At 40.3% G+C, this 144,179-nt stretch overlaps 2 protein-coding genes, 3 non-coding genes and 1 pseudogene across 7 annotated transcripts; 1 reads left to right on the forward strand and 5 right to left on the reverse strand.

Annotated features, from left to right (window-relative positions):
• The first annotated feature begins 14,145 nt into the window (after nt 1–14,145).
• LOC116745262 lies at nt 14,146–14,310 on the forward strand. Its single transcript, XR_004347352.1, has one exon. It is a non-coding gene; the product is annotated as a U1 spliceosomal RNA (small nuclear RNA).
• Nucleotides 14,311–16,471: 2,161 nt separating this feature from the next.
• Nucleotides 16,472–16,545, reverse strand: TRNAN-GUU. The gene has a single exon. It is a non-coding gene; the product is annotated as a tRNA-Asn (tRNA).
• Nucleotides 16,546–18,620: 2,075 nt separating this feature from the next.
• Nucleotides 18,621–18,692, reverse strand: TRNAQ-CUG. Its single transcript has one exon. It is a non-coding gene; the product is annotated as a tRNA-Gln (tRNA).
• A 6,126-nt stretch (nt 18,693–24,818) lies between these two features.
• LOC116762224 lies at nt 24,819–39,025 on the reverse strand (annotated as a pseudogene).
• A 1,662-nt stretch (nt 39,026–40,687) lies between these two features.
• PRKAB2 (protein kinase AMP-activated non-catalytic subunit beta 2) lies at nt 40,688–57,414 on the reverse strand. 2 transcript variants are annotated; one of them, XM_032608483.1, is made up of 8 exons: nt 57,383–57,414; nt 56,929–57,111; nt 53,116–53,282; nt 52,227–52,320; nt 51,870–51,990; nt 48,129–48,262; nt 47,392–47,460; nt 40,688–45,066 (listed from the first exon to the last, which is right to left on the reverse strand). In XM_032608483.1, exons 2-8 carry the CDS (start codon nt 57,082–57,084, stop codon nt 44,989–44,991), a joined length of 819 nt encoding a protein of 272 aa, XP_032464374.1. In that variant the 5' UTR covers nt 57,085–57,111; nt 57,383–57,414; the 3' UTR covers nt 40,688–44,988. The 2 variants fall into 2 exon arrangements, with proteins under 2 accessions (XP_032464374.1, XP_032464384.1); XM_032608493.1 differs by having other exon boundaries at nt 57,342–57,397.
• A 9,699-nt stretch (nt 57,415–67,113) lies between these two features.
• Nucleotides 67,114–105,097, reverse strand: LOC116741621 (dimethylaniline monooxygenase [N-oxide-forming] 5). Of its 2 annotated transcripts, none has more exons than XM_032608472.1 (8): nt 104,784–105,097; nt 94,616–94,804; nt 92,510–92,672; nt 90,818–90,960; nt 87,885–88,084; nt 84,376–84,728; nt 78,523–78,595; nt 67,114–67,432 (listed from the first exon to the last, which is right to left on the reverse strand). In XM_032608472.1, the coding sequence occupies exons 1-8, from the start codon at nt 104,916–104,918 to the stop codon at nt 67,372–67,374; spliced, it is 1,317 nt and encodes a 438-aa protein (XP_032464363.1). In that variant the 5' UTR covers nt 104,919–105,097; the 3' UTR covers nt 67,114–67,371. The 2 variants fall into 2 exon arrangements, with proteins under 2 accessions (XP_032464363.1, XP_032464356.1); XM_032608465.1 differs by lacking the exon at nt 67,114–67,432 and adding an exon at nt 76,266–76,946.
• Between the last annotated feature and the right edge of the window lie 39,082 nt (nt 105,098–144,179).

Raw genomic sequence — 144,179 nt, forward strand, 5'->3', positions numbered from 1 at the left:
TCTACAAAGCAGAAGGGAGTGGCATGATATATTTAAAGTGATGAAAGGGAAGAACCTACAACCAAGATTACTGTACCTGGCTAGGATCACATTCAGATTCGATGGAGAAATCAAAAGCTTTATAGGTCTCAGGGAAGATGGTGAAAGAGTAAGACATGGAGATCACCTTCCTCCCCACAGATACATAAGAAATACATCTACACGTGGAACAACTCCTACAGAACACCTACTCAATGCTGGCAGAAGACCTCAGACCTCCCAAAAGGCAGGAAACTTCCCACGTACCTGGGTAGGGCAAAAGAAAAAAGAATAAACAGAGACAGAAGAATAGGGTCGGGATCTGCACCAGTGGGAGGGAGCTGTGAAGGAGGAAAGGTTTCCACACGCTAGGAAGCCCCTTCGCGGGTGGAGACTGGGGGTGCCAGAGGGGGGAAGCTTCGGAGCCACGGAGGAGAGCGCAGCAACAGCGGTGCGGAGGGCAAGGCGGAGAGATTCCCGCAGAGAGGATCGGTGCCAACGGCACTCACCAGGCTGAGAGGCTTGTCTGCTCACCCGCAGGGGCGGGTGGGGCTGGGAACTGAGGCTCCAGCTTCGGAGGTAGGATCCCAGGGAGAGGACTGGCAGCATGAACACAGCCTGAAGGGGTTAGTGCACCACGGATAGCCGGGAGAGAGGCCTGGGAAATCTCTGGACCTGCCGAAGAGGCAGGAGACTTTTTCTTCCCTCTTTGTTTCCTGGTGTGCGAGGAGAGGGATTAAGAGCACTGCTTAAAGGAGCTCTAGAGACGGGCGCGAGCCGAGCCGTGGCTAACAGCGAGGACCCCAGAGACGGGCGTGAGACACTAAGGCCGCTGCTGCCGCCACCAAGAAGCCTGTGTGTGAGTACAGGTCACTATCCACACCGCCCCACCTGGGAGCCTGTGCAGCCCGCCACTGCCAGGGTCCCGGGATCCAGGGACAACTACCCCGGGAGAACGCACAGTGCGCCTTAGGCTGGTGCAACGTCCAACCAGCCTCTGCCGCTGCAGGCTTTCCCCGCATCCCTCCCCCTCCCTCCCCCCAGCCTGAGGGAGCCAGAGCCCCTGAATCAGCTGCTCCGTTAACTCCATCCTGTCTGAGCGAAGAACAGACGCCCTCCGGCGACCTACACGCAGAGGCGGGGCCAAATCCAAAGCTGAGCACCGGAAGCTGTGCGAACAAACAAGAGAAAGGGAAATTTCTCCCAGCAGCCTCAGGAGCAGCGGATTAAATCTCCACAATCAACTTGATGTACTCTGCATCTGTGGAATACCTGAATAGACAACGAATCATCCCAAACTGAGAAGGTGGACTTTGAGAGCAAGATTTATTATTTTTTCCACTTTTCCTCTTTTTGTGACTGTTTATGCTTCTGTGTGAGACTTCGTCTGTATAGCTTTGCTTTCACCATTTGTCCTAGGGTTCTGTCCATCCGTTTATTTTTTATTCATTTATTTATTTTTTACTTAAAAATTTTTTTTCTTAATAATTATTTTTATTTTAATAACTATTTTATTTTATCTTACTTCATTTTATTTTATTCTCTTTCTTTCTTTCTACCTTTTCTCCCTCTTATTCTGAGCCATGTGGACGAAAGGCCTTGGTGCTGCAGCCAGGAGTCAGTGCTGTGCCTCTGAGGTGGGAGAGCCAACTTCAGGACATTGATCCACAAGAGACCTCCCAGCTCCACGTAACATCAAATGGTGAAAATCTCTCAGAGATATCCATCTCAACACCAACGCCCAGCTTCACTCAACGACCAGCAACCTACAGTGCTGGACACCCTATGCCAAACAACTAGCAAGACAGGAACACAACCCCACCCATTAGCAGAGAGGCTGCCTAAAATCATAATAAGGCCACAGACACCCCAAAACACACCACCAGACGAGGACCTGCCCACCAGAAACACAAGATCCAGCCTCAGCCACCAGAACACAGGCACTAATCCCCTCCACCAGGAAGCCTACACAACCCACTGAGACAACTTTAGCCACTGAGGACAGACACCAAAAACAACGGGAACTACAAACCTGCAGCCTGCAAAAAGGAGACCCCAAACACAGTAAGGTAAGCAAAATCAGAAGACAGAAAAACACACAGCAGATGAAGGAGCAAGATAAAAATCCACCAGACCTAACAAATGAAGAGGAAATACGCAGTCTACCTGAAAAAGAATTCAGAATAATGAGAGTAAAGATGATCCAAATCTTGGAAATAGAATAGACAAAGTGCAAGAAACATTTAACAAGGACCTAGAAGAACTAAAGAGGAAACAAGCAACTATGAACAACACAATAAATGAAATTAAAAATACTCTAGAAGGGATCAATAGCAGAATAACTGATGGAGAAGAACAGATAAGTGACCTGGAAGATAAAATAGTGGAAATAACTACTGCAGAGCAGAATAAAGAAAAAAGAATGAAAAGAGCTGAGGACAGTCTCAGAGACCTCTGGGACAATATTAAATGCACCAACATTCGAATTATAGGGGTCCCAGAAGAAGAACAGTAAAAGAAAGGTACTGAGAAAATATTTGAAGAGATTATAGTTGAAAACTTCCCTAATATAGGAAAGGAAATAGTTAATCAAGTCCAGGAAGCACAGAGAGTCCCATACAGGATAAATCCAAGGAGAAATACGCCAAGACACATATTAATCAAACTATCAAAAGATAAATACAAAGAAAACATATTAAAAGCAGCAAGGGAAAAACAACAAATAACACATACGGGAATCCCCATAAGGTTAACAGCTGATCTTTCAGCAGAAACTCTGCAAGCCAGAAGGGACTGGCAGGACATATTTAAAGTGATGAAGGAGAAAAACCTACAACCAAGATTACTGTACCCAGCAAGGATCTCATTCAGATTTGATGGAGAAATTAAAACCTTTACAGACAAGCAAAAGCTGAGAGAGTTCAGCACCACCAAACCAGCTTTAAAACAAATGCTAAAGGAACTTCTCTAGGCAAGAAACACAAGAGAAGGAAAAGACCTACAATAACAAACACAAAACAATTAAGAAAATGGGAATAGGAACATACATATTGATAATTACCTTAAATGTAAATGGACTAAATGCTCCCACCAAAAGACACAGATTGGCTGAATGGATACAAAAACAAGACCCATATATATGCTGTCTACAAGAGACCCACTTCAGACCTAGGGACACATACAGACTGAAAGTGAGGGGATGGAAAAAGATATTCCATGCAAATGTAAACCAAAAGAAAGCTGGAGTAGCAATTCTCAGATCAGACAAAATAGACTTTAAAATAAAGACTATTACAAGAGACAAAGAAGGACACTACATAATGATCAAGGGATTGATCCAAGAAGAAGATATAACAATTGTACATATTTTTGCACCCAACATAGGAGCACCTCAATGCATAAGGCAAATACTAACAGCCATAAAAGGGGAAATCGACAGTAACACATTCATAGTAGGGGACTTTAACACCCCACTTTCACCAATGGACAGATCTTCCAAAATGAAAATAAATAAGGAAACACAAGCTTTAAATGATACGTTAAACAAGATGGACTTAATTGATATTTATAAGACATTCCATCCAAAAACAACAGAATACACATTTTCCTCAAGTGCTCATGGAACATTCTCCAGGATAGATCATATCTTGGGTCACAAATCAAGCCTTGGTAAATTTAAGAAAATTGAAATTGTATCAAGTATCTTTTCTGACCACAATGCTATGAGACTAGATATCAATTACAGGAAGAGATCTGTAAAAAATGCAAACACATGGAGGCTAAACAATACACTACTTAATAACGAAGTGATCGCTGAAGAAATCAAAGAGGAAATCAAAAAATACCTAGAAACAAATGACAATGGAGACACGATGACCCAAAACCTATGGGATGGGCTTCCTTGGTGGCGCGGTGGTTGGGAGTCCACCTGCCGATGCAGGGGGTGCGGGTTCGTGCCCCGATCCGGGAGGATCCCACGTGCCGCGGAGTGGCTGGGCCCATGAGCCATGGCTGCTGGGCCTGCGCGTCCAGAGCCCTTGCTCCGCAGTGGAAGGGGCCACAGCAGTGAGAGGCCCGCGTACCGCAAAAAAAAAAAAAAATCCTATGGGATGCACCAAAAGCAGTTCTAAGAGGCAAGTTTATAGTGATACAATCCTGCCTTAAGAAACAGGAAATATCTCGAATAAACAACCTAACCTTGCACCTAAAGCAATTAGAGAAAGAAGAACAAAAAAAACCCAATGTTAGCAGAAGGAAAGAAATCATAAAAATCAGATCAGAGGTAAATGAAAAAGAAATGAAGGAAACGATAGCAAAGATCAATAAAACTAAAAGCTGGTTCTTTGAGAAGATAAACAAAATCATAAACCATTAGCCAGACTCATCAAGAAAAAAAGGGAGAAGACTCAAATCAATATAATTAGAAATGAAAAAGAAGTAACAACTGACTCTGCAGAAATACAAAGGATCATGAGAGATTACTATAAGCAACTCTATGCCAATAAAATGGACAACCTGGAAGAAATGGGCAAATTTTTAGAAATGCACAACCTGCCAAGACTGAATCAGGAAGAAATAGAAAATATGAAGAGACCAATCAGAAGCACTGATATTGAAACTGTGATTAAAAATCTTCCAACAAACAAAAGCCCAAGACCAGATGGCTTCACAGGTGAATTCTATCAAAGATTTAGAGAAGAGCTAACACCTATCCTTCTCAAACTCTTCCAAAATATAGGAGAGGAAGGAACACTGCCAAACTCATTGTATGAGGCCACCATCACCCTGATACCAAAACCAAACAAAGATACTACAAAATAGAAAATTACAGACCAATATCACTGATGAACATAGATGCAAAAATCCTCAACAAAATACTAGCAAGTAGAATCCTGCACCACATTAAAAGGATCATACACCATAATCAAATGGGATTTACCCCAGGGATGAAAGGATTCTTCAATATATGCAAATCAAACAATGTGATACACCATATTAACAATTGAAGAAGAAAAAGTATATGATCATCTCAATAGATGCAGAAAAAGCGTTTGAGAAAACTCAACACCAATTTATGATAAAAACTCTCCAGAAAGTGGGCATAGATGGAACCCACCTCAACATAATAAAGGCCATATATGACAAACACACAGCAAACATCATTCTCAATGGTGAAAAACTGAAAGCATTTCCTCTGAGATCAGGAAAAATACAAGGATGTCCACTCTCACCTCTATTATTCAACATAGTTTTGGAAGTCCTAGCCATGGCAATCAGAGAAGAAAAAGAAATAACAGGAATATAATTTGGAAAAGAAGAATAAAACTGTCCCTATTTGCAGATGACATGATACTATACATAAAGAATCCTAACGATGCCACCAGAAAACTACTAGAGCTCATCAATGAATTTGGTAACGTTTCAGGATACAAAATTAATGCACAGAAATCTCTTGCATTCCTATACACTAATGATGAAAAATCTGAAAGAGAAATTAAGGAAACACTCCCATTTACCATTGCAACAAAAAGAATAAAATGCCTAGGAATAAACCTACCTAGGGAGACAAAAGACCTATATGCAAGAAACTATAAGACACTGATGAAAGAAATTAAAGATGATACCAACAGATGGAGAGATATACCATGTTCTTGGATTGGAAGAATCAATATTGTGAAAATGACTATACTACCTAAAGCAATCTACAGATTCAATGCAATCCCTATCAAATCACCAATGGCATTTTTTACAGAACTAGGACAAAAGATCTTAAAATATGTATGGCGACACAGAAGACCCCAAATAGCCAACGCTATGAGGGGAAAAAAACAGATCTGGAGGAATCAGACTCCCTGATTTCAGAGTATACTGCAAAGCTACAGTAATCTAGACAGTATGGTACTGGCACAAAAACAGAAATATAGATCAATGAAACAGGATAGAAAGCCCAGAGATAAACCCACACACCTATGGTCAACTAATCTATGACAAAGGAGGCAAGGATATACAATGGAGAAAAGACAGTCTCTTCAATAAGTGGTGCTGGGAAAACTGGACAGCTACATTTAAAAGAATGAAATTAGAACACTCCCTAACACCATACTCCATATACAAAAATAAACTCAAAATGGATTAGAGACCTAAATGTAAGACTGGACACTATAAAACTCTTAGAAGAAAACATAGGAAGAACACTCTTTGACATGAATCACAGCAAGATCTCTTTAGATCCACCTCCTAGAGTAATGGAAATAAAAACAAAAATAAACAAATGGGACATAATGAAACTTCAAAGCTTTTGCACAGCACAGGAAACCATAAACAAGACGAAAAGACAGCCCTCAGAATGTGAGAAAATATTTGCAAACGAATCAACTGACAAAAGATTAATCTCCAAAATATATAAACAGCTCATGCAGCTCAATATTAAAATAACAAACAACCCAATCCAAAAATGGGCAGAAGACCTAAATAGACGTTTCTCCAAAGAAGTCATACAGATGGCCAAGATGCACATGAAAATCTGCTCAACATCACTAATTATTACAGAAATACAAATCAAAACTACAATGAGGTATCACCTCACACCAGTTAGAATGGGCAGCATCAGAATATCTACAAACAACAAATGCTGGAGAGGGTGTGGAGAAAAGGGAACCCTCTTGCACTGTTTGTGGGATGTAAATTGATACAGCCACTATGGAGAACAGTATGGAGGTTCCTTAGAAAACTAAAAATAGAATTACCATATGACCCAGCAATCCCACTACTGGGCATATACCCTGAGAAAAGCATAACTCAAAAAAACACATGAACCCCAATGTTCATTGCTGCACTATTTACAATAGCCAGGTCATGGAAGCAACCTAAATGCCCATCGACAGACGAAAGGATAAAGAAGATGTGGTACATATATACAATGGAATATTGCTCAGCCATAAAAAGGAATGAAATTGGGTCATTTGTAGCGACGTGGATGAATCTAGAGACTGTCATACAGAGTGAAGTAAGTCAGAAAGAGAAAAACAAATATTGTATATTAACGCATATATGTGGAACCTAGAAAAATGGTACAGATGAACTGGTTTGCAGAGCAGAAATTGAGACACAGATGTAGAGAACAAACTTATGGACACCAAGCGGGGATAGTGGCGGGGGGGTGGGGGTGGAGGTGTGATGAATTGGGAGATTCGGATTGACATGTATACACTGATGTGTGTAAAATTGATGACTAATAAGAACCTGCTGTATAAAAAATAAATAAAATTAAATTTAAAAAATATGTGTACAAAGAAACAGACTTTTCCCCCCTACTTTGTTTCTAATTTCTGCACGAGTCCCTAGGCTGAGTGGGGAAGAATAGGAAAGACAAACTGTCACGAAGAGCTCACCTCACTGTCTAACGCTTGAAGTCTAAGTTGAAAAGAATGATTTACTCTCTTGTCATTTTGTAACAATCCCCTATCTAAAAGTACTAAAGGGCAGTTCTTACATTTAGAGTGCCTCAGGATCAGCTGCGGAGATTACAGATCCTCCTTCCTGGGCTCCAATCCCCAGAGGTTTCGTTGGTATGAGGCCCTAGAGTCTGCGTTTTTCACGTAAACACAAACCACATGTTTCTGATGCGGGTGGGCTGCAGATCCCAGTTGAAAACCTATTGTTCTATAAGACTGATTCAAACCTATAAATAAGCTTGTTTTCCTTTAAGAATCTTTAATTGAAAAGTGTATAAGTCATACCACAAATTGACATAAAGATCTCAAAGCATTCCTTGGGAAAAGTCCTTAGCTATGTTCTTTTGCCTGCCAGAATTAAAATCAAGCACTCACTGCGCAATTATTTCCTAGTAATGGTTGAAAAATTAAGCAACAACATGAACAAAAAACTCAACCATTGTCACCACCACCACCATCAATCACAAAAAGATCCATCAAAAGACTCAGGCCTGAGGTAGACACATGCTCTCCTTTCGTAGTAGATGAAGTGACCTCGACTTCTGCTTTTACACTTGGTTATTTAAGTATTTTCCATGAGCGCCTTTAGCTGTCACTACAGAGGAACTCACTGGCAGAGTTAGCAGAATGGATGAAAAGTCAGCCAATCTATGAAGTATTACTTAAAGATAAAGTATTAAAATTTGAGGACCTTTTGCCCTGTGGTTATTCAAGCATCCCAGCAATTCTTCCTTCATCCCTGTCTGCCAGGGCTGGAAGGCATTGATGGTGTAATCAGTAGTCAATGGAGAACTCAATATTACTTCTAAGAACTTCATTTTATGGATGTAACATTTATGAAAACAACAGCATATGAACCCAGTAAATCTCAGACCTGGTCAGGATCAATTACTTTTAGTAAAAATTCCTAAAAGGCATTCTTGTGTTTCACCTTTGAAAAGTAGTTCTTCACCCTAAAAAGAAAAAAAAGTTGCAAAAAATGTATCTTTGGAATGGAGGATTCTACAGTATTTAACTTTCCATAAATTATATTGTTTCCCTCTACATGTTAGAACCTGTTCTTAAAAGCAAATGTGTCGCCACCAATGTCTTCAATTTGCTGTAATTGCAATGAGAACCATCTTGGGTACACCTGAGCAGGAAACAGGGTGAGAGTTCTTTACGGGAAAAAAATGGAAAGGAAAAAACATACCTAATGTAATGCTTCAAACATGTACCAATATGTCTTGACTTGTCAGCCAAAGACAGACAGACAACCTGCAGATTTATACAGTGTTCATACGTCCCCCATCTTATTATGCTAAGGTGAATGTACTAGACACTTATTGAATTGGTGTTCTATGTCTGCTGTAATAAGTGACCATGAGTTTATTGGCTTAAATGAACACACATTTACTATATTACAGTTCTGTAGGTTAGGAGTCCAACAAAGGTCTCACTGGACTAAAATCAAGGGGTCAATAGGGCTGCCTTACCTTCTGGAGACTCTGGGGATAATTTGTTTCCTCGTCTTTTCTGAAAAGGTTTTAGAGGTCACCCACATTCCTTGGCTTGTGCCCTCTTTATCCATCTTCACAACCAGCAGCAGCAGGTAGAGTCCTTCTCACTTTGCATCATCCTGACCTTCTTTTCTGCTTCCCAATTTTAAGGTCCCGTGTAATTACAGGGGGCCCATCTGAATAGTCCAGGATAATCGCCTCATCTCCAGGTCTTTATCCTAATCACAGCTGCAAAGTTTCCTTTTCTATGTGATGTAATATATTCACATGTTTGGGGAATTACAACAGGGACAACCTAGAGGGGGCATTATTCTGCTGCTGAGAACACTACTAACTAAGGTGCCAACTAATATTGGAATAAAGAAAAAAAAATTTGTCTACTTTCAATAAAGTTTAGTAAAATTAAGACAGTATATGAAAGTGCAATGTAGAACAGCAAAGCAAGACAAAGTCAAATCAGAACCCTAGAAACACTCCATTGATGACCATACTATTGCACAAGAAGTAGTCAGCTTAGGGCTTCCCTGGTGGCGCAGTGGTTGAGAGTCCACCTGTCGAGGCAGGGGACACGGGTTCATACCCCAGTCCAGCAAGATCCCACATGCTACGGAGCGGCTAGGCCCGTGAGCTATGGCTGCTGAGCCTGTGCCTCCGGAGACTGTGCTTTGCAACGGGAGAGACCACGACAGTGAGAGGCCCGTGTACCGCAAGAAAAGCAAACAAACAAAAAAGAACTAGGTTAGTTAGGTTTCTTTTCCCAGATTAGTTTTCTTTTCCCAGATGTTGCTTCCCCACCCTCCCCCCACCCCCAGGTTGACTTTGATGGTGGAAATCTCATCCAAGACTAAGAGCCTGTGGTAGAGGAAGTAAAGGTGGTGGTGGAGTCGGTGCACCTGGGACCCCTCTAACTTCTGACTATGAACTTTCAGCTGGTCTCCATGGAACAGATGGGTTTTCTCAGACCCACCCTTGCATAAACACCAGGTAGATAGGGGGGGACTCCATGCCCCTTTCCTTGGACCTTGGCCTTGTAAAGAAGCAGGCCTCAAAAGGTTAACCTGTCTGGGGCCTCCTGGACCAGATGTTCCAGGTCCCAGTAGAGAGCTTCCTGACTTTTGGTCACACATCCCCAGGGTCGGCCTAAGGCCCGTGCTGCCTGGGTTGGCTGTGGAGGATGAGCTCCTCAGGCAGAGCCATCTTGCTCTGTCTCCTCCAAACCAGGTTCTGACCAGAGAGCAATGTGTTCGTGGTTCTCAGGCTGGTGGAAGATACTCCCTCATCGTCCTCTCAGACTGGGGCAGCCCCTCCCCATGTTGGCCTGCTCTGGGGGTGGGGGAAAAGGGATGGGAGGATGGGAGCAAGAGGGGCAGGGACAAGGAGGAGGAGTGGGAACAAAAACACCTGGGGAGAAGGTAGGGGAGGATGGCAAGGAAGGGGAAGGCGGAAGCTGAGGAAGAATAAGGAGGACGATGACCAGAGCGTGAATGCCATGGAGGTTCTAGCTTCTGGTCCCAGAATGGCAGCTGCCCTCTCTTGAACTTCCCCTGACCTCATGCTGGACACACACACACCCCAGCCTCCTCTCTCATCCTCCAGACTCCTTTATTCCCACAAGAGCAGCCTCCCATGCCTTGATTCTGGGGATCTTTCCTTTCTCCCTAGGTTTCCCCAGAGCTAGGCACAGATTCCTCACCAGCAACCAAACCCTGGTCTGTGGTTCTGGAGAGTCCAAAGCATGGAAATCTCTCATGAGAAAAGGAAATGAAGGCCACATGGGGTCATGGGGTCACTCTGCAGAATCTCAATCCAGCTGTCCAAGTCATGCTAGGTTGATATTTGGGAAGATGTCAAACTCGTTCAAAAGAAATTCTAAGAAGATCCTTGGTGCAGGTCATTGTTACATGGAGTAAATTGCACTATGAAATCCTAAACCAGGTGATCAAACTTCATTCTAAAGTCACCGATCAGCCCTAACAAGGGCAAAACAGGTTGTGAGTACTAATTACAGGGAATGAACAAAACTGGGGCAGATCCCACAAAGGCCAGGTAGGAGAAGCTTCTTGGGCCAATGGCTAAGTAACCTCCTATATTAGTCAGCTTGGGCTGCCATAAAAAATTACCATAGACTGGGTGGCTTAACCAGAAATCTGTTTTCACACATTCTGGAGGCTGGAAGTCCAAAATCAAGATTGATGTTCTTGCCAATTCAGTTTCCAATGCGAGCTGTCTTCATGGCATGCAGATAGCAGATGCCTCACTGCGTCTTCACATAGCCTTTTCTCCTTGCTTGAGCTGGGGTAGGGCAGGAGCCCAAGCTCTCTGGTATCACCTCTTGTAAGGACACTAATCCTATCAGATCAGGGTCCCAAGGCTATGACCTCATTTAATCTTAATTACTTCCTTAAAGGCCCCTTCTCCAAATACAGCCCTACAGGGATTAGGGTTCAAGATATGAATTTGGGGGGCGGGTGGTGGAACACATACATTCAGTTCCTAACACCTTCTCCAGCCTCCTCCTCCCATGAAGGCATTTGCAGCTCTCAGCTCTGGTCCCTGGGAACTTCTCAGGCACTGGGGCCTCAGATTCCTCTCCCCACAAACTTTCTCCTTCTCTCTCTCTGACTCAAACGCCTCAACACGGGGCACAGCTGTTGACTGGCTGACACTCAAAGGCAGTGGACTCAGTTGCTTTCACCTGGCTGACTTTCAGAAGAGAGGGGCCACCACTGACTGATATGTTTGCAGAAATGTGTTCACTGAGGAGACTGGCTGCGGCGGCAGAATAATGCTTCCCCAAAGATGTCCACATCCTGGTCCCTGGAATTTGTGAACGTGTTACTTGACATGGCAAAAGAGACTTTGCAGGTGTGATTAAATTAAGGAACTTGACATCGGCGGGGGGGTGGGTTATCCTGGTGGGTCCAATGACAAGGGTCCATATAAGTGAAAGAGGGAGGAAGGAGAGTTGGTGTCAGAATAATGTGTTTTGAGAACAACTTGATCAGCCGTGACTGGCTATGAAGATGGAAGGGGGCTGTGTGAGTAGAATGTGAGCATCTTCTAGAGGCTGGAAAAGGCAAAGAAAGAGGTCCTCCCTTAGAGCCTCCAGAAAGAACCTCAACTCCACCGTCACATTAATTTTAGCCCAGTGAGGTGCATCTTGGACTTCTGACCTCCAGAACCATAAGATAATAAATGCGTGTTTTTATAAGCCACTAACTGTGTGGTAATGTGTTACAGTAACAACAGGAAACTCCTACATTGGACATTGGTGGATAGAGAGGATTTAGAACCAGTTTTGGTGGCTATTTCTTACCATGGCTTTAGATCAATTACTCTACCCCCAGAAATATGAACTTTCAAACTTTTCAATTCTCAGTGGAGATAATGTAAATAATACTGGATGATGTACCCACCATCCCTGTATAAGAGGTTGAAACCCTCATCCTGTGCTCAGGGATAAACATCTAGTATGCTCCGAGGTTGGGTCGTGTACACGTGTATATTTGAGGCAGGGTTGCAGTGGCTTGGGCACTGGATTTATAATGTTATCCACAGGGCTGGCTGCAGGGTGTTGGGTACAGGGGGGTCTTTTGCCATATCTAAGCCATCTAGTATCTGAGCCCCCTTTGTATGAGGAACTTCCCACATTCTGCAACTTTTAAGGATCACATACTTGCTTTCTTAGTTTTCCTAGGGGCTAAGATGTGGGTCTATTACCAAAAGCTGGCCAATCCCCATCAGCAACAACTACTCCAGCATTTGACAGGAGTTGAGAGACACAAGGAGTAGGCCCTGGAGAAATTTTTTCTGTCCCCTGCAACAGAAGAATCTCCCTACCTCAAGATCCTTAGTTTAACACCGACCAGGTGCAGCAGAAGTCATGGAACCATTGGAGGTGTCTAGTGTCCAGGGCCAGTAGTGTCACCTGTGCAAAGCTACAAGGTCTGTCACTCAGCAGGGGGCACTAGTGTCCTTCCCATTTGGTCTGTGTGCTCCCTTCCATTGGCCTTTCTTATTCTTCCCTGTTTGTACAGTCTGGTTCTCCAGTTTGCTGGAGATTCTCTGAGCTATTACTATCCCTGGAATAAAGCATATTTCAGATGAAATGAGCCAGAATTTATTTCTGGTGGTTGCAGACAGAGAAAGGAGGGGAAAGGGGGAAAGCAGGGGAGGAAAGGAAGCTTCTTCCTGGAAGTTAGCTGGGTGCTGAGTTCCTTTGTTGTTGACTCCAAGATTCTCCAGAAGAGTCAACTTCCCCCTTAAGCCAAAGGCACCCTCAAGGATCAAGTTACACCACTCCTTGCTCTCTGGTCTGAAAACACAAGTTAGCTGCTTTCTGCAGTCTTCCCCCTCCCCGCCCTCAGGTCTAACCCAGTCTTACCCAGTAAGAGAAAACCAACCAACCAACCTCTCTTCAAGCAAACAAGTCATCTTTCTATCCCTTATCTTGGTCATCAGCTTCTTTTTCAGAATCTTCATTTCTTGTATTCTGTATGGGGGGGGAAAGGAAAAACATGGTCCCTGGGATACCACGAGATTGAAGTATAGAAGGACGTGCACAGAAAATGCACCGAGTAGCACTCTGAGATGAAACCCTGAATCTGTATGTCTATACACAAGATACATACATATATACTTGTATCCATTGTTTTACAACTTCTTTAATACTTAAAAAATTTTTGGATCAGCATAACACACGATCCCAGAATTCCTTTCCCCGGCGTGTAACGCAGGACAAAAGGTAAGAATTCGAGGAGACTGGCAAAATCGGGCTGTATCTCAGATAAAGGATAAGAGGCGTGTTACCTCGGCTAGGTGGGCTCCCGAAGTGGGCGGACATTGTGACGTCACTTCCCCTTCAGCAGCCGGCCCGCCCATTGGTCATCTCGGCAGGGCGGGGACAGGGCGGGGGTTGGAGGAGAGGAGCCGCCTTAGAGGTCAAGAATGGGGCTTGGCTTATGTAAATCTTGCAGCTTATGGGTACAACAATTCCCCGCGAGCCACTTCCCGGGCTGTGGAAGTTTTCGGGAGAAGTTGCTTGGATTTTATTAGCAGAGTCGTTTGGAGGGGCTGAGAGGTGTGGAAGGGGAGGGGGTGCGGAGGGTGGGTGGGGAGCGTGTGTGTACAGTGTAGGCGTCTAAGGCTGTACGGGGAGGCGGGGAAATTATTTCATACTTACCTGGCAGGGGAAATACCATGATCATGAAGATGGTTTTCCCAATGATGAGGCTCACCCATTGCACCTCGGGTGTGCTGACGCTTGCGATTTCCCCAAATGTGGGAAACTCGACTGCGTAATTTGTGGTAGTGGGGGATTGCGTGCGCGCTTTCCCCCTGCAATTGGTGTTTAATAATAGAAATAATTTCTGTAGCTCGTATAATATGCGGCGCGGGTTTCTGTGTGTTTATTTCGGTCTTTGTAAACGCGTTAAAAAGTAGATACCGGGTTTTCATAATGGCATAGTGTTTGGGGGGGAGTTTACCTGCTGGCGTGGGGGGTGTAGGCTCGTGCCCGGGTCCGCGAGAATCCCGCGTCTCGCGGAGTGGTGGGGGTCTGTGGGCTATGGCCGCTAGACGTGCGCGTCTGAAGCTTGTGCTGCGCGGGAAAAGGAGCCACGGCGGTAAGAGGCCCCCATACTTAAAAAAAAAGTAGATGTTGTATGGGAAGAGTAGGCGCGGGCTTTATTTCTTTTTTGTGGGGAACCGCGTATCAACTTTCCAAGCAAGTGGTTAGGGGTTTTACAGAAAGCGTGATTGAAAAATTATTTTACTCCTTTAGTTTTAGTCTGACTGCTCCTTACTCCGCAGTAAATAGGGTTTCCGCAGCTTTTTTTTTTTTTTTTACAAGTTAGGCTTATCGCAATAAAAATCTCCCAGAAGTTTTGAAACACAGGTTTTTTTAAAAAGCAAGTAGTATGCGGGTTTTCCTGGCAGTGCAGTGGTTAAGGTTTCCCGCGCGGCGCGGAGTACGGGGGCGAGCCTACCAGGTGTGCCCGTGTTGGAATTATTGTTCTCTCTGCACTTGAAGACTTTGCTCCGCAGCAACAAAAGCCACATCGTCAGAAAGTACGGCGATGAGTAGTAGCCACCGCTATCGCTTGCCGCAATAAGAAAAAAGTCCGCGCGTAGCAACGGCGACCCAACACAGCCGGAAATCAGTGAAATTAATTTTTTAAAAAGTAAGAGACTAAGAGTCTGATGAAAAATGGTAGTGAGTTTATGCTGAGGAATGGGAAACTATGGGTCCAATTTATTGCTTGGAGAGTTTGCAATCAATACGCACGAAGGCAAACTGAAGTGGAGCCCAGTGGACCTTGTTGTAGTTGAGAGCACGGAGCAGACAGCAGGAAAACCGCAGGAGTTATCTTTCAGCAGACAGACTCACAGAGATGAGAAAGATACTGAAAGTAAATTAGAACTGCAAACGAGAATCTGTTCATCGTGCAGCACAGTACGGAGCAGTGCGGCCGTAGGAGGAAACTCCCTCAGGGCAGGAGAAATCTTTGACAAGATCAGACTCACACAGGTCGTGCTTCTTACAAGCAGGTAGACTAAAGGGAAAAACAACAAAAATTCGTAATTGTACGCGGTATACCATCTTGCCTGAGTAGCGGACGCTGGTTAGCCCCAGACGGAGCGCTGCTCGGAACCACTTCGCAAATCCTAAAGCAATACCTTGAAACGATCAAGCTGTTTGCAAGTAACTTAACTGCATCCGTCAGCAAAGTTCAGCGTTTACAGGAACACAACTGTCCAGCTTCCAACAAGGCACCATTCACAATGCCTGCTCTATCAGAGATTTTGAGGTAGCCAAAAAAGGCAGGAGGAATGACCCATAATGCAGAGACACATCGGTCATTTGCAAATGACCCAGAGCTGATACAGATGTTAGAATCACCAGAGGAGGACATTAAAACATTTATTCCACCTGTATTCCGTAACTTAAAACAGTTAAATGTACACACGGCAAAACATTAAAAAAAAAAAAAAAAAGACCCGCTCTAACGTAAAGAGATGAAAACTACACTGTCTGAAAGGAAACGTACGTACTACAAGGGATTAACAATGAGCAATTCGAAAACACAGAAGAAAAAATTTTGAATAGGAATTGTCTTGACTTTGCAGAACACTTGGCGTAGAAAGCGACAGTCCCAAACGAAAGGGCGGAGGCGTCCTGAGATGGGGCGGTGAATACTCCGCGCGGGTGGTGCCATGGAGCTTGATTTATGACGTCGCAGCTTGAGTAAGGGATGGCCGCCACCCGTGTGCGTGTGCCTTCATCCTCTGGCAGTTGTCCTGGAACGTACAAGGCAGATGACTTAGTGAGGGCAGCCCTCAGGTGGTGCAAAGAGACCACGGGCACCAGGTAAAAACCGGGAGCAGGCGGAGATCAGCTGAGTGGAGATTTCGGGAAAGGGTCTCTGGGGAGGAACTGAAAGGGCAGACGCATAAAAGCGACAGCTGAGACCTCGCTCATCGCATTCTAAGACCAATCTTCGTCCCTGGGTGGGCTCGAACCACCAACCTTTCGGTTAACAGCCGAACGCGCTAACCGATTGCGCCACAGAGACGAGCGGCTGCGAGGTTTTCTTGTAATATCCTGGAGTCAGAATGTATTCCTCGTCCCTTCCAACGCCAGCGGAAAAGAGATTCAAATGTATCTTGTCCAACCTCGCTGGCGCCATAGACACTGAGTCTCGTCGTCGGGCACGTCCGGCCGTGGACACCGAGCCCGAGTGAGCTGGGGTCTCCGACGAAGCCACGCCGGGCCCACGACCATCCTCGCCTGCTCCTGGCTGCCTCGAAAGCGGCCCCTCTACACGAGACGACTGCCGCCTCTCTCGGGCTCAAGTCCTCCATCTCCCACTCGTGATCGGCCTCACCCGTCGCGCTCACCGCAAGTTCCCCTCCAGGCCCGGGTGGTCGTACGGGGGAAGGACAGCAATCGGCTGTGCCCCCACCGTTCTGCCCCCTCTGGGCGCCTCCAGAGAAGGGCTCCACGAGGCACAACCGGGAGTTTGTTCACCAGGCAGCCCCTCGCCCGGAGCAGGGCCTGGCATTCAGCAGTCGCCCAATAAATGCCTCGCGGAGGATGCATTCCGCCGCCGGGGCCCGGTGTGGTGGGTAGACCAAGAATTCTTATGCCACCTGTAAGGTTTTAGTCCTCGAGGAACCTAGATTTTTCAGATCAGCTGTTCTTCAAAACCTTTCTTCTAGCAGCTGATTTAGAACCAGATAAAAGTCCTAGAAAGGCCAGGAGGGCACCACCCCGTCCGGCTCTGAACTCCCCACCCAAGGCGGTGCTGCGGCCTCAGCCTGCGGGCGCAGGTGTCGGGTCTGAGAGCCGTGAAGCAGGAAAGCTGCAAAGGAGAAAGACGGCTGGGCTAACGTGGATCCGACCACAGCTCCGTAGGTCCCTGGTGGAGCACAGTGGTCGTGGTGTGATTGGTGCGGTGATGGGAGCCTGCCTGCTTGGGTATGAACTCGAATCCTAACAGAAATCCAGCCCGTGCCTGATCACCCCCGGCAACACCGTATGGTTCTACCTTTTGGACTTGGTGCCTTGCCCCCTACTGGCCACAGAGCAGGCGGGAGAGGTGGCGAGGCGCACACCTCATCGGAGGACTCCACGTTCTGAGGACGCCCAAGACTCCGCCCGAGACCCCCACGGCCTGGAGTCAGCATTCCCTCCAGCTGCGCCCTCGCTGACGCTCCCGGTGCCGCCCACTCTGAGGAGAGCGCCTGCGGCTCCAAGAACAAACTTCTCCGCTAACTGGGGGCATTTGGCTGGGTTCATTTGTTACATTGTGTTTTCGATGTCTAGAGGCGACATTTTAAAAATTAATTTTATAATGATTAAAAAAAATGAATGTGGTTCCCGACTCAAACCAAACACGGCATATTCACTACAGTCTAGCCGTGACTATAAGATCTGCGCGTGTCTCAAAGGCCTGGAGGGAGGTGGGTCAGGGATCCCTGCTCTCCTCAGACGCCGGAATCCGCAGCCCGGGCTCCCCTTTCTGGCTGAGCTTGGGATGAAAGGATGAGATTTCCTAGAGTCCAGGTTCAGCTCTTAGCCTAAGAGTGCCTTTTCGTGTCCAATGGAGACTTAGGAGCGAGCAGTTCTGAATAAAATGGGTATAAACTGGGATAGGATCCATTAATATTCGGAATAATAAATAGGGCACCTGAATACAATACAATACAGTACTGGCCATCCAGGTCTGGAACCCTCGACCCGAAAGCTAAGACGCTGTCACCCTGGCTGCTCAGCGACGTCACAGCCCCGCACCGCGACCCTTTACTCACAGGGACCAGCGCGCAGTTACAAGATGTGCGGTGCGAACCCCCCTTGCGGGGCAGGAGTCAGTGGGCGCAGCCTCTGCCTTTTGCCCCCGAGACCCAGGGTGACCCGACGAGGGGGTGCCACCGGCTCGGTCGCTGCGCCCCTGGGCGGCGGGGCCGGGGCCTCCGGTGGCCAACGACGGGCAGAGTCGCCAGGGTGCAGCGGGGACGCCGCGGGCTCGTCCCCTCACCTGCCCTCCACGTCCGCGTGGACCGCGCGGACCGCGCCTCTCCGGGACGCGGGAGCGGGAAAGCACGTCCCATCTGAGGAGTAAAAAATCCTTCTTCTAACTGAACAGAAAGGTCCCACCGAGATTTGAACTCGGATCGCTGGATTCAGAGTCCAGAGTGCTCACCATTACACCATGGAACCCTCTAGCGGCCGCTCCGCTGCTCCCTCCACTGAGCCAGGCCGCGCACAGCCCCGCGGGCCCAGGAGCGGCCTCCCGCCGGGCGCTCTCGTCACTGCGCCCCGAGCCCACTTCCTCCGCGACGCCAGGAGGCGCCTGACTCGCCTGCCCTCGGCCGTCTCTTCAGGTTTGCTGGTCATAGAATGAGATGAAATCCATTCGGAGTGAACGACAGGGAATAACTTTTAGGGCTCCCCTAAATCCACCTGCTCTGCCGCCATTTCTAGAGTTTTCTGCCCTGAGGTAAAATTCCCGCGAGGAAAAAAAAAGTTCCTTTCCTCTTCTTTCCAAGTGTCCTCTTCCCGCTGCCCTGGGAGGTCTGAAGACCCTCAGGACAGCCCTTGGGACTTCGTGGGATTGCCTCCTCCTCCGCCTCCGATTCTACTCTCGAGAGCCCTCTCTTGCTGTCTTCCTCCTCATCTTTCCCGCTTCCTGCATCTGCTTTGCTATCATTCGTCCTCACTTTCCCTGCGCCCGCCCCAGTACACAGCTTAGGCTATAAGAACATGGGGAAGAGCGGCCACAGTGTGACAGGAAGGTGAGGAACATTTTCCATCAACGAGAGAAGCCCGACTGCTTCTCGGGTCAGGACCCTTTAGGGGACTTTGCTCGAGGGAGTGGCTGAGCGTCTATAGCCAGTGCTCGAGGCCTGGGCAGCGCGGGCCTTTTGCCCGCCCGGGACTACCCTGGAGCCGGGGTGACTCCAAGATGAAGAACTTTGGGTTCGGCGCAGCTCCTGGGAGATTGGTCAAATGCCACGAAAGTGAACCGTCAGCACTCTTCTCCTTTAGACCTTCAATTGGGAATAATCAGTGGCTCATATCGCCCCCTCGTGGCTACATCCAGTACCGCGCACAATGATGGGGTGCAGTAGATACCGGAAAATTCAAAGAACGCTGGGCGATACTCAGGACTTTGAAATTAAAAGTCCGACAAACTACCGACTAAAATACATTCATGGAGGGGAAAAAAGCATGCTCCTCCCTTTTGGCTACAAGCCAAAAAAGGGCTTGAAAAAGCAACTTTCTAATGTTTTAGGATTCAGGCAGAAGAAAGATGAATGGGTCATAGAATGTCCCACCTTCCGCAGCCAGCCTTCTCATTTTAAAATTTCCAGTGGCCCAGAGACTCTGCTGTAGGTCTCCCACCACCATCTGTGCACAACCCAACATCTGAGCGTCTGGACACTCATAACTCTTGAGTAGAGAGTGGGATCTTACACTCATTGTGTGGAAAGGGAGAGGAGAAGAGAAAAGGTCTTGCCCCTTAGACTGAAGTATATTAGTCAGATTCAGTGGGGAATTATAAATGAGCCAGAGCTGTGGTTTATGTCCTGTTAACAGCGGTTACTCTTAGGGAAGTTAGTGTGGAGGAGAAGAATTGAAATTTTTCCTGGTACATTCTTTTATCATGTAACTTACAAAGAATATATACAGGTGTAGCTTGGGTCTAAGAAAGAAAGGAAAAGAAAAAATGAAAGAAAGATGCTTCAGATGCCAGCGCAGAGGCAATTTAATTGGGGAGGGGGAAGGAGAGCCTCTTTGGGGAGAGAACTCGGAGAGGGTGCCAGAATTCTGAGAAGATCCCTGGGGATAAAGCTGGAGCTGCACTAGGACCAACTGGGGCAGAGGAAGGAGGTTTGGCTGCTGGGCTGAGCAGCATTCGCCTACAGCTGGGTTCTTCTGGGATCTATCCCTGCCCTCATACTCTCCTCTAAATCAGATGGCTCTCAAAACCACGCTCCCCCTCCTAACGCTGTCTGTGCTTGTGAAATGAGTGTGATCACAAAGGTTGATGATTTCATAATGATTGGACCCCATTTCCCATACTTAAGAATGACCAGTTAATACATAACATACCTAGAGTACTTTGCAGCCATAAATGTGAGGAATATCTCTATGAATCAATATGGATTTATTTCCAGAATGTGTTTTTATGTGGAAAACAAAAGGCAAGGTACAAAAGAGCAGGTACACAGTGTTACCAATCCCGGTCTTTGGACTTTTCAGTCAATAGAAATTGATGAGGCCAGATGAGAATTTCAGGCAAGGCTTTACTGGGGCTTGTGCTGCAGCACAAGGGAGTGAAACCTAGAAACAGGTGCCCTTGCTTGCTCCCAGAGAGAAGCTGCTTGGGTCGTTAAAAGGAGTAACAACAGGGGCAGTCCATGGATTGGTCAGGGGACCTAGTTTAGGTGGTCTGCCCACCCCCTTGGTGGTGTTGTGTGCAGGGATCAGGTGCAGTACCCTGCTTTTGCTCCAGGCACCTCAGAAATGGCAGTTGGTTTGTGGCCTTTTTGTAGCGTATTGTTCATAATTGTCCCAACAGTGAAGGTGTGCAGTTATTTTTAGTCAATTATAGCTTCTTTGTATTCTGTTGCTCTAGGAGATGTTTGTCCAGGTGCAAGCCCTCCAGTAAAGGGTCCTAGGTCCCAGCCTATCTCAACAGAATGCTATCTTTTATGTAAGGAAAAGGGGAAATAGATATGCTTATCTTGCAGGAAGGATAGGCCAGAAACTAATGAAAATGTTTTTATCTAGGGTTGCACAGGAATGGAGTCTAAGATATGGAGATGAGAGGGGATTTTTTCTAAGTGTATCTTACAGTTTTCATTTTTTAAACGATGTCACTGTTTTACATATTCCAAAAGAGGATGAAAAAGCTAATCTTAAAATTTAAAAATAAAAGCAAAACAAAAGAATTTAATTATATATCAAATGATAGTATAACCACATAGAATATAATTAATTCAAGTAAATTTTGAAAGCAGTGCTTGTCTGTACACCCATAGTGGGATATATCCTAAGGACATCTTGAACTTTACTTAATAGGTTTAAGGTTGGTCGTAGAATTGGTATAATAATTCTGAAGCTGTCTTGTGTGTATAGTAGGATAGAGCAAATAAGTAAAAATGTTGATATTGTCAGGAATCAAGGTTATCAACTTGGGAGATGGAGGACAAAATTGTGAAATGGGAGGAGCTGAGGAAGAACCTTATAGTGTTGGATTGGAATTGGAGATAGCCATATCAACTAATTGGTACCGAGTCCAAGCTCTCCTACCGTGTGCTGCACAACAGGCCAGTAAATTGAGAGATGAGTTGTTAGGACAAGAAAAAGTGACTTGATTCAGAAAGCCAGCAGACAGAGAAGATGGCAGACTAATGTCCCAAAGAACCGTCCTATGGAGTTAGAATTCAGGCTTCTTTTATACTGAAAGGGGAGGGAAAGTGATGGGTTACTGAAAATTTCTTGGTGCCAGAATCATTTGTTCTTGCAGCTGTCTGAGTAGGTCTGATCACAGTGTTCCTATAAACCTCCAACAAGACATTATGCCTTTTAAAGTTCAGAGCCTTGAGAATGGGCTGTCTTTATATTTCAGGCTATAGGCAACATTATTTTAGTTATTAACTTGTAGCAAAAGCAATAGAATACAAAGTTTAAAGTAAAAGAACCAGATCCAATCTGGAGTCAAATTTGTTCTTCCCTATTACAAAATGATACCCACTGATAAGGTCTAGAAGCAGTGATACCTCACAGCAATGAGCTCATCTAGTGGTCAGTTTCTAAATACCATTTGTCTGGGATCCCTTGTAGAAATGCCTGATTTTGTGTTGGGGGAGAAAAGTATAAGTGAGCCTGCAACATTTTGTTGTGTCCAAAGACTAGTAGAGACATGTCAAAAGATCACAGAAGCCAGCCTGAAAAGTTCCCCTGTTTAAACTGGAGACCAATGGAGCATCAAAAAGAATAATGATTATATTATTACATACTGAATGAGAGAGGAATCCATATAATATATATGTAGTATACACATAGTATAATCCATGTGCTATTCTTAAAGAAAAGATGGAGGAGGGAAAGCTGTATTTTATAGAAGAATAGCAGTTAATAAGTGTGGAAGGAAAAATAAGGTTGTTTGTTAGAGTCCATGTTTACAAGAAATGATTAAGTTTTCATTTTTGCAGGGGGGACCAAAGCTAAACTGGGTGACCACAGGTTTTCTGTTTATCTCAGGTTTTAGATGTGTTTATTTTCTTGACTGCAGATGGTGTAAATGTTTATTCATAATGGTGAAAGGGCAAAATGTCAGTTTTACTACCCTAGTTCCTCTCTGTAGTCAGATTTCTACCTGTAAGGCATGGTTCCATTCACCTAAGTGCTTGGCAATTTTCTGGTTCAATACAATTATTTTGAATTTTTATTTTATTTGACAAGTTTTATTTGCATAGATGTAAAAAGAAATGTTGATTAATGCCCATAAACATCCTTGTTAACATATAGTTAATATAATTAGATACTAAGGCTATGAGTTAACTTCTTTCTGGAAGCCTTGTAAAGCCTCTGGGGTTGTAATTTATTTTGGAGGGAATGCAAGAAGTATTTTATTCTCTTACCAGTTTTACTGAGATCAAGAACTAATAATTATCCAGACTACCTCTACCAGGATTTATCTGTTGCACCTAAAACTGTATGGGTCCTCTTTCCCTAAGATCCCCATACTTGTCAATGTTGTGGCCTATAGAAAGGGACATCTTTTAGTATCTGTAAGCCTGGGATTCCATAAGCCGTATACCAGGTAAGAGACCATTTTTCTGAAAGGACTTTGTAGGCATCATTTCTATAAGTGAAGTATGGCTCTTATGCCTTAAAGTGAGTTTGCACACCAAATTTAACAAGATCTGTTGCATGGTCATATATTACAATGTAATTACAATATAATATATTATTATGTTCTGGTAGGAAGAATAAGGATTCTTACTGAATATTTGTAAGTAACTACAAGATCATGAAAAATAAAGGAATTTAATAAAAGCATTTTCCATTATGTTTAACTATTGTTACATTATGCTGAATAGTTTTGTAAGCCAATCAACACATATGTTTTTTTTTTTCTTGGCCGTGCCACGTGGCATGTGGGATCCTAGTTCCCAGACCAGGGATCGAACCTGTGTCCCCCTGCAGTGGAAGCATGGAGTCCCAACCACTGGACCACCAGGGAATTTACCATATTATTTTCTATAGAGTCATTATTCTTAGATTTTCTTGATGTTTAATTGGCTTACAGTCTATAGTAAGACTTCCCCAGGATGTCTTTTCAGTATTCCAAAGACTCAGGTATCATGAAATACCTTTTAAACAATGTTTCATTTCAGTTTGTACAAATAGACCCTGTTAAATTGAGGAATCAAGGTATATTAAAAAGAAAAAGAGTTTTCTCATATGCACACTAAAGAGAATATTAACCACAATTTGATTAGTTCTTTTGGTACATTTAGACCCAGTAATTAATTCATGTTTTGTTGATCTTGGGTAAATAATCTACTTCCTTACAAAGTCATCTGCTTCTGGGTAAAAGAGTCCTGGAAATCCTTGCAGGAATCCTTGTACAAGTTGGAGTTACTTGCACAGTCTGACAAATGTCTGTCTGAGGTGATGATGTTAGCTTACACTGGAAGCTGTACCCATGAGTCTATTTCCTGTACTATTAACAGTTAAGACTAGATACAGTCTTTTACTGAGGCTCTTTTGATGTTTCTTTCAGAAGCCTCAATTTCTCTCTAATCTGTAGTTTGTAGGAGGGACATTGCATAAGGGAAAAGCAAAAATCACTCTGTATGAAAAGACTGAATGGCTCTGGATAATTCTATATTATAACCAAAAATCTCAGTATGGCTAAAAGTGCAGTTGCCTATAGAAATATACACAAAACGAATTAATTAGAATTTAATCATTGATTACCCTGAGACTTGCATCAATTAAGCCATTAAGTTATGTCTTCCTTGCTAACATAGGGAGTTTGACAGCATTCATGATTGGGGGTATGCAGGTAAAATGGTGTTCAATCTCTCTCTCTCTCCCTCTCCCTCTCCCTCCCCCTCCCCCCTCTCCACCCACATACAACTGCCTTATTTGTACAGATTTACTATAAATAGCTTTATGCATTTAGTAAGTTACAAGCCAATAAATTCAACTGAGCAGTTGTGAAGTCTAACATGCAAGAGCTTGACTTAAACTTAGACAGTGATTCACGATATTTCTGACATGTCTTCAACTGGTGAAAGAGAATATTTGGTTTCCTTCTTATTTTCAACGTGTTATTTGACTATCTTCCCAATGAACATATTTCATGTTCTTCTTTACCATTCTTGTTTTTGCTTTTGGATCAGAAGCAATATGACTTGCATATACTTAAGCCCAAATAAAGCTCTTATATTTCTGTTGAACAGTTTCAATGCCTGTCAACATATTTTGCTGAAAAGTCAAGATTTTCAAGTCTACCTTGGTTATATTTAATTTCAGCTTCCTGCTGACAGCATCCCTAGATCTGACAGGGTGTGTTGTGTGGATTTGTCACCATAAGCTCCTCTAAACTAAAGGCTTCTTTGCATAATTATGTTCATTGATGTATAGTTCTACAAGTTTACGCTATGCTTCTTTGTCCCCAACCCAGATTCTTCTAAATACTCATTCATGTTAATTCTGAACAGCTTTCACATTTCCCCAGGGTGTTTGAATTTCAATTTTATGTTTTCTTATAAAAGTATCAGCTGGATCTTTTGTAAAATTGGGTCACATACCTATATAACATCATTATATCTTTCCATGGTGTCAGATTTCACTTGACTCTGTGACTGCCAGGAAACTTCAACTCCTGAAGGCAAAACAATGCCAAGGCATACTGACCATAGCCTAGGGCTGCAATCATTACCTATTCACATATTATCCAACTACCATCTCCAACCATAGAAGCATATTCACTAATTAACTCTTAAACTTTTACCATTTGACCACTATTTCAGGAAATTTGTTCTTTCCTTTTTTTCATTTTATCTCACATCTTCTTCCTAAAGCTCAAATCTTCTAAAAGATAAGACCTTTGTCATCTTTCCAGGATCTAAAGGCAGCTGTGCACTTTCCCTGGAGAATTTTTAAAATTATAATCTTGTGATCATTTTGTTTTTCATGTCATCATTCTTTTTTTTTTGAATTTTATTTTTTTATACAGTAGGTTCTTATTAGTTATCCATTTTATACATATTAGTGTATACATGTCAATCACAATCTCCCAATTCATCACACCACACCACCACTACCCCCTTCCACTTTCCCCCGTTGGTGTCCATAGGTTTGTTCTCTACATCCGTGTTTCTCTTTCTGCCCTGCAAACCGGTTCATCTGTACCATTTTTCTAGCTTCCACATATATGCATTAATATACAATATTTTTATTCTCTTTCTGACTTACTTCACTCTGTATGACAGTCTCTAGATCCATCCACGTCTCTACAAATGACCCAATTGCGTTCATTTTTATAGCTGAGCAACATTCCATTGTATATATGTACCACATCTTCTTTATCCATTCGTCTGTCGATGGGCATTTAGGTTGCTTCCACGACCTGGCTATTGTAAATACTGTTGCAATGAACATTGGGGTTCATGTGTCTTTTTGAGTTATGGTTTTCTCTGGGTATATGCCCAGTAGTGGGATTGCTGGGTCATATGGTAATTCTATTTTTATTTTTTTAAGGAACCTCCATACTGTTCTCCATAGTGGGTGTATCAATTTACATTCCCACCAGCAGTGCAAGAGGGTTCCCTTTTCTCCACACCCTCTCCAGCATTTGTTGTTTGTAGATATTCTGATACTGCCCATTCTAACTGGTGTGAGGTGATACCTCATTGTAGTTTTGATTTGCGTTTCTCTAATAATTAGTGATTTTGAGCAGATTTTCATGTGCATCTTGGCCATCTGTATGTCTTCTTTGGAGAAATGTCTATTTAGGTCTTCTGCCCATTTTTGGATTGGGTTCTTTCTTTTTTTAATATTGAGCTGCATGAGCTGTTTATATATTTTAGAGATTAATTCTTTGTCCATTGATTCATTTGCAAATATTTTCTCCCATTCTGAGGGTTGTCTTTTCATCTTGTTTATGGTTTCCTTTGCTGTGCAAAAGCTTTTAAGTATCATTAGGTCCCATTTGTTTATTTTTGTTTTTATTTCCATTACTCTAGGAGGTGGATCAAAAAAGATCCTTGCTGTGATTTATGTCAAAGAGTGTTCTTCCTGTTTTCTTCTAAGAGTTTTATAGTGTCCAGTCTTACATTTAGGTCTCTAATCCATTTTGAGTTTATTTCTGTGTATGGAGTATGGTGTTAGGGAGTGTTCTAATTTCATTCTTTTAAATGTAGCTGTCCAGTTTTCCCAGCACCACTTATTGAAGAGACTGTCTTTTCTCCATTGTATATCCTTGCCTCCTTTGTCATAGATTAGTTGACCATAGGTGCATGGGTTTATCTCTGGGCTTTCTATCTTGTTCCATTGATCTATATTTCTGTTTTTGTGCCAGTACCATATTGATTAGATTACTGTAGCTTTATATCATTATCTGAAGTCAGGGAGTCTGATTCCTCCAGCTCCATTTTTTTCCCTCAAGACTGCTTTGGCTATTTGGGGTCTTTTGTGTCTCCATACAAATTTTAAGATTATTTTCTTCTAGTTCTGTAAAAAATGCCATTGGTAATTTGATACGGATTGCACTGAAACTGTAGATTGCTTTGGGTAGTATAGTCATTTTCACAATATTGATTCTTCCAATCCAAGCATATGGTATATATCTCCATCTGTTGGTATCATCTTTAGTTTCTTTCATCAGTGTCTTATAGTTTTCTGCATACAGGTCTTTTGTCTCCCTAGGTAGGTTTATTCTTAGGTATTTTATTCTTTTTGTTGCAATGGTAAATGGGAGTGTTTCCTTAATTTCTCTTCCAGATTTTTCATCATTAGCGTATAGGAATGCAAGAGATTTCTGTGCATTAATTTTGTATCCTGCAACTTTACCAGATTCATTGATTAGCTCTAGTAGTTTTCTGGTAGCATCTTTAGGATTCTCTATGTATAGTATCATGTCATCTGCAAATAGTGACAGTTTTACTTCTTCTTTTCCAATTTGTACTGCTTTTATTTCTTTTTCTTCTCTAATTGCCATGGCTAGGACTTTCAAAACTATGTTGATTAATAGTGGTGAGAGTGGACATCCTTGTCTTGTTCCTGCTCTTAGAGGAAATGCTTTCAGTTTTTCACCATTGAGAATGATGTTTGCTGTGGGTTTGTAATATATGGCCTTTATTATGTTGAGGTAGTTTCCCTCTATGCCCACTTTCTGGAGAGTTTTTATCATAAATGGGTGTCGAATCTTGTCAATTTGTTCTTCTTTCTCTAGTTCCTTTAGGTGTAAGTTTAGGTTGTTTATTTGAGACTTTTCTTGTTTCTTGAAGTAGGCTTGTATTGCTATAAATTTCCCTCTTAGAACTGCTTTTGCTGCATCCCATAGGTTTTGGATTGTTGTGTTTTCGTTGTAATTTGTCTCGAGGTATTTTTTGATTTCCTCTTCAATTTTTCCAGTGATCTCTTTGTTATTTAGTAACGTATAGTTTAACCTCCATTTGTTTACTTTTTTACATTTTTTCCCCCTGTAATTGATTTCTAATCTCATAGCGCTGTGGTCAGAAAAGATGCTTAATATGATTTCAGCTTTCTTAAATGTACTGAGGTTTGATCTGTGACCCAAGATGTGATCTATCCTGGAGAATGTTCCATGCGCACTTGAGAAGAAAGTGCAATCTGCTGTTTTTGGATGGAATGTCCTATAAATATCAATTAAATCTAGCTGGTCTATTGTGTCATTTAAAGCTTGTGTTTTCTTATTAATTTTCTGTTTGTATGATCTGTCCATTGGTGTAAGTGAGGTGTTAAAGTCCCCCACTATTATGGTGTTACTGTCGATTTCCTCTTTTATAGCTGTTAGCAGTTGCCATATGTATTGAGGTGCTCCTATGTTGGGTGCATATATATTTACAATTGTTATATCTTCTTCTTGGATTGATTCCATGATCATTTTGTAGTGTTCTTCCTTGTCTCTGGTAACATTCTTTATTTTGAAGTCTATTTTATCTGATATAAGTATTGCTACTCCAGCTTTCTTTTGATTTCCCTTTGCATGGAATATCATTTCCATCCCCTCACCTTCAGTCTGTATGTGTCCCTAGGTCTGAAGTGGGTCTCTTGTAGACAGCATATATATGGGTCTTGTTTTTGTATCCATTCAGCAAGCCTGTGTCTTTTGGTTGGAGCATTTAATCCATTCACGTTTAAGGTAATTATCGATATGTATGTTCCTATTACCATGTTCTTGTTATGGGCTTATTTTTATAGGTCCTTTTCTTCTCTTGTGGTTCCCACTTAGAGAAGCTCCTTTAGCATTTGTTGTAGAGCTGGTTTGGTGGTGCTGAATTCTCTTAGCTTTTGCTTGTCTGTAAAGCTTTTGATTTCTCCATCAAATCTGAATGTGATCCTTGCCAGGTAGAGTAATCTTGGTTGTATGTTCTTCCCTTTCATCACTCTAAGTATATCATGCCACTCCCTTCTGGCTTGTAGAGTTTCTGCTGAGAAATCAGCTGTTAACCTTATGGGATTTCCCTTGTATGTTATTTGTCTTTTTTCCCTTGTTGCTTTCAATAATTTTTCTTTGTCTTTAATTTTTGTCAATTTGATTACTATGTGTCTTGGTGTGTTTCTCCTTGGGTTTATCCTGCTGGGGACTCTCTGTCCTTCCTGGACTTCGGGGGCTATTTCCCTTCCCATGTTAGGGAAATTTTTGACTGTAATCTCTTCAAATATTTTCTCAGGTCCTTTCTCTCTCTATTCTCCTTCTGGGACTCCTATAATGTGAATGTTGTTGCATTTAATGTTGTCCCAGAGGTCTCTTAGGCTGTCCTCATTTCTTTTCATTCTTTTTTCTTTATTCTGTTCCATGGCAGTGAATTCCACCATTCTGTCTTCCTGGTCACTTACCCATTCTTCTGCCTCAGTTTTTCTGCTATTGATTCCTTCCAGTGTATTTTTCATTTCAGTTATTGTATTGTTCATCTTTATTTGTTCTTTAATTCTTCTAGGTGCTTGTTAAACATTTCTTGCATATTCTTGATCTTTGCCTCCAGTTTTTTCCCAAGGTCCTGGATCATCTTCATTATTCCCAATTCTTCTTCTGGAAGGTTGCCTATCTCCAATTCATTTAATTGTTTTTCTGGGGTTTTATCTTGTTCCTTCATCTGGTACATAGCCCTCTGCCTTTTCATCTTGTTTATCTTTCTGTGAATGTGGTTTTTGTTCCACAGGCTGCAGGACTGTAGTTCTTCTTGCTTCTGCGGTCTGCCCTCTCGTGGATGAGGCTATCTAAGAGGCTTGTACAAGTTTCCTAATGGGAGGGACTGGTGGTTGATAGAGCTGGGTGTTGCTCTGGTGGGGAGAGCTCAGTAAAACTTTAATCTGCTTGTCTGCTGATGGATGGGGCTGTGTTCCCTCCCTGTTGGTTGTTTGGCCTGAGGCAACCCAATACTGGAGACTACCCGGCTCTTTGGTGGGCCTAATGGCAGACTCTGGGAGGGCTCACGCCAAGGAGTACTTCCCAGAACTTTTGATGCCAGTGTCCATGTCCTCATGGTGAGACACAGCCAACCCCTGCCTCTGCAGGAGACCCTCCAACACTAGCAAGTAGGTCTGGTTCAGTCTCCTATGAGGTCATTGCTCCTTCCCCTGGGTCCCAATGCACACACTACTTTGTGTGTTCCTTCCAAGGGTGGAGTCTCTGTTTCCCCCAGTCCTGTCAAAGTCCTGCAATCAAATCCCACTAGCCTTCAAAGTCTGATTCTCTAGGAATTCCTCCTCCTGTTGACGGACCCCCAGGCTGGAAAGCCTGATGTGGGGCTCAGAACCTTCACTCCAGTGGGTGGACTTCTGTGATATAAGTGTTCTCCGGTTTGTGAGTCACCCACCCAGCAGTTATGGAATATGATTTTATTGTGATTTTGCCCCTCGTACTGTCTCATTGTGGCTTCTCCTTTGCCTTTCAATGTGGGTATCTATTTTGGTGAGTCCCAGTGTCTTCCTGTCGATGATTGTTCAGGAGTTAGTTGTGATTCCTGTGTGCTCTCGCAGGAGGGAGTGAGCACACATCCTTCTACTCTGCCCTATTGAACCAATCTCCCATGTCATCATTCTTAATGCCAGTCCTTTTATCCTGAATCGTCGCAAAATAGCTTGCCTGGCTTAAGTTCTAAAAAAATTTAGGTGTGTGATATTTTGGACAAGTAAAATGCAGCTTTGTTCCCACATTAAAACTACAATTGAACCATATATTATGATGGATTATTTTCTTTATTTCTCACAATTACTGACTTAAAACACCAATTTGTTTAATTTTTCCCACAGTCTTGAGGATATCTGATAATACAAAATATAGAATCTCCCTAATGCACAGCCTTACCTGTCAAGGAGTTATCATTGAGCTTTGTTTTTTATAGTCTATGTCTTAAAAATAGTGGGCTTTTTTCGAATATCTTTTCTCAAACAATACATGTGCCTCTTTCTCTCCCTCCTTCACCCTGATGTTGTTTCAACACCTGTCATTTCTTCCTTCTTATTGAGAAACTCTGTCCTAGTTATTCTGTTCCCCATTCCCATGTTTCAAAGCATTTTTCCTTGATGTCACACCAGTCACTAAGCTTCCTGCTCTGAGACTGTAGAATCCTGAGAAACCTAATTTAGGGGCTGAGCTAATCACTGGTCATCCAGGAGATAATTCTTCAGATTTTGAACTACGTATTTACTTTGCTTCTTCAGTGGTGGTATAAGAATGACCTAGGAAATTTGTGGAAGAAAGAAGCGTCCTGTGCCCTATCCCTATGCCCAGAGAGTATTAACAAGTTCCTCATGTGATTTTGGTGTAAATGATCCCTAGGTCTGCAGCCCATGCACCAAGGATTGGAGAAAAAGGAATTCATATTAACTGAGTGACTTCTCAGACACTGAACTTAGTAGTTTGTCTGTTTGTCTGTCTGTCTAGCCACACACACACACACACACACACACACACCCCCATACATACACAAACACACACACATATTTAAAATCATCCAAAAGATCTATACATAATGTTATATTCTCTATTTTGTAAAATGGGATAATGAGGCTCAAAGAGATTAAATAAATTGTCTACTATTGCATATTTCGTTAGTGGTAGATCTGGTATTCAAATCCAATAATATCTTTTCCAAATCCATGGTTTTATTTCTTCAATCCAGCCCCAGTAAAGGATTTTGTGAGGAATACACTTGGAACTAAGGAATATTGGTAAAAATTAGCTGTTAATAAAATAAAAGTTCATAATGACTTTTATTCATTCATTCAACAAGTATTTATTGACTATTCTATGTGGCAGGGACTTGTAAGGACATGGGGGGAACAAGACAGGTCCTACACACACAAAGATTGTCTTCTAACAGCCAAACATTATATAGATAATTACTAAATATATTGTAATTGTAATGAGTGTTAATTATTATTTACGTGTTCCTTCATCTAGTTTCATCAACTAGGGATGGAAAGCTGACTGAGCATAAAAAATAGACCCATGGAATCCATGAGAATATATTTTTCCTGGGCAGGAATCTTCTGATTTTTTCATCTTAAAAGTGAGAAAATCACTGTTTATTCCACTCTGACATTCTAATATGAAGCTGTATGGCACAGTGCAAAGAGCACTAACCTGGAAGTCTTGAGGTTCCCAGATTTATAAAGGTACCTCTGCCACCAACAAGCTGTGGGAGCTCTAGCAAGTTTCTTAATCTTTGTAAGTCTCAGTTTCTTCATCTATAAAATTAGGTTATTGTCCTTCATTTTTCCAGTTTTGCAAGTTCCCTATAGAGGAACGGCCCCGCCATGCTGCCCTGGAAACCTTTGTATTCACATAGTTCACACAGGCTTAAATTGCAGCTAATCTGAGTTTTGGCAGAATGCGTTTTTATCCTCTGGAATGCAAGAGGATGGGAGGCTTGTGAGAAGTTGCCTTGAAGATCCCACTAGTCTCCCTGTTCCCCTGTTAATCTCTCATGAGATAGATTATCAACACCTACCAGGTTTTGATGAGATATGATGCTTTCTGCCTGCTTTTCTCAAGGTACAGCTGAGACTACAAAACCAATTCGTTCCAGTCTAGAATTGGCTCCTCAGCAGTGGGTGTCCTACAACTCACATTGCAGTCATCAGCCCCTTTTGTTTTGGTGTTGTACTTTTTGATATGTAAGACAACGGCCCAGGGAGCTTGTACGTTTGACTACTCTTTTTTCACTGTCTATATAAGTAATAAACTGCATCTAAAAGTGGCTCATTGTATTTTTGCCAGCTGAGTCAGTCAGGCCTTGGTCTTATCTTGTGTGCTTGACAGTTTATTCCTGCTCCAGTGTTCTCTTTGAGCTGTGATGAACTCAGTGTGTGTTAAACGGTCATTAGGAACTGCAACCAAGACCAGGCCGTAGTCCTTGGTGTATGTATTTGCTGAAAAAACATTATGCTTAGCCTATGCCCTGAGAACATATAACTGAGGAACTAGCTGGAAGAGTGTCTACATGTTTAGAGAATTATAAAAGCATGTTGAAGGATGAGCTGATGGTAGTCTTTTGGTAGCCAAAGGGGATGAAAATAAGGACAGTATTCAGGCTAGGTTAGGAAAGCTTGAGGGGAAAATAAGAAATGCCTACAACAATATCCAACTCCTTAAGGGGCAGCCCAAGCTGAGTGGTGTGGTCTGAGAGAATAGCTTACCCCACAGTGAATTGTGCACCTGGCCAAGGAGGTCCACAGAATGGACCCAGGGCTCATTATACTGCTGGGGAGCATCACCTCCAGGGGGAGGAGGATGTAATCATGAGGCTCTGCTGCACACTTCAGAATTCAACCTTGGGGCTGTCCTTACAGTAGATGCCTACCAAATAACTTTTGGATTAGCAGGAATGAAAGATGCTTGAAGATGTATAATGAATTTTACCTTAATGGATCTTCTTCATAGGATCAGAAGGGGCTAAGGAAAAAAGATCATTGCATGTAAAGAAATATAGTAATAATCATTTTCTTCTGTACTTTCAGTTTACAAAGGTGTTTTTTTTTTGTTTTGTTTTTTTTTTGCCGTACGCAGGCCTCTCACTGTTGTGGCCTCTCCTGTTGCGGAGCACAGGCTCTGGACGCGCAGGCTCAGCAGCCATGGCTCACGGGCCTAGCCGCTCCACGGCATGTGGGATCCTCCTGGACAGGGTCACGAACCCGTGTCCCCTGCATCAGCAGGCAGACTCTCAACCACTGTGCCACCAGGGAAGCCCAACAAAGGTTTTTATACACATTGTTTCATGAATATTTATTGAGTAATTAATTTCCTGACTCCATGCTAGGCACTGGAGTCACAGAGTCAGTCAAGTTCTCCAAATTGGTAGGAAATAAGTCTCAAAAACAGATACTTTTATCAGAATGTGGCAACTGTCCTAACCTTTGGATATTATAGCAGCATAGAGGAGGGGCATGTAGTACAAGACAAGAACATGTCTTGCTAATGGGAAGGTGAAACAGTGAGAATTTTCAAGGACAATCCTATTCTCATCATAGTTCACCACAGGCGAATGTCCTCAAGAATGGATGGTATAAGTCAGGGTCTTTCTAAGGAAGGGTCTTTGCTGAATCTTTGAAGAATGAAAAGAATCCCTCAGAGGATTCTTGGTATAAAAATGCAGGAGCTAAAAGCCATCTAAATTTTAAAAGGAGAAGTAAATTATCTCTGTTCACAGATGACATGATCTCATATGTAAGAAATGCTAAAGATTCCACACCAAAAAAAAGTTAGAAAAAATAAATGAATTCAGCGAAATAGCGGGATACAAAATCAACACACAAAAATCAGTTGTGTTTCTATACCCTAACAATGAACTACTAAAAAAAGAAATTAATAAAACAATTCCATTTGCCTCAAAAAGAATTAAATACTTGGAAATTAACCAAGGAGACGAAAGACTTGTACAATGAAATTACAAAACATTGCTGAAAGAATTTTAAAAAGACAAAAATAAATGGAAAGTTGGCCAATGTTCATGGATTAGAAGATTTGATATTGCTAAGATGTCCATACTGCCCCAAATGATCTGCAGATCCAATGCATTCCCTATCAAAATCCCAACTTTTTTCACAAAAATAGAAAAATCCACCTTAAAGTTCATATGGAATTTCAAGAGATCCTGAATATCCAAAACAATTTTCAAAATGAAGAACAAAGTTGGAAAACTCATATTTCCTGATTTCAAAACGTACTACAAAGTTACAGTAATCAAAAAGTGTGGTATTGGCATAAAGACAGACATGTAGACCAATGGAATAGAATAGAGACCAGAAATAAACTCTTACGTATATGGTCAAATGATTTTTGACAAGGGTGCCAAGACCATTCAATGGATGAAAAGACAGTCTTTTCAACAAAGAGTGCTGGGGGAAATGGATATCCACCAGCACTAGAATAAAGCTGAACTCTTATTTAACACCATATCCAAAAATTAACTCAAAATTGATCAAAGACCTAAATGTAAGAGCTAAAACCATAAAACTCTTAGAACAAAACAGGGGGAAAGCTTCATGACATTGGATTTGGCAATGATTTCTTGGCTATAACATCAAAGGCACAGGCAACAAAAGAAAAAAATAGGTAAATTGGACTTTATCAAAATGAAAAATTTTTGTGCATCAAAGGACTTCTATCATCAGAGTAAAAAGGCAACCCACAGAAAAGGAGAAAATATTTGCAAATCATATATCTGATATGGGATTAATATCCAGGAAATATACAGAACTCTTAAAACTCAACAACAAAAAACATAGAACCCAATTTAAAAATGGGCAAAGGACTTGAATGGACATTTCTTCAGAGAAGATACACAAATGGCCAATAAGCATGTGAAAAGATGTCAACATGACTGATCATCAGGGCAATGCCAATTAAAACCACAATGAGGTTTCACTTCACACTCATTAGGATGGCTATTATAACAATTTTAAAGGTCTCTAAACAAGAAAACAAAACAAAACAATTTCTACTACAGAGGTTGAGAATGTTTCCAGGAAAATTATGTACTCTATGATACCCCCTCTATCTCTTCCTGAGCACATATATGAAGTTACTTTCTTACAGAATAGCCTTCAAATTAAACAAAATTCTTTATGTTCTCAAGGGCAGTGTTTTCTCTTACCTAGTCTGGCAATCTTAATCTTTTAGTTCATTGAAATTTAATATAATTACTATTATACCTGGGTATATGTCTACCACTTTATTACTTGGTTTCTATATTTACCATATGTTTTATGTTCCACTTTCCCCTCCTTCTTTGCTTTCTTTTTGATTAGACAAATATTTTATGTTATTACATTTTCTCCTCTTAACTTACCTTACCATTCTTTAAGAGTTTACCTTAGAAATATCAACATGCAACATTTTTTATTTAGTATATTTTTATACAAATGATTACTTTCACAATACTGCTAGAATTCCAACTAGGATTATTTTCATTCTTTCATAAAAAGTAGTTTTAGAGCTTCACTGGTGGCGCAGTGGTTGAGAGTCCGCCTGCCGATGCAGGGGACGCGGGTTCGTGCCCCGGTCCGGGAAGATCCCACATGCCGCGGAGCGGCTAGTCCCGTGAGCCATGGCCACTGAACCTGTGCGTCCGGAGCCTGTGCTCCGCAACGGGAGAGGCCACAACAGTGAGAGGCCCGCGTACTGCAAAAAAAAAAAAAAAAAAAAAAGTAGTTTTAGTATGTTTGTAATAGCCTTTGCTGGTGAGTCTTCTCAGTTTTTGTTTGTCTAAAAACATAGTTATTTCACCGTCATTTTTAAATTCTTAACATTTTTTGATTTATTGAGGTATAATTAACTACACATATTTGAAGTGCACACTTGATCTGTGACGCATCACCACACTCATGATAATGAATATGACCATCATCCCCCAGAGTTTCCTCCTGCTCTTTCGTAATCTCTCCCTCTTTCCTATCCCTACCATTGATACCTCCATCCCTAGATAATCACTGATCTGATTTCTGGATCATATGGTATATGTTCTTTTCTGTTGGCTTCTTTTGCTCAGCCTAATGTTTTAGAGATTTAACCATGTTATTATGTTGTGATGGTTTATTTTATGTGTCAACTTGACTTGCCCAAATAGGATGCTCAGAGAGGTGGCAAAACATTATTTCTGTGTGTCTGTGAGGGTGTTTCTGGAAGAGATTAGCATTTGGTCTATTAAGCTCTATCTCTGTGCAGCTTTCTCCTCCTTGGTACTCTACCCCGTGCATTCTGCATTGTTGGTCTTTGCAGACTTACCAGGCTGGAAATTCTCAAGGTATTCAGCCTGGGCAATTAAAGTGCTCACTTCATTTGTTTCCTGTATTTCAGGGATTACTGTCCTTCACTGCTTGTTTTTGAATGTCTAAAAACCATTATTTAATATATTTTGTCTGGATCTTTGGTTGTTTTAGATGTGAGGATAAATCTAGTCCCTGTTATTCTATTTTGACCAGAAATAGAAGTCTCTTGGTAATTTTTGATTGGATGTCAAATATTGTGACTCTTTACATTGTTGAGTGCTGGATATTTTTGTACTCCTATAGGTATTCTTGAGTTTTGTCTTGGCATGCAATTATTTGGGAACCATTTGACCTTTCAAGAATTTTTAGTATAGTTCTTTTGTGTCCCATCCCGCATTAGTCCAATACTTGACAATGTCTTGGGACCATGTGCTTCAATCAAGCCCCTTTTCTCTAGTTAGTCTTTACTACCTCAGAACCAGGAGACTTTGGGACATTTCACTCTGCTTTTTATAAGCTCTCATGCTAGCTCTTAAGCCTTCCATGCAGCAGTCCAGACTTCAGTAAGTGTCCTTTAGGGAAAACTAGCTGTGCATCTGATGCCCTTCAAGTTTTCAACTCATCCCTCTATCACCACATACCCACTAAGAGCTTTGTTGGTTTCACTTTACCCCCATCAGATACCCTCTGCCTGGGCAAAGCTCAGTCCTCAGCCCATGCCCAGAATCAGCAAATAGCTACAGGGAATAAGATGGCTAGTGATCTCAGTTCACCTTGGGCAGTTCTGCTTTCCCTCCTGAACATTAGATCATTTAGTCCTGGCTGCAGCCACAGTTCTTTGTTACATCTAAAAATAAGATGCCACTCTCAGAATCCATTCTGTGCTCAGACTGGCTCTTGATCAGGTAGATCCCTGGATTGTCAAATTCCTTTACTCTCCTCAGATATCCTAACTCTAGGTCATTCTCCCAGACAACCTACAGGAACCAGCTCTGCTAATTGGGGGAGAAAAAGAAACACCATCTTCAGGTTGCCACAGATGTTTCCATTTGTGGATACAACAAAAGACCCCAAACATTCAAAATATCTCCAGTCTGTCCCCTGACCCTCAGAAATATTTTCTGAGATCCTGTTGAATGTAACACCCATTCCACTACCCAATCCCAAAATGTAACTTGTAACTGTGACCCAGACTATTGTAATCGATGACAAAGATCCCTGAAAACAAGAACTAAGTTAGGTCTGTCGTCATAGTTTTGAGGATCAGTTGGCCTGGAGTTAAGACTTTTACCCCTAAGATCCAGGTATACAGGTCTGCAGTAATCTTTGTGGCTCTTTCAGGTGTTTAGACTTCTCACCTGATGTTCTCCTCCTAAGCTATCACTAGCAGGAGGGCTTTGGAAGTTGTAGTGAAGGGAAATTAGTTTTGGAGTAGTTGAGAATTTGGTGAAAAACTACTTTGGGTTTTAAAATATCATATAGCATATGGCCTTCTGACAAAGAACCTTGCCCTCCTCCCTAGAAAGTCAATGAAGAGAATACTCTCAAGACAGGAGTCTCCTTCAGCATATGACTGAGTGCCTGAAGAATTCTTACTGGTAAAAGAGTGCAGAGAAGTTCATCTGTAAGTACCCTGGAGCCAGGGAACGGGTTAGGGAAAGGGAGGTGGTACTCCAGATCTGCATATGTGCTGCTGGATGAATAGGGACCAAATAGGGCAGCGGAGAGACTCACAATGTCTCCCAACCACCTGTGTCATGGGTAATTGTCGATGCAGGGGAGGAGTTTGTAAGGGATACAACAAAAGACCCCAGATCAACTGGGCCAGAAGGAAGCACTTTGGGAAGCATATGTCAGTGCAAGTGTGGGTCTTGACAGAATTCTGGTGCCATTTTATTGTTTCAGTGACCAGGGTACATGATGTTCAGGAGACCATTCTGTTAGTGCCTGAGTCCACGTTACACCTACCACTGTCTACCTCTGGTCTGCAGGCAGTCTTTTGACCTGCTGTTGAGCTTTGAGGCTAACTGTTTTGGTCCATTTCTACTATCACATGTCTTCATTACCTGTCCTTCTACTTTACATCTCCACTTCTCTCTTCAACTCCCTCTATTCTTCTCACCCTCTAGTCACTCCCACAGTATCATTCCCTTCTCTCCCTTGAGGAAATTTAACTCAGTTGAATCTTTACAGCAGCAAATACAGGGTAGCCTTGTTGTGTTATCTGATGAAAAGTCCAGAGACCAGCTATGTAAAAACCCCATGAAATAAAGGGATGGAAAATAAAAAGGATACTATCATCATGGCCCTGAACAGAGACATCTGAGGGAAGTGATTGCTGTCAGAATGAAGTATATAACCTGCTTTCAAGTACATATCTGACGGAGAAAAGAAGGAGTAGGGAAGTTCCAGGATAATGGATACATATATCTCTGGATATATGTTAGAATCACCTGGGGAGCTTAAAAAAATATAGATACCTGGATCCCATAGCAGAGATTTTCATTTAATTGGGGTGGAGGTAGTAGAGTGGGCATCCGTATTTTTATAGAATCTGTATAGGTAGTATTAATGTCAGCCAGGGCTGAAAATCATTAGACTAGGATCTCAGCTAATCCAGCACAGGAAGATGGCTAAGTGTGCAGCTTACAGAAAGTGCTAAAAATCAGATCAGAGTTTGCATTCCTCTAGTTAACGTCGGCATAGCCTGGAACAAAAAGAAGAGGAAAGGTGGCAGATGGAGGGACGACACCATGTGTCCCATATACCTATTACTTTCCTCTTTATTCAAAAGTATCTGTGTGGCAATTTACATTCTTTAGATCCTGAGGCTAACTGAGTGGATAGGTCTTGATAATATAATCAGTAATCAATGAAGAACTCAAATATTATTGCTGTATAATACTTTTATTCAACAGTTTCACGGGAAAAAAAACCCTCACATTTCTGTATGTGTTATATCACATAATTTTCAGACATGTCAGAGTCCAGTGAAAAATTACATTTGGAGAAAAGCTTTAAAATTCATTCTTGTATGCCACTCCTTTGTGAAATACCGAAAAGCAGCTCTGTACCGCAGCACTAAAGGTTACAAAAAGCACCATTTAAAGGAGGACTCACATGTTTAATTCGCTTTATAGTCTTATTCCCCCTTTGTAACAGAGCTGTACTCACTCAAAATGCTTCAGTGTAGTAACAACCAACATTCTCCAATTTACCAAAATTTAAACAAGTTTCACATATGGGGCCCAGTGTGGAGATTAGGACTAATCAACATTAGTGAGCTTTGGCTGTTCTAAAACCACAACCTGGGTAGGTGTTCTGTAGATGGGAATAGAAAAGAAATAGGATGATGAACACATAATGTGATACTTATAGTAGGTATCTCCTCGACCATTTTAACCTGACTATAAAATCCACATAGCATTTAGTTTTTCATATCAATCGTACTGCAAAAGCACTGTGCTACACAAAATTCGACTCCAACTAATGTTGGAACTAAAACAAAAATTTTTAACAAAACGTATTCATTCAAAGCACAACTGAGGGGCTTCCCTGGTGGCGCAGTGGTTGAGAGTCTGCCTGCCGATGCAGGGGACACGGGTTTGTGCCCCGGTCCGGGAAGATCCCACGTGCCATGGAGCGGCTGGGCCCGTGAGCCATGGCCGCTGAGCCTGCGCATCTGGAGCCTGTGCTCCGCAACGGGAGAGGCCACAACAGTGAGAGGCCCACGTACCTCAAAAAAAAAAAAAGCACAACTGAGTAAAGCAAATCAAGACAAAGCCCAAATTTGAATCCTAGAGGGATTCCACTGCGAAGAATTGGATTTCGTAAGTAACAGACTCTTGGAATTCTTTCCTTTTCTTTCTGTTTTCTTATAATTTTTAAAGATTTGGCCTTTTTACTCCAAAAGTTTCAGTTCATTTCAGAAATCACAGCCCTTCAACCTCCAGTTGTGACTGGTGCTTAAGGAGAGACAAATGCCTAGATCCAGAGTTTTAAAAGACCCTAACTCCTATCCCTCCCAGGTCCTCCATCCCATGGGTAACTAGAGTCAGCAGTTCCTAGAAGACAGCAACAACTTGGCTTTAAGGATGAGTCACAATAATGCAGGAACCAACTGTGTATCTGCTCTTAAGCCTAGGCCCCAAATCACTAGAACGTGAGGATTTAGAAATCTCTGAGAATAGAATGTATTTCAAACATACGCAAACATAGACTACTGCATATCATTTTTAGTTGAGGTCAAAAATTTAAAAGCTCTACTTCCCCAATTAAAAGCAGGGGATTCTATATCATTAATGTGCCTCCTTCATTTATACCCAGATTAATGTAAGACCAGTCCAGAGGTAACACTTCTTTCTGAATTTACCTTCATTTTAGTAGCATATGTGGAGTACCAACACTTATCAAAGATTTTATCTCAGATCCATTAGGTCTACGAGACTAGAAATAATTGGGGTGAAGTGAGCAGGCCTGGGTTTGTAGGATCCTGTCAGAAACCTCTCTTGGATTCTTCTTTTACAGAGCTTCTTTACCATATATAAGCACTGTTTTAAAAAAAAGCCAACACTGTTGAGGCCAGGTATGACCTTCAGGGGTTTTGCCTACAGTGATTAAATCTCATTCAACTCTAAGCTTAAAACAAGCTAATAACCATAACACAGAAGTTCTCCTTACCAGCAAGATGACTAATATTTGTTTTAGGTAATGTTTGACTTTAGACCCTGGTAAAGTCTGCCTGACACATGAAGTTAAAGCACAACATAGGAGAAAGTGTAGAAAATAGAAACAAGAAAAAGATTTTTTATACTGTAAATTCTGTACAATGAGATCCAAAGACACCAGTATACGTTTGATTTAATTTAAAAAAGGATATTTTTAGTTCCGAGTTACTTAAGCCTTAACTTTCCTAGTACCACTCCTCAGCTCAGTTACTCTTTCTTTTTCCCATAACTCCTAAACCATGATACAGTTCAAGAGTCAGCCCTCCCTAAGAATTACATTCTTACTTTGACTGTGAAACTCTTATAGGCAAAACACATTTTAAAAACCCTAAAAAAATCTTTTTCCTGTATTCGTTTTCAAAATCTGTCAAATTCTTCTGTAGAAAATAAACCATCCCTTTAACCAATATAAAAGAATGAGTGAACTGTACTCTTGGGTACCTTCCTCCCTCCCTCGCAACCTTCTAGAACAGTTTCTAGGGGACAGACTGAGAGTATGATAGGAATTCTCCAGGCCGTGGTATGTTAGTCAGCAGTACAGAGAAGGGACAGGGCTGAATGAGTCATCATCCAATTCCTCTTACTGATCCCTTTCCATACCAGCTGGTAGGCTCCAGTTTCACATCTGGCTGAAAGATTACCTCAGAATTTGGAAAACTGACACTTTCTACACATTTCCAGATTAGAAGGATCTGAAGGTCACCAGCACCAAAACCTACTGTCACTGGAGACAGACCCATTTCACAGAAGCCTCTGGCCTGAGAGAAACTGAAGGAATCTCTTTTCCTGCCACACTCTAATTATCTGTGCAGAATAGAGATTTTAATACAGGAACACAGAGACAATTACATGTCAATACTGCTGACAAGACATATGAGTACAACAAAATCCTCTAGGTGACAACCAAGATTTTAAATCCTCCTAAGTGGCCCACTTGTTTAATGGGTAATGGAAAAAACAAAATTCTAGTATAACTGAAGACAATGTAGATCCTGAGAGTTGGTAGTAACAGAATTTGGCCTGGATTTTTAAAATGGCACACCATTCTAAAAGTGATTGGAACCATAAAACGTTCTCCACAAAAGCCTTTTGAGGCGGATGGTGGCCTTGAGTGGCTAAAGCAGTATTTACTCTCAGCAATTAACCACCAAAGCACTTAGCAATTTACATTCCCAGCAAGACAACAATCCCATACCCTACTGCCTCACACACAGGATCTAAGAGTTCTACATACTGGAAGACAACTGTATCATCAGCTTTACGTGGGAAAGACAGGAGGTAGCTAATTTACCTGTGGGTGCCCTTTCAGTGGGGCTGGGTTCATCTTAGCAGTCAAGGAGCCTCTCCAGCAACAAGTTTAGCCTCCTTCAGTATTGAATGTTTGGCTTGCATTTATGTGTAATGGAAGAGCCACAGAAACTTGGGGAAAAATATCTTATCTCTGAATCTCAAGAGTGGAGTGAATAGATACTTTTTACTCCACAAATGGAAGTCACTGACCCCACTTCATCAACACTTTCTGGAAGATACAGAAGAAAAAGATAACTGTTAGCATTTAGTGCATGAAAGGGATACTTTTCATGGCTGGGAACACCAAGGGTAATTTCTTGCCTCTTGAATCCTTAAGTTGAGGGACACTTTTAGGTGCATAAAATGAGCCTGAATGGGTCTGTATCTAGAGCAATGTTTACTGTAATGATGTACACAGAGTCAGCCTTATTAATCTAAGACTGTACGGGACCAGACTAGAGAAGAAAATATTGGGAGCAATTTATCATAAGCCTGAAGTTCTCCAAATGCAGTCTCTTAAGACCAATGAAAAGGCTTTTTTTTTTTTTGCGGTACGCGGGCCTCTCACTGCTGTGGCCTCTCCCGTTGCGAAGCACAGGCTCCGGACACGCAGGCTCAGCGGCCGTGGCTCACGGGCCCAGCCGCTCCGCGGCATGCGGGATCTTCCCAGACCGGGGCACGAACCCGTGTCCCCTGAATCGGCAGGCAGACTCTCAACCACTGCGCCACCAGGGAAGCCCGAAAAGCCATTTTCTGATAAAAGAAAAACGTAGACACATAAAAATCTTCCAAGGATGAAAGACATGAAAGTTTTCCCTGGCTTCACTCCCACCTTCAAAGCTATCTGCTCTGTGAAAGAAAACATGGAAGCAGGGCCAAACCAGGTGGGAAAAAGTATGGGAATGTGCCAATACAGCCTAAACTGTGGCACCAAAAACCAAAACAAAAGAGTAGACTTGCATTCTGCCTTCCGTATAAGGCTGAGCCATATTTTCTTCAGTAGAAGTTAAAATAAGTGGTGACAAAGTGTCATGGGCCTGTGCTGAGCTTAAAAAGGAGACTTTCTGGCCACCCTAGTCTGTAAGGTGGGTCAGGTCTCACACAGCCTTTTGTTTGTTTGTTTGTGGTTATGCGGGCCTCTCACTGTTGTGGCCTCTCCCGTTGCGGAGCACAGGCTCCGGACGCACAGGCTCAGCGGCCATGGCTCATGGGCCCAGCTGCTCTGTGGCATGTGGGATCTTCCTGGACCAGGGCACGAACCCGTGTCCCCTGCATCGGCTGGCGGACTCTCAGCCACTGCGCCACCAGGGAAGCCCTCACACAGCCTTTGAAAGGGGTCACTTACCCACTGAGTTTTGTGTTAGGCAAGAGTCAGATATAGGATCTGAAGGAGGTTAACAAAGCGAGAATGTGAAATGAGAGGAAAAAGGGTTCTTGTGGGGTACCTGGTATCATAAAAAAAACACAGATTGTGCACATACTCTGGGAATATGGAGAACCCATGCAAGAAAAGCTGCTCCTGCAAGGAGGCAGCTGTAAGTAGGGCAGCGCTCTGGCACAAGTCCATTCCTTGGAGAGCCAAGGTAGCAGTGATAGAATCTCTACCCAACAAGGATCCTGAGAGTTTGCTCTTCATTCACTTTAGGAAAAAAGCTTCCTGTAATGGTTCTTCCTGCAGCTCTCCCCAACAGATCTTGGTGAGTTCCCACAGGCAGAGAGAATACATCTAGCTAGGAGGCTTCCATTAACTTTCCTCTCGTGTGTGTGTGTGTGTGTGTGTGTGTGTGTGTGTATGTATATATATGATTTTTTCTTAAAATAAATTCCATGAACTCCTAAAGCTCTCATTTGCAATCAAATGCAAAAGCAGAGCATCCTACTCAGAGGCTCTGAAACAAACATATTAGCCTCAAAGCAAATCAGCCTTCCAGTCCCAGGTAAGACTGGTCTAGTCCAGAAAGGCAAGGGAGACGCTTCTCCTGAATCCTGGGAGGCAGGAAGGAATCCCTTCAGATGGGCTTGTACAGCAGAGTAGTGACATACTTCTTCTTGTAGCGATGCGTCGCGCTAAGGACCATCACACTGTCCTGCAAGGGAAATAAACATATGTAATTCATTCACTAGTTCAGGAAGTAGGCAGCTGTTCCCAGCTATTAATCCTTCACAACCGCTCACTTTTAACAGAGTTAGTTTGATATTATAAAAAAAAGGTTGGTTTTGGATTCAAATCAATTTAAGTTTTGATCCTGACTCCTACTGTTACTCTATTTGTGACCCTGAGTAATCTACTTAATGTCTGTAAGTTTTTTCTCATCATTACAAAGGACAACACCTACCATTAATATGGCTCTGATGATTACATGAAAATATCTGACAGAGAAAGTAGGTGCTGAAAAAATTAATTAGTCTCCTACCTCACTTCCTTCCCCACCTCACATTCAAATATTGGGCTTAAAACTATGATGGAAAAAAAGGGCTTCCCTGGTGGTGCAGTGGTTAAGAGTCCGCCTGCCGATGCAGGGGACACGGGTTCGTGCCCTGGTCCGGGAAGATCCCACATGCCGTGGAGCCGCTGGGCCCGTGAGCCATGGCCGCTGAGCCTGCGCATCCGGAGCCTGTGCTCCACAATGGGAGAGACCACAACAGTGAGGGCCCGTGCACCGCAAAAAAAACAAAAAACAAAAACAAAAAAAAACAACTATGATGGAAAAAAAGAAATATCCTGATATCTATCTCTAGAAGGAAGTCCTAAAAGCAATGAGAAAAAAGGGCAGTGATCCTTTTGAAAAACCATTTCCAAGCCCCATTTAATACCAGGGATGAACTTTAAAAAAAGTCATCTCTGATCAAGAGGGGACTCAGGAATCATCTTCTATCCTTGAACAAACTGGACCCTAAAATCCTCCTTGGAAAGACACTCAATCCAATGGATCAATTCCAAACAGCTTAAACAATCTGAGAGAACCAGGGATAGGTCATGGCCAAGCTGAACCACAACAATCAAGACCCTGACCTGGGTCAGAACCAGTGTGAAGAGTAAGAGGTACCATTTCCCAAGCAGTGTTACAGACCCTGGGTGTACCATAGAAAGAGATGGCAGACCTGTGGACATCACCTGATAGCCAAAGAGCAGATACAGGAGGCAAAATTCAGTTAGATCACAAAGAACCCAAGCAAATCCAATTAAGAAACCAGTGCCTCTTCCTATTTTCCTCTATATTGTATCATCTACAATGAATACTTCTCAGATTGACATTCTGTGACCACAGTATGCAGATCACAGCCTAAAAATGATAGAAGCAAGGCAGGTAAAAAATTCAACTCCAGAAAGAGTTTGGTGGAAATGAGAAGTGGGTGAGAGAAAGATCTACTTGGAAGAACCAGCACAATGGTCTCTAGGAAAGGACATGGAATAAGGATGGGAGGACTGGACCTCAGTCCTCTCTCTTGTACTTATTGGCAATATGACCTTCTATGAGCCTTAGTTTCCTTATCTATAAAACAGGGTTAAAAAATAATACTTAGCCCACAAGGTTATTATAAAAATTAAATTCAATAATATACATTTAGTAAATACCAGGTAATCTGTTAAAGACAGCTGTATCAGTGACTTCCCTAATCTGGCTGCACATCTAAGAAATATAAGCAGCTTAAAAATATTACTGAGGCCCATCCTAGATGCACTTATTCAGAATCCCTGGGGATGGAGCCTCTGAATCTATATTTTCCCAAACTTCCCCCAAGTGATTCTGATGATGTTCAGCTTAGTTTGGTAACTACAGAACTATGTAAAATATTATTCCAATAGCCAGACCACAAAGACATGACAAGACTGAACAGATATTTTCAATCCAGAATCTAAAGCAGCAGAGAAACCAAGAAGCATTCTAAGAGCTGGAACGGGGATGTGGGGGGACAGGGCAAGTCTGGTCACATTTCTCCTTTAAGTAGTGGATAGGAAAGATGCAAGCACTTGAGTATATATGACTCAGGCAGCTGAAAGCAGCTCATGTCCACCTCTAAAAAAGTGGAAGCCTTAATATCACATTCAAGCATTCTTTGAACTGGAAGGTAAACTTGCTTTTTCTGTAAATGAAATCCTAGTACTATGAACTCAAACTTAATTAAGTAGGTGGTACAAAGGTTATAGCAACCCAGAAAGAAACCAGGAAGCAAAAAAGTCCATTCAATCACAGCGCAATTCAGCTAGCCAGAACTCAGATATCGAGACTAAAATTTAAAACAAACAAACCCACTAGTTAAAGAAAGAAACTTCTTCTCCTATAAATTGACCATTATTGCCAGCTTCAGCTTCAGTTAAGTAGCAGAGCAAGTAGCCACTAGGGAACACGTGTTCAACTCTTCCCCTCCCATTTTGGGGAACTATGTGAAGAACCAGGCCCACCACTTACCTTAATGGACAATGCATAGAGATGGTTCAGCATAACATGATTGGGCTCGGGGAGCAAGGCTGGATCACACTAAGAGGGGTAAAAAAAAAACAAACCCAAAAAAACACCACTAAATGGGGTTAAATGCACAATCCTAAACCAGTTTATTCTTCCTCAGAGATCTTTGGGACTGTTGAGAAACTCAAAACTAGAATGTATTATTTCCTTTAAATAATGCACTCATCCTAGTATATATAAATAATACATTCTCATTACAGAAAATTAGGAAAATTCTGAGTCCAGAGCAGAAACCCTTAGCCTCACTACCTAGTCATCCTCTTTAACAGACCTTGCCCACAACACATATAGATTTGTGTAAGAGGCAAAAATAATCTTAGTGGGAATCAAGTGAATTGACTAGAAATGTAAATTATATGCAAAATATACTTCTTTTGGATATCCCCAAATGATAAATACTCCTTATCTTATGTTGGAATAGAAGTCTTAGAAACTGGTTCTAGCAATCCATAGCTCTGAGCCTGATATATTAGGACCAGAAGACAACTATGAATTTAGGTAACAGTATTTGGAAAAGTTGCAACTCAGCCCTGGAAAAAGGAACTTGTAAAACTACTGATACGTATATGATTTATACTCAACACACCTTTGTAATAATCCCAACCTCTAGGATTACTACACTGTAGCTCAAATGGTCTAGTAACCCCCAGATGCCCCAGCAATACTCTTAGGATACTCACAGATATATTAGTGTCCTTGTTAAGAATAACTTGGAGAAGGTGAGGAGGCAGGATGGGTGGGGATTTGAATCTCTCCTCTGATCGAAACACATACATTTCTTGACCATAAGGCCCTGGGGGTGAGCTGGAAAGGTCTGGAAGATATTTATTCAAATATAAGGGAAAGTTGGAGAGCTATTAAAGATGCATGAAAAAACTGTCAGTAAATGGCAGCTAATATTAAATATGGTAGAAGTCAAGAATCAAACGTGTGACTTGTTGGGTCTACAACTGTAACGCAAACAAAGAAAAAGTCTATGTCATCCTGAACATAAACCGTGAAGTTCCTCAACATGGTAACATGACGTGAAGGACAGGGGAGGAGATGAGGGGTAAAAGATGTAGGTTCAGGGAAGAGCTACTCCATTTATCAATTGTATGACTTGGGACAAATCCCTCTTCTATAGTCAGTTTCCTTATTCATAAAATGAAAATAACAATCTCTGCCCTATTTCACAGCGCTTTTATAGGAATCAAATGAGACAACAGATGTGACAATGCCTTATAAACTATCAAACAATATGAGAATATTAGATTTGTTCTTTTTTCCAGTTAAGCAGCAAGGTTATAAACTCTAAGACTACTGATACTACGATGACTGCAACAAAAAGGAAAAATTAATAACAATGTAGTAGTCATTAGGGGAATGCAAATCAAAACCACAATGAGATACCACTTCACGCTCATTAAGATGGCTAGAATAAAAAAAGACAGACAATAATAATTATTGGCAATGATGTGGAGAAGTTGGAACCTTTTTATTATTCCCATTGCTGGTTGGAATGTAAAATGGTGCACCACTTTGGAGAACGGTTTGGCAGTTCCTCCGAAAGTTAAGCACAAAGTTACCATATGACCCAGCAATTATATTCCTGGGTACATGCCCAAGAGAAATGAAAACATATGCCCACACAAAAATTTGAACACAAATGTTCATAACACCATTATTGGTAACAGACAAAAAGTGGAAACAATCCAAATGTCCGTCAGCTAATGAATGGATAAATAAAATGGTATATCCATGGAATGAATTATATATATTACAACATGGATGAACCCTGAAAACATTATGCTAGGTGAGAGAAGCCAGACACAAAAGACCACGTAGTGTATGATCCCATTTATATGAAATGTCCAAAATAGGCAAATCCATAGAGACACAAAGTAGATTTGTGGTTGCCAGAGGCGGAGGGAAGGAGGCAATGGGAAGTGACTGCTAATGGGGATGGGGTTTCTTTTGGGCGTGATTAAAATACTCTGGAATTTGGACTTCCTTGGTGGTCCAGTGGTTAAGAATCCGCCTGCCAGTGCAGGGGACACGGGTTTGATCCCTGGTCCGGGAAGATGCCACATGCTGCGGAGCAACTAAGCCCATGTGCCACAACTACTGAGCCTGCGCTCTAGAGCCCACAAGCCACAACTACTGAGCCCATGTGCCTAGAACCCGTGCTCTGCAACTAGAGAAGCCACTTCAATGAGAAGCCCACACACTGCAACGAAGAGTAGCCCCCACTCGCTGCAACTAGAGAAAGCCTGCATGTAGCAGTGAAGACCCAGCGCAGCCAAAAAAAACAAAACAAAACTCTGGAATTATATAGTGATGATGGTTGCACAACTCTGTGAATATACTAAAACTTACTGGATTGCACACCTTGACAGAGTGAATTTTATGGCATGTGAAATTATATCTTAAAAAAATGGGAAAAGTGTATGCAGACAGAATAGAAATACACAAAAATGCAGAGAACTATAATTTTTTGCTTAAAAATTTTTAATGTTTTTTACAGTTTCTAGTAAAAAGGATTTTAATAACCAGTTCAGCATAAGAACTCAGATTTCAATTAAATATACCGTGGGACAAAAGAAAAGAGTAGCAAAAATACTGTTATATTAAACAATATCTTAAAAATGTATAGAACTTGAAACTTTTCAAAGTACTCTCAGGTATTTTATCATAGATTCACAAAAACACTCTTTCCAAGTACACAGAACAGTTTTTTTTTTTTTCCCCTTTCCATCAGAAAAAAAAATGGTTAAGTCATTTACCCAAAGTCACATACACGGCAAAGATGGTCACTGAGTGCAGATTAAAACCCATTATCTGAAGATTCCTAATAATATGTATTCTAAACCCTACCTCAGCGGATCAGGAAATTGGGTGAAAGTGGGAAGAGAGAAATATCAATAGTATGCTAGTCCTCTTTGTCCATAATTATGATTATATGTCTATTATTCATTGGTTGCTTTGCTAGAATCATATAATACAAAAATTTAGAGTAACTAGTGGCCTCATCATTCAATTCAGTATTTTTAAACTCTTTTAAATCTCTGCACCACCAGTTAAGAACAATGTCCAGCCTTACTTTCTGAGCTTATATAATGAAAACAATATCTTTGTAATTTTCCTAAACAATTATTATACTATTGCTTATTCTTTTAGAAACTGTATAAGCCACTCTTGCGTCCTGAGATTCTAATATGTCTCACTTCAGGTACTGTGTCTCCTCAGCTGTGAATCGCTGAGAGTCTAAGCCTCTGATTTTACTGATAAGGAACCAAGAACCAAAAAGGTTGATGGAGTTGTCCATGATGCAAAGCTAGTTAGTAGCAGAGGCAGGCTTTGAACTCACAAGGGAGAAGTGTGCTTACTGGAAATACAGTTCTTTAGACAGTCATAGCCTTTATTGTAAAACAACAAAATTGGTAACTGTGAGTATGGATAGCAAATCACTTTTCTGGTTTTATAGCTAAAGTAAGGAGAGATGAAGGCCCTGGAAAAAGCACTGGGAGAAACAAAAGGATACAAGTCTTTTCCTCTACGAAGGGATTTTTTTTTTAACCCAAAACTTACAAAACTTCAGTTAACATATACACAAAAGAAATGTGAGGTTTGGGAACTTCCCTGGTGGTCCAATGGGTAAGACTCCACGCTCCCACTGCAGGGGGCCCGGGTTTGATCCCTGGTTGGGAACTAGATCCTGCATGCATGCCGCAACTAAGTCCACCTGCTGTAACTAAAAGATCCTGCATGCCGCAACAAAGAGGCTGTGTGCCGCAACTAGGACACAGCACAGCCAAAATTAATTAATTAATTATTTAAAGAAATTTTTTAAAAAAAGGAAATGTGAGGTTTTTATAACCCTTTTCCCCCAAAAAACTGCCATATATGTAGGGCCCTATAAAATTATAGAACTGCCAACTGAGCTATCAAACTGGCAGGATTAAGCTGAGGCAGCTAAACAAGGCATATGAGACACAGCTAGCCCCTGCTAGTTGATACTCTCAAAGGTCAATGAAAAACTTGAAATATTACTAGAAATAGCTTTTTAAACTATAGACCATAGCCTATTAGTGGTTTATAAAAAGAAGGATAAAATAGAAAATAGAGTACTTTACATGTAAGAAAGGCAAATATTATACTGTAAGACTTGTGTTACTGTTTTGTGTGTGTGTGTGTGTGTGTGTGTGTGTGAGTGTGTACTGGGTTACAGTGTAAACCTACTGGTTAAAAAGTTTGAAATCAAATACACTAGACAGATTTTTTTCTTGAAGACGGGTACCTAATGTTTATAGGAGAAACATATACATACAATTCATAAGATTCCTAAGGAGAAAATGAAAAAACAAACAAAAACCACTCTTGGGAAGAAACACGCATTATAAGAAAAACAGATCAAGAAAGAGCAAATACTACAAAATTACCTCGACAAGATGTCTCTGAGCTTTCCATTGAATCTAGCTTTAAAGCATCAAACACCTCAAAATCAGATTTCTTGACATGGATCAAATTGTTAATTGTGCCAAGCTGACTGGTAACCACAGGCTGAAACAATGAATGGAAAAAAAATTCATGAAACCCCATTTCAAATACATCTCTTCTATTCAACTCTCCTCTTTTTAAAAGGGATTATATTTGGCACTACCACCTTTTATCAAGAAACAAATCCAACAGTATAGGAGCCTATCAGTCCTGACTGCAATGATGTTTGACACCAAGGGGAATGATAGTTTAAAGGAGACTGTTAAGTCAGTGGTTACCCTCGGAGATCAAGGCCTTACCTCTGATGGATCATGAACCCATTGTCCATCCACAAAGAACTTGTACTGGTGCTCTCCCTCAGGGAGGTCCAGGATGGCAACAAAGTCATTATGGCTATAGAAGAAAACAGAAAGTTAAATAGGCCAAATTTCTATTAGAAGACAGAATATAAATGTAAAAACCACGAGGCAATCACAATATCATACCAATGATCTCCCGCATTCTTAAGTGATTGCAACCCCTGTAGTAAAAAATAATTTATAAACCCATTCTCCTTTTTTATATCACCTTGAGCATGTATTTGCTAGCCCCTCCCAATAACTTTAGCTCTTAACTAATATCTGGAAAAGAACAATAAAGATGTTAATCCTCCCGAATGTTCCACCTTAGTACAACTATTTTGCTTCAGCAAAACGGATCCCTCACGAATGTAAATAAGATAGCAAGTAGGTTCAGGATAAGAAGTGCCTCAAGGTACCCTTCCCATATTTTGGTGAGCAGATTCTAGAAAATTACCTATATACAAAGGGCCATAACCAGTTACATAATTCACTGTTGCTCTGAAAGCAACAAACAACATTACTACCTAGAACTTTACAGTGTGTTTTGTTTTAGTGCAGAAGTCAGAGCAACTGGACTCAGGCAGTTATGGAAGACTTCCCACAAGCATAGAAAGGACTTGTGTTAACACAGTCTTAAAGAAAATGACATTCTAAGTGGTAAAACATCTCTGACTCACTATGAGGTTAGAAAAAAATGTCACAGATATACTTATTGGTCACAGAAAATATTCTAGAGAGAGTCCCTAGCAGGTGGAGAGGAGTAGTCCAGCCAGGTCTCTCTCCTAAGAAAGGAAATCAAGTCTCTACTCCTGGACCCTGTAGACTCAACCAAGACACTTGTCTTCACCTCTTAATCAGTGGAATCTTGGTGCTCCAATTGTTGAAGGACCCAGAGATGAAGACCTCCTTGCCTCCTTCAGACCAGCGGATAACAGTGGGCCGGGCCTGCTGTGTGGGCTTTACGGAGTCCTCCAAATCCTGCTGCCATGATACAAACTCTTTGTCCCCAGGGAGCTGTAAGAAGGATTAGGTCATCCCTAAATTGTGACCCAGGAATTCTGAAAAGGTCACTCTCCTCCCTAGGGCAGAGAGGGGTGCTACGTTTCTGCTAAGGATTAATAAGCCTTGAAATTAGCAACTAAATCAGATTTTAAACAAACTATAGAAAAGGAACTCATCTAGGACCAAAATGGTCAAATGGCTTATGCTCAAAGGCTACCCAAATCACAGCCTAACTTCTGAGTCTGCATGTATCACTCATTCTTTCAGAGCCTTAGGATTTCCTTTAAGAAACAAACAAAAAACCTTGCTCTTACCAGATTAACTCATAGGCAGACAATTATGATATGCTTCTGAGTGTCTCTTAAGAGAAAAAATATGAAAATAAAGTATGGTTCTACAAAAAATAATTAAGTTAACCACATGCAAATATGAGCAGCTCCCAAGTTATCAGTTGTAATAGAAATTAGAGATGCTAAAATTCATAAGTAATTCACAATCTCTACTTTAGTTAATAGGTTACAAAAGGAAATTAAAAATATAAAAATCAGGGCTTCCCTGGTGGCACAGTGGTTGAGAGTCTGCCTGCCGATGCAGGGGACGCGGGTTTGTGCCCCGGTCCGGGAGGATTCCACATGCCGCGGAGCGGCTGAGCCTGTGCGACCGGAGCCTGTGCTCCGCAGTGGGAGAGGCCACAGCAGTGAGAGGCCTGCGTACCGCAAAAAAAAAAAAAAAAAAAAAAAAAAAAAAAAAATATATATATATAAATCAGATCATTGGTTTCATAAATTTTGAGAAATGGTTATGAAATGTTACTTGTTCACCTATGCCAGGTTTGTACTAGTTATTTCAGGAGTAGGGATGAAAATTCTGGAGCCCCAAGAAGCATCAGATCAAAAACACAGTTTCCTTTAAAAAAGTGGTTCCAATATCAAATGAAGTATGTAGGATTCCGGAAAAACAACTGACTCCTTACTTAGTTTCTTTTCATTACCATCCTTCAGAACAGGAATTGGCAAACTATGGCCAGTGAGCCAGATGCTTTTACAAATAAGGTTTTATCAGAAAATAGCCACACTCATTCACGTACTCATTTTCTACAGCTGCTTTCATGCTACAATGGCAGAAGTGAGTAGTTGTGACAGAGACTGTATGGTCCGCAAAGTCTAAAATATTACCTACCTGGCCCTTTATAGAAAACGTTTGCTCACCCCCACTTCAGATTGGCTTAAATAACTTTGGTAAATGAGACTATATGGTACCAAGCCAAAATATTACCAAATAAAATAATGTGGGTTAAAAAAAAAAAGGACTAGTTTATTCATTTGGGCTTTGCTTTCAAAATGGCTGAGGCAGACTACTTTCCATACTCTCTCTCAATATTCCTCAAAACTACACTATGAGATACCAGTAGCAGCATAACCCAAAGCAAGCAGAGAAAGAGAATTGAAGGAACTTTCACATTATATAAGGAAGTGGCTTAAGAGAAAAGTTTGATCTCCATTTTCTCAAAGCAATGAACTCTTATTTGACAGGCTGCATTAGAATTACAGAAATGTTTACATATGCCTAACAATTACATATGCCTCAGATTCTGATTCAGATATAAGGTCCGGGAATCTACTTTTAAAAAGCTTCCCAGACAATAATACTGAAATTATATTAAAAATAAAGAAAGAAACCTCATCTTTAGAGATACATCCTAAAATATTTACAAATAAAGTAATATTTGATATGATGGTCTGGGATTTGCTTCAAAATAATTGGTGGAGGAAGAGTGGATTGGGGTATAGGTGACATAAATTCATTCATGATTTGATCATTGTTTAAACTGGATGACAGTTAATACAGGAGTTCATTACACTGTTCTCCTGACTTTGAAACATGAAAAATGTTTCAAATTTTCTATGCAGTGTTCAAACAAATCTCAGGTGAGTCTAATGTGCAAATAGGACTGAAAACCATTGAACTAGTAAACCAAAGAAGGCTGGCCTTTGAAGCAATGTAGGCCCGCCTGCCACTGTTTCTATTACTTACTTGTATGATTTAATAGTTTCAGTTTAGAATTTGAAAGCTACAAACTATTAATATGCCTAGCTTTGGAAGAAAGCCCTTCCACGTATGATATGACATTTCTGTGGTAGGCATGAGTGCAGCTGACTAGCAAAAAGACTGTTTACTCCAAGTTAAATAGTCAGCAAAATCATCAGGAAAAGAGGCAAAACAATTAGAATTATAATTGAAAAATGTTTAAGTGAAACATTGAGGGAAGAAATAGAGTAGATTGAGAACTATGAAATCTTAGATTTGGAAGTGACCTTGGGAATTATTTGAACCAATTTTCTTATTTCACAAATGTCAAGATTGAGGTAAGGGAAAGAATGATCCAAAATAGGCTCCATTTCAGACAGAGCAACCTGGCTTTTATTCAGGACGCCAATTACTGCAGTCACAGTTTGACAAATACACTGTACTTAAATCCTGAGTCACCAAAGTAGGAAACTGGTAAAAATACAATCACCTTGAGAAAGCTCTGAAGAAGTAAATGGCTGAGGAGCATAATCTCTTTGTGATTATGTTCTCAATTGTGATCCAAGAAAATAAACAGTAGAATCCACATGTTATCAACCCGGCAAATTATTCTCTATTTACAAGAGTAAATAAAATAAAACCCCAGATGGGTGGGACAGGATGAGTGATAACATCAAACCTACCCCAATCTCCCCAACCCCTCCACTTTTCTACTTCATTCTAGTCAGACTACCAGGAGGAATTAATGTATTTAATGCCTACAACTCTGAAAGCGATTAGAAACATTCGAATAGTAATTACATTGCTGTCAGCTCCATCTATCCTTTCTGTAGGGTGAATACAAGTTGCCACTTTCCTGAAAGTCCTTGATTGAGAGCAAGGTCTTCAGGGCAACTGTGGGTTGTCCATTTTCAGCCGCGGTAACATTATGAAGCACTACCGGAAATTAGAGAAATCCTGGAATTATTTGCTCTCCCACTTGAGAAGCAGCTGGACGTGAAAGAAGCAGCTCAGCCAAGACTACTGTAAAGTATGAGATGAAAACTAAGCAGTCAACCAAATAATGTCCTTTATTGATCCCCAAGACTAGAAGAAAGTATTCATATTAGCAAGTGGTTGCTGCTCACAGCCATGCCAAAGGGGAAGAGGATCTGAAGTGATGAGCTCTCAGAAGGGCAAAAATGATACTGATAAACAACAGTTATCAGGAAAAAGAAATTCATTTACCTACCTCAAGGCAAATGTGAGGAAATGCCGCCTATGGTCAGCAACTCGGGAAACCTACCCTCTGAAGTTTTTCACCAGGGCTCACAACCTACAAATTCATCAGTACTCTAGAAGAGGGTGCCTGTTAGGAGAACCAAGGGCGACCGGCCGGAGGTTTGTTGGCCTCATCCTAAAAATGTGGCCAAAAGAGTAGTCGAGTAACAAGAACTCCGCCTCTATCCTACTTTGAGACAGCACCGCGAAAGGAATTACCACTCAATATCTCCGTCCCCGAAAAAAGCCTTTAATTCTAAAAACCGTAACCCAGGTCAGTGTGATAAGAAAAAATCAAAATAGGGAGGAGGTGCCCTGACACCCAGACTACTGCAGCATCGCCACCAACTGGGGGCCTGGGGACACTCACCTTGGAATCCGGCAGGCTGAAGACGCTGGGGTCATCGGTGCTCCCCACCATGATCTTATGTTCCTTGCCCGGGGCATGGCTGCCGGCGCCCTCGGCGCGCGCAGCCTTGGCGCCGTGGCGCTCCCCGGCCACCCGGTCGCTGGTGGTGTTTCCCATGGCGGTGCAGCTCGAGTCGGGGGCCACCTGCCGTGCGGAACAACACGGGGCTAGGGACACCCCGGCGGTCGCGTCTGGGGAGCCCCTGGCCCCGCCCCTGCGTCTGGGGACCCGGGCAAGGGAATCCCCGCCCCAGGAAAGCCGCGCGCAGGGGAGCCCGCCCGCCCTCCCTCCCTGGCCGCCAGGAACCCCCGGAACCCCGAATCCCCCTAGTTGCCCGCTGCTCAAGAAACCCGCTTTCAGAAACTCCCCCGCACCCTCCGCGCTCACTGCCCAGGGGCGCTCCCACCCCAATCACCTCCCGCGATGCTCTGCCTCCTCCCGGGACCAATGGTGCGATGGCTGTTCTGCGGATAAGGCCACCAATAAAGTTATTGAAATTGAAGCCACGCCCCGGGCTAGCGACCCGGGTTTCCTCCTAAAATGGCTACAAGGCCAGAGACGCGGGGTCGCCCCGCGCGCGTTCCCTGCGGCCGCGCCGCGGCAGCGCCCGGGGCCCGCCGGCCTCTCTAGCCACCGTCGCCTCGATGGTGGGCAGCCGCGCGCAGCCTTCAGCGCCAGGCGGGGGCGCCGGTTCCGCAATCCACCGCGTGCGGGGCCAGGACTGCTTCGCTGGCGAGACTGCGCCGAGATCTGTGGTTGCTTGAGCCTCAGGGATTGCCATCGGGTGGGGACGGTCACCGAAGGACACGGGGTCCCCTCACGGGCTCTGGTGCGCACCCGGTGGAGCGGCATTGCTTTTTTCCCCGCTCCCTCACCTGGCCTCAGGTTCGCCAAACGTTTTCATTTTGTAGCGTCTTTTCGACAGGCATCCCGGAGAGGTGAGTTCCTATAGGGAATAAGAAAACGGACTTGCAACTGAAAGCTAAGGAAGTAGTAGTGAGTAGTGGTAATTGCTCGAGGGTAAAACTAAGTGCTATGGGGAGCAGACAGCCTGACTGGGTCCCCAGGGAAGAGGGAATAATTAGGAGATAAATCTTTTTTTAAAAAATTATTTTTATTTATTTATTTTTGACTGCATTGGGTCTTCGTTGCTGCTCACGGGCTTTCTCTAGTTGCGGCGAGCGGGGGCTACTCTTTGTTGTGGTGCTCGGGTTTCTCATTGTGGTGGCTTCTCTTGTTGCGGAGCACGGGCTCTAGGCGCACGGGCTTCAGTAGCTGTGGTTCTTCGGCTCTAGACCGCAGGCTTAGTAGTTGTTGGTGCACGGGCTTAGTTCCTCCGCGGCATGTGGGATCTTCCCAGACCAGGGATCGAACCCATGTCCCCTGAATTGGCAGGCAGATTTTTAACCACTGCGCCACCAGGGAAGTCCCAGGAGATAAATCTTGACAAATTGTTAAAATTAGTGTAAGGAGAAGGAGAAAGCTATTCTAGGCTAAGAAACAGCACTTGCAGTGAGCAACCCCAGAAGAAATGAAATTCAAGAAAGAGAGCAACAGAACCATCAGAAGGAATACTTAGGTAGAAAAGGGCAACGACAGTCTTGTTGGAGCAGATTCAGGTTTCTACTGACAATTAATGGGACTTATGTGGTATTTACTAATTCTTACTTTGTATTATGATTATATGCATGTCTCATTACCTACTAGAAACCCTTGTCACTCAGCATGTGTTATAGTGACCAGCAGTATTGGCGTCACCTGGGAGCTTGTTAGAAATGCTGAGTCTGAGGCCCCATCCTACAGAATCAGATTCTGCATTTTAACAAGATCCCCAAGGGAATGTGTATACACATTAAAGTGTAAGAACCACTGCATTGACAACTGGCAGAGAGCAAATCTAGGTTTGATTCTTCATGTTCTTGCATGCACCTTGAACAGAGTGAACATCTGCAGAATGAAGGGTACATGAATACTGTTTACTACATTTATAACAGGATAATTGCACTTAGTCTTAAACACAGCCAGTAATGGGGAACCCCAAGTCACACAAGGCCACCTTTTCTGAATGAGCAGCTCTATTTGTTGAAAAGTTCGTTTTATATTAAGTTGAAAACCCATCCACTTAAGTCCAACAAATCCTCTGCTCCCCCTTTTGTTTTTGCTCTGCCCCTAATAAACTCAGTTATTCTGTAGCTCTTAACCAAAGACAGTTTGCAGAAAAAAAGGTACATTTTTTTTTACTGCAACCTTTTGCTCACCCCTCCAAAATCATTACTGTCTAGTTACCTCCTTCTTGGATAATCTTACCCCCGCTTATTCCCCGAGTTCCTTTCAATCTTTCCACAGGACTCTGAAGCAAGGCCCTTGAAGGACTAATACAATAAACATTAACTTGTGTACTGTTCAGCTTTCTAGCCCCAGGGTGGTTTCTCCATGCCAAGTAATATGTCCCTAGTATGTATTTCCTTACAAGCGTCAAATCAGCGTAGGAGAAGCAAATCTGCTTTGGGGATTATTCATGACACTGTTCTGCTCTAATAACATTTATAAATCGGTCAGTAGTTAATAATAAAAGTCAACTTTGCATATTGTGTATTTTAGACATAAGACAAAAGTAATGTGACACTGTAGGAAGGATTAATTGCTTCTCCCTAGTCCCATGTTTGTTTGTTTTTTCCTTATACTCAGGAAAGACTAGGTAAAGAAACATCTCTTAACCAACACCAGTATAATTTCTCTCTTCAGACTTAATGCTGTTGCCCCAGTGTCCTATCCTTCCTTCTAGAGGGAAGGAAAAGAAGGTAATAGGCAAAATAATTGGTGGGGGTTCTCTTGATGTTACTGTATCTCAGATGCCATTGCCACTCGTCTCCTCAGATAAGCCATTCTGCCGGATAAACTGAGGAGAATAATGGGAGGCTTCACAACACAGTATACTTTTACGCATGCTGCTAAAGCTGTCCTACTTCCTCTGAGAGGTGAGGATGGGGGAATGGGGGAAGAATATATCGATTTTACAGAACTGGATGACAGGTTAGTTTTGGCATCTGGAGCTTTCCTTTCCTGTCTCTGCTCCCCAGTTTGCATCCCTACTTGTGATCAGGAATGAGTGTGACGTCTCATCTTGGTGATTTCCATTTCAAAAACAATCTGATCTTTTTTATAAAGTTAAACATACACCTAACATGCAGTTTAGTAATCCCACTCTTAGGTATTTATTCAAGTGATATAAGGACAGGTTCACACAAAAACCTGTACATAAATATTTATTTGTACAAAACATATGTGGCTTCACTCATTTTCACCCCAAAAGGTAAACAACACAAGTGTCTTTTGCCTGGTAAATCTATAAACAAAATGTGGTACAGCCATAAATGGCTCAGAGTTCATAGCTCATCAATGAAAAGGATTAAACTCTTGATACACACAGCATGGATGAATATCAAATGCATTATGGGAAGTGAAAGAAGCCAGAGTCTATTTACATGACATTCTGGAAAAAGCAAGACTTAGGGTCAGAAAACAGATCAGTGCTTTCCAGGAGTTGAAGGTGGGAAGAGGCGTTGACTACAAAGGGGCCTTAGGAAATTTGAGGGAGTTATAGAATACTTCTGTATCTTGATTGTAATGGTGTTATGCATCTGTCAAAATTTACAGAACTGTACACTAAAAAGGGTTATTTTATTGTATGAACATTATACCTCAATAAAAAATAAAAACAATTTAATACTATTTAAAATATCAGCTTTAGGAACAGGAATGATACAAGTTTATACACAAAAGAGACTACTCAACCATTGTGGAAAGTAATTATTTTTAAAAACAAATGCCATTGATATTAATTTTTTCCACCTTTATTGAGGTATAATGATAAAATTATATATATTTAAAGTATGCAGCATGATGACTTGATGTATGTGAACACTGTGAAATGATTCCCACAATCAAGGTAATTCACATCTATCACTTCACACCTCTGTGTGTTTGTGTGGGAAAATGCTTAAGATTTACTCTCTTAGCAAATTTCAGGTATATAGCACAGTATTATTAACTATAGTCACCATGCTGTGCTTATTCATCTTATAACTTAAAGTTTATACCCTTTGACCAACATCTTCCCATTTCCCCTAACTCCTGACCCCTGGCAACTATCATTCTACCCTCTGTTTCTCTGAGTTCGACTTCTTTTTTAGATTCTAGGTATAAGTGATACAATATAGTATTTGGCTTTCTCTGACTTATTTCACTTAGCATAATGCCCTCAAGGCCCATCCATGATGTTGCACGTGGCAGGATTTTCTTCTTATGGCTAAATAGTATTCCATTGTGTATGTATATGCTACATCTTCTTTATCCATTCATCTTTAAACAGATACTTAGGTTGTCTCCATATCTTGGCTACTGTGAATAATACTGCAGTGAACATGGGAGTGCAGATATATCTTCAAGATCCTGATTTCCTTTCCTTTGGATATATACCCATAAGTGGGATTACTGGATCATATGGTAGTTCTATTTTTTAATTTTTGAGGAATCTGCGTACTGTTTTCCACAGTGGCTATACCAGTTTACATTCCCACAAAAGCATGCAAGGTTCCCCTTTTCTTCAAGTCCTTGCCGACTCTTATCTCTTGTCTTTTTGGTAATAACCATTCGAACAGATGAGGTGATGATATCTCATTGTAGTTCTGATTTACATTTCCCTGATGATTAGCAATGTTGAGTGCCTTTTCCTGTACCTGTTGGCCATTTGTATACCTTCTTTGGAGAAATACCTATTCAGGTCTGTGATATCATGGTTTATAATAGGAAACATATATTTGGTCTTTGTCCCTCTTTATGAAATCCCAAAACCCTTGGCATTTCCTAAGTGATGAGAGCATTAAAGGTGTTTCTTGTTAGGTTAACAAAATGCCTTTTGGACTGAACCTAAGGATGGGAGCTGTTGTCAGGAAAACCAAACACGTGATTAGAGGGTTGGAACTTTCAGTCCCACACCCTGACCTCTGGGGAAGGGAGAGGAGCTGGAGGTTGAAACAATTGCCAATGGACAATGAGTTAATCAATCATGCCTGTGTACTGAAGCCTCCACAAACCCCCAAAAAGGACAGGAATTTGGAGAGCTTCCAGGTGGGTGAACATGTGGAGATTCACGGAGAGTGGCTCGCTTGGAGAGGGCATGGAAACTCTGAGCCCTTTCCCCATACTCTGCCCTCAAGGAGATGGATCAAAACTGTCTACCCCTTAAGTATGGGTGGAGTATATTAACTTCCTTCCAAAGAATACAATATAGAAAAGGGGAAAAAAGGATAACTTTACAGTGGAGAAACTTAATAAACACAGCCTCAGCCAGCTTAACATCATTAGTGGGAAGTCAGTAGCAGTACCTTTGATATAAGGTGATGAGAATAGCACTTTACCTCTGTAGTTTTCCTCCTGACAGCCCAAACCCCTAGACTAATCATGAGGAAAAAATATCAGACAATCACAAATTAAGGGATAGTCTACAAAATACTTAACTAGTACTCCTCAAAACTGTCAAGATCATCAAAAACAAGGAAAGTGTAAGAAACTGTCACAGTCTAAAGCAGCCTAATGATAAGGAGTAATGTGATACCCTAAGTGGGAGCCTGTGATAGAAAAAACATTAGGTATAAAGTAAATAAATCAGAATAAAGTATGGAACTTAGTTCTTTTCAAATTGTCAAGTTCCTGAAAGAAACAAAACACTGAAGAACTGATGAAGATTAGAGGAGATTAATGATACATAACAACTAAATGCAATATAAGATCCTGGAACCAAAATGGGAAATTAGAGGGAAAAGTGGTGAAAATTGAATAAGTGATTTAGTTAACAGTTTTATATCAATGTTAATTTTCTCGTTTTGATAATTGTTGTAATGTTATGTGAAGTCTTATCTTTAGGGAACCTGGGTAAAGCTTATACAAGAAGTCTTTGTATTTTTTTTGCAACTTTTCTGAAAGAATGAAATCAATTCAAAATAAAAAGTTAAAAAAATTACTAAAGTAATCCAAATAGTAAAACACATGAGGAAGCCCAGTGACATGATCTTGAGTCAGAAGACTTTTTTTTTTTTTAAATTTTTGTCTGTGCTGTGCAGCATGTGGGATCTTAGTTCCCCAAGCAGGGATCAAACCCGCAGCCCCTGCATTGGAAGTGCAGAGTCTTAATCTCTGGACTGCCAGGGAAGTCCCAGCAGACTCTTCAAATGACGTTTTCACCCAAAGAAATAGAGAAAAAGAATACTCTGAAGAGAGCTTTAAAATAAGTTTATTTAAAATCCTCAAGGAAGGGAAGATACTAGTTTGAATACACCCCAGCTCCACGCCACTCTCATCCCAACCCAATTTTCATAACTCAGCATCTGTTGGTTCTGGTAGATAGTAGAGACCTCAGAATCTGTTCAAGTCCTGACAGAAAGAGCAATTACAGGTCTTCCTCGCCTTTTGGCTAAATCGGTGGTTCTCAAACTTTACCATGCATCAGGAGGGCTTACTAAAACACAGATGACTGGTGACTGGAACTTCTGATTCAGTAAGTCTGGGATGGGGTCTGAGAATTTCTATCAAGTTCCAGATGATGCTGGTGTTTCTGGATCAAGAACCAAATTCTGAGAAACAGTGGGGCAGGCAACAGTCTGGAGACCAGTACTGGAGATCCCTAATAAAAGGCAGTGTGAGGAAAGAGGTAGCTGACTCTTGGAACCATAATAGTGCTTCCCATATCTCCAAAAATAAAGAATTAAAACCAACCAGAATATGGGCAACAAATCTCCTATACAGAAAAATTCCACATTTATGTATATATTGCCTTCTCAAGGAGGTGGAGCATAACTCCAGGCCTGAGATTGCTTATCCTTCGGAAGGCCACCTTGCATCTTTGGCCAATGGCTGGTGTCTGGGAATTTGGATTTGGGGAGGGTTCTTACCACCCCAACTGATAAGAGTGGCTCTCTGTGCCTATACTGTGTAACCGTGTGGTTTATACTGAACACCTGCTCTCCTTCTGGGAGTCTGGAATTTTGAAATGGGCAGGCAGAGGGTGCCTGTGGACTAGCCCTATTACAGACCTTGGGCACAGAGTGGAAAGATGTGAAAGTCTTCTGATTGCTTCTATTTTCTTAGAGAAAAAAGAAACAAGGTTTAGTGGTCATGAATTTAAGATGTCAAATGAGCACAGTGATATTTTTCTCTTGCCATATTTAAGTGTTTTAGTGCAGGCACATAACTAAAGGTAATGTTTAGCCAAGCAAGTATGGAGGAAAGGGCTAAGGAATTGAGAATGCATGGTAGGATATGATTATAATGTTGGACCATGGCTTATAGACCAGGTGGGCTAGGAACTGAAGAGAGAGCAGGTTGATGGAGGGCATGAAGTGGAGTCAAAAAACTGTGGAGTTAGAGTACTGGAGTGAATGTGCTGAAGAAATAAGAGACGGTTTTGGAGAGTGGGTTGCTTGAAATCGAGATTTTGGTGGTAATGACATAGGTAGATTATAAAATCATTGGAATAAGAAGGTCATTGAAGTGAGAGGCCAGGTGGTAAAGGTCTACCTCAACACTCATACTCATTCTTCCCTCCTCCTTAATAACAGAACCTTGATTTTACCTGGACACATTGCCTCTCTGTATAAAGACACATTTCCTAGCCTCCCTGGATATATGCTAGATATATGTGACAAAATACTTCCAATGAGATCTAAGTGGAAATGTTATATGGAACTTCTAGTAATTTTCCTTAAAAGGGTTGTGGCCTTCTTCTATATTTCTTTTTCCTTCTGTGTAGAATGTCCATATATTGGCTGGAGCTCCAGCAGCCATCTTGGACCATAAGGTAGAAGCCGTATGCTGATAGTGGAGCAGAAAGAGATGCTGTGGAGCTGTTACACCATTTCAGGACTATCTTCCTCTAGAGTTTTTCATATGAGAGGGAAATAAACTTAAACCTTGTTTAATCCATTGTTACTTTGGGTTTTTCTATTATATGCAGTGGAATCTAATCCTAACTAATACATTGGATTGGTGAAAGTATTACCTACACAGATGTGAACTACAGAATAATGCTGCACATCCATGTTCATGGCAGCATTATTCACAATAGCCAAAACATGGAAACAACCTAAGTGTCTATCAGTGGAGAAATAGATAAAGAATATGTGGTGTATATACCAAATGGTATATTATTCAGCAAAGAAATGAAGGAAATCCTGCCTTTGCAGCAACATGGGTGGACCTTGAAGGCATTATGCTAGGTGAAGTAAATAAGACAGAGAAAGGGAAATATTGTATGATCTCACTTCTATGTGGAATCTAAAAAACAGAACAAAGTACCTGAACTCATAGATGCACAGAACAGATTGGTGGTCGGCAGAGGCGGTGGGTGGGCAAAATGGGTGCAGGGGGTCAAAAGGTAAATACTTCCAGTTATAAGATAAACAAGTCCTGGGGATATAATGTACAGCATGGTGACAGTTAACAATTAACAATACTGTACTGTATATTTGAAAGTTGCTAAGAGAGTAGATCTTTAAAGTTCTCATCATAAGAAAAAAATTTGTTAACTATTTGTGGCCATAGATGTAAACTAGACTTTGGTGATCACTTCATTTTGTATATATAAAAATTATTATATGGTACACCTGAAACTAATATAATGTTATATGTCAATTATATATCAATAAAAAAATTGAGATTAAAAAAACTGCTGAAAAAATTAACTACAGGAGTAGTTATATATAGAGAGAGGGGGAAAGCTTGGTGCTAAAATCTTCACTGAATGAAGAGGAGTAAATGGGAGGTCCATAAGTAATTTCAAACAGAAGAGGTAGTGGGTGATTTAAAGAAGCTGGGGAATTTGAGAAAGCAGGGAGAAACAGCAGTGAGGACCAAGGCAGCAAGGAGGATCAAGGAAGACACGCACCCCACCTTTGTTCCTGCGCTAAGATATTGCCTTTTAAAATCCTGTGTTTGATTGAGGAAATAAGATATGGATAGGACATGTCACTTGTGTTTCAAACCAAACAATATTAGAGATGACATACTGACTCAGAACAATGATCTATCCCAGAATATTTTCTGGAAGAACATGCTTGCCCCACAGACATTTCAAAATGTTAAGCACCCCGTAATCTCCTCAATAACTTTTTAATAAAATAGTGAAGTATTATTCACTATTTTATTTACTCCTTTAAAAACTCATCCATATTTTTGTCTCCCACACTGAGCTTAATTAATTAATCATTTAATTAATCATTGATTTACTGAGGTCTTACTGTGTTTCAGGTACTATATTAGGCACTAGGAACATACAGATTAATTACAAAGTATCTTTCTCAAAGGAATTTACTAGTTCAAGGAGGAACTAGGTGACAGAAACAGTTGACATTATATAGTGTGACAAATGATAGTCACCACATATAATTGAGCAATATACCAGGTGTGGTGTGAAGCATAAAGATAGGTCACCTATTTAATCCTGGAGGTTTCTAGAACAGATAACAGATTACGTGAATCTTGAAGGTGAAATAGGTTGGGCAAGGGGAAACATAAGAATGTATATAGAAACATGGAAAAACACAGCACTTTGGGAAATTCCAAGTAGGCAGCTTGGAGGATGTTAGTATAGTATTATATGTTATATTACTACTGACAAAAGTAACCATGCACAGATCCAGTACTGAGTAAAATTATCTCATTCATGAATATACTTGTTATTAATATACCGTACATTTTGCTAGTGGAGACTATTGGCTTAATGTGCTCAGCTATAAGAACTTACCTAAGTATTTTAAGAAAATGTGTCTTTTGACCTCATATTACCATTTTCTCCTCTCTACAACTGTAGTCTATACTTATTCAACAAAGGAACAAAATTGCCATAGTAAGTAATAGTATGCTTTATTAGAAGAACTTAATTTGTAGAGTAATCAAGGGAAAAGATAGTAATTTAAATGAATGGTACTATCCAATATTCTTCCTCCTCTGAGAAAATTCCACTAGACTATGCCTCTGGGTCAAATCCTGAACCAAAAGAATACATTTCTTTTTTAAAAAAATAATTAAAAATTTTTAGAATAGTTTAGATTTAAGAAAAACTTGGGAAGTTAGTACAGAGTTCCTGTGTATCCCACACACAATTTATTTTATTGGTAACATCTTATGTTACAGTGCTACATTAGTCACAACCAATAAACCAATCAGTACCTTGTTATTAACCATAATCCATACTTTATTAATATTTCTTCCATTTTTACTTAATGTCTTTCTATGTTCCAAGATCCCATCCAAGGTACATTACATTTAGACATCAGGTCTTAGGCTCCTCTATACTATGACAATTTCTCAGACCTTCCTTTTTTTTGATGAGCTTCAGTTTTGAGATGGTCAGGTATTTTGTAAGATACTCCTGAACCTGGGTTTGTCTGATGTTTTCCTCATAGTTAGACTGGGTTATGGTTTTAGGGAGGAAGACCACAGAGGCAAAGTACCCTTCTCATCACATCATATCAAGAGTACATACTATCCACATGACTTTACTGTTGATGTTAATCTTGATCACCCAGCTGAGGTAGTGTTTGTCAGATTTCTCCACTGTAAAGTTATTTTTCTCCCTTTACTGCTCTTTGGAAGGAAGTCACTCTATGCAGCCTACACTTAAGGAATGGGGAGTTATGCTCCAACTCCTGGAGGGCAGAGTATTTATGTAAGTTGTTTGAAATTCTTCCATATGGGAGTTTTCTCTATTCTACCCCACTTATTATTCAATCACTTATTTATACCATTATGGACTGATGGGTATTTTTTATACTTTATATTATAAACCAATACTAGGTTATTTATATTGTTCAAATTGTTCCAGCTTTGGCCATTGGGACCACTTTCTGTTGGTTCCTGTGTCCCTGTGACATTCCCCCATCGATTTGCTTTTTGAGCACTTCCTTACTTTCTGGCACTACAAGAAAGCATTTTTCTGTATAATATAATTGGGAAAATGATACAACCTTTTAATATAATTACAAAAGATATGGTAAATTGATGATTAATACACATTCATCAGTAACCAGGGCTTTGTATCTTGAGTTTTTTGAGTTCACTTTCCTATTCGCATCTTACTTTTAGCTTGGTTTAGAATTTAACCAATGATTTTTTTTGGGGGGGGGTAAACTTTCATATTGTAAGGAAACTGAGAGAGTCAGTGAGCTTAGAATTACATGCTTTTTATTTAAAGAGGAAACTGGGGTACTTATTGCTGATAACTAGGAATTACATTATCAAAGGACTTTAATTCAACAGACTTACACGCTGAAAGAGGCAAATTTATATGCTGAAAGAATGAAATGGAAAAGCGGCTTTCGATTTAATTTTGAACAAGAATAGTGTGCAGATTAAAAGATACTAGGTCCATTTTAATAGAGGATCAATCCCCAGTACCACAAAGATTCTGGAAGAAAAAAGACCATCCAATTCTCAAAAAGCATTTTCCACAGGGAAAATTAGACGAAATAGCAGGGAATTGTACAAATAGTTATATGATTAGGAGGAAGTTGTAGTCTCACGTTTCTGGTTCTCTTATTTATTGTACATTGGGAAAGATAATGATTTCTAATGTTGTTCTTCCAGTTGTTCAAATTTATTTTTTGGTTAAGCAATAGGTAGCAATCCCAAATGTATTACACCACAGCTTATTTATGAACACACTTGGCTGGTACATCAGTTCCTTTCTTCATGAAATTAGGTGTGCCAGACATCTAACATTTAGTTAACTACTCTGACAGACAAGAAGAGAGCAAAACTTCTAGGGATGAGAAAACAGAATCAACAGCAGCACTTGGACATAAACTGGAGGCCCTGGTTTCATTTCATTTGCTTTGTTTTTCATAACTACAATGTGTGACATAAGAACTGTTATAAGCAGAATACCCCTATATTTAGTTATTAATCCTAATTTATTACATAACTGACCTCTTCAAATACTTACTACTTAGACTCTCTGTGTGAGAGGGTGTGGAGGGGAGAAAGTAGGAGTTGGGGGGAGATAAATCCAATCACATTTGTAGGCCACACCACAGCAGTTGATGGCTACTTATAGTTCCTAAGTTAAAGTCTTGTATCCTAATATGGGAACTAAGAGATCAAAAAAGACTGGACAGCTCATTTGAAATCCCAATTTTTCCAGCCAAGTTGAACCTGCTGGTAGCTGCTAGATTGTTAAAATGATCCATGAGCCTAGAAAGTTGGAGGTAGTTTCTTCATTGAGAAAATAGAGATGTGTTGCTTAGAGGAAAAGAGTGAAAAATGACCAGGTATCAGACAGACTAGTGAACAGCTAGTGAAACAAAGTGTTTAAGTATCTATATATCTTATCTTAGGTATATACAACTGTTATAAGACCATTATTTCTCTTATCTCTGAGGAAAAATACATTTAGTTACAATATTAAAAACAAAAGATTAAAAGTCTAGTAGAAAACCAAATCCTGTCAGAAGCACAATTACATGGAATCTCCCATTTCTTATGTAGATATTGGCTCATTCTTCCCACCATATTATTTGATAAATGACAGCAAACATTTATTAAGCACCTACCACAAGGGCAGAGTCAAGATGATGGACTAGGAGGACGCGGAATTCGCGTCTCCGCATAACTAGGGCACCCACCATACACTGGTGGGGGACCACAGACAACTAAGGGGAATGGGAGGAACCCCCAGTGACAGGGTAGGATGTGGGGCTTGTGGGGGGGGAGTGAGGGAGGAGGAGAAGTGGAGGTGGGATAGGACTGGTGCCCCTGAGGGGCAGCTGTGGGAAGGGAAGGGATCCCATGCACGAAGGGGAAAATTGGGGGACCATTGGGAGGGCAGAGGATCAAAAGGGAGCATGCCCAGGTTTTCCCTGCTCTCTTGGGCCCCTGGGAGCCTGCTGAGATCCCAGGCCTGATCCTCTGCCCACCGAGGCCCCCTCCAGCCATGCGGGTCCTGAGGGAGTGGGAGGAAGGTAAGGGGGAGCAAAAGTAAAGGCTGACATACAGGACCGGCATCCCTGAGGGGTGGCTGGGGGATGGGAGGAGTTCCTACACCCAGTGGGACCGACCCACAGTTAGGGGGGATGGCAGTTGCGGGGACACCCTAGAGGGTGGCGCAGAGGAATGGAAGGGAACGTGGCCAGCGCTTTCCCTTTCCACTTAGGCACCAGGGAGCCTGTTGGGCTCCTAGGCCTAATCCCCTCTTACTTTGGAGCCTCCTTCCTGCCGTGCAGAGCCCAAGCCCAGCCCCTACACCCCACCAAGGGCTCTACCTCTACACTCAGAGACCCCCTCTGAGAGCCCCTACAGCCACACTGGGCCTAAACCCCACCCACACACCCTCACCCTTACCTCCAAACTCCAGAACTCCACACTCCAGAGGCCCCCCTTTGGATGTGCTGCCTCTCCCCTTCTGCGCAGACCCTAAGCAGAGCCCCTGCCCCACGTTTGAACGGAGCCTGCCTAGGCCCTGCCCCCAAGGCCTTTTCCGGCTGCATGGGTCCTGAGCCTAGGCCATGCCCCACTCCCAAAAGTCACCCATCTCTCGCCTAGGTTCCCCCACCCACGCTAAAGCCCACCACTGCCTAATTTCCACCCACTGAAACTCTGTGCCCCATAGCCAAGGCTTTTTTCTTTTCTTTTCTCTTTTTCCTCTTTTAGATTGAGGTTCTGTTTCACCTTGATTCATTCTTGTTGATTCATGTATATTTTTATTTTTTCTAGTCTTTTAGTTTAATTTTATTCTTTATAGTTTGTTATTGTTCTGCTCCTTTTGGCTTGTTCTCCCCCATTTTTTCCCTTTCTTTTTTCTGTTGTGGTTTTGTTTTATCTTGTTGCAGTTGTTTCAATTATATATTTTTTCCTAATATATTTTTTATCTTTCTAATTTTATTTTGTTTTTTATTCTTTGTTCTTGTACTGCTTTTTTTTTTTTTTTGCTGCGCCACGTGGCTTGCGGGATCTTGGTTCCCAGGCTGGAAGTCAGGCCTGACCTCCTGTGGTGGGAGTTCTGAGTCCAAACCACTGGACTAAGAGAGAACCTCAGACCCTAGAGAATATTAATTGGAGTGAGGCCTCCCGGAAGTCCTCATCTCGGCACCAAGACCCGGCTCTATCCACCTGCCTGCAAGCTCCAGTGCTGGATGCCTCAGGCCAAACAACCAGTAACACAGGAATACAGCCCTACCCATCAAATTAAAAAAAAAAAATGACAAAAAAGTGTTACAGATGAAGGAGCAAGGTGAAAACTGACAAGACCAAATAAGTGACGAAATAGGCAACCTACCTGAAAAAGAATTCAGAGTAATGATAGTAAAGATGATCCAGAATCTCGGAAACAGAATGGAGAAAATACAAGAAACATTTAACAAGTATCTAGAAAAACTAAACAGCAAACAAACAGTGATGAACAACACAGTAACTGAAACTAAAAATCCTCTAGAAGGAATCAGTAGCTGAATAACTGAGGCAGAAGAACGGATAAGTGAGCTGGAAGATAAAATAGTGGAAATAACTGCCAGGGAGCAGAATACAGAAAAAAGAATGAAAAGAATTGAGGACAGTCTCAGAGACCTCTGGGACAGCATTAAACGCACCAACATTCAGATTATATTCAAACATTCAAATTATAGAAGAAGAGAAAAAGAAAGGGTCTGAGAAAATATTTGAAGAGATCATAGTCGAAAATGTCCTTAACATGGGAAAGGAAATAGTCAGTCAAGTCCAGGAAGTGCAGAGAGTCCCATACAGGATAAACCCAAAGAGAAACATGCTGAAACACACATTAATCAAACTATCAAAAATTAAATAAAAATAAAAAATTTAAAAGCAGCAAGGGAAAAGCAACAAATAATATACAAGGGAATCCCCATAAGGTTAACAGTTGATCTTTCAGCAGAAACTCTGCAAGCCACAGGGGAGTGGCAGGACACATTTAGAGTGATGAAAGGGGAACACCAACAACCAAGATTACCTGGAAAGGATCTCATTCAGATTTGACGGAGAAATCAAAAACTTTACAGACAAGCAAAAGCTAAGGGAATTCAGCACCACCAAACCAGCTTTACAACAAAATGCTAAAGGAACTTCTCTAAGCGGGAAACACTAGAGAAGAAAAAGACCCACAAAAACATATCCAAATCAATTAAGAGAATGGTAATAGGAACATCCATGTTGATAATAACCTTGAATGTAAATGGATTAAATGCTCCAACCAAAAGACACAGACTGGCTGAATGGATACAAAAACAAGACCCTTATATATGCTGTCTACAAGAAACCCACTTCAGACCTAGGGACACATAGAGTGCAAGTGAGGGGATGGAAGAAGATATTCCACACCAATGGAAATCACAAGAAAGCTGGATTAGCAATACTCATATCAGATGAAATAGTCCTTAAAATAAAGACTGTTACAAGAGATAAGAAAGGACACTACATAATGATCAAGGGATCAATCCAAGAAGAAAACGTAACAACTATAAATATTTATGCACCCAACATAGGAACACCTCAATACATAAGGCAAATGCTAACAGCCATAAAAGGAGAAATCAACAGTAACACAGTGGTAGTGGGGGACTTTAACACCCCACTTACACCAATAGACAGATCATCCAGAGAGTAAATAAATAAGGAAACACAAGCTTTAAAAGACACAATAGACCAGATAGACCTAATTGATATTTAGGACATTCCACCTGAAAGTGGGAAAACACACTTTCTTCTGAAGTGCATATGGAACACTCTCCAGAATAGATCACATCCTGGGTCACAAATCAAGCCTTGGAAAATTTAAGAAAACTGAAATCGTATCAAGCATTTTTTCCAACCACAACACTATGAGATTAGAAATCAATTACAGGAAAAAAACAGCAAAAGACAAACACATGGAGGCTAGACAGTGCACTGCTAAATAACCAAGAGATCACTGAAGAAATCAAAAAATACCTAGGAACAAATGACAACAAAAACACAATGATCCAAAACCTATGGGATGCAGCTAAAGCAGCTGTAAGAGGGAAGTTCATGGCAATTCAAGCTCACCTCAAGAAACAAGAAAAATCTCAAATAAACAATATAACCTTACACCTAAGGCAACTAGAAAAAGGACAAAGAAAGCCCAAAGGTAGTAGAAGGAAAGAAATCATAATCAGAGGAGAAATAAATGAAATAGAAACAAATGGCAAAGATCAATAAAACTAAAAGCTGGCTCCTTGAGAAGATAAACAGAATTGATAAACCTTTAGCCAGACTCACCAAGAAAAGAAGGAAGAGGACTCAAATCAATAAAATTAGAAATGAAAAGAAGAGATTACAAGTGACACTGCAGAAATTCAAAAGATTATAATAGACTACTACAAGCAACTCTATACCAATAAAATGGGCAACCTGGAAGAAATGGACAAATTCCTGGAAAAGTACAACTTTACAAGATTGAACCAGGAAGAATTAGGAAATATAAACAGACCAATCACAGGTAATGAAATTGAAACTGTAATTTAAAATCTTCCAACAAACAAAAGTCTAGGACCAGATGGCTTCACAGGCAAATTCTATCAAACATTTAGAGAAGAGTTAACACCTATCCTTCTCAAACTCTTCCAAAAAGTTGTGGAGGGAGGAACACTCCCAAACTTCTTCTACGAGGGCCACCATCACCCTGTTACCAAAACCAAACAAAGATATTACAAAAAAAGAAAACTATAGACCAGTATCACTGAAGAACATAGACACAAAAATCCTCAAGAAAATACTAGCAAACAGAATCCAACAACACACTAAAAGAATAATACACCATGATCAAGTGGGATTTATCCCAGGGATGCAAGGATTCTTCAATATACATAAAACAATCAATGTGATACACCATATTAACAAATTAAAGAATAAAAATTGTATGATCATCTCAATAGATGCAGAAAAAGCTTTTGGCAGAATTCAACACCCATTTATGTTAAAAATTACAGAAAGTGGGCATAGAGGGAACCTACCTCAACATAATAAAAGCCATATATGACAAACCCACTGCAAACATCATTCCCAATGGTGAAAAACTGAAAGCATTTCCTCTAAGATCAGGAACAAGAGAAGGCTGTCCACTCTTGCCACTATTAATCAACACAGTATTGGAAGTCTTAGGTGCAGCAATCAGAGAAGAAAAAGAAATAAAAGGGATACAAATTGGAAAAGACCTAAAACTGACTTTCCCAATGATATGGTACTATACATAGAAAATCCTAAAGATGCCACCAGAAAACTACCAGAACTAGTCAGTGAATTTGGTAAGGTTGCAGGATACAAAATTAATGTGCAGAAATCTCTTGCATTCCTATACAGTAACAACGAAAGATCAGAAAGAGAAATTAAGGAAACAATCCCATTCACCATCACAACAATAACAATAAAAAATACCTAGGAGTAAACCTACCTAAAGAGGCAAAAGACCTGTACTCAGAAAACTATAAAACACTGATGAAAGAAATCAAAGATAACATAAACAGTTGGGCAGGTATACCTTGGTCCTGGATTGGAAGAATCAATACTGTGAAAAAGACTATATTACCCAAAGCAATCTACAGATTCAATGCAATCCCTATCAAATTACCAGTGGCATTTTTCACAGAACTAAAACAAGAAATCTTACAATTTGTATGGAAACACAAAAGACCCCAAATAGCCAAAGCAATCTTGAGAACGAAAAATGGTGCTGGAGGAATCAGTTTCCCTGACTGCAGACTATACTCCAAGGCTACAGTAATCAAGACAGTATGATACTGGCACAAAAACAGAAATATAGATCAATGGAACAGGATAGAAAGCCCAGAGATAAACCCATGCACATAGGGTCACCTTATCTTTGACAAAGGAGGCAAGAATATACAGTGGAGAAAAGACAGCCTCTTCAATAAGTGATGCTGGGAAAACCGGACAGCTACATGTGAAAGAATGAAATTAGAACACACACTAACTACAGACACAAAAATAACCTCAATGGATTAAAGACCTAAATGTAAGCCCAGACACTACACTATAAAACTCTTAGAGGAAAACATAGGCAGAACACTCTATGACATAAATCACAGCAAGATCCTTTTTGACCCACCTCCTGGAATAAGGGAATTAAAAACTAATAAACAACTGAGACGTAATGAAATGTAAAAGCTTTTGCACAGCGAAGGAAACCATAAACAAGACGAAAAGACAACCCTCAGAATGGGAGAAAATATTTGCAAACAACAACTGACAAAGGATTAATCTCCAAAATATACAATCAGCTTATGCAGCTCAGTAACACAAGAACAAACAACCCAATCCCAAAATGGGGAGAAGACCTAAATATTTCTCCAAAGAAGACATACAGATGGCCAAGAGGCACATGAAGAGATGCTCAACATCACTAATTATTAGAGACATGCAAATCAAAACTACAATGAGGTATTACCTCACACCTATTAGAATGGGCATCATCAGAAAATCTACAAACAATAAATGCTGGAGAGGGTGTGGAGAAAAGGGAACACTCTTGCACTGTGGGTGGGAATGTGAATTGGTACAGCCACTATGGAGAACAGTATGGAGGTTCCTTTAAAAACTAAAAATAGAACTACCATATGACCCAGCAATCCCACTACTGGGCATATACCCTGAGAAAACTGTAATTCAAATAGAGTCACATAGCACAATGTTCATTGCAGCACTATTTACAATAGCCAGGACATGGAACCAACCTAAGTGTCCATCAACAGATGAATGGATAAAGATGTGGCACATATATACAATGGAATATTATTCAGCCATAACAAGGAACGAAATTGAGTTATTTGTGCTGAGGTGCATGGACCTAGAATCTGTCATACAGCGTGAAGTAAGTTAGAAAGAGAAAAACAAATACCATATGCTAACGCATATATATGGGATTTAAAGAAGCAGTACTGATGAACCTAGTGGCAGAGCAGGAATAAAGATGCAGACATAGAGAACTGACTTGAGGACAGAGTGGGGAAGGGGAAGCTGGGATGAAGTGAGAGAGTAGCATTGATGTATATACACTACCAAATGTAAAATGGATGGCTAGTGGGAAACTGCTGCATAGCATAGGGAGGTCAGCTCAGAGCTTTGTGATGACCTAGAGGGATGGGATAGGGAGGGTGGGAGGGAGGCTCAAGAGGGAGGGGATATGGGGATATATGTATACATATAGCTGACTCACTTTGTTGTACAGGAGAAACGAACACAATATTGTAAAGCCTTTATACTCCAATAAAGATGTAAAAAAAAGAAAAGAAAGCACCTACCACATTTCAGGAACTCTGCTAAGGACAAACAAAGATGACTAACAGAGTACCTGAGCTCACAGTCCAGGAATGACTGAAAGGAAAAAGTGATGGGTCATAAGAGTAAGGGAGGTAAGTCAGTACAAATGAAAAGGTGGGATTTCACTATAGGGAAAAGAGGAAAAAGGATTAATGCTTTGGAAAGAGAAATAAAAGTAGCTTTCTGGGCAATGTGAAGCTGAGAGTTGTTCAATCTTGTCAGGTTCTGAAAGCACCTCCAGATCCAGCTTTCAGAGAAGACAGTGACAATGGAACAGCTAAAAATAGGTCATAATTATAGCAAAGAAAGCCACAGCCAGCATAAACCTGGCCACTGTTATTGTTGAAGTTGTGGAATTGTTGCTTTCAATTACTCTTGTCATTAGCGGCTTCCTGATACGATCTTCTGTGGTGAGGATAGCTTTTCGAGCTCCATCCCACTTTCCAGGGCCCTGTAGCCGATACTGGATTGGAGTACAGGGTCCCCAAAATAACTGTAATGCCAATTTGGGGTCAGTGAAGGCCAGGGACAGCAGATTGGGCCTGACGCCCACCAGATCAGCAAGCTCATCCATGGTATCTATATAGTCTCCCTGAATGGTATGGCGTTGGCTGTCCACATACCTGAAGCAGAGAAGACAAAAGCCATGCCTATTAACAATTCAGTCACCCCATCAATTAATCAATGCTTTCTATCTGCTCTTGGCTCAATATTGAGCTAGGAGCTGTAGAAACTAGAGAAGAAAGAAAAGACATGTCTGTATTCTTAAGGGCCTTATAATCTACTGAACTAGATAAGATAGATACACATGAAACAGAGAAGAATGTAAGACTTCACATGAAACAGACAAGAATATAAGATTTCTGGTAAATCATGTGGTTTTAGACTGCTAAATAGAAATGTAGAAGAGGGTAGTTAAAATCGAGCTATGATAAGTCGTTGAAGGATGTGGAAGAAATAGATAAGCTGAGAACAAAGAGGGAAGTATTACAAGTTAATATATATAATGTAGAATATATATTGTAGAAGTTTGGCAGTGAAAGGAAGGAGGAAGATAGGAGAGCACCTAGAAAGGGCATCAGGGTTAAGTAAAAACTGTCTTTCTCCTTGCAGAAGGGAGAGTTATGCTGGTATAATCAGTTGAAGAAAACCACGTCCTTGGGCATGGAATGATTGTGCCTCTGACTTCTCCACAAAAATCTAGGAGCTTTATTAACATCAACTTTGTTCAAATAAAAATCAGCAGTGAATAAGCTCAAGTTCTGAAATTCAGACTGCTAAATGTGTCTACCCAAGCACTAAAATACGGGCTGGTGGTACCACCTTCCCAGATCTTATAGATTACTCATACTAAGAGCCACTGTGACCTAAGTATGCTGTCACATGACAGCCAGCAAAGTGGCCTCTGCAGATTTGTAAATCTACCTACAGATTTGTAATTTAACCATATCTACCTCTCATTAATTCATCGCTGCCCTTCTTTCCTCTGGCAGCTCTAATATCTCTTCATGTAATCCTTGCCAAAACAATGTACCAGGTTTCCTCTCCATGTGCTTTTTCCTACTTGACTTTTCTTTTAGGCCCTAAACATAGAATTTTCTTAAGCTTTTCTCTCCTTTCCCATCCATATTCAAACTGCTTGGTGGTAATTCTCTATTCTATTGTCACAAACTGTGATTTCCTTTTTCTTCAAAATATAATCTAAATCCTTAAACAAACACGAGGACAATAAATACAGTACAACATTGCTCTTATTAAGAAATAAGTGGGGGGACTTTCCTGGTCGTGCAGTGGTTAAGAATCCACCTGCCAATACAGGGGTCGTGGGTTCGATCCCTGGTCCAGAAAGATCCCACATGCTGTGGAGCAGCTAAGCCTGTGTGCCACAACTACTGAGCCCGTGTACCACAACTACTAAACCCCGCGCACCCTAGAGCCCATGCATCACAACTACTGAAGCCCACACGCTCTAGGACCCACATGCTGCAACTACTGAAGCCCGTGTGCCTAGAGCCCATGCTCCGCAACAAGAGAAGCCCCCACAATGAGAAGCCCATGCACCGCAAAGAAGAATAGCCCCCTGCTCTCCAGAACTAGAGAAAGCCCATGCACAGGAACGAAGACCCAATGCAGCCAAAAGAGAAGAAAAAGAACTAAGTGGGAAAAATTAACCACCTATCTTCCTGGGAGAACTCTTACCTTTTGGCCATATCTTCTTGAACCTTAGCTATTTCTTTTATCATTTCATTTTGTAAGGGTAATGTCTTTATCCCTAAAGAGAAAAATCAAAATTTTAAGTGTAAAATTACCTCAGTATGAACACTAACCCTATTAACAATTACCATGCTATGAAAAATTCAAAGGAATACAGGCTAGTTGTCTGTACCAAGGAGGTTACACCTTCATTTGATCACCTTACCCTACCACCACCAGAATATAATAATATTAACCTCAGTAGTTTACTCTTTTCTGCTTTGTCTTTGGAAGATATTTCTCCTAATCTGCTTTCCAACCAAAAGCTGCCTCCTCCCTAACATAGTCTTTCAATTGGGAAATGAAATATGGACATGAGGAAATGATAAATGGCCTTAAAAGTGTACAGAAAATGAGGTACAAAGTAAAAGGAGGGGGGGGGATTGGAAACACACCTGTACTTGTACTCTTAATAACAAAGAGGCTTTATACCACAGGGTGAAAGAAGTAAAAGTAAACTCTCAGTCCTATTTTATGCCTAAAGTTCCATGGAAGATAAGCCTTACTTTCTAAATTTTTTATTTGGCGAGAGTGAGGGGGAAGATCAAAGGCAACTCATAATACCCAATCTTAACAAGTAAATTTAAGCACTAATGCACAAACAGTTCCAGTAACAGGAATTTAACACCAAGGACATGGCTAGACAAAGGTAGAATAGTATTTAAGTTGACATAGACAACTCTCAATTTAAATGGTTAGCTTTATGCCCGGATTTACAATCACTATGCCATGTAGAAAACTTTAGCCACACCCAACTCTAAAGTGTTACTCCACAAAAGTCTGGAACATGTAATTTTAGAATGGGAATATATTTTACCTAATACAATCCTCTCTACAAGTACTCTCAAGTGGTTATCTCATTCCTCCTTAAATATCTCTGGTGTTGGGGATCTCATCACCTGAGGAGATGATTTAATTATTTGGCTGCTCTACTTGCTGGAACATTATTCTTTTCATTGACCCCAGAACCTGGCTCCATGCAGCTGGCACCAGTGGACTTAGCTCTGCCTTCTGGGGCCAAGGAGTCTAATATTAACAAATGACAGTGTTTGAACCATTTGAGAACAACTGTCATAACTTCTTTAAGTCTTCCCATTATCAGCATTAAAGCCTTAACAGTTCCCCATATAACAGCTTTCACGTTCTCTGCCCCACTGGTTGCCTTTCTCTGGGCACACTCTAGTAACTATCCTGGTGTGTCTCTCTTAAAACGTGAGACCCAAATTCAACACTCAAGAAATAGCCTTCTGTGTTTTGCCATGTGTTCTTTTCATTTTAGCGTTGGGAATTATGTATGTTCGTAAGTCAATGAGGAATCACTGAAATGCTTCATTTGAAGTTAATCACAGGTCTTAAGATGCTCATGAAGCACAGTTTGAGAGTTGATTTCCAAATTATTTCTCATAGAACCACCGCAATTTTTACTTCTCTTAAGTAGAAACATGGAGGAGGAGGTCATTTCTTGCATGTGATTCAGCCAATTCATCCAAAAAAAAAAAACAAAAACCAAAAACACAACCAAACAAAAAATCACTATAAGTTAGATAGGTGGATAGATAGCAGTATATAAAGATGTGTACTGTATCCGGTGGTGCAGTTTTTAATTCATTGATACTGTTGTTGCAGTGTTTCCTCGTTCAGGCACATGTCATTTTTACTATATGTATTTCCCTCCTTCCTATCTTGCACGTCCTCTTATATTACCAGTTTACATCAATGGCCATAGCCCCTGAGCAGATTCTTTTCTCTCTTTCATCTCCAACCTACATTCCATCCAAATCCTTTCAAATTCACCAATGAAATTTCATTCAAATATTTCTCGTATTCCTTTACCTTAGTTTAAAGCCTTCATTATGTCCTTCTTGGACTTTTGTCACAGGCTCGCAACTGGCCTATTTCCCATTTCATTTCCCTCTAACACATCTTCTGAATTGCAAATCTGATTTGACTCCCCCTCTCCCAGTTAATCCTTCAATTGTTCTCTATTGCCTACATTGAATGTAAACTTCTTGCATGGCACCTAAGGAATTTTCTTGGTTTTGCCTCTATAAATATCTCCAGCTTCATTTTCTTTAATTCCTGTAATACTTTATTCTCCAGAATTCTGAACTCCTTGTAGTTCTCAGGACTTGGTTTATTTTGTCATTTTCTCTAACTTTGCATAAATATTACTAATTGTTCTCTGTTATGTTCAAGATGGCATTGTCCTTTTAGTAAACTCTTACTTTTTTACAGTGTATTTGCAGTTGTAGGGAGAATTGGGTACTTGTTCCTTCCTGCTCCCATAGCCAGCTCCTCTACATTGTTATTGGACACTTGTTTAGGATATAGTAAATACCTGCTGAATGAATGAACACATTAAATGTCTGTTTACTTGTCTCCCTTGCTTGACTCTGAGTTCCGTAAAGATAGGAATTTTCTGTTTGGTCATATTTGCATCTCCAGCACCTAGCAGAGGGTCTGGCATACACTAAGAGGCCAGTAAATGTTAGCTGACGAATGTTGTTGAAGAACAGTGTGGAACTGAAGTTCAGAGATTTCCTAAGTGTTCCAAGACAAGGTTCAAACGGGGTGAGCCTGAATTGTAACTCTGTGGAACTAAGTCTTTCAGTCGGCTCTCAGGCCTAAGGCAGATTGTATTTATGTAATCCTGACTAGTCCCTGCATGTTTAATGTAAAGGTAATGTTACAAGAGGAAGGAGGTGTGGCTGCCATTCTGCTCTTTCAGTCCAGTCCAGCCTTTTACCATGACTGGAAATTGAGAAGGTAGTTCATAAGCTGAGATCCTCTGATAAGAACTTTCTACTGTAGAGTTTAGAAAACCTCCAAAATTAAACTTGCAATCATTGAATAGAGATGTATTAGTTACCTCCCATGTGCTAGGCACTGGTCTAGACTTGGAAGACAAAGGCAAGTAAACATGATTCTTTTATTTAAAGAGCTTTCAATATACTACAGAGAGGGAGGAAATAAACAGGCTTTTTCCACACAAATAACGAGTAAATGGGAGGCATACCAGGCAGAGAGAACAACAGAAGCAAAGACATAAGGTACAAGAGTACCTGCTGTGTTTGCTGCATAGTGGGTAAGTCATTCAGTGCATCTAGAAGATTGTAGGATGGATGGTAAAGAGCTGCAAAAGATGGGCCTGAGAAAGCAGCCTGTATCCAATTTGTGGAGGAACTTGAATGCCATGCTATGACATAATGCTTCCTTGTGATCCAGAGAATTGGTATCATTTCATATGGTTTTCAAGGGAAGAAAGTTACTAAATGAAAGTGGAACACTTGCAAGGGCTCTTGAGAGGGCTACAAATGAGACAAAAGAATACTAGATTTCTGTCAAGGTAAGCAAGTGGGTTCAGTGTTCTATAAAAGCGTGGAATATTTTCTTGACAAGAGAATAGTAATTCTAGAGAACAAAGGAAGTAGGGAAATGGGGCTTGTTGAGGAAAGGACAGGCCAGGGAAGAGGACAGGCAGAGTTGGGCAGGTGTGAAAGAATGGTCTTAAAATTGGCACAGTGAAGGTAGAATTCTGGGCTGAGAAAGGCAAGGATTTGGTAGGCAGACAGTAGAACAAAAAACTCAGGGTTCCTTTTGGAAATTTGATAAAGTTATAGGGATTCTCTGATGATTCCTTCCTTCCAAGTGTTTAGAAGAAAGCTAGAGGGATTAGCACTAACTAAGATTTGCTAGCAGAGGAAACTGAGCTTTTTGTGCATTTCCCCTAAGATCCCCTAATCCCACAGTCACAATGCAGAATCTTACAAATACTCATTTGCCCTAATCCTGTCAATGGTTCACTTGGTCCTGGAAAAGAGTCTCGTTTTTGTTCAGTTTACTAAGATGCTGTGGCCTATTTTAAAGCAACCTTTTCCTCTTACTTTATTGATCCAATTAAAAGATCCACTTTAGCGGGCTTCCCTGGTGGTGCAGTGGTTGGGAGTCCGCCTGCCGATGCGGGGGATGTGGGTTCGTGCCGCAGAGCGGCTGGGCCCGTGAGCCACGGCCGCTGGGCCTGCGCGTCTGGAGCCTGTGCTCCGCAACGGGAGAGGCCACAGCGCGTACCGCAAAAAAAAAAAAAAAAAAAAAAAAGGTCCACTTTATATGACTGGAATTAAGCCAACTTAACCGGTTACTTGCATTGGATTGCTGGTCCAGTGCTCAAGGAGTACATGATCTACTGGATAGAATTAAAAGGAATTAAGAAATGAACTTTGGGAGTTTCCTGGCAGTCCAGTGCTTAAGATTCCATGCTTCCACTGCAGGGGGCATGGGTTCAATCCCTGGTTGGGGAGCTATGATTTCCACATGCCACACGGCACAGCCAAAAAATTAAAAAAGAAAAAAAAAGAAAGAAATGAAAGAACTTTGGGGAAATTTGGAAAAGTTTTTTATCTATCAACTCTAACATCATTGCTTTTTTTCTCTGCTACCATGAGGACCTTCACTAGGGAAGAAGAATCTGTAATTTCAATAAGAACGTTTTTTTAAAATATTTATTTATTTATTTGGCTGCGCCGGGTCTTAGTTGTGGCACACAAGATCCTCTTTGTGGCATGCATGATCTTTAGTTGAGGCACGTGGGATCTAGTTCCCTGACCAGAGATCAAACCCAGGCCCCCTGCATTGGGGATGCAGAGTCTTAGCCACTAGACCACCAGGGAAGTCCCTCAACAAGAACTTTGAACAGTTTTAATTAAACATTAGTAATGGTACAAAGAACTTCTTTGTTAGAAGGAACCTTAAAAGTCATTTGATTTCTCCCTATTCTGAGGCTTGAATCTACTTCCTATTGGCCTGACCAAAGTTTATTTTTAATGTTAAGCTAATATTGTGCAAACCCTCAAAATTTCACTCCTTGGTTCTGGTTCAACGCTTTGAAGTGTTACTAAGCAAATATATAAAACCTTCTGCCATGGGGCATCTCTTCAGGTATCTGAGGGGAACTTTCATATCTCCCCTAAATCTTATCCTCTCCAGGCCAAACCTCTCCAGCTCCTTTAGTTGTACTTCAAATGGCACATTTTCAAACCCCTTAACCACTCTTGTCTCTCCCCTTTTAATGTACTCCAGTTTCACTTTTAAAATGTCTGTGGGTGTGGTCTCACCAGTTCAGGGAAGAACAGTTGTAAATTCCAGGACATTATAGTTTTTAATGATGCCAGATATAGTTAAGTCTTTTGGAAGCCACATCATTCTGCTGATTCATATTGAGCCTGCTATCCCAAACCCCAAAGTTTTTTCTCGTGTTTTCCTAGCCAAAACTTTCTGAAAGAGGGAACATAAAGGGCAGAAAGTAAGACTTTGAGTGGCTGAATCTTCTTCATTCTGGACTAGTCTTTAACCAGCTCTTAATTTTTGTCTGAAATGAAATCACAGCACTTCTATATTTGACTTTCTCTAAGTATAATGAAAGAAGATTAAATTCTTTTGCTTCACAAATATGTATCAGTTGTCTAAAATCTAGATGAGTGGATTTTAATCTGGAGTGCATGTGTGAATCACCTGGGGAACATTTTCTCAACAATTTTATGTAAGCACCACTTGAGACTTATTAAATAAACACCACCAGGCAAAGCATGCCTATTTTTGGAAAACTTCCTAGTAGATTCTGCTATATGTCCATGATTATAAGTTACTACTTGATATTCCCTCAAAAATTAATTTTTGAGCACTAATTTTGTGCCAGGCACTGTTACAATCATACATACTGTCTCAGCTATTTATAAGCAAGAACATAAACATAATTAAACAAACCACTAAGTAATTCGGTAGTCATCTTGCATGGTCACTTACCTTTAAATACTTGAGTGACCCAGCGTCCTTGGAGCTCTGAAATGGGCATAATGGCACCCAAGGGCTGGATCAAGCCTATGATTGCAAGAGTTGGCTTTTCTAGGTTAGGAGGGAAGACCTTTTTATACAGAGATATCTTGTTTTTGACTACTTTGACAGAATCTTCAAGAAAAGGAAAGGCAAAGCTATAGCCTGTAGCAAAGATCACAGCATCAATGTCATCTTCCCTGGAGCCATCCTCAAATATGGCCGCTGTCTCTGTGAATTCCTTCACGTTTGATTTCACCTTCACCAAGCCAGAAATTATACAATTTGGCAGAAAGTCATTTATCGTTGGATGCTGACTCAGAGCTCTGTGAATGATGATAAAGAAGGAGAAATCGAGAGAGATCATGAGAGGGAAAGATCATTACCATGTAAGTGAAATTCTGTTTTGATTGAGGTGGTTAATCAATATGCCAATAGTCTCCCTTTATTCATGAAATTTGGGAAAGGTCTAATGTATACCAGCTTGATAAAGGTAAGGATCTCAGAGTACAAGTTTGACCCTGGATGGCATTGAAAGAGAAGCTGTTGGAGAAGTGAGGGAAGGATTGTTTTATTTGAAGAGTACATGCATGGTTTCTCAAGGCCTAATAAAGCTCTCAGTGATATGATAAGTCCACAGTCTAGTAACTTCTACCCATATGTCAAGAAATCTGCGGAACTGGACTATCAGCATTCTGTTGAGTCTCTTCCTCTTCAAAGGCCCAAGAGCCAGGCTTGGACCATCATTTTCCAAAAGGTATAATAAATTGCATGTGTATAGTGACTTACAGTTATAAACTGTTTTTACATACATTAACATATTTGAGTGTCACGCAAACCCACCGAAGGAGGCAGGACAGTTGTCATTATCCAGGTCTTATAGACGAGGAAACTGAGGCCTGAAGAAGTTAAGTGGCTTGCCCAAGGTCACACAGCCTAGGATTTTAGGATTTATATCAAATGCTTTTTTATGAACTCCCTTGAGATACTCTAGGCATGGTAAGTAGTGTTTCCTCGAAATAACATAGGATAAGGTGCAGAATCTTGGACCTTTCTAAAAACAGTGCGAATCCTTGGATCCTGTGTTAACAGCTCTGAGAATCCTCAGCCCATGATGTTCTGACAGAGCTGCCCTCTTCTTAGGAACAAGATATGTTTAAACAGTATTACTGGTTTGCTGCATTTAGTAATTCTTTGATGCAAACCTTTAGGTACAGATTCTGTTCTCATTCCAACCTCATCATTTCATCTTTCTCTCCAAACTTACTCCTGTTCACTCACAGTACCACCATCCACATTGCTGCCCAAGCCACAAAACTGTGAGTCTTACATCTGGTCACCAAGGCCACACTTTCTCCTCCTAACACCCCCAGAATAGTTTTACTTATGCTGTTTCACCTGGGCCATTACAGCTGTCTCTAGTGCCTCCTGCTCCATCCCCTTTCAATCTATCTTCTACATCATTTTTGGAGTGATTGTTCCAAAATGTATTTATTATTGTGTCACTCACCTGCTTAAAATCTTTCAGTGGCTGTGGGCTGTCTTCATTCTAAACTTTTTATTTAGCAGAGCATACAAATATTTTCATATATCTGCCCAGTGAACCAGGAGATGTACTCAGTCACTCTTCCATCTTTGCCTGTAGTCCAGCCAAACCAAACTATGTTCAGGTCTCAGAGCATAATATTTTTTTTGCTATTCCAAGACCTTGTATTTATAATTAGAATGCTACTTCCTTACCCTGTTTGTTTGACTATATCTTATTATTCTATAAAGCCTCAATTTATTTTGTGATCACCAAAGTTATGGATGCTACAGTTTCCATAATTGGGTGAAATAAATGGCTGAAAGTTTGGGGAACACAGTCTCAAAGTATCACCCCACTGGTTAGTTTCAAAGGAAAAACATCTTTACAAAAGAGAAACCTGGTAGACCACCTAATCCAAGTTTTCAAATTTTACATCATTAATATGCAATAAACTGCTATCATATGGCTCCTGATGTGATCCTCCAAGAAGGCACAACATAACCTATGGATATTCACACCAAAATTGTTTAACCTAAATATAATAAAGGAAGAACAGCTATGAAAGTCCAAATTTAGAGACTTTCTGCAAAACAAATGGCTTGAATTCTTAAAAAAAAAAACCCATGTCAAGAAAATGGAGATTTATTTCAGATTAAGAGAGATTAAAGAGGTATGACAACTAAATACAATGGTGTAATACCTGACAGGACCCTGGATTTAAAACTATAAAAGCTACAGGAAATTCCCTGGCTTTCCAGTGTTAGGACTGCAAACTTTAAGCAATGCAGTGTGGCCAAACAAATAAATAAGCTACAAATATTATTGAAACAATTTGGAAAATTTGAATATGCAATATATTAGATAATGGTATTTTATCAATGTTAACTTTACTAAGTGTGATAATTATGTTTATGTAGAAGAATGCCCTTTTTCTTAGGCAATATATGCTAAAGAATGTAGGGTAAAGTGTTGTATTGACTGCAGCTTACTCTCAAATGTTTCAGAAAAAAATTTATGAATATATGTATGTATATATGGAAGCTATATATGTATGTATCTATCTATCTCCAGAGAGAGGGAGAGGGAAAAAGCAAATATAGTAAACCGTTAATAATAGGTGAATCTAAGTGAAGGGTATATAGGTGCTCATTGTACTTACTATTTTATAGCAAGTAAATCTAAACATTAAAAAAATTAAAAGCTGGAGGGGAAAACAGCATTTAAAATCAGCTTCTAGAAATGCTGTCACAGTCTACCTTCTAGGCTGTGTGAGAACTCCTATCTTTCATACTCTCATAGCACTCCATGCATTTCTTTATCATATTCTATTGTCTATCTTGTTAGAGTATTAAAGGAAATATCCATTCCTCCAGTTTGTCATTTATTAGTTGTGTGATCTTGGGCAAATTAGGTTCTCTAAGTGTCAATTTTTATATTTGCAAAATGGAGATCAAAATAGTACCAACCTATAGGGCTGTTGTGAGGATTAAATGAGATAATGCGTATAACTCATTTAAAATCGTGCTTGTCTTATATTAAGTCCTCAAAAAGGTACAGTGTTATTATTAGTATTACTATTATTATTAGGTGTTTAGTCTCAGTATTCTCACTCCAGTATAATGCTTGGCTCATAACAGATGCTCAGTTGTTTGTTGGATGAATGAATGAATGATGCCCTGCCCTCTATTACCATTTTGTTGTTGCTATTGGGCATCACGTAAAAAGAACTGGTACCTCGGGGAATGATAAAATGGTTAATGCCAAGGAGAATTACAGCCTGAAAATTACAGACCAGTAGATCTTGGACTTCTGTGGGGGAAACGTAGAAATCTAATCTCAGATTCTGTGGACTTGCTTAATGTAAACATAGAGGTAACCCTACTATCAGCCTATGTGAACAGTCCTTATTCTTTGCCTTGGCTGTTACTGCCCACCTCCCAGCCTGGGAACATACCTGTGTTTAGGCTTCAGGCCAAACATTTCATGATCAAACCTTTGGTTCATCTTTTTTTCCAAAAATGTATTTGCTAATGTTTGACCACAAATCTTCTTCATAAAATATTTAAATCGAGAAGAGAATAGCACATCAACAGGATATCCATAGTCTCCGACACGATTGAAGATCCAAGCCCCTCTTCTGGTGCTGAGGAAAACCTGAGGCATGGGGAAAAAATGTTTGTTTTTGCCATTCTCTGACTTATTTCTCTGAAGGAATGGGAACCCAGTTTCTTCATTAGTCTGACTTTTTAGTCCCTGGCAATATATATATTTTTAAATTTCCTGCCATTTTCTTGTCAAACACTAAGCTTACAATTATATTGGTGTAGTCACTGGCCAAGACTATGTCTTGCTCTGAACTACCAGTGCATTTCTGTTTAATGTCATTATGCCTCCCTGAAAAGCCCCCTATCCCCTTCATTCTCCAAAGCCTATTCATTTTTAAGATCCAGATCAAGTCTCCCTCCTCCATGAAGATACCACTGACCGTTCTGGCTGATAATTTTCTCTCCATCTTCTGAACTTCTCTAGCACTTGTCACCTGTCCAACTCATTTAAAATCATGGAACAGTAAAGCTGAAAGCAACTGGACATCATTTGATCTGAAATCTTCTGTCTTTTTTTTGCCTTTGACATTGTTTGCAGTATTAGAAAAAATGTATCATTTATATTGATATTTAATATTATATATTCTTATTTTTTATCTTTCCAAATGTGTTTTCTCCAAGGTGGGAGGTAGAGCATATACATCCTTTAGTCCCCAGCCTATCATCAGCATCACTTCCTTTTACTGAGAATTGTAACCTGTCAGTCACTGTACTAGGTCCTTTATCTATATTTTTATTTGATCAATACAACAACCTCTTGTAGTAGGTATTGTTATGTCCATTTTATGGATGAGAAGCGTGGAGAGGATGAATAACTTGCCTGAGATCATATAGCTACTAAATGATAGAGCTGAATTTCCAACCTAAGTCTAACTGACGCTGAAGCCTGTGCTTAAGTAATGTTTCATCATTTATTTAAGGGAAAAACTGAAGATTGCAAGTAGCACAACAGGGAACTGGTCTGTCTTTCTGTGTTATCTGCTGGCTAAAGGCCATGTAGTAAAAGTTTGGTATTCAACTACCTGGCAAAAGCATCACTTTCTCTATATTATAAAACTCGCTGGAGATATTTTCCAGGGTTGTAAGCTATATAAGTACATTGTTTTATGGTCTCTTGTCTAAGCCCTCATGTTAAAAGGTGACCTGTCTACAGAGGGATAATCATGTACTTCATATGTATATTCTCACCCATGGTGACCTTAACTGCTATCATAAATAAGCACTTTTACATGTCACCGTTGAAAGAGCCTGTGTGTAGTCTTAGAAATCAAATGGTTTTGTGTGCAGTGTGTATAACTTTTTAAATATAGGTTATGAGTAATGTAAATGCTCAGAGCTTCATTTAAAAAGTTCTCTATGTATAAAATAGTGGCAATAATACATAGGTCACAAAGCTTTCTCAGACACAACCACCTTACCTCCACCCGCTCTTCCTGCCTTGTTCTTTGGCAATTTACAATTCCTCAGTTTTTGTAAGGCCCAGCTCTTCTATAACTGACCATTTAACAAGCCAATGGTATTAAAGAAAGCTCATGCCTTCGGTCCCCACCACATACCTGGTACATTCTTTTATCATAGCACCCATACCCTTTATTGTTTATATACCTATTTCCTAATAAATGCTTGTTGAATTAATTCATGGAGTAATATATAAAATTAGTTTTGTGGTGATAGATGGGGATAGACCTGAGAAGAAGTGTTATTGAATGGAGTTTGTGGGTAAAGTTCATTTCACAAAGTTGTGGCATTAAACTTCTATTTGGGGTGGGATAGGGAGGGTGGGAGGGAGGGAGACACAAGAGGGAGGAGTTATGGGGATATATGTATATGTATAGCTGATTCACTTCGTTATACAACAGAAACTAACACACCACTGTAAAGCAATTATACTCCAATAAAGATGTTAAAAAAATAAATAAAAATAAATGCCAACCCTAAAAAAAAAAATAATAATTTTAAAACAATTTGTGGAAAAGCACAGCTTAATTAAAGTTACTGAAGAACAACCAGGCATTTACTTATTGCCAACAAAGTTATGATTCAATAAAGACGTGAATAACAAAATATATCAATGATGTCTTTTTCTAGGAATTTATAATTAAGATACTTTTTTCACAGCTCAAAAGCTATGATACAAAAAACAGAACAAATAAACCAAAAAACCTCAAAGACATAGAAATTCCTTTAGAGTAAATGTTATTCTGTGTTACCTAATTGTATGCAAAGGCTGGGGAGAGCTGCTTGCATGTGCTACAATGTGAATGCTTTTCATACTGATACCCATGTTGTCTGTAGAAGGATTAGACTTCTTTTATCCATTCGGGGACTGATGAAGAGTGAAGAGGAAAATTCCTCCAACATCCTATTAGTGAAAAGCTTTCAATGACTGAGGACACTTTCCTTCAGATAAGAGCATTATCACTTCTACTGGCCAACAGGTGATCCACACTCTGAATGCTGCATTCTAACAAGCTCTCCCAGCAATCACCTGGTCTTCTTCAGAGCCAGAGGCACACTCTGAAGAGACAGCTGAGTGAGATTATGAGCACAGTTTGTGGTCATGACCAAATTCCTTAGTGTGAGGCCAAGTGAATGATGGGAATCTAACTTGTAACCTTGGCTCCATCACATCATCAGTCAAAATGTTGCCAACTGAGGCAGTGAAACCAAGCCCTGCATTTGCCATTGGCACTGATGGGCTGCATGCAGCTATCCATACATTCTGCTGGGTCCACCTGCAGCTTCCTTGGTGAAGCAAAGTAAATAATTTACTAATTCAAACCTGCTTGGCTGTGTGGCTAATTTCCACAGCCAGATCGCCTCCAGAATTCCCAATGCCAATTATAATGACTCTCTTTCCGGTGAAACTCTCTGAATTCTTATAATCTCGACTATGGAAGTACTGTCCTTTGAACTTCTCAATTCCTACAAGAGAAGGGAAAATAATTACTGGGTGATGGTTTATCTGATATCATTTGTTAAATCATTCATTTTTTTTTGGTGTGTGTAGGGTTTATGCATATATTCTCTGTATGTTCTCCTTTTACTCAGGTGCACTGTTGCCTTTCTGAATATTTTGCCTGTTTCCTTTTCCCATCACCTCAGAGTGGAACCTTGTGATTTCCTTATCATAAGTAGTCTGCTGAACTCAGAGTCTGTTAGTATTTTGCACCTGTGGACTCAAATCCAAACTGCTTCAGAAAACCTCCATTCTCTTTTGTCTTTTCATCCTGTTTATTTTTTTTTATTGAAGTATAGTTGACATAATATTATATCAGTTTCTGATGTACAACATAGTAACTTGATATTTATATAGATTGTGCAACATACAACATTATTACAATATTACAGTATTTTGACTATATTCCTTGTGCTGTATATTACAACCCTGTGACTGATTTATTTTATAACTGGTAGCTTGTATCTCTTAATCCTTTTCACCTATTTTGCCCATCCCCCACCCCCTCTTTTCATCATCTGTAAATACCTACTTCCATTCCAATTGGAGTATATATGTTCTTATATACTCTAAACTATACATAGAGTGCTTTTTTCCCCAAAGAATGAAAATCCAGATCAAAGACTGTTAATCAAGCTCTTTCTTTAAGCTTTATTTTCTTCCTTAGAAACTCAATATTTCTGTTTCCTCAATTGCTAAAAAAGCCCTCATTCAGGTTGAAGAAGATGTGGTAAATATATACAATGGAATATTACTCAGCGATAAAAAAGAACAAAATAATGTCATTTGCAGCAACATGGATGGACCTAGAGATTGTCATACTGAGTGAAGTAAGTCAGAGAAAGACAAATATATGATATCACTTATATGTGGAATCTAAAAAAATGGTACAAATGAACTTATTTACAAAACAGAAATAGACTCACAGAGGTAGAAAACAAACTTATGGTTACCAGGGGGGAAAGGTGGGGGGGGGACGCCTAAACTGGTAGACTGGGATTAACATATACACACACTACTATATATAAAATAGGTAACTGGTAAGTACCTACTGTATAGCACAGGGAACTCTTCTTAGTACTCTGTAATGAGCTATATGAGAAAAGAATCTAAAAAAGAGTGGATATATGTATATGTATAATTAATTCACTTTGCTGTACAGCAGAAACTAACACAACATTTTAAATCAACTATTCTCCAATAAAAATTTAGGAAGAAAAAAGGCCTCATTCAATCTAATGCAGATCAACTTTTTATCCTTAAAAAAACTAAAATTATTGTGAAACTAAATATAGAGGCTTCTAATTTTCCTCTAGTCCCCGAAATTACTGTTATCTCTACATCCTAAATAGCATTAATACAAGTTACCCCAACATCTTTCAGGAGAATATGCAGAATTAGGATAAGCCTTATTTCATCCCAAGGTAGGAATCACTCAGACAACAATCCTCCCATTCTTTAGGGATCAGGTCACAAGCATAGTTCCAGTGTCTTCCTTCCTTGTAGGCTGCTTACCAGGGAAGCTTTCCAAGGGTAAATGAGCATTGGTGTGATGGCCAGTGCAAACCATAACTCCATCGAAGACATTCACCTCCTTTTTCCCTTCAGATACCGTGACAACCTCCCATTGGCCTGAAGTGGAGAAATCAGGCTGCTTCTTCACACTGCACACGGTGGTCTGAAAAGAAAAGGGGTAGCCATAGGGCACTATAACCACAGCCTAAATAGTGGACACCTTCCCTGACAGGACTCTCCTTGCAGAGGGTAAACAAAGGGCTGCTACCACATAACAGGCCTCATGCAGGGGTATTTGACTTTCGTACTCCACAAATCAGAACTTTTTTGTTTGGGGCTGTGGTCAGAGTGAGAAAACTTCCATGAGGCAAAGCTAAATAAAACAGAGTTGGCAGACTAATGTTGCACTTTCCTCTGCTTCTAGAAAAGTGCAAATTACTAGTTCTCGTGGACCATACGTAGGACAATGTGATACTCGAATAAAGTTTGGGCTTCTCTTGTGCTTCTGAGACACTCCGTGCACGAAATGCCTATTCCTCCCCATACCCCGAGACATCCTGAGACCCTCTGATGCCTTCTTACCTCAAGTCCTGTTCTCACTGTCTGGCCTTAAACTTGTGACTGAGCTAGAGGGCTCCCTTTCCTAACAGAGTAGAGAAACATCTCAGTGGCTCATATTTTATGTAAATGAACCTCTCTGACTCCCATAAATGCCCATTTTACAAATAACTATAAAGAAAGAAGGTGTGAGATGGGATAGTCAGTGGCACAATTTTTAGCTTTAAAAAATAATAATAAATATAGGTTACTCTACCCAGCTTAAGGAAACATTAAAAATGTGTTCCTGTGCTTCTAGGGTTTATGACCATAATGTCTTCGTTGACTAATAGAGATACCCTTCTTGTATATGTGAGACATCCTATACTACTTATAGTTCCTCTCTATTATGTTCTTACTTTTACACAGGCTGGTGCTTCTGCCTGAATAATCCTTTTACTCTTTCTTCATTTGGAGAAACTCACCCTTCAACATTTAGCTTGGTATTATCTCCTCTAAGAAAACTTCCCTGGTGTCTGATGCCTCATGCCCTGATGGGCTGTGTCCCTCCTCTGAGCTGCAATGTATAGATTTCAGTGGCATTTATCACTCCAACTCTTCATTTTTATAATTATGTTTACAATGAAATTTCTCTTCATTTTTCTATCTCCTTAACTAGACCATAAAATCACTGTTTTTTTTTTTTTTTTCTGTCTTCACTGCTTAGTATGGTAACAAACCTGTTCAATAAGTGTTTAAAGAAGTGAAGAGAAGGACCACTAGGCTGTAAATGATTGACTTTGGAAGTCGTCACTGGATATTGCCATTTTAATTTTGTCATTAAACAGAAAAAGGCATGATTTAGTAGAATGATCAGAAGGTAGAAGATTTGGGCTTTTTGCCAGCTGTCAGAAGTATTGATTCTTTTATGGTCATGGTTTAGAATGATAGGAATATCACAGAAGACTTTACAGCACGAAAGAACCCATGAAGTGATCTAGTACAATAATCTTGTTTTACAAATAGACTTAAGATACATCAACGTTGAAGAACTTACTTGGCTGAAGCCACAAGTTGATTAGTGGTAGAGCAAAGACTAGAACTCAAGTTTTTGCTTCCCAATTCAGTGTTCCTCCCTCTACGCCAGAGTTAACTTATTTGCTTCCTCATAACTTTTCAATACCTACTTCACTGGGTTGTTGTGGTCACATAAATAATGCACTGGAAAGTACTTCAGAAAGTATAAAAGGGCTAAGCAGCAAGTTGTGGAAACAGAAGGTTTTAAAGTTCCCATACCTGTCAGTTCCCCTCATTGTTTTATTGTAATCAAATGATATAGAATGAAGGCAATGAAATGAAGGGGGCTTCCTGGATCTGCAGTCAAAATACATAGAAGAGGGACCTTTCCATGAATATTTTCAGACATAGAGAAGACATAGAGTAGAATCTGTCTGGATAGGATAGATACATGAGCATATCAAACCAATCTGTACATAAGCACTGGTAAATGAGAAGAGTTATTCATTTACTTGAAACTCAGAACACAGAGATACCCACGAAATTCCCTACCTTAAATCGAATGTACTTTAGAAGGTCAAATTCTTTGGCATACATCCTGAAATACTCCAGGACCTGGGAGTTGTGCATGTAGTTAGGATAGTGATCTGGGACGGGATAGTCACTGAAGCACATCATCTCCTTAGAAGTGTTGATGACCACTGACTTGTAAATACTGGCCCTTCCTTTTTCAGGTTCTTCCTGCAGTAAATAAAAAGCATTCATAGCACCTGAGAATTAACGTCATGGTTTATAAACAGCCAACAAACATTTGAAAATGTTTTCTGAAAAAAATGTCAGTTAAAAAAAGTCCCCTCCCCACAGCCCTTCACATCTCCCAGTATTTGTGCCCTCATGCAGTCTCTTCCCCTTGAATCTAAGTTGTCTTTATGGCTTGCTTTTGACCAACAGCATGCAGTTGGAATGATACTGAATGGCTTCCAAGACTAAGTGATAGGTAGTCTTGCAGCTTCTGTCTGGGTCTCTTAGAAAGCTTGCTCTGGTGGAAGTCAGCAGCCACGTAAGAAGTCCAGCTACCCTGAGACCACCATCCTGTGAGGAAGCCTGAGCTGGCCACGTGAAGAGCATGTTTGGGATAGAGGGATGTGCAGCCAGCCCCCAGAAGGTCTAGTTATCCCAGCTGACGTTCTAAATATGTGAGCAGGGAGGTCATAGCACATGTCCAGTCTCAGCTGTCCCCTTATTGCTATGACATAAGACTCCAAGTGAGAACTGCCCATCTGAGTAATAGTCTTTTAAATAGTATGTATATTTCAAAGCCTTGGGAAGTTTCAAGGGTTTCATACACTTGCCACATTGTCCTCCAGGAAACACTGTACTAACTTACATCCTGTCCACTATGTGTTCCCATTGTACCTCGGTTTTACTAATTACAAAGACAATTACTCAGTGTTAACAAAAATGAGGTGAAATGAGATCTTAGTACAATGTTTTCTGGACAGCAATGTGACAAGAATATGAAACCCTTGCAACTTAACCTTTTAAAGAAAGATTCAGCATTGTAGACAAAGATTTATGTTAAAGGATGTTAATGATAGCATTATTTATAACATAAAAATGAAATAAGCTAAATGCCTGCAATATTGTGATTTATAGGAAATACATATTTGGTCATCCAGATGGTCAAAATATATTTCTCGTATATATTTGGTCTTTCTCCACAGTTCCTAGCTCAGAGCTCCCAAAACTCTCCTAATTTCCGAAGTGTTGAGAGTGATGAAAAGTACCCTTTGTTATGTTAATATGCTGACTTTTGGAAAGCAACTAAGGATGGGGGCTGGTTACCAATGGAGGAAACCCTGTATTTAGAGGTTTGTAACTTTCAGTTGCCTATCCCCTGATCTCTGGGGAGGGGACAGGGGCTGCAAGTTGAATCAATAGCCAATGCCCAGTGATTTCATCAATCATGCCTATGTCATGAAGCCTCTATAGTAACCTAAAAGAATAGGATTCAGGGAGCTTCTAGGTTGGTGGACCAAAGAGATTAGGGGAGAGCGGTGTGCCTGGAGAGGGTATGGAAGCTCAGTGTCCTTTTCCCTATGTATCTCTTTCATTTGCCTGTTCCTAAATTATATTCTTTTATAACAAACCGGTAACCTAGTGAGTAAATGGGTTTCCTGTGTTCTGTGAGCAAATTAACCAAACCCAGGGGGTGGGGGTGGGGGTGGTCGTGGGAATTTCTGATTTATAGTCAGTTGGTCAGAAATATAGGTAACAACCTGGATTTGAGACTGGCATCTGAAGTCCAAATCCAAGGAGGGGGTCGTTGGAACCTCCAATCTGTAGCTGGTTGTTCAGAAGCCCAGGTAATAACCAGAGCTTATTACTGGTGTCTGAAGTGGGGTTGAGGGACTCAGCCCTCAATCTGTGGAATCTGACGCTGTCTCTGGTTAGATAGGCATCAGAATTGAGTTGAATTCTTGGACATCCTGCTAGTGTTTGAGAATTGTTTGCTGGTGACTGGGGACCACCCGCCACCCATGCACAAACACACACACGTTGGAATTGGTCTCAGAACCATTTAATGCCCAACAAAATTCACTGTAATTTTGAGAACCACTGCTCCAGATCCTTGCTACCTAAAGTACGATCTGTGGACTAGCAGCAGGGGCATCACTTGGAAGATTGTTAGAAATGCAGAATCTCAGGCCCCATCCCAGACCTACTGAATCGGAATCTACCTTTTAACAAGATCCTCAAGTGTTTCAGATGCATCTGAAAGCAGAGAAGCATTGCTCTAGCTGATACCAAACCCCAGTTCACTGTTCTTTCCCCATCAATGTTAACTTCTTTGCTTCCTCAAAAACTTCTACTAACTACCTCATGGGGTTGTTGTAGTGATCACATAAAATAAAGCAGTATCTACCCAGATTGTTCTATTAGTCTGTCACCGAGATATCACAAACCATGACTTTTCAACTCTATTATATTTTTTTAAAATTGTTTTGATTATGGAAAATTACCTTAACCAATTTGGGCCCCCTCTTCTCTTTTTACTCCAGGAATAGATATTTGGATGCTGGCTATTATTGAACATTAAATGGCCACAAAGGAGAGTGTTCACTGGCTTTGCCCACATTAGAGATGACTTTCCTCCCATTTTTAGAGAAGAATTTTTCAGCTTCAGAATCCTGAATAGATCATTCCCATTTCTCTGCCCCATACTTCAAGATCTCATTCCCTTTGGCTGCTAATGGTGTTTTTACAAGTCTCTTCCAATCTATCCTACCTATTTCAACCAAAGTGTTCTTTCTAGGGTATGATTGTATCTCTGCCCTAATTAAAATTTTGGATGCTGCCCCATTTTCTCTAGTGTATATTTTTCAACTTAGGATTCAAAGACCTCCGTAATGTCTTATAGTCTATTCCTTATCTCCCCAACTAGATTGTAGGCCCCTTGACTTGTATTCATGATCTTTCCTACAGCATATAAAATTATAAATAGCACTTAGTAGATATTTAATAGATGTATGTTGAATTATATTGAGAAAGGTACATATAGAAAAAGGAAGTAAATTTATATAATGCATAACAAACTAATGAAATATATCAAAGTTCATTTAAAAACAGTTGAATAAGATATTTTAATCTTATTCACAAAAATTTGTTGTAAGGAAAATTACAAAATAATATAAAACCAAATGCATAGAGATATTCATTTTATAGTATTTAAAATATCTATTAGTTAGAAACCACTTAAAATGCTCCCCTCCCCCAATAGGAAAAGGGTTTAGTAAATTATGGTATCTCAGTATGATGCAGAATTTACCTTCCACACTACTCCTTAAGTATCCTGCTAAATTCAAAGCAGATCCTGTCACCCCACTGCTTAATGGCTTCAACTGATTCCATTTGGAAAAGCAAATTTCTTATTTTGAAACTCAGCATATTTCACAATCTATCCCAATCCACCTTTGTATCTTCACTTAGTGCTCTCCTCAGTTAACTTCAAGCTTCTGAGTCATTAAATTGTTGTTGAAACATTCCAGACTCTTTCACAACTTTAAACTTTTGTAACACTACGGTACAGCTTCTTCATTTGGAAAATTCCTATCTATCATTCAAGAGTTACATCAAATGTCACTTCTTTGGAGAAATATTTCTTGTCCTCTCCACTGAGTTAAATGCCCCATTCAACCTCCAAGCTGCCAAAGCTCTCCGCTCATATTGCCATCAAGGCAGCTTAGAACACACGATATTCTGAATTTGTTTCTATGACTATGAGGTACCCAAAAGTAGGATTTGTGTCTTATTTTTTGTAGCTCTATCGTCAAAACAGTACCTCATATATAGTGGATGCTTAATAAATGCTTTGAAATGAATTATTGAGTGAATTATAGAGATTGAATTTGGAGATACTTAAAACTATGATTTTGAAATCTGTGTAGAAACATTGAAAATGGCCTATGATATAACTTTAAGTGGAAAAAGTAATATGACAAAATGCAAGTCACATTCGAATCACCGAGTATATAATATTATGTATGCCTAGGGCAACTGTATACCTATGTCTACCCATATTTATATAATCACACATTGTATAATGTCTCCCCTGTTATACGAGTATATTTTATTTATTTTAAATCAATAAAACTTGAAAGTAGGAAAAACAAATTGATTTATTAAGGAGGTATGATTTTTTCTTTTATTTTTGTAGAAATGTTGTTTATACTACACCTTCATGTTAAAAACCTTCAGCAAACTAGGAATAGAGGGAAATATCTTTAATTTGATAAAGAACATCTACAAAATACCTGCAGCTAACAGCGTACTTCATAGTGAGAAAATGGACAATTTCTCCATAAAATTGAGAACAAGTTAAGGACAGCCTCTCTTACCACTTCTATTCAACACTGTACTAGAAATGCTAACTAATGTAATAAAATAAGAAATGGAAATAAAAGTATACAGCCTTGGAAGGAATAAATAAAATGATTTTTATTCACAGATGATATGACTGTAGAAAATCCCAAAGAATTAAAAAGAATTAAAAAAAATATTCCTGAAAGTAATAAGCAATTATAGTAGTGTTGCAGGATACAAGGTTAATATACAAGAGTCACTTACTTTCCCATATACCAGAAATGAAAAATTGGACTTTGAAATACAGTACCATTTATATTAACACCCCCCAAATTAAGTGCTTAGGAAAAATCTAACAAAATATGTATGAGACTTATATGCAGATACCATAAAACATAGAAGAAGGAAATCAAAGATATAAATAAATGGAAAGATATGCTGTGCTCATAGATTGGAAGACTCAGTATTGTTACGATGTCAGTTTTCTCAACTTGATTTGTAGATTCAACGCAATCCCAATCAACATACCAGCTAGCTATTTTGTAGATATTGACAAACTGATTCTAAAATTTATGTGGAAAGAAAAGAGGCTTAGAATAGCCAACTTTGACCTTAAGTGTGGACTGTGCATAGTGACTTTCTTGCAAAGCGTATAGTATGACAAGGGAGAAAAAAAGGAGCAACTTTACAGTGGCAAACCCTGATAAACAGCATCTCAAGCCAGGTCGGCAAGGTTAACATCAATCAATTGTGATAAGTTTGATAGTATGTACCATTGATAGGATGTGATAAGAATAGCACTTTACCTCCAAGGCCTTCCTCCCCAAAATTCATAACTCCAGTCTAACCATGATGAAAACATCAGGCAAATCCCATTTGAGGGACATTCTATAAAATACCTAACCAGTAATCTTCAAACCTGTCAGGGTCATCAAAAACAAGTCTGAGAAATTGTCACAGCCAAGAGGAGCCTAAGAGACATGACACCTACATGCATTGTGGTGTTCTGGATGGAAACACCTGGAACAGGAAAAGGCCATTAGGAAAAAAACCTAAGTAAATCTGAATAAAACATGGACTTCAATTTATAATAATATATCAGTACTGGTTCATTAATTAGGACAAATGTATCATACTAATGTAAGATGTTAATAATATCTGGGCATGGGGTGTATGGGAACTCCGTACTATCTTCCTAATGATTCTGTAAATCTAACACAGTTCTAAAATTCAAAGTTTATTTAAACATGTTGTTTGTATATAGAACGTTTTTTTTAAAAAATTAAATTAATGAGTGGTAGGGTCCTTTTAGAACCAAGATGTTTGAGGGGGCAAGGGTAGACACATTCCTAACTTTTAAATTCGACTTCATTCATTCATTCAGTAGATATTTCTGAAGTCCCTCTGTAATAAAAACACTATATTAATGCTAAAAAATACAAGTCTGTCCCTGTATTCCAAGGGTTCAAAGTTTAGTACAAGGAGTAGAGCCATGCTTTCCACAGCAGGTGTGTTGGGTTCACTGAGCTAAATGAATCACAGATCTTACCCCTGTGACAATAATCATATATTTGTATTCTTTTTCAAGCAACTAAGACAACAAAGTGTTATTGTGTGTCAACAAAAACCTTCAAGCCCTTCTAAACACCTGATTGGATCCTAGGTGGGGTTCATCACTGTCAACTCACTGCTTTATAAAAGAGAGTGAGGGCAGAGCAGTACTGGGTCAGTGAGTGGAAAAACAAGCTTCTGCTCCTGCATTTTAGTATTTCCTACCATCGGCGAATAATCTACCCTCTAGAGATGTATCTTGATTCTATTTCCTGCCTAAGCACATGACTCGCATTGAGTAGGAAATTCATATGAGAAAAGAGAGAACAAGGGACATAGGGTAGTGTAATTGGAACTGAAGGGATTGGAGGCAATAGTAAGGGCAGAAGAAAGGAGAAAAATGACTCCCCTTCAGTGGGAGGAGTGAGAACAGTGTGGATCTTCTGTTCCTTTGACAGAGTCTCAGAATTCCGTGGGACAGAAGCTGTCTTAGGACTGTTGTTCTCAGCGTTGTCTTCACACTGGACTCATCTGGGGAACTCTAAAATACTAATGCCTGGTCCTTACTCCCAGAGACCCTGTTTTAATTGCTTCTTGTCTAATGTGTAGACAAGGTTGAGATCTGCTGGTAAGAGGTCATGTGGTGGCCCCAGAAAGCTCAGGGCACCAGAATTTATCCCATCTACCTCAGAAGTCCTTTCTCCATACATCCTTAGCTAAACTGCAGAATGCCTGAGGGCAGTGGCAGGAGGTTATATAACTCTGTGTCTCCACACCGTCTAACACAGTCTGAGCTTCAGAAATGTTTGTTCAATGAACTGTTATCGATTTTGTTTTAAAAATGCAATGTCATCCTCATTTATCACCTGGGAAACCTGGGGTAAAAGCTGAAGGGCAAAGGTTTCTATGTTGGCTGCACTTTAGAAATAACTAGTGGAGACCTTTATTGGCACCCAGGCCAATAAAACCAGAATCTGGATGGACTGATATCATTATTTGTTAAAGTTTGTTAAAGTTCCCCAAGTGATTGTTCAGTGTTGCAGTTAAAGCTGACAGCCACTGCTCTACAGTTACCCTCTTTTAAGTATTTTTGTATCCATTCAGTTGTCTTTTGGGGGGGGGTTGATATATTTAAGAATTAAAAACACCCGTTCATCTAAGGGTGTTTATTACTTAATTTTGTATTTTAAATTGAAATGTACTAAATATGCCCATTTTATATTATGTTATATCCATATGGTACCTTTGTATCACATATACACTTTAGAACCTCACTACGTGAACTCTAGTTATCAGATCACCAGCATCAACATCACCTGGGGCTTTACCTGAAATATAGAATCTTGGCACCACCCCAGATTAATGAATCGGAATGTACACTTCAGCAAAAGCTCCAGGGATTCATGTGCACATTAAAGTTGGAGAAGCACTGCTTTGGTATGCTTTAAGGATTTTTAAAATTCAGATTGACTAAAGAATATTAAAAATTATTTCCCCTCAGCATTTCATAAGGGATTTATCATTTTAAGCTATTTCGTTCATAAAGTAATATTGCAGTATGAAAATTAAAGTGATATGTCTCACATTTCTACCGACTTTTCACCATCAGTCTGGTCTAACTTTAATGAGGAGATCAAGAAGAAAGAAATTTATATTGAGTCCCTGAGACCTGTTACAAGAAAGAGAAAATGGAAGCCCTGAGTTGCCAGTGGCTTACTGGACACCCGGTAGCAATGGTGGAATTCCAAAGTGCTTGGGACGATCCTATATATGAAACCCCCAATGAATTACAGAAAATTTAGGGGGGGTAGGATGGGGGAGAGGAAGGCTCCAAATAACAAGCAAGGGGGTCACAGAAAAGCAGATCTGAGGCAATTCTTGAGGAAACCAGCATCAGCATGTAAAACATGTTTAATCTGCAATTAATGGATGTTTATAATACCTCAGGCTCCACAACTGTGTAACTGTGGAATATGTGAGAATGAAGGTCTCTATTTCCACAAGCATTCTAAGCAGCCACCCAAGATACTTTGCTTCTCTAGGATTCATTTATAAAACGTAAATATATTTGGTGCCTAATATATGCCAGGCATCCCCCGTGGCTCTAGAAATATAGTGGTGTTTGTGTGTGCATTTATAAAATATGTAAAATATATGTATGTTGTATATAATGTAATAGACACAGATGTGGTCTGTCTTAACAGTAGTCAGAGCATTATGATGAAATATAGCTTATTTATTTTCAAGAAAGCAGTTTATAAGGTGCTGAAATTTTGCCAAGAGTATAATCAGAAAACACTCCAAATTGGGTCTTTAACAGACAAGAAGTTTAAACCACTTTGGAAATAAAACCTGATAATCAGGTAGGATGGTGGACCCTTCACTAATTTCATGCCTGGTCAGTAGTTGCCAGACCTGGCTAGGATGCTTACCAGACACCAAATGTGTGGGCCACACTCTAGGCCTACTGAATAATAACTGATGTTTAGCAATTATTGTGCCACTGTTATTAGTGATGACATAAGTATTCATTCACTTAATCCCCACAGTAACTCTATGAAGTGGGTGCCAGTATTATCTCCTTCTTAAAGATGACAACACAGAGGTACAGAGAGGGTTAATGGTTTTCCCCAAGGTCACAGTAGGATTTGAACCCAGTCGTGCTCTTAACGTCTACACCATGTTGTGGCTGGATTTCAAAAGTAAAATTTCCTAGTGATTACAAAATATTTATTAACAGTCTTTTCAGCCATGCCCAAGACTGACTATGACCGAGGCATGCATGGTGTGCTAAGGAGTATCCACCCAGATCCGAATAGGGACGACTGTCAAATAGAGTTAGTCCCCAAGACGGAGCCCAGATGCAAAACAACTGTACTGCTGTTCTACTAAGGAATGCTATGAACAAATGGAACCACTTCTAAGTAGCTGGCCAGCACCGTGTTCGTTTTGCAAAATATGAAACAAATCTGGACATCTTAATACACTTAAAACACTGGATTAAAAAGTGAGTTGAGAAGCAAACCCAATGGATATTGCTTTGGAGATCAGTTAAGGAGGGTGATATTCTTTAACGTATAATAAGCTTAACTATCATTTAAGTAAGAAGATACCTTAACTGTTAGTAACAAGTTGTAGGGCTCGGTGTGCATATTAAAGCAGCTCAACTTTAAAACTGAGTCTGTGCAAGGACAAGAAAACCCAGTTGCAGGTGCCCTCTGCCCTTCTCTGAAGACGGGACTACTGCTTTGATTTCTCAAGTGAAGGAAAAGTGCAAAGCAAGGAAGGCAGCCAGATTTTATATCCTATTCAAGCACTAGAATCATTAGAGAATTGTTTAAAGAAGGAAGGAAGCAACGAAGGAAGGAAGGTAAGAAAGAAAAGAAAAAAAAACAGTAAGGTTAGAAGAGATTGAAAAGGGGGATTCCTGGAAGGAGTTGTTAGCAGTATTCTAGATCACTTACCGATGAACGCAGACCAAGAGCAACCACTTTACATGTCTGCCATTCTGCTACACCCCCCCATCAAGATTGTTACCCTTTCCTGGATAGCGGCAAAACTCATTACAGACAGTGCCCAACTTGTGATTTTTTTGACTTTACAATGGTTCAAAAGCAATACACATTCCATAGAAACCACACTTCGAATTTTGAATTTTGATCTTTTCCTGGGTTAGCGATATTTTGTAACATACTCTGGTGATGCTGGGCAGTGGCAGCTTCCAGTCAGCTGGAAGGATCAGGAGGGTAAACAACTGATAGACTTACAACCATTCTGCGCCCAAACAACCATTCTGTTTTTCATGTTCAATACAGCATTCAATAAATTACATGAGCTATTCGACACTTTATTATAAAATAGGCTTTGTGTCAGATGATTTTGCCTGACTGTAGGCTAATGTAAGTGTTCTGAGCACGTTTAAGGTAGCCTAGGCTCAGCTATGGTGTTAGGTAGATTAGGTGTATTAAACACATTTGTAACAGGATATTTTCAATTTACGATGGGCTTATCAAGATGTAACCTCATTGTAAATCAAGGAAGATCTGTAAATGAAAATGATCTCTGTGCCATTTTCACAGACATCAGTGAAGGAAAAAATGAGTGATACCTGCGTCCCATTTTGCTGCCAGCATAGGGAAAGAGGGCCTGCAAAGAACCTGAGGTGATGGCTGCTGAGAGGAGGTCAGCAGGTTGAAGTCTGGCAGGTCTAATCACTGTGAAGCCCATTATACTTCCTGACACGAGGTAAAATATCTTATGCACCTAGTTACGGCGAGAGTTCCAAGTATTAAGGAACCAGATTTACCTGAAACCTCCACAGCCCTCCGATGTCATCAGTCCCTTCAAAGCAGACGGGCTCCAAGCCTTCTTCCAGGCAGCACTTGATAGACGTGAGCCCACTCGCTCCTCCCCCAATCACAGCGATTCTTTTCTTGGTCATGGTCTCCAGAGATCGTCACCGGGCTGTGTCAGTGTAACCTGTCCTAAAGAAAGGATGACAAAAGACAGAAAGCACACATCAGTTAATACCTTTCTAAGAAGAGCTTGAACGTGGCATTTAGATAAATTCTGCAGCAGCAGGTGCCTTTGGGGAACCCAGATTCCAGTGTCCTCGTGGACCACCGGGAACTACTACACCTTGGATGGGTGAGCCCTGTGCCTGGAAGACCCAGAGCTGAGAGCTCTGCTGTGGTGCCCGACCTCGCTGCCTTTGCCCCAACACTGGCAGATCCTTCAGCTGCGATCTGGAGGGCACTGCACTTTCAGCTCTTTGCAAAGAAATGTAAAGCAACAAAGTACAAACAGCAGCAATAGCCAATGTGGAGGGGCTGTTCAGCTCCACCTCCTTTCAGCCAACACACCACCCACTCCGCAGCACCCATTACCCCACAGAGGGGAGAAAACGTGGGCCAAACCTGCTCTGGGCAGAAAAAATTAACCCTATGCCCTCTCTGTTTTTCACCTGCAGTTGCCCGCACTCTCAGCTACTCTCAGGGGAGACCCTAGGGGCCGGAATCTCCATCACCCGCCCTTCCCATTCACTTTTAACTTCCTGGTGTTGTCTTATAGTGACAGACTCCTACTGGTGAAGGGAAACTGTCACCAACAACCCGAAGCAAGTCTTGCTCAAAAGCTTAAGCGGAGAACATGTCTTTCAGGAGATCTGTCAGAACACATCCCGGCCCCTCGTCCACCTCTCCAAGCGAACGCCCAACCCCACAAATCGGATCTTTGGTTCCGTGCTACGGGAAGAAATTTACTTTAAAATACCCATGCACTGAGGTGGGCGCTGGGGCACAGTGGGGAGTAAGGGGATTAAGTGTCCTACTTAGAGGAGCTTATAGTTTAGGAGAGAAGACTGATACACAAACAGATAATTTCAAAAAAATAAAAATACTGTAAAAAAGAACTTCCCTCACACAGCTATCTGTGTGATTACAAACACACAGCTACCCGTGTGATTACACTTTTAAAATGTAACAAAAATTTCAAATTATTCGGAAAAGACCAATGTAATGGATATAGGATTTCATACACTGGGTCAGAATCGGGGCTTATTCAACCCAGGAGTCTATTTTGACAGGTGTAAGGGGTTCTGGGAGAGCTGGGTTGTGACAGATGCCATGCATCTTTGTGCACCTCATACTACTCCCTGAGTCAACCTTGCTGAAGATGATTTGATGCCAATAATTCCAGCACTGGGTTTTGACTTACTAACATCACCCCAAAAGTATCCTTCCCAGACCAATCACTATTTCTCAAGGGTTTACCTTACATGGTACAAAAGATACAATGGAAATGGACACATGTAATCCTCTCAGCAACCCCAAGAAGAACGTACTATCAACTACTTCTTTTGCAAGTAAGTGGAAAGGCAGGAAGGTACACCTGGCAGTCTGGCTTCAATCACTATATATACTGCTCCTTTATGAGGAGATTTTTACGTCTTTTTTAGCCACAAGTCCTTTGTCCATTTCTCAGCTATTGCATCCCCTCTCTTTGCCTAACTCCTGCCTTTACAGTTTACACTTTAGTTGAACTGCTTTTAGCTTTTGCCTTATTTCAACTACTTTAAAATATATTTAAAAATAGATCTTTTGTTTGGGAAATCATTTGGCTCCATCAGGAGGTCTCCTGTTCAAAATATGGTCTGAATTACATGAACACACACACACACACATAAACACACACAGTGGGGAACACATGACATCAACATAGCCTAATGAGAGAATAAAGGGAAAGAAGCTTAAAGATGGAGTTATATATATTTCTCAGTAAAGTGTTTTTGTGTTTTGATGTGGTTCTGTCTTTTTGATATGGTTCTTATTATCAAAATGTCATTAATCTCTCAATAGTCATCGTAAGACAAGCTAATCAAAAAGTTTGTATTTTTCTTTAAAAAAAAAGCTACTATTTACTTTTGTTCTGGATTCTCTTCTCACTTTTCTCCAGAAATCCCTTATTTAACTAGTGTCCTCACCGTCAAATACCATGAAATAGAATGTCTTTTGTCACCAAGTATCTTTTCTGCTGTCTAAGGCTACTTTCTCCTAGAAAGAAAAAGCGGGCGTTTGTTTTGTTTTGTTTTTTCCAGTTACCTAAATGCATCTCCCTTGAGATTTCAAAAATATTAACCTCTCTTCTTATCCCTCCCCAAGATTTATGGCAGTGGAAGGGCCACCGAATACTAAAGAACAAGAAGTTCTCATATAATCATCCTGTTTCCATTAGACCATGGTTTATTGGCTGTTGGAGAAGTTAGTGACTTCCTTTGAGTTAATGAGTTGCTGGACCACAAAAAGCCAAATCTGAGTCTGAGGGAGTTGATTGCAAGTCACCCAGAGATCCCAGAATTTGAGCTGGATGCAGCACCTGGATGGAATTTGGAGTTGTCTCCCTTGGGGTGGGGATGAGCATATCAGGAGAAGGATGAACACAGAATTCTAGTGGCTAGAGGGGTGTCAGACAATGCTAGCTCTTCATTAAAATCTGTTTTCCTCCTATTACAGCATTATAGGACTGTAGCTGGGATGGGGCTGCCCAAATAGCAACAGTATTTCCCAGTTTCCCTTGCAGCTGCACGTGGCCATATGACTAAGTTCTCACTAAGTTCTGTCTAACCCATTTAAAAGGCAATGGTTTTCCCTGGACTTCTGCCCACTCTTCTTTCCTGTAGTCTAGAATAATGATAACCAGAGAGACCTTTGGGAACTATGTATTAAAGTAGGTCCACCATCAGATTGCGGCCCTAAATGACTGGATCTTCTAATCTGGTTCTATTAATCTTGGACTCTTACATGAGAGATAAGTAAATTGCTATTTTGTTTGTGCTATTGAGTTTTTAATTTTGCTTTTTACAGCTGTTTAGACAACCCTAATTAATATTAGTATCAACATTCTTCGGACTTGTAACTTTTTAAAGACTGATATCTTTCATAAAAGTTTTCAGTTATAGGGTTTCCCTGGTGGTGCAGTGGTTAAGAATCCACCTGCCAGTGCAAGGGACACAGGTTCGAGCCCTGGTCCGGGAAGATCCCACATGCTGCGGAGCAACTAAGCCCATGTGCCACAAGTACCGAGCCTGTGTTCTACAGCCCGCAATCCACAACTACTGAGACCACGTGCCACAACTACTGAAGCCCACGCACCTAGAGCCTGTGCTCCACAACAAGAGAAGCCACCGTAATGAGAAGCCAGTGCACCACAGTGAAGAGTAGCCCCCACTCATTGCACCTAGTGAAAGCCCACGTGCAGCAACAAAGACCCAATGCAGCCAAAAATAAATAAATTAAGAAAAAAGATTTTCAGTTATAAATGTGAACTTATACTATAATAATACCTTTAAAAATAAAATTCTGAAAAGACTATTTTAATGCAACCATTTTACATTTGGGAATTTTAACTTATAAATGAATTACTTGGATAATTTTGAATGTATTAGAGATGTCTAGTTATAGGAAAACTGATGAATACTTTTATAAACTGAATATTAATCTCTCCCTACTGAATCAGTTTTACAATTTCAGAACAATACAAGAATTACTTTTAAAACTTAATATTGTAAAATGTAATTTTAATGCTCTAGTACTTTGTGTTTTGTAATTACTTTTCCACTTGGCAAATATGTTTTATGTTGTTTTTAAATTACTTGTAAAATCTTTTAAACCTTGACTCAAATTTTCTCTGTTTAGGCTAACTGCAAATTTGCAAGTGAGTATATACAGGCTCAACTTTGACTAAAGTTTTTCTACGGACAAAAGGCAGGCAGAGGACATGGGGGGTGGGGGGAGGACCATAGGGTCCTGCTCCATTTCAGCTGTGCTTCCTGTGCATCCAGTGCTGCATGCCATGCTCTAACACACAAACACAAGTAATGGAAGAGCCTGTCCCTCGTGATTTTCAAAGATGATTGGAAATACAGAATATAAACCCATTAAAAAGCTTTAGAGATACTTAAAAATGCCATAAAAACAAGAGGAAAATCTCCAATGAAGAAATGACTGGGTTCTAAAAAGTTAATCAATTTTAACAATTGTTGAAAATCAGAATACATTTTCCCATAGAACCAATGTCATTTTTTATGGTTAAGGCACTGGAAATATTGTAAAAACCAAATGAAGCTCAAAAGAAAATCAGTTAAAATTCTGGATCCGTAGGAATGGAAGTTTTGTGGTAACGGCTCATTCACATTGAGAAGAACAGCACTCATATCTGATGAGTCTCTGGGGGCTCTTGTCCTCCCATTCAGTCTTCAGGCACAGGGTCCTTCTTGTGGCCTGCACATCAGAGACAGTTGAGACTTGTCCTAGGGTGAGGACAGGGGAGATCATGAGAAAGAGATGATTCTAGGTATGGTTCAGAGGTAGAATGACTGTAATGATGGATGTGGAGCAGAGGCGTCATACAGAGAGTTTTCTTGTGCACTTTCCCAGCCAATATCCACCTCCAGAGGTAAACATTGTTTCCTTTTGTTTTTGTTTGTTTTTTATTACTGAGGTATAATTGACATGTAACATATTAGTTTCAGGTGTACAACACTTGTGCATCTGAATATTTGTATATTGTGAAATGATAACCAAAATAAGTCTACTTAACATCTGATGCTTTTATTTGTTCTCAAACTTCATATAAATAGAATTACATAGTATATACTCTCTGTGCTTGGAATCGTTACACAATGTAGTGTTTTTAAGATTTATCCAGGTAGTTGCGTGTATCAGTAGGTTGCTCTTTTTATTTGTATGAATCTATAATTTGTTTATCCATTCTCCTATTGATGAATATTTGGATTATTTCCACTTTTTGGTGTAATGAAGGTGTTTTATTCTTGAAGAAGTCCTTTTTGTGGACGTCTGCTCTCATTTTTCTTGTGTGCCTAAGAGTGCAATTGCTTGGTCATAGGGTAGGTTTATGTTTAACTTTAGTTGCAACTGCCAAAAAGTTTTCAAAAGAGGTGCCATTTTATACACTCACCTGCAATATATAAAAGCTCCAGTAGCTTCATAGCCTCTCAGCACTTGGTACTGTTAGTCATTTTGGTGGGTGTGTGATATTATCGCATGGTGTTTTTGATTTGAATTTCCCTGATGACTTATGATGTTGAACGTCTTTCCATTTAATTTCTTGGCCATTTGTATATCTTCTTTGCAAAGTGTTTGTGAAAACGTTTAGCCTGTTTTTTAAAAGCTGAGTGGTCTTATTATTGAGTTGTAAGAGTTCTTTTTTTTTTTTTTGCCGTACACGGGCCTCTCACTTTTGTGGCCTCTCCCGTTGTGGAGCACAGGCTCCGGACGCGCAGTCTCTGGAGGCGGCTCACGGGCCCAGCCGCTCCGCGGCATGTAGTATCTTCCCGGGCCGGGGCAAGAACCCGTGTCACCTGCATCGGTAGGCGGACTCTCAAACACTGCGCCACCAGGGAGGCCCCTGTAAGAGTTCTTTGTACAAGTTGGTTACAAATTCTTTGCAGATACATTTATTTCAAAATATTTATTTATTTTTGGCTGTGTTGGGTCTTCACTGCTTTGCGCGGGGGCTTTCTCTAGTTGCGGCGAGTGGGGGTTACTCTTTGTTGCCGTCAGCAGGCTTCTCATTGTGGTGGCTTCTCTTGCTGTGGAGCACAGGCTCTAGGTGCGTGGACTTAAGTTGTTGTGGCACGCAGGCTCAGTGCTTGTGGCTTGCAGGCTCTAGAGCGCAGGCTCCGTAACTGTGGTGCACGGGCTAAGTTGCTCTGTGACATGTGGGGTTTTCCCGGACACGGGCTCGAACCTGTGTCCCCTGCACTGGGAGACGGATTCTTTTTTTTTTTTTTTTAAATCTTTATTGGAGTATATTTGCTTTACAATGGTGTGTTAGTTTCTGCTTTATAACAAAGTGAATCAGTTATATATATACATATGTTCCCATATCTCTTCCCTCTTGCGTCTCCCTCCCTCCCACCCTCCCTATCCCACCCCTCTAGGTGGTCACAAAGCACCGAGCTGATCTCCCTGTGCTATGCGGCTGCTTCCCACTAGCTATCTATTTTACATTTGGTAGTGTATATATGTCCATGCCTGTCTCTTGCTTTGTCACAGCTTACCCTTCCCCCTCCCCATATCAGTCAAGTCCATTCTCTGGTAGGTCTGTGTCTTTATTCCTGTCTTACCCCTAGTTTCTTCATGACACTTTTTTTCCTTAAATTCCATATATATGTGTTAGCATACAGTATTTGTCTTTCTCTTTCTTACTTCACTCTGTATGACAGACTCTAGTTCCATCCACCTCATTACAAATAGCTCAATTTTGTTTCTTTTTATGGCTGAGTAATATTCCATTGTATATATATGCCACATCTTTATGCATTCATCCATTGATGGACACTTAGGTTGTTTCCATCTCCGGGCTATTGTAAATAGAGCTACAATGAACATTTTGGTACATGACTCTTTCGGAATTATGGTTTTCTCAGGGTATATGCCCAGTAGTGGGATTGCTGTGTCATATGGTAGCTCTATTTGTAGTTTTTAAGGAACCTCCATACTGTTCTCCATAGTGGCTGTACCAATTCGCATTCCCACCAGCAGTGCAAGAGTGTTCCCTTTTCTCCACACCCTCTCCAGCACTTATTGTTTCTAGATTTTTTGATCATGGCCATTCTGAACGGTGTGAGATGATATCTCACTGTAGTTTTGATTTGCATTTCTCTAATGATTAATGATGTTGAGCATTCTTTCATGTCTTTGTTGGCAGTCTGTATATCTTCCTTGGAGAAATGTCTATTTAGGTCTTCTTTGGAGAAATGTCTATTTAGGTCTTCTGCCCATTTTGGGATTGGGTTGTTTGTTTTTTTGTTATTGAGCTGCATGACCTGCTTATACATTTTGGAGATTAATCCTGTGTCAGTTGCTTCATTTGCAAATATTTTCTCCCATTCTGAGGGTTGTCTTTGGTTGTTTATGGTTTCCTTTGCTGTGCAAAAGCTTTGAAGTTTCATTAGGTCCCATTTTTTATTTTTGTTTTATTTATTTTTCTTTCCATTTCTCTAGGAGGTGGGTCAAAAAGGATCTTGCTGTGATTTATGTCATAGAGTGTTCTGCCTATGTTTTCCTCTAAGAGTTTGATAGGTTCTGGCCTTACATTTAGGTCTTTAATCCATTTTGAGCTTATTTTTGTGTATGGTGTTAGGGAGTGATCTAATCTCATACTTTTACATGTAGCTGTCCAGCTTTCCCAGCACCACTTATTGAATAGGCTGTCCTTTCTCCAGTGTACATTCCTGCCTCCTTTATCAAAGATAAGGTGACCATGTGCGCGTGGGTTTATCTCTGGGCTTTCTATACTGTTCCATTGATCTATCTTTCTGTTTTTGTGCCAGTACCATACTGTCTTGATTACTGTAGCTTTGTAGTATAGTCTGAAGTCAGGTAGCCTAATTCCTCCAGCTCCATTTTTCATTCTCAAGATTGCTTTGGCTATTCAGGGTCTTTTGTGTTTCCATACAAATTGTGAAGTTTTTTGTTCTAGTTCTGTGAAAAATGCCAGTGGTAGTTTGATAGGGATTGAATTGAATCTGTAGATTGCTTTGGGTAGTAGAGTCATTTTCACAATGTTGATTCTTCCAATCCAAGAACATGGTATATCTCTCCTTCTATTTGTATCATCTTTAATTTCCTTCATCAGTGTCTTATAATTTTCTGCATACAGGTCGTTTGTCTCCTTAGGTAGGTTTATTCCTAGATATTTTATCCTTTTTGCTGCAATGGTAAATGGGAGTGTTTTCTTGATTTCACTTTCAGATTTTTCATCATTAGTGTATAGGAATGACAGAGATTTCTGTGCATTAATTTTGTATCCTGCTACTTTACCCAATTCATTGATTAGTCTAGTAGTTTTCTGGTAGCATCTTTAGGATTCTTTATGTATAGGATCATGTCATCTGCAAACAGTGACAGCTTTACTTCTTCTTTTCCGATTTGGATTCCTTTTATTTCCTTTTCTTCTTGGATTTCTGTGGCTAAAACTTCCAACGCTATGTTGAATAAGAGTGGTGAGAGTGGGCAACCTTGTCTTGTTCCTGATCTTAGTGCAAATGCGTTCAGTTTTTCACCATTGAGGACAATGTTGGCTGTGGGTTTGTCATATATGGCCTTTATTATGTTGAAGAAAGTTCCCTCTATGCCTACTTTCTGCAGGGTTTTTATCATAAATGGGTGTTGAATTTTGTTGAAAGCTTTCTCTGCATCTATTGAGATGACCATATGGTTCTTGTCCTTCAATTTGTTAGTATGGTGTATCACGTTGATTGATTTGTGTATATTGAAGAATCCTTGCATTCCTGGAATAAACCCCACTTGATCATGGTGTATGATCCTTTTAATGTGCTGTTGGATTCTGTTTGCTAGTATTTTATTGAGGATTTTTGCATCTATGTTCATCAGTGATATTGGCCTGTAGTTTTCTTTCTTTGTGTCATCCTTGTTTGGTTTTGGTATCAAGGTGATGGTGGACTCGTAGAATGAGTTTGGGAGTGTACCTCCCTCTGCTATATTTTGGAAGAGTTTGAGAAGGATAGGTGTTAGCACTTCTCTAAATGTTTGATAGAATTCGCCTGTGAAGCCATCTGGTCCTGGGCTTTTGTTTGTTGGAAGATTTTTAATCACAGTTTCAATTTCAGTGCTTGTGATCTGTCTGTTCATATTTTCTATTTTTTCCTGATTCAGTCTTGGTAGGTTATGCATTTCTAAGAATTTGTCCATTCCTTCCAGGTTGTCCATTTTATTTGCATAGAGCTGCTTGTAGTAATCTCATGATCTTTTGTATTTCTGCAGTGTCAGTTGTTACTTCTCCTTTTTCATTTCTAATTCTATTGATTTGAGTCTTCTCCCTTTTTTTCTTGATGAGTCTGGCTAATGGTTTATCAATTTTGTTTATCTTCTCAAAGAAGCAGCTTTTAGTTTTATTGATCTTTGCTATCATTTCCTTCATTTCTCTTTCATTTCTTTCTGATCTGATTTTTATGATTTCTTTCCTTCTGCTAACTTTGGGTTTTTTTTGTTCTTCTTTCTCTAATTGCTTTAGGTGCAAGGTTAGGTTGTTTATTCGAGACATTTCCTGTTTCTTAAGGTAGGATTGTATTGCTATAAACTTCCCTCTTAGAACTGCTTTTGCTGCATCCCATAGGTTTTGGGCCGTCATGTCTCCATTGTCAGTTGTTTCTAAGTATTTTTTTATTTCCTCTTTGATTTCTTCAGTGATCAGTTCGTTATTAAATACTGTATTGTTTAGCCTCTATGTGTTTGCATTTTTTACAGATCTTTTCCTGTAATTGATATCTAGTCTTATAGTGTTGTGGTAGGAAAAGATAGTTGATACAATTTCAATTTTCTTAAATTTACCAAGGCTTGATTTTTGACCCAAGATATGATCTATCCTGGAGAATGTTCCTTGAGCCCTTGAGAAAAATGTGTATTATCTTGTTTTTGGATGGAATGTCCTATGAATATCAATTAAGTCCTTCTTGTTTAATGTATCATTTAAAGCTTGTGTTTCCTTATTTATTTTCATTTTGGATGATCTGTCCATTGGTGAAAGTGGGGTGTTAAAGTCCCCTACTCTGAATGTGTTACTGTCGATTTCCCCCTTTATGGCTGTTAGTATTTGCCTTATGTATTTAGGTGCTCCTATGTTGGGTGCATAAATATTCACAATTGTTATATCCTCTTCTTGGATCAATCTGTTGATCATTATGTAGTGTCCTTCTTTGTCTCTTTTTATAGTCTTTATTTTAAAGTCTGTTTTGTCTGATATGAGAATTGCTAGTCCAGCTTTCTTTTGGTTTCCATTTGCATGGAATATCTTTTTCCATCCCCTTACTTTCCGTCTGTATGTGTCTCTAGGTCTGAAGTGGGTCTCTTGTAGAGAGGATATATATGGGTTTTGTTTTGTATCCGTTCAGCCAATCTGTGTCTTTTGGTGGGAGCATTTAGTCCATTTACATTTAAGGTAATTATCAATATGTATGTTCTTATTCCCATTTTCTTAATTGTTTTGGGCTCATTATTGTAGGTCTTTTGCTTCTCTTGTGTTTCTTGCCTAGAGAAGTTCCTTTAGCATTTGTTGTAAAGCTGATTTGGTGGTGCTGAACTCTCTCAGCTTTTGCTTGTCTGTAAAGGTTTTAATTTCTCCATCAAATCTGAATGAGATCCTTGCTGGGTAGAGTAATCTTGGTTGTAGGTTTTTCTCCTTCATCACTTTAAATATGTCCTGCCAGTCCCTTCTGGCTTGCACTGTTTCTGCTGAAGGATCAGCTGTTAACCTTATGGGGATTCCCGTGTGTGTTATTTGTTGTTTTTCCCTTGCTGCTTTTAATATGTTTTCTTTGTATTTAATTTTTGACAGTTGGATTAACGTGTGTCTTGGCGTATTTCTCCTTGTATTTATCCTGTATGGGACTCTCTGTGCTTCCTGGACTTGATTAACTATTTCCTTTCCCATATTAGGGAAGTTTTCAACTATAATGTCTTCAAATATTTTCTCAGTTCCTTTCTTTTTCTCTTCTTCTTCTGGAACCCCTATAATTCGAATGTTAGTGCGTTTAATGTTGTCCCAGAGGTCTCTGAGACTGTCCTCAGTTCTTTTCATTCTTTTTTCTTTATTCTGCTCTGCAGTAGTTATTTCCACTATTTTATCTTCCAGGTCACTTATCCGTTCATCTGTCTCAGTTATTCTGCTCTTGATTGCATCTAGAGTATTTTTAATTTCATTTATTGTGTTGTTCATTGTTGCTTGTTTCATCTTTAGTTCTTCTAGGTCCTTGTTAAATGTTTCTTGCATTTTGTCTATTCTATTTCCAAGATTTTGGATCATCTTTACTACCAGTATTCTGAATTCTTTTTCAAGTAGACTGCCTATTTCCTCTTCATTTGTTAGGTCTGGTGGGTTTTTATCTTGCTCCTTCATCTGCTGTGTGTTTTTCTGTCTTCTGATTTTGCTTACCTTACTGTGTTTGGGGTCTCCTTTTTGCAGGCTGCAGGTTTGTAGTTCCCGTTGTTTTTGGTGTCTGTCCTCAGTGGCTAAAGTTGTTTCAGTGGGTTGTGTAGGCTTCCTGGTGGAGGGGACTAGTGCCTGTGTTCTGGTGGATGAGACTGGATCTTGTCTTTTTGATGGGCAGGTCCATGTCTGGTGGTGTGTTTTGGGGTGTCTGTGGACTTATTATTATTTTAGGCAGCCTCTGTGCTAATGGGTGGGGTTGTGTTCCTGTCTTGCTAGTTGTTTGGCATAGGATGTCCAGCACTGTAGCTTGCTGTTCGTTGAGTGAAGCTGCGTGCTGTTGTTGAGATGGAGATCTCTGGGAGTTTTTCGCCATTTGATATTATGTGGAGCTGGGAGGTCTCTTGTGGAACAGTGTCCTGAAGTTGGCTTTCCCACCTCAGAGGTACAGCACTGACTCCTGGCTGCAGCACTAAGAGCCTTTCATCCACACGGCTCAGAATAAAAGGGAGAAGAAGTAGAAAGAAGAAAGAAAGAAAGAAAGAAAGAAAGAAAGAAAGAAAGAAAGAAAGAAAGAAAGAAAGAAAGATGGAAAGAAAGAACGAATGAAAGAAAGAAAGATAGAAAGAAAGGGAGGGAGGGAGGGAGGAAGGAAGGAGGGAAGGAAAGAAAGAAAGAAAAAAGAAAGAAGAGAAATTAAAATAAAGTAAGATAAAATAAAGTTATTAAAATAAAAATAATTATTAAGAAAAAAAATGTTTTAAAGAAAAACAAAAAACGGACACCTAGGACAAATGGTGAAAGCAAAGCTATACAGACAAAATCTCACAGAGAAGCATACACATACACACTCAGAAAAAGAGGTAAAGGGGAAAAAATGATAAATCTTGCTCTCAAAGTCCACCTCCTCAATTTGGGATGATTCGTTGTCTATTCAGGTATTCCACAGATGCAGGGTACATCAAGTTGATTGTGCAGCTTTAATCCACTGCTTCTGAGGCTGCTAGGAGAGATTTCCCTTTCTCTTCTTTGTTCTCACAGCTGCCGGGGGCTCAGCTTTGGATTTGGCCGCGCCTCTCTGTGTAGGTCTCCGGAGGGCCTCTATTCTTCGCTCAGACAGGACAGGGTTAAAGGAGCAGCTGCTTCGGGGACTCTGGCTCACTCAGGCTGGGGGGAGGGAGGGGTACGGAGTGCGGGGGCGGGCCTGCGGTGGCACAGGCCGGCGTGACGTTGCACCAGCCTGAGGCGCACCGTGCGTTCTCCCGGGGAAGTTGTCATGGGACCCTGGCAGTGGCGGGCTGCACAGGCTCCCCAGAAGGAAGGTGTGGATAGTGAGCTGTGCTCGTACACAGGCTTCTTGGTGGTGGCAGGAGCAGCCTTAGTGTCTCATGCCCGTCTCTGGGGTCCGCGCTGTTAGCCGTGTCTCGCGCCCGTCTCTGGAGCTCCTTTAAGCAGTGCTCTTAATCCCCTCTCCTTGCACACCAGGAAACAAAGAGGGAAGAAAAATCTCTTGCCTCTTCGCCAGCTCCAGACTTTCCCCCGGACTCCCTCCCGGCTAGCCGTGGTGCACTAACCCCCTGCAGGCTGTGTTCACGCAGCCAACCCCAGTCCTCTCCCTGAGCTCTGACCGAAGCCTGAGCCTCAGCTCCCAGCCCCGCCTGCCCCGGCGGCTGAGCAGACAAGCCTCTCGGGTTGGTGAGTGCTGGTTGGCACCGATCCTCTGTGCGGGAATCTCCCCGCTTTGCCCTCCACACCCCTGTTGCTGCGCTCTCCTCCGCGGCACTGAAGCTCCTCCCCACCCCTTCGCCACTCGCAGTCTCCGTCCGCGAAGGGGCTTCCTAGTGTGTGGAAACCTTTCCTTATTCACAGTTCCCTCCCACTGGTGCAGGTCCCGTCCCTATCCTTTTGTCTCTGTTTATTCTTTTTTCTTTTGCCCTACACAGGTACGTGGGGACTTTCTTGCCTTTTGGGAGGTCTGAGGTCTTCTGCCAGCGTTCAGTCGGTGTTCTGTAGGAGGTGTTCCATGTGTAGATATATTTCTGGTGTATCTGTGGGAAGGAAGGTGATCTCCGCGTCTTACTCTTCCGCCATCTTCCCCTCTAGGATCTGGCAGACGGATTCTTAACCACTGTGCCACCAGGGAAGTCCCTCACTTTCTTAATTGTGTTTTTTGATGAGCAGAAGTTTTAACTTTGTGTGAAATCTACTTTATCATTTTTTCCTTTACGGTTAGTACTTTTTGCTCTTATTTAAGAAATCTTTGCCTATTCCAAGCTCATATAGTCTCCTGTGTTTCCAGCTAGATTTATATTTTACATTTCACATTTAGATCTAAAATCCATTTTTTAAAAAAATTATTTTTTGGCTGTCGGGCCTTAGTTGCAGCATGCCGGATCTTCACTGAGGCATGTGGGCTTCTCTCTAGTTGTGGCGTGTGGGTTTTCTCTCTCTAGTTGTGGCGCTTAAGCTTCAGGGCGCGTGGGCTCTGTAGTGTACGGCACGCAGGCTCTCTCCTTGAGGCACGAGCTCAGTAGTTGTGGCGCTCGGGCTTAGTTGCCCCATGGCATGTGGGATCTTAGCCCCCTGACCGGGGATCAAACCTGCGTCCACAGTATTGGAAGGTGGATTCTTTACCACTGGACCATCAGGGAAGTCCCCTGCAATCCTTTTTTTTTTTTTTTTTTTTTGCTGTACTCGGGCCCCTCACTGCTGTGGCCTCTCCCACCGCGGAGCACAGGCTCCGGATGCACAGGCCCAGCGGCCATGGCCCACGGGCCCAGCTGCTCTGCGGCACGTGGGATCCTCCCGGACCGGGGCACGAACCCATGTCCCCTGCATTGGAAGGCGGACTCCCAACCACTGCGCCACCAGGGAAGCCCCCCTGCAATTCATTTGAAATTAATTTTTTTGTGAATGGTATGAGTATAAGAGTCAAGGTTTATTTTTTTTTTCTATCTGGATCCTGTATTCTTCCAACACCATTTATTCGAAGACCTTTCTTTCCCTTCAAATTGCATTGGTGTCTTCTTCATTGGTCAAGTAACAATATATGTGTGAGCCTATATCTGGACTCTATTCTGTTCCATTGATCTATTTTTTTATCCTTATGCTTATACCATATTGTATTAATTACTTGCCTTGATAGTAAAATTTGAAAGTTGGTAGCATAAATCCTCCATCTTTATTTTAAAGATGATTTTGACTTTCTAGGTTTTTTTGCAATTGCATTTAAATTTTAAAATTAGCCTATCAATTTCTACCAGAAAAGCCTGCTGGGATTCTGATTAGGATCGCATTGAATGTATAGACCAATTGGGGAGAAGTGACATTGTAACAATTAAACATTACTCCATGAAATAGGCTATTTCTTCTTTTATTAGGTCTTTTTTGATTTCTCCTTGTTTTATGATTTTCACTGTAGAATCTTCTGCATTTTATTTAGTCCTGTGTACCTTATTATTTTTAAAAGCCTATTGTAAATGGTATTATTTTTACATTTTCATATTTCAATTGTTTGCTGCAAGTATAAAGAAATATAGCTTATATTTGTATATTGACTTTGTATCACATGACCTTGCTAAATTCACGTATTACTTCTAGTAGTTTGTACATTCCTTGGATATTCTATGTACGCAATCATGTCATTTATGAATAAAGCTAGTTTTACTATTTCCTTTGCAACTAAAAAAGTTTTTTTCTCTCCTTATTGCACTGGCAGGAACTCCAATACAATGTTGAATATAAGTGGTGATAACAGACATCCTTATCTTGTAAGGGCGAAGCATTCACTATTTCACCATTAAGTATGATATTATTTGTATGTTTTAGGTAAATCTTATCAAATTGAGGAAGTTTCTCTCTATTCTTAGTCAACTAATAGTTTTTATTATGAATGGGTTTTGAATTTTATAAAATGCTTTTTCTGTATCTTTTAAGATGATGACATTGTAAAATTATATTGAATGACTTTTTAAGTGTTAAGCCAGCTATGTCCTTTTGGAATAAACTCACAAGACCATGATGTGTATGGTTCTTACATAATACCGTATCTGATTTGTTGGTATTTCATTTGGATATTTTTCCCACCTGTATTCTTAAGGGATATTACTCTGTAATTTTTTTTCTTGTAATGTCCCCGATAGATTTTGGTATCGAGGTTATGCTGGCCTCTCTGAAAGATTTTGTGTGGAATTGTTCATATTTTTCCTTAAAAGTTTGGTAACATTTATCAGGGTAGCCATCTGGATCTGGTGTTTTTGTTGTTGGAATGTTATAAATTATGGACTTAATTTCAGTAAAAGATACAGGATTATTCAAAATTTCTGTAAGTTGTGTTTTTCTAAAAAGTTGCCCATTTCGTCTAGGTTGTCAACTTTATTGACATAAAGTTGTTCATGAACCCTTATATTATTTTTTTAATGTATGTGGCATCTATAGTGATGTTGCCTCTGTCATTCTTGATATTAGGTGTATCTCTTTTCTCTCTTACTCTTTTCCTTGATCAATTCTATCAATTTTACTAATCTTTTCAGAGAACCATCTTTTGGCTTCATTGACTTTCTCAGTTTTTTTTAAATTTTTATTTTAATTATTTATTTTTGGCTGCATTGGGTGTTCATTGCTGTGTGCGGGCTTTCTCTAGTTGGGACGAGCGGGGGCTACCCTTTGCTGCGGTGCACATGATTCTCATTGTGGTGGCTTCTCGTGTTGCAGAGCACGGGCTCTAGGCGCGAGGGCTTCAGTAGTTTTGGTTCACAGGCTCTAGAGCGCAGGCTCAATAGTTGTGGTGCACGGGTTTAGTTGCTCCGAGACATGTGGGATCTTTCCAGACCAGGAATCGAACCCGTGTCCCCTGCATTGGCAGGCAGATTCTTAACCACTGCACCACGAGGGAAGTCCCTGACTTTCTCTGTTTTATATCTCTTTTCTATTTCATTAATCTCTGATTTTATTTCTTTCTTTCTACCTTCTCTTTTTTGTACCTTGTTGAGATAGATACTTAATTCATCAAATTTACATCTAAGAACTACTCTAGCTGTGTCCCACAAATTTTGATATGCTGTATTTTCATTACTGTTACTTTCAAAATATTTTCTAATTTCTATTGTAATTTCGTCTTTGATGAATCAGTTACTTAGAAGTAAGTTACTTAATTTCCAGATGATTTGGGATTTTCTAGATATGTAACCAAACAGGATCCTATGGGTCCTTCCCCTGACAGGCTTCTTCCCTATATCCTCTGCTTTAGCTCCTCTGAAGTATTGTACTTAGATGATTGTATCTGACACACAGTTCCTGAGTTGTTTTATAAATGCTAACCCCCCCCACCAAATGGATGAAATTAACTACTTGATGACTGTGAGCACATAGCCTGCAGACCTACTGGAGCCTGAGGATTGATAATGTTAACCCCTGTGACACCGCCCTGTTATCTCACCATCAACCAATCAGATAATTCGGCAGGAGCTCATCACATACACAGGGATGCCCCTCCCTTACCTTACCTTTAAACATGCCAAAATGTTCATTGCAGCTCTATTTACAATAGCCTGGAGATGGAAACAACCTAAGTGCCCATCATCGGATGAATGGATAAAGAAGATGTGGCACATATATACAATGGAATATTACTCAGCCATAAAAAGAAATGAAATTGAGCTATTTGTAATGAGGTGGATAGACCTAGAGTCTGTCATACAGAGTGAAGTAAGTCAGAAAGAAAAAGACAAATACTGTATGCTAACACATATATATGGAATTTAAGAAAAAAAATGTCATGAAGAACCTAGGGGTAAGACAGGAATAAAGACACAGACCTATTGGAGAACGGACTTGACGATATGGGGAGGGGGAAGGGTAAGCTGTGACAAAGCGAGAGAGAGGCATGGACATATATACACTACCAAACGTAAGGTAGATAGCTAGTGGGAAGCAGCCGCATGGCACAGGGATATCAGCTCCGTGCTTTGTGACCGTCTGGAGGGGTGGGATAGGGAGGGTGGGAGGGAGGGAGACGCAAGAGGGAAGAGATATGGGAACATATGTATATGTATAACTGATTCACCTTGTTATAAAGCAGAAACTAACACACCGTTGTAAAGCAATTATACTCCAATAAAGATGTAAAAAAAAAAAAAAAAAAAAAAGCCTTGCTGAAACCTATTGGAGAAGTCAGGCTTTTTGAGCACTAGTTGTCCCGGGTTCCTTATATGGTGCCTTACAATAAATGCTGCACTTTCCCTCACCACAACCCACCAGGCAAGTGGACCCACGTTTTGGTTTGGTAACAGATATCTTATTGTTATTGATTTCTGGTTTAATTTTTCTGTGGTTAAAGAACATATTTTGTATAATTTTAATCCTTTGAAATTGATTGCTAGTTTTATGGCTCAGCATATGATACATTTTTTTCAGTGTTCCATATGCACTTGAAAAGATGGAGCAACCTACAGTTGTTGAGTATAATTTTCTACAAGTGTCAGTTAAGTTGCTTAGTAGTGTTGCTCAAATATTCAATATCCTTACTAATATTGTGTCTGCTTGTTCTATTGATTACTGAGGAGGTATGTTAAAATCTCCAATTCTAATTCTGTATTTGTCTTTCCCATACAGTTCTGTCAATTTTTTGCTTCATAAATTTTGAAGTTGTATTATTAGGTGCATATACATTTAGGATTATGTATTTCTCCTATGGAACTGATCTTCTAATTATTATTAATTTCCTTTTTTCTCTGTTACTTCTTCCTTAACATCTACTTTGACCATTAATAATATAGCCATATCAGTTTTCATATGGTTACTGTTTCCACGGAGTATCTCTTCCCATGTTTTATTTCCAATTACTTATATTTATATCAATTATGTTTAAGGTGTATCTATTGTAGTCAGGATATTGTTGGTTCTCTTTTAAAATAAAGTCTGACAATCATTTTCTTTTAAAGAGTCATTAGCCCCTTTAAATTTTTTGTGATTACTGATATGGTTAGCTTTAAGTATATCATACTTGTGTTTTTAGGTTGTTCCATCTGTTACTTGTCTCTTTGTTCCTCTTCTCCACCTTTCTTTCAGGTTAGTCAAGTATGTTTTAGTTCTTCATTTTTCCTCTTTTGTTGTCTTTTTACATATAGTTCTGATAGATTTAGTAGTTACCCTAATGATTACAATATACATATTTAATTTATTACTATCTTGAATTAGTACTTAATTGCTTCACAAACAACGTAGGAGCCTTACAACCATATAATTTTATTTATCTTTCCTGAATTTTGTTATCATTGTCGTATATGTTACTTCAACATGTTATGAACCCCATAATACATTGACAGTATTATTGTTTTAAACAGCAAATAGTCTTTTAAAAAGAGTATGAAGTGAACATTTTTAAATTTTAAATTTCTACCATTTATACCATATCAAGACATCAAATTCCTGGGAATAAACCTAACCAAAGATATACAAGTCCTCTATGCAGAAAGTGGGAAAAAAAATATTGGAAGAAATTAAAGAGACCTAAATTAATGGAGTGAGATACCATGTTTATGCATTATGAGTCAATATTGCAAAGATGTCAGGTCACTGCAATTTAGTCTTCAGATTCAGTGCAATGCCAATCAGAATCTCTATGTGTAGTGTGTGTACACGTGTGTCTGTGTGTGTGTAGCTGATTTTAAAATCTTAGCCAAGGCACCTGAAAAAGAACAAGGCTCACTAAAGAAGATATAAAGATATAAAGATGGCAAATTCTAAGACTCACGACTGAAAAGCATATGAAAAGATGTTCCACATCATATGTCATCAGGCAAATGCAAATTAAAGTGACAATGAGATAACACTACACACCTATGAAAATGGCCAAAAACCAAGAACACTGATGACACCAAATGCTGGCAAGGTTATGGTGCAACAGATACTCTTTCATTGCTGGCGAGAATGCAAAATGGTACAGACACTTTGAAGGTTTCTTACAAACTTTACATACATCCAGCCATCAGCAGTTGTGAGTATTGGTATTTCCCAACAGAGTTCAAACTTATGTCCATATATAAACCTGCACTCAGATTTCCACGCCCCATCACCCAGCTTAATTGAGGTATAATTGACAAATAAAATTATATATATTTAAAGTGTACACCACGATGATTTTCTATATTTATACATTGTGAAATGATTACCACAATCAAGTTAATTAACACATCCATCACCTAACATAGTTAACTTTTGTGTGTGTGTGGTGAGAAAGCTTAACATTTACTTCCTTAGCAAATTTCAAGTATCCAATACAGAATTATTAACTATACTCACCATGCTGTACATTAGATCCTCAGAACTTATTCATCTTATAACTGAAATTTTACACCCTATGACCAACATCTCATTTCCCCTACCTTCTAGCCCTTGGTAACCACTGATCTACTCTGTTTTCATTAGTTCAAGTTTTTTTTCAGATTCCACATATAATAATTCCACATCCTACTATTTGTGATAGCATACAGTACTTATCTTTCTCTTCTGGTTTATTTCACCTAGCATAATGCCTTCTAAGTTCACCTGTGTTGTCACAAATGACAGGATTCCCTTTTTATGGCTGAATAATATTCTATTGTATGTCTATATAACATAGTGTCATTATCCATTCATCTTTTGGTGGACACTTAGGCTGTTTTCATATCTTGACTATCATGAATAATGCTGTAATGAATATGGAAGTGCACATATCTCTTCCAGATACTGATTTTGCTTCCTTCAGGTACATACCCAGAAGTGGGATTTCTGGATCTTATCACAGTTCTATTTTTAATTTCTTGAGGAGCCTCCATACTGTTTTCCATAATAGCGGTATGAAATTACATTCCCACCAACAATGTACAAGAGTTCTCTTTATGCCACGTTCTTGCCAACATTTGTTATTTCTTACATATATTTCTTATGATAACAGCCATTCTAGCAGGTATGAGGTGATATCTCATCATAGTTTTGATTTGCATTTCCCTGATAATTATTGATGTTGAGCACCTTTTTTACCTCTCTGTTAGCCATTTGTATATTTTCTTTGGAAAGATATCTATTCACATCCTTTGTCCATTTTTTAATTGGATTATTTGTTTTCTTCCTATTGAGTTACATAAGTTTCTTATATATTTTAGATATCAACCCCTTATCAGATATATGATTTGCAAATATTTTCTCCCATTCTGTAGGTTGTCTTCTCATTTCCTTGATTGTTTCCTTTGCTGTACAGAAGCTTTTTGGTTTGATGTAGTCCCAGTTGTTTATTTTTGCTTTTGTTGCTTGCGATTTTGGATGATCTAAAAAAATCATTGCCAACACCAATGTCAAGGAGCTTTTCCCTATGTTTTTTCCAAAGAGTTTTATCATTTCTGGTCTTACATTTCAGTCTTGAATCCATTTCAGGTTAGTTCTGTGAGTGTTATAAGATAGGGGTCTAATTTCATTCTTTTGCAATGTGGATATCTAGTTTTCCCAACACCATTTATTGAAGATACTATCCTTTTCCCATTTTATATTCTTGGCACCCATGTCAAAGATTAGTTAACTGTATATGTATGCATTTATTTCTGGGCTGTCCACTCTCTTCCATTGGTCTATGTGTCTGTTTTTTATGCTTGTATCATACAGCTTTGATTAGTAGAGGTTTTTAATGTAGTTTTGGAATCAGGACGTGTAATGCCTCCAGCTTTGTTCTTTTTTCTCAAGGTTGTTTTGGCTCTTTGGAGTCTTATGTTGATACAGATGTTTATACCAGCTTTATTTGTTTGTTTTTCATTTTTAAATTATTTATTTATTTATTTTGGCTGTGCTGTCTTCGTTGCAGCACGTGGGCTGTTTGTTGCGGCATGTGGGCTTCTGTAGTTGCGGCATGCAGGTTCTAGAGTGTGCAGGCTCAGTAGTTGTGGTGCGTGGGCTTTGTTGCAGTATGTGGGATCTTAGTTCCTTGACCAAGGATCAAACTCTGGCCCCCTGCCTTGGGAGCATGGAGTCTTAACCACTGGGCCACCAGGGAAGTCTCTATAGCAGCTTTATTTGTAATTGCCAAAACTTGGAAGCAACTTGGATGTCTTTCAGCAGGCAAATGGGTAAATAAGCTGTGGTACATCTGGACAGCAGAATATTATTCAGTGTTAAGAAGAAATGAACTACCAAGCCATAAAAAGACATGGAGGAAACTTAAATGCACGTTACTAAGTGAAAGAAACTAAAATGAAAGGCTACTGTGATGGTCAATTTTTTTTTACATCTTTATTGGAGTATAATTGCTTTACAATGGTGTGTTAGTTTCTGCTTTATAACAAAGTGAATCAGTTATACATATACATATGTTGCCATATCTCTTCCCTCTTGCGTCTCCCTCCCTCCCACCCTCCCTATCCCACCCCTCTAGATGGTCACAAAGCACCGAGCTGATCTCCCTGTGCTATGCGGCTGCTTCCCACTAGCTATCTATTTTACATTTGGTAGTGTATATATGTCCATGCCACTCTCTCACTTTGTCACAGCTTACCCTTCCCCCTCCCCATATCCTCAAGTCCATTCTCTAGTAGGTCTGTGTCTTTATTCCCGTCTTACCCCTAGGATCTTCATGACTTCTTTTTCCCTTAAATTCCATATATATGTGTTAGCATACAGTATTTGTTTTTCTCTTTCTGACTTAACTTCATTCTGTATGACAGACTCTAGGTCCATCCACCTCACTACAAATAACTCAATTTCATTTCTTTTTATGGCTGAGTAATATTCCATTGTATATATGTGCTACATCTTCTTTATCCATTCATCCGATGATGGACACTTAGAGGAACATGGCGGAAGAGTAAGACGCGGAGATCACCTTCCTCCCCACAGATACATCAGAAATACATCTACACATGGAACTGCTCCTATAGAACACCCACTGAACGCTGGCAGAAGACCTCAGACCTCCCAAAAGGCAAGAAACTCCCCACGTACCTGGGTAGGACAAAAGAAAAAAGAAAAAACAGAGACAAAAGAATAGGGAGGAGGGCTTCCCTGGTGGCGCAGTGGTTGGGAGTCCGCCTGCCGATGCAGGGGGCGCGGGTTCGTGCCCCGGTCCGGGAGGATCCCACGTGCCGCGGAGCGGCTGGGCCCGTGACCCGTGGCCGCTGGGCCTGCGCGTCCGGAGCCTGTGCTCCGCAACGGGAGGGGCCGCGGCAGTGAGAGGCCCGCGTACCAAAAAAAAAAAAAAAAAAAAGAATAGGGAGGGGACCTGCACCTGTGATGGTTAATTTTAAGTGTCAACTTGACTGGGCTAAGGTATGCCCAGATAGCTGGTAAAACATTATTTCTGAGTGTGTCTTCGAGGGTGTTTCTCGACGAGATTAGCATTTGAATTGGCAGACTGAGTAAAGAAGATCACTCTTTACCCTTGTGGGTGGGCATTACCCAATCCGTTAACGTCCTGAATAAAACGAAAAGGTGAGGGAAGGACAAATTTGCTCTCTACTTGAGCTAGGACATCCATCTTCTCTTGCCCTCACATATGGTCGCTCCTGGTTCTTGGGCTTTTGGACTGGACTATGACTTAAACCATTGGCTTCCTTGGTTCTCAGGCTTTCAAACTGGGATTGGAACTACACCACTGGCCTTCCTGTGCTCCAGCTTGCATATAGCAGATTAGGAGATTTCTCAGATTCTGTAATCAGTGAACAAATCCCTCATAATAAGTCTCTTACTATCTATCTATCTATCTATCTATGTGTATATATATATCCTATTAGTTCTGTTTCTCTGGAGAACCCTGACTAATACAGCTACAAAGTATATGATTCTGATTATATAACATTCTGGGAAAGGCAAAACTATGAAGACAGTAAAATGATCACTGGTTGCCAGGGATTTGAGGGGAAGGAGGGATGAATTGGTGAAGCAAAGAGGATTTTTAGGGCGGTGAAAATACTCTGTATGATAATATAATGGTGGATTTATGTTATTATATTTGTTCGAGTCAATAGAATATACAACACCAAGAGTGAGCCCTAATGTAAAGTATGGACTTTGAGAGATAATGATGTGTCAGTGTAGGTTCTTTGATTGTAACAAATGTAACACTCTGGTGGGGGATGCTGATGATGTGGTAGGCTATGCCTGTGTGGGGCTGGGAGTATATGGGAAGTCTCTGTACCTCCTATCAATTTAACTTTGAAGCTAAAACTGCTCTGAAATTGAAAAAAAGTCTAAAAAGATGGAATCAAAAATTTTTTTTTCAATAATTCTCTTTTTTAAAAAAAAAAACAAGGTGGAAGACTTGCTGTACTAAGCTACAATTGTGTTGTGTTGGTGTAAGAATAGTCAAGTAGATGAATAGGGCACCATAGAGAATCCAGAAACTGGTTCATGCACATAAAGACATTTGATTTATGATGAAGTTGTCACTGCAAAGCACTTGGAAAAATAGCTTATCAATAATTGGTGCTGGGTGGAAAAAAACCCCACAAAGCTTGATTCTTACTTCATATTCTACAAAATACTAATTCCAATTTATAGACATAAATGTACTAGAAATCTTAGATGGTATAATAAGAAAAAGAACTGGGACTTCCTGGTGGTCCAGTGTTTGTGGCTCTGCGCTCCCAATGCAGAGGGGCCCGGGTTCGATCCCTGGTCAGGGTACTGGATCCCGCGTGCCTCAACTAAAGATCCCACATGTGGCAACGAAGATCCCGCATGCTGCAACTGAAGATCCCTCATGCTGCAACAAGGATCCCGTGTGCCACGGCTGAGACCTGGAACAGCCAAATAAATAGATAGATAGATAGATAAATAAATAAATTAATTAATTAATTTTTTAAAGAAAAAGAATGAGAGGTATTTAAACTGAAAGGAAGAAATGTCCCTACTTGCAGAGAACACCTTTGTCCATGTAGAGGATTCCAAGGAATCTACACAAAAAGCTGCTAGAACTTACAAGTGATTAGCAAGGTCACAGTATAAAAAAGGTCAACATACAAAAATCAACTTGCATTTCTATTTATTTGTAATAAACAATTGGAATCCAAAAGTTAAAAACGGTACCAATAGATCTTCATAAATGAAGCACTAGGTATAATTATAATAGGACATGCACGATCTTTATTTTGAAAATCAAAAAATGTTGATGAAATAAAGCAGAGAAGACCTAAATGAATGGTGAGACATACCCTTTTCATTGATTGAAAATTCAATATAGTTATGATGTCAATTCTCCCTAAGTTGATATAAAGATTTAATGTAATCCCTACTAAAATCCCAGAAGAATTCTTTGCAAATATAGAAAAGATATTTCTAAAGTTCATATGGAAATGTGAAGAAACTGTAGTATCTAAAACAATTTTGAAAAACAAGGACACAGTTGGAAGACACATTACACATTAAGATATATCATAAAGCTACAGTAAAGAAGACGGTGGTATTGGTGAAAGGATAGATACATAGATCAGTAGAACAGAATAGACTCCAGAAATAGACCTTCACAAATTCAGTCTATTGAGTTTTAATGATGGTACAGAAGCAATTCAATGGAGAAAGGACAGTCTTCTGCACAAATGATCCTGGAAAAAATAGACATCCGTATGCAAAAAAAAAGTGAACCTTGACCTATATCTCACACCACATAGAAAATGAATTTAAAATGGACAATAGACCTAAGTGTAAAATGTAAAACTATAAGACTCTTGGAAGAAATTATAGGAGAAAATTTTCATGACTTTGGGTGGGGCAAAAATTTCTTAATACAAAACCAAAAGCATAATCCATAGAAGAACAAATTTATAAATTAGACTTTGTTGAAACTTAAAACTTTTTCTCCTCAAAAGACATTAAGAGAAGGCTTCCCTGGTGGTGCAGTGGTTGAGAGTCCGCCTGCCGATGCAGGGGACACGGGTTCGTGCCTCTCTGTTTTTCACCTGCAGTTGCCCGCACTCTCAGCTACTCTCAGGGGAGACCCTAGGGGCCGGAATCTCCATCACCCGCCCTTCCCATTCACTTTTAACTTCCTGGTGTTGTCTTATAGTGACAGACTCCTACTGGTGAAGGGAAACTGTCACCAACAACCCGAAGCAAGTCTTGCTCAAAAGCTTAAGCGGAGAACATGTCCTTTCAGGAGATCTGTCAGAAACACATCCCGGCCCCTCGTCCACCTCTCCAAGCGAACGCCCAACCCCACAAATCGGATCTTTGGTTCCGTGCTACGGGAAGAAATTTACTTTAAAATACCCATGCACTGAGGTGGGCGCTGGGGCACAGTGGGGAGTAAGGGGATTAAGTGTCCTACTTAGAGGAGCTTATAGTTTAGGAGAGAAGACTGATACACAAACAGATAATTTCAAAAAATAAAAATACTGTAAAAAAGAACTTCCCTCACACAGCTATCTGTGTGATTACAAACACACAGCTACCCGTGTGATTACACTTTAAAATGTAACAAAAATTTCAAATTATTCGGAAAAGACCAATGTAATGGATATAGGATTTCATACACTGGGTCAGAATCGGGCTTATTCAACCCAGGAGTCTATTTTGACAGGTGTAAGGGGTTCTGGGAGAGCTGGGTTGTGACAGATGCCATGCATCTTTGTGCACCTCATACTGACTCCCTGAGTCAACCTTGCTGGAAGATGATTTGATGCCAATAATTCCAGCACTGGGTTTTGACTTACTAACATCACCCCAAAAGTATCCTTCCCAGACCAATCACTATTTCTCAAGGGTTTACCTTACATGTACAAAAGATACAATGGAAATGGACACATGTAATCCTCTCAGCAACCCCAAGAAGAACGTACTATCAACTACTTCTTTTGCAAGTAAGTGGAAAGGCAGGAAGGTACACCTGGCAGTCTGGCTTCAATCACTATATATACTGCTCCTTTATGAGGAGATTTTACGTCTTTTTAGCCACAAGTCCTTTGTCCATTTCTCAGCTATTGCATCCCCTCTCTTTGCCTAACTCCTGCCTTTACAGTTTACACTTTAGTTGAACTGCTTTTTAGCTTTTGCCTTATTTCAACTACTTTAAAATATATTTAAAAATAGATCTTTTGTTTGGGAAATCATTTGGCTCCATCAGGAGGGTCTCCTGTTCAAAATATGGTCTGAATTACATGAACACACACACACACACATAAACACAACACAGTGGGGAACACATGACATCAACATAGCCTAATGAGAGAATAAAGGGAAAGAAGCTTAAAGATGGAGTTATATATATTTCTCAGTAAAGTGTTTTTGTGTTTGATGTGGTTCTGTCTTTTTGATATGGTTCTTATTATCAAAATGTCATTAATCTCTCAATAGTCATCGTAAGACAAGCTAATCAAAAAGTTTGTATTTTTCTTTAAAAAAAAAGCTACTATTTACTTTTGTCTGGATTCTCTCTCACTTTTCTCCAGAAATCCCTTATTTAACTAGTGTCCTCACCGTCAAATACCAATGAAATAGAATGTCTTTTGTCACCAAGTATCTTTCTGCTGTCTAAGGCTACTTTCTCCTAGAAAGAAAAAGCGGGCGTTTGTTTTGTTTTGTTTTTTTCCAGTTACCTAAATGCATCTCCCTTGAGATTTCAAAATATTAACCTCTCTTCTTATCCCTCCCCAAGATTTATGGCAGTGGAAGGGCCACCGAATACTAAAGAACAGAAGTTCTCATATAATCATCCTGTTTCCATTAGACCATGGTTTATTGGCTGTTGGAGAAGTTAGTGACTTCCTTTGAGTTATGAGTTGCTGGACCACAAAAAGCCAAATCTGAGTCTGAGGGAGTTGATTGCAAGTCACTCCAGAGATCCCAGAATTTGAGCTGGATGCAGCACCTGGATGGAATTTGGAGTTGTCTCCCTTGGGGTGGGGATGAGCATATCAGAGAAGGATGAACACAGAATTCTAGTGGCTAGAGGGGTGTCAGACAATGCTAGCTCTTCATTAAAATCTGTTTCCTCCTATTACAGCATTATAGGACTGTAGCTGGGATGGGGCTGCCCAAATAGCAACAGTATTTCCCAGTTTCCCTTGCAGCTGCACGTGGCCATATGACTAAGTTCTCACTAAGTTCTGTCTAACCCATTTAAAAAGGCAATGGTTTTCCCTGGGACTTCTGCCCACTCTTCTTTCCTGTAGTCTAGAATAATGATAACCAGAGAGACCTTTGGGAAACTATGTATTAAAGTAGGTCACCATCAGATTGCGGCCCTAAATGACTGGATCTTCTAATCTGGTTCTATTAATCTTGGACTCTTACATGAGAGATAAGTAAATTGCTATTTTGTTTGTGCTATTGAGTTTTTATTTTTGCTTTTACAGCTGTTTAGACAACCCTAATTAATATTAGTATCAACATTCTTCGGACTTGTAACTTTTAAAGACTGATATCTTTCATAAAAGTTTTCAGTTATAGGGTTTCCCTGTGGTGCAGTGGTTAAGAATCCACCTTGCCAGTGCAAGGGACACAGGTTCGAGCCCTGGTCCGGGAAGATCCCACATGCTGCGGAGCAACTAAGCCCATGTGCCACAAGTACCGAGCCTGTGTTCTACAGCCCGCAATCCACAACTACTGAGACCACGTGCCACAACTACTGAAGCCCACGCACCTAGAGCCTGTGCTCCACAACAAGAGAAGCCACCGTAATGAGAAGCCAGTGCACCACAGTGAAGAGTAGCCCCCACTCATTGCACCTAGTGAAAGCCCACGTGCAGCAACAAAGACCCAATGCAGCCAAAAATAAATAAATTAAGAAAAAAGATTTTCAGTTATAAATGTGAACTTATACTATAATAATACCTTTAAAAATAAAATTCTGAAAAGACTATTTTAATGCAACCTTTTACATTTGGGAATTTTAACTTATAAATGAATTACTTGGATAATTTTGAATGTATTAGAGATGTCTAGTTATAGGAAAACTGATGAATACTTTTATAAACTGAATATTATCTCTCCCTACTGAATCAGTTTTACAATTTCAGAACAATACAAGAATTACTTTTAAAACTTAATATTGTAAAATGTAATTTAATGCTCTAGTACTTTGTGTTTTGTAATTACTTTTCCACTTGGCAAATATGTTTTATGTTGTTTTTAAATTACTTGTAAAATCTTTAAACCTTGACTCAAATTTTCTCTGTTTAGGCTAACTGCAAATTTGCAAGTGAGTATATACAGGCTCAACTTTGACTAAAGTTTTTCTACGGACAAAAGGCAGGCAGAGGACATGGGGGGTGGGGGGAGGACCATAGGGTCCTGCTCCATTTCAGCTGTGCTTCCTGTGCATCCAGTGCTGCATGCCATGCTCTAACACACAAACACAAGTAATGGAAGAGCCTGTCCCTCGTGATTTCAAAGATGATTGGAAATACAGAATATAAACCCATTAAAAAGCTTTAGAGATACTTAAAAAATGCCATAAAAACAAGAGGACAAATCTCCAATAAGAAATGACTGGGTTCTAAAAAGTTAATCAATTTTAACAATTGTTGAAAATCAGAATACATTTTCCCATAGAACCAATGTCATTTTTTATGGTTAAGGCACTGGAAATATTGTAAAAACCAAATGAAGCTCAAAAGAAAAATCAGTTAAAATTCTGGATCCGTAGGAATGGAAGTTTTGTGGTAACGGCTCATTCACATTGAGAAGAACAGCACTCATATCTGATGAGTCTCTGGGGGCTCTTGTCCTCCAATTCAGTCTTCAGGCACAGGGTCCTTCTTGTGGCCTGCACATCAGAGACAGTTGAGACTTGTCCTAGGGTGAGGACAGGGGAGATCATGAGAAAGAGATGATTCTAGGTATGGTTCAGAGGTAGAATGACTGTAATGATGGATGTGGAGCAGAGGCGTCATACAGAGAGTTTTCTTGTGCACTTTCCCAGCCAATATCCACCTCCAGAGGTAAACATTGTTTCCTTTTGTTTTTGTTTGTTTTTTATTACTGAGGTATATTGACATGTAACATATTAGTTTTCAGGTGTACAACACTTGTGCATCTGAATATTTGTATATTGTGAAATGATAACCAAAATAAGTCTACTTAACATCTGATGCTTTTATTTGTTCTCAAACTTCATATAAATAGAATTACATAGTATATACTCTCTGTGCTTGGAATCGTTACACAATGTAGTGTTTTTAAGATTTATCCAGGTAGTTGCGTGTATCAGTAGGTTGCTCTTTTTATTTGTATGAATCTATAATTTGTTTATCCATTCTCCTATTGATGAATATTGGATTATTTCCACTTTTTGGTGTAATGAAGGTGTTTTATTCTTGAGAAGTCCTTTTTGTGGACGTCTGCTCTCATTTTTCTTGTGTGCCTAAGAGTGCAATTGCTTGGTCATAGGGTAGGTTTATGTTTAACTTTAGTTGCAACTGCCAAAAGTTTTCAAAAGAGGTGCCATTTTATACACTCACCTGCAATATATAAAAGCTCCAGTAGCTTCATAGCCTCTCAGCACTTGGTACTGTTAGTCATTTTGGTGGGTGTGTGATATTATCGCATGGTGTTTTTGATTTGAATTTCCCTGATGACTTATGATGTTGAACGTCTTTCCATTTAATTTCTTGGCCATTTGTATATCTTCTTTGCAAAGTGTTTGTGAAAACGTTTAGCCTGTTTTTTAAAAGCTGAGTGGTCTTATTATTGAGTTGTAAGAGTTCTTTTTTTTTTTTTTTTGCCGTACACGGGCCTCTCACTTTTGTGGCCTCTCCCGTTGTGGAGCACAGGCTCCGGACGCGCAGTCTCTGGAGGCGGCTCACGGGCCCAGCCGCTCCGCGGCATGTAGTATCTTCCCGGGCCGGGGCAGAACCCGTGTCACCTGCATCGGTAGGCGACTCTCAAACACTGCGCCACCAGGGAGGCCCCTGTAAGAGTTCTTTGTACAAGTTGGTTACAAATTCTTTGCAGATACATTTATTTCAAAATATTTATTTATTTTTGGCTGTGTTGGGTCTTCACTGCTTTGCGCGGGGGCTTTCTCTAGTTGCGGCGAGTGGGGGTTACTCTTTGTTGCGTCAGCAGGCTTCTCATTGTGGTGGCTTCTCTTGCTGTGGAGCACAGGCTCTAGGGTGCGTGGACTTAAGTTGTTGTGGCACGCAGGCTCAGTGCTTGTGGCTTGCAGGCTCTAGAGCGCAGGCTCCGTAACTGTGGTGCACGGGCTAAGTTGCTCTGTGACATGTGGGGTTTTCCCGGACCACGGGCTCGAACCTGTGTCCCCTGCACTGGGAGACGGATTCTTTTTTTTTTTTTTTTAAATCTTTATTGGAGTATATTTGCTTTACAATGGTGGTTTAGTTTCTGCTTTATAACAAAGTGAATCAGTATATATATACATATGTTCCCATATCTCTTCCCTCTTGCGTCTCCCTCCCTCCCACCTCCCTATCCCACCGCTCTAGGTGGTCACAAAGCACCGAGCTGATCTCCCTGTGCTATGCGGCTGCTTCCCACTAGCTATCTATTTTACATTTGGTAGTGTATATATGTCCATGCCTGTCTCTTGCTTTGTCACAGCTTACCCTTCCCCTCCCCATATCGTCAAGTCCATTCTCTGGTAGGTCTGTGTCTTTATTCCTGTCTTACCCCTAGTTTTCTTCATGACACTTTTTTTCCTTAAATTCCATATATATGTGTTAGCATACAGTATTTGTCTTTCTCTTTCTTACTTCACTCTGTATGACAGACTCTAGTTCCATCCACCTCATTACAAATAGCTCAATTTTGTTTCTTTTTATGGCTGAGGTAATATTCCATTGTATATATATGCCACATCTTTATGCATTCATCCATTGATGGACACTTAGGTTGTTTCCATCTCCGGGCTATTGTAAAATAGAGCTACAATGAACATTTTGGTACATGACTCTTTCGGAATTATGGTTTTCTCAGGGTATATGCCCAGTAGTGGGATTGCTGTGTCATATGGTAGCTCTATTTGTAGTTTTTAAGGAACCTCCATACTGTTCTCCATAGTGGCTGTACCAATTCGCATTCCCACCAGCAGTGCAAGAGTGTTCCCTTTTCTCCACACCCTCTCCAGCACTTATTGTTTCTAGATTTTTTGATCATGGCCATTCTGAACGGTGTGAGATGATATCTCACTGTAGTTTTGATTTGCATTTCTCTAATGATTAATGATGTTGAGCATTCTTTCATGTCTTTGTTGGCAGTCTGTATATCTTCCTTGGAGAAATGTCTATTTAGGTCTTCTTGGAGAAATGTCTATTTAGGTCTTCTGCCCATTTTGGGATTGGGTTGTTTTGTTTTTTTTGTTATTGAAGCTGCATGACCTGCTTATACATTTTGGAGATTAATCCTGTGTCAGTTGCTTCATTTGCAATATTTTCTCCCATTCTGAGGGTTGTCTTTGGTTGTTTATGGTTTCCTTTGCTGTGCAAAAGCTTTGAAGTTTCATTAGGTCCCATTTTTTATTTTTGTTTTATTTATTTTTCTTTCCATTTCTCTAGGAGGTGGGTCAAAAAGGATCTTGCTGTGATTTATGTCATAGAGTGTTCTGCCTATGTTTTCCTCTAAGAGTTTGATAGGTTCTGGCCTTACATTTAGGTCTTTAATCCATTTTGAGCTTATTTTTGTGTATGGTGTTAGGGAGTGATCTAATCTCATACTTTTACATGTAGCTGTCCAGCTTTCCCAGCACCACTTATTGAATAGGCTGTCCTTTCTCCAGTGTACATTCCTGCCTCCTTTATCAAAGATAAGGTGACCATGTGCGCGTGGGTTTATCTCTGGGCTTTCTATACTGTTCCATTGATCTATCTTTCTGTTTTTGTGCCAGTACCATACTGTCTTGATTACTGTAGCTTTGTAGTATAGTCTGAAGTCAGGTAGCCTAATTCCTCCAGCTCCATTTTTCATTCTCAAGATTGCTTTGGCTATTCAGGGTCTTTTGTGTTTCCATACAAATTGTGAAGTTTTTTGTTCTAGTTCTGTGAAAAATGCCAGTGTAGTTTGATAGGGATTGAATTGAATCTGTAGATTGCTTTGGGTAGTAGAGTCATTTTCACAATGTTGATTCTTCCAATCCAAGAACATGGTATATCTTCTCCTTCTATTTGTAGCATCTTTAATTTCCTTCATCAGTGTCTTATAATTTTCTGCATACAGGTCGTTTGTCTCCTTAGGTAGGTTTATTCCTAGATATTTTATCCTTTTTGCTGCAATGGTAAATGGGAGTGTTTTCTTGATTTCACTTTCAGATTTTTCATCATTAGTGTATAGGAATGACAGAGATTTCTGTGCATTAATTTTGTATCCTGCTACTTTACCCAATTCATTGATTAGTCTAGTAGTTTTCTGGTAGCATCTTTAGGATTCTTTATGTATAGGATCATGTCATCTGCAAACAGTGACAGCTTTACTTCTTCTTTTCCGATTTGGATTCCTTTTATTTCCTTTTCTTCTTGGATTTCTGTGGCTAAAACTTCCAACGCTATGTTGAATAAGAGTGGTGAGAGTGGGCAACCTTGTCTTGTTCCTGATCTTAGTGCAAATGCGTTCAGTTTTTCACCATTGAGGACAATGTTGGCTGTGGGTTTGTCATATATGGCCTTTATTATGTTGAAGAAGTTCCCTCTATGCCTACTTTCTGCAGGGTTTTTTATCATAAATGGGTGTTGAATTTTGTTGAAAGCTTTCTCTGCATCTATTGAGATGACCATATGGTTTCTTGTCCTTCAATTTGTTAGTATGGTGTATCACGTTGATTGATTTGTGTATATTGAAGAATCCTTGCATTCCTGGAATAAACCCCACTTGATCATGGTGTATGATCCTTTTAATGTGCTGTTGGATTCTGTTTGCTAGTATTTTATTGAGGATTTTTGCATCTATGTTCATCAGTGATATTGGCCTGTAGTTTTCTTTCTTTGTGTCATCCTTGTTTGGTTTTGGTATCAAGGTGATGGTGGACTCGTAGAATGAGTTGGGAGTGTACCTCCCTCTGCTATATTTTGGAAGAGTTTGAGAAGGATAGGTGTTAGCACTTCTCTAAATGTTTGATAGAATTCGCCTGTGAAGCCATCTGGTCCTGGGCTTTTGTTTGTTGGAAGATTTTTTAATCACAGTTTCAATTTCAGTGCTTGTGATCTGTCTGTTCATATTTTCTATTTTTTCCTGATTCAGTCTTGGTAGGTTATGCATTTCTAAGAATTTGTCCATTCCTTCCAGGTTGTCCATTTTATTTGCATAGAGCTGCTTGTAGTAATCTCATGATCTTTTGTATTTCTGCAGTGTCAGTTGTTACTTCTCCTTTTTCATTTCTAATTCTATTGATTTGAGTCTTCTCCCTTTTTTTCTTGATGAGTCCTGGCTAATGGTTTATCAATTTTGTTTATCTTCTCAAAGAAGCAGCTTTTAGTTTTATTGATCTTTGCTATCATTTCCTTCATTTCTCTTTCATTTCTTTCTGATCTGATTTTTATGATTTCTTTCCTTCTGCTAACTTTGGGTTTTTTTTGTTCTTCTTTCTCTAATTGCTTTAGGTGCAAGGTTAGGTTTGTTTATTCGAGACATTTCCTGTTTCTTAAGGTAGGATTGTATTGCTATAAACTTCCCTCTTAGAACTGCTTTTGCTGCATCCCATAGGTTTTGGGCCGTCATGTCTCCATTGTCAGTTGTTTCTAAGTATTTTTTTATTTCCTCTTTGATTTCTTCAGTGATCAGTTCGTTATTAAATACTGTATTGTTTAGCCTCTATGTGTTTGCATTTTTTTACAGATCTTTTCCTGTAATTGATATCTAGTCTTATAGTGTTGTGGTAGGAAAAGATAGTTGATACAATTTCAATTTTCTTAAATTTACCAAGGCTTGATTTTTGACCCAAGATATGATCTATCCTGGAGAATGTTCCTTGAGCCCTTGAGAAAAATGTGTATTATCTTGTTTTTGGATGGAATGTCCTATGAATATCAATTAAGTCCTTCTTGTTTAATGTATCATTTAAAGCTTGTGTTTCCTTATTTATTTTCATTTTGGATGATCTGTCCATTGGTGAAAGTGGGGTGTTAAAGTCCCCTACTCTGAATGTGTTACTGTCGATTTCCCCCTTTATGGCTGTTAGTATTTGCCTTATGTATTTAGGTGCTCCTATGTTGGGTGCATAAATATTCACAATTGTTATATCCTCTTCTTGGATCAATCTGTTGATCATTATGTAGTGTCCTTCTTTGTCTCTTTTTATAGTCTTTATTTTAAAGTCTGTTTTGTCTGATATGAGAATTGCTAGTCCAGCTTTCTTTTGGTTTCCATTTGCATGAATATCTTTTTCCATCCCCTTACTTTCCGTCTGTATGTGTCTCTAGGTCTGAAGTGGGTCTCTTGTAGAGAGGATATATATGGGTTTTGTTTTGTATCCGTTCAGCCAATCTGTGTCTTTTGGTGGGAGCATTTAGTCCATTTACATTTAAGGTAATTATCAATATGTATGTTCTTATTCCCATTTTCTTAATTGTTTTGGGCTCATTATTGTAGGTCTTTTGCTTCTCTTGTGTTTCTTGCCTAGAGAAGTTCCTTTAGCATTTGTTGTAAAGCTGATTTGGTGGTGCTGAACTCTCTCAGCTTTTGCTTGTCTGTAAAGGTTTTAATTTCTCCATCAAATCTGAATGAGATCCTTGCTGGGTAGAGTAATCTTGGTTGTAGGTTTTTCTCCTTCATCACTTTAAATATGTCCTGCCAGTCCCTTCTGGCTTGCACTGTTTCTGCTGAAGGATCAGCTGTTAACCTTATGGGGATTCCCGTGTGTGTTATTTGTTGTTTTTTCCCTTGCTGCTTTTAATATGTTTTCTTTGTATTTAATTTTGACAGTTGGATTAACGTGTGTCTTGGCGTATTTCTCCTTGTATTTATCCTGTATGGGACTCTCTGTGCTTCCTGGACTTGATTAACTATTTCCTTTCCCATATTAGGGAAGTTTTCAACTATAATGTCTTCAAATATTTTCTCAGTTCCTTTCTTTTTCTCTTCTTCTTCTGGAACCCCTATAATTCGAATGTTAGTGCGTTTAATGTTGTCCCAGAGGTCTCTGAGACTGTCCTCAGTTCTTTTCATTCTTTTTTCTTTATTCTGCTCTGCAGTAGTTATTTCCACTATTTTATCTTCCAGGTCACTTATCCGTTCATCTGTCTCAGTTATTCTGCTCTTGATTGCATCTAGAGTATTTTTAATTTCATTTATTGTGTTGTTCATTGTTGCTTGTTTCATCTTTAGTTCTTCTAGGTCCTTGTTAAATGTTTCTTGCATTTTGTCTATTCTATTTCCAAGATTTTGGATCATCTTTACTACCAGTATTCTGAATTCTTTTTCAAGTAGACTGCCTATTTCCTCTTCATTTGTTAGGTCTGGTGGGTTTTTATCTTGCTCCTTCATCTGCTGTGTGTTTTTCTGTCTTCTGATTTTGCTTACCTTACTGTGTTTGGGGTCTCCTTTTTGCAGGCTGCAGGTTTGTAGTTCCCGTTGTTTTTGGTGTCTGTCCTCAGTGGCTAAAGTTGTTTCAGTGGGTTGTGTAGGCTTCCTGGTGGAGGGGACTAGTGCCTGTGTTATGGTGGATGAGACTGGATCTTGTCTTTTTGATGGGCAGGTCCATGTCTGGTGGTGTGTTTTTGGGGTGTCTGTGGACTTATTATTATTTTAGGCAGCCTCTGTGCTAATGGGTGGGGTTGTGTTCCTGTCTTGCTAGTTGTTTGGCATAGGATGTCCAGCACTGTAGCTTGCTGTTCGTTGAGTGAAGCTGCGTGCTGTTGTTGAGATGGAGATCTCTGGGAGTTTTTCGCCATTTGATATTATGTGGAGCTGGGAGGTCTCTTGTGGAACAGTGTCCTGAAGTTGGCTTTCCCACCTCAGAGGTACAGCACTGACTCCTGGCTGCAGCACTAAGAGCCTTTCATCCACACGGCTCAGAATAAAGGGAGAAGAAGTAGAAAGAAGAAAGAAGAAAGAAAGAAAGAAAGAAAGAAAGAAAGAAAGAAAGAAAGAAAGAAAGAAAGATGGAAAGAAAGAACGAATGAAAGAAAGAAAGATAGAAAGAAAGGGAGGGAGGGAGGGAGGAAGGAAGGAGGGAAGGAAAGAAAGAAAGAAAAAAGAAAGAAGAGAAATTAAAATAAAGTAAGATAAAATAAAGTATTAAAATAAAAATAATTATTAAGAAAAAAAATGTTTTAAAGAAAAACAAAAAACGGACACCTAGGACAAATGGTGAAAGCAAAGCTATACAGACAAAATCTCACAGAGAAGCATACACATACACACTCAGAAAAAGAGGTAAAGGGGAAAAAATGATAAATCTTGCTCTCAAAGTCCACCTCCTCAATTTGGGATGATTCGTTGTCTATTCAGGTATTCCACAGATGCAGGGTACATCAAGTTGATTGTGCAGCTTTAATCCACTGCTTCTGAGGCTGCTAGGAGAGATTTCCCTTTCTCTTCTTTGTTCTCACAGCTGCCGGGGGCTCAGCTTTGGATTTGGCCGCGCCTCTCTGTGTAGGTCTCCGGAGGGCCTCTATTCTTCGCTCAGACAGGACAGGGTTAAAGGAGCAGCTGCTTCGGGGACTCTGGCTCACTCAGGCTGGGGGGAGGGAGGGGTACGGAGTGCGGGGGCGGGCCTGCGGTGGCACAGGCCGGCGTGACGTTGCACCAGCCTGAGGCGCACCGTGCGTTCTCCCGGGGAAGTTGTCATGGGACCCTGGCAGTGGCGGGCTGCACAGGCTCCCCAGAAGGAAGGTGTGGATAGTGAGCTGTGCTCGTACACAGGCTTCTTGGTGGTGGCAGGAGCAGCCTTAGTGTCTCATGCCCGTCTCTGGGGTCCGCGCTGTTAGCCGTGTCTCGCGCCCGTCTCTGGAGCTCCTTTAAGCAGTGCTCTTAATCCCCTCTCCTTGCACACCAGGAAACAAAGAGGGAAGAAAAATCTCTTGCCTCTTCGCCAGCTCCAGACTTTCCCCCGGACTCCCTCCCGGCTAGCCGTGGTGCACTAACCCCCTGCAGGCTGTGTTCACGCAGCCAACCCCAGTCCTCTCCCTGAGCTCTGACCGAAGCCTGAGCCTCAGCTCCCAGCCCCGCCTGCCCCGGCGGCTGAGCAGACAAGCCTCTCGGGTTGGTGAGTGCTGGTTGGCACCGATCCTCTGTGCGGGAATCTCCCCGCTTTGCCCTCCACACCCCTGTTGCTGCGCTCTCCTCCGCGGCACTGAAGCTCCTCCCCACCCCTTCGCCACTCGCAGTCTCCGTCCGCGAAGGGGCTTCCTAGTGTGTGGAAACCTTTCCTTATTCACAGTTCCCTCCCACTGGTGCAGGTCCCGTCCCTATCCTTTTGTCTCTGTTTATTCTTTTTTCTTTTGCCCTACACAGGTACGTGGGGACTTTCTTGCCTTTTGGGAGGTCTGAGGTCTTCTGCCAGCGTTCAGTCGGTGTTCTGTAGGAGGTGTTCCATGTGTAGATATATTTCTGGTGTATCTGTGGAAGGAAGGTGATCTCCGCGTCTTACTCTTCCGCCATCTTCCCCTCTAGGATCTGGCAGACGGATTCTTAACCACTGTGCCACCAGGGAAGTCCCTCACTTTCTTAATTGTGTTTTTTGATGAGCAGAAGTTTTAACTTTGTGTGAAATCTACTTTATCATTTTTTCCTTTACGGTTAGTACTTTTTGCTCTTATTTAAGAAATCTTTGCCTATTCCAAGCTCATATAGTCTCCTGTGTTTCCAGCTAGATTTATATTTTACATTTCACATTTAGATCTAAAATCCATTTTTTAAAAAAATTATTTTTTGGCTGTCGGGCCTTAGTTGCAGCATGCCGGATCTTCACTGAGGCATGTGGGCTTCTCTCTAGTTGTGGCGTGTGGGTTTTCTCTCTCTAGTTGTGGCGCTTAAGCTTCAGGGCGCGTGGGCTCTGTAGTGTACGGCACGCAGGCTCTCTCCTTGAGGCACGAGCTCAGTAGTTGTGGCGCTCGGGCTTAGTTGCCCCATGGCATGTGGGATCTTAGCCCCCTGACCGGGGATCAAACCTGCGTCCACAGTATTGGAAGGTGGATTCTTTACCACTGGACCATCAGGGAAGTCCCCTGCAATCCTTTTTTTTTTTTTTTTTTTTGCTGTACTCGGGCCCCTCACTGCTGTGGCCTCTCCCACCGCGGAGCACAGGCTCCGGATGCACAGGCCCAGCGGCCATGGCCCACGGGCCCAGCTGCTCTGCGGCACGTGGGATCCTCCTGGACCGGGGCACGAACCCATGTCCCCTGCATTGGAAGGCGGACTCCCAACCACTTGCGCCACCAGGGAAGCCCCCCTGCAATTCATTTGAAATTAATTTTTTGTGAATGGTATGAGTATAAGAGTCAAGGTTTATTTTTTTTTCTATCTGGATCCTGTATTCTTCCAACACCATTTATTCGAAGACCTTTCTTTCCCTTCAAATTGCATTGGTGTCTTCTTCATTGGTCAAGTAACAATATATGTGTGAGCCTATATCTGGACTCTATTCTGTTCCATTGATCTATTTTTTTATCCTTATGCTTATACCATATTGTATTAATTACTTGCCTTGATAGTAAAATTTGAAAGTTGGTAGCATAAATCCTCCATCTTTATTTTAAAGATGATTTGACTTTCTAGGTTTTTTTGCAATTGCATTTAAATTTTAAAATTAGCCTATCAATTTCTACCAGAAAAGCCTGCTGGGATTCTGATTAGGATCGCATTGAATGTATAGACCAATTGGGGAGAAGTGACATTGTAACAATTAAACATTACTCCATGAAATAGGCTATTTCTTCTTTTATTAGGTCTTTTTGATTTCTCCTTGTTTATGATTTTCACTGTAGAATCTTCTGCATTTTATTTAGTCCTGTGTACCTTATTATTTTTAAAAGCCTATTGTAAATGGTATTATTTTTACATTTTCATATTTCAATTGTTTGCTGCAAGTATAAAGAAATATAGCTTATATTTGTATATTGACTTTGTATCACATGACCTTGCTAAATTCACGTATTACTTCTAGTAGTTTGTACATTCCTTGGATATTCTATGTACGCAATCATGTCATTTATGAATAAAGCTAGTTTTACTATTTCCTTGCAACTAAAAAAGTTTTTTTCTCTCCTTATTGCACTGGCAGGAACTCCAATACAATGTTGAATATAAGTGGTGATAACAGACATCCTTATCTTGTAAGGGCGAAGCATTCACTATTTCACCATTAAGTATGATATTATTTGTATGTTTAGGT

The sequence above is a fragment of the Phocoena sinus genome, chromosome 1, assembly GCF_008692025.1.
Source record: "Phocoena sinus isolate mPhoSin1 chromosome 1, mPhoSin1.pri, whole genome shotgun sequence".
Classification (NCBI taxonomy): Eukaryota; Metazoa; Chordata; class Mammalia; order Artiodactyla; family Phocoenidae; genus Phocoena; species Phocoena sinus.

Bases quoted from the DNA above. Each gene is read 5' to 3' on its own strand.
- PRKAB2 (XM_032608483.1), bottom strand. From the start codon at position 57,084: ATGGGAAACACCACCAGCGACCGGGTGGCCGGGGAGCGCCACGGCGCC. The intron at 53,283-56,928 runs GTGAGTGTCCCC...TCCTTCTTACAG, and splicing joins TCAGCCTGCCGGATTCCAAG to CTCCCTGGGGACAAAGAGTT. The intron at 52,321-53,115 runs GTGAAGACAAGT...TTTCTTCTATAG, and splicing joins AAGATTCCACTGATTAAGAG to CCATAATGACTTTGTTGCCA.
- LOC116741621 (XM_032608465.1), bottom strand. From the start codon at position 104,918: ATGACCAAGAAAAGAATCGCTGTGATTGGGGGAGGAGCGAGTGGGCTC. The intron at 90,961-92,509 runs GTAAGCAGCCTA...CTTCTCTTGTAG, and splicing joins ACCCTTGGAAAGCTTCCCTG to GAATTGAGAAGTTCAAAGGA. The intron at 88,085-90,817 runs GTTTGAATTAGT...CCCATGCCTCAG, and splicing joins TTAGCCACACAGCCAAGCAG to GTTTTCCTCAGCACCAGAAG.